The sequence below is a fragment of the Lepisosteus platostomus genome, chromosome 13 (genome assembly GCF_059453375.1).
Source record: "Lepisosteus platostomus isolate fLepPlt1 chromosome 13, fLepPlt1.hap1, whole genome shotgun sequence".
NCBI classification, from domain to species: Eukaryota; Metazoa; Chordata; class Actinopteri; order Semionotiformes; family Lepisosteidae; genus Lepisosteus; species Lepisosteus platostomus.
The window spans coordinates 26,107,239-26,251,417 of record NC_142623.1 but is presented as its reverse complement, the minus strand read 5'-3'; the positions used below and the strand labels follow the sequence as shown (position 1 = coordinate 26,251,417).

At 37.6% G+C, this 144,179-nt stretch overlaps 3 protein-coding genes and 1 long non-coding RNA gene across 7 annotated transcripts; 2 read left to right on the top strand and 2 right to left on the bottom strand.

The window, feature by feature from the left end:
• The first annotated feature begins 6,976 nt into the window (after positions 1-6,976).
• gfpt2 (glutamine-fructose-6-phosphate transaminase 2) lies at positions 6,977-33,454 on the top strand. Its single transcript, XM_088603855.1, has 19 exons — positions 6,977-7,137; positions 10,568-10,675; positions 11,791-11,889; positions 12,598-12,723; positions 13,044-13,102; positions 13,755-13,889; positions 17,252-17,313; positions 20,936-21,015; positions 25,225-25,360; positions 25,660-25,823; positions 27,441-27,536; positions 27,896-27,993; positions 28,539-28,659; positions 29,165-29,322; positions 29,572-29,686; positions 30,157-30,284; positions 30,589-30,756; positions 30,994-31,155; positions 31,924-33,454. The coding sequence occupies exons 1-19, from the start codon at positions 7,131-7,133 to the stop codon at positions 31,966-31,968; spliced, it is 2,067 nt and encodes a 688-aa protein (XP_088459981.1). The 5' UTR covers positions 6,977-7,130; the 3' UTR covers positions 31,969-33,454.
• A 2,612-nt stretch (positions 33,455-36,066) lies between these two features.
• mapk9 (mitogen-activated protein kinase 9) lies at positions 36,067-89,422 on the top strand. Of its 3 annotated transcripts, none has more exons than XM_088603853.1 (12): positions 36,067-36,297; positions 54,865-55,021; positions 55,698-55,827; positions 56,690-56,748; positions 67,512-67,650; positions 67,799-67,964; positions 68,093-68,164; positions 72,157-72,339; positions 72,719-72,843; positions 81,985-82,048; positions 82,220-82,291; positions 82,873-89,422. In XM_088603853.1, the coding sequence occupies exons 2-12, from the start codon at positions 54,906-54,908 to the stop codon at positions 83,016-83,018; spliced, it is 1,272 nt and encodes a 423-aa protein (XP_088459979.1). In that variant the 5' UTR covers positions 36,067-36,297; positions 54,865-54,905; the 3' UTR covers positions 83,019-89,422. The 3 variants fall into 3 exon arrangements, with proteins under 3 accessions (XP_088459979.1, XP_088459980.1, XP_088459978.1); XM_088603854.1 differs by lacking the exon at positions 68,093-68,164 and adding an exon at positions 70,149-70,220 and having other exon boundaries at positions 36,068-36,297; positions 81,997-82,048; XM_088603852.1 differs by lacking the exon at positions 68,093-68,164 and adding an exon at positions 70,149-70,220 and having other exon boundaries at positions 36,069-36,297.
• Positions 89,423-90,637: 1,215 nt separating this feature from the next.
• LOC148650249 (rho GTPase-activating protein 24) lies at positions 90,638-100,856 on the bottom strand. 2 transcript variants are annotated; one of them, XM_088603849.1, is made up of 7 exons: positions 99,234-100,856; positions 98,112-98,319; positions 97,295-97,427; positions 96,654-96,727; positions 96,061-96,182; positions 94,596-95,616; positions 90,638-92,404 (listed from the first exon to the last, which is right to left on the bottom strand). In XM_088603849.1, exons 1-7 carry the CDS (start codon positions 99,325-99,327, stop codon positions 92,167-92,169), a joined length of 1,890 nt encoding a protein of 629 aa, XP_088459975.1. In that variant the 5' UTR covers positions 99,328-100,856; the 3' UTR covers positions 90,638-92,166. The 2 variants fall into 2 exon arrangements, with proteins under 2 accessions (XP_088459975.1, XP_088459977.1); XM_088603851.1 differs by having other exon boundaries at positions 97,295-97,424.
• An 8,129-nt stretch (positions 100,857-108,985) lies between these two features.
• On the bottom strand, positions 108,986-109,364 carry LOC148650248 (uncharacterized). The gene is made up of 2 exons (XR_015925830.1): positions 109,244-109,364; positions 108,986-109,150 (listed from the first exon to the last, which is right to left on the bottom strand). It is a non-coding gene; the product is annotated as an uncharacterized LOC148650248 (long non-coding RNA).
• Positions 109,365-144,179: the final 34,815 nt, after the last annotated feature.

Below are 144,179 nucleotides of genomic sequence, written 5' to 3'. Positions count from 1 at the left end.
AACATGATTTTTCACGTCCACATGAAAATGTGTCTTCTAAGCCTTCAATAATTATGCAATTAATTAACTGATATTCACCCAGTCTGTCTATTTTTGTGTGTCTAAAGGGAAGAGTGTCAACAGTCAATGTGTCGCAACCCAGAGCAGGCTGGAGGAAACAGTCCCTATAATCAGCACCCCCCCCAAACCTTATGATTAATAGACCTCCACCATGTACCCTCCATCAAGTACATTTTCTTGATGGCTACAAGTCAGTTTCTCTTCAGGGACAATCTGTTGTCTCCTTAAAGCTTTGGGAAGGTAGTGCTGGTCACAGCAACAGTTTCCTCCAGGATGGATATTGCAGATTTTTTGTTGCTCAGTTTCTCCTTTCAATTGGAGATTCTCCATCTGTTTAGCCCCTCCCTCCTTCTGGCTAGTCTTCAGCAGTGGAGAGAATCCTCTCCTGCAACAGTCCCTTCTCAGCAATTGTCTACTGAGCTGGGACTGCAGATTCCTCATGTGCACCCCCTGGTCCTTTACTTTCACCTCTGCACTGATCATGCTAGACATGTGCTATGGAAGAGTTGCCAACTTGTGCCTGGCCTTTCCCCCCTCTGTCTGGATTATGCAGACACTTCTCTGAGAATGTTCAGGCTCATTACACACCTCTTTGAATTGACTCCGAAGTGCTACGTCTGACTGGACTGCAGCTAACTGATTGACATCTCACGTGTGTGCTTGTGAACCTCTGAGCCTCTGGTCATTTAAACAGCATCTTTTTTCAGCTGGCATTTTGGAACCAGTTCTGAAACTGGTCATAAAGAAAATGATTATTTATAAATACAGGAAACATAAGAGAAAACCACCGATAATATTTTACTGCAGTAAATATAATAATCAATAATTGCTTACACTTATATAGCGCTTTTCTGGACACTCCATTCAAAGCGCTTTACAGGTTATGGGGACTCCCCTCCACCACCACCAATGTGCAGCATCCACCTGGATGGTGCAACGGCAGCCATAGTGCACCAGAACACTCACCACACATCAGCTATCAGTGGGGAGAAGAGCAGAGTAATGAAGCCAATTCATAGATGGGGATTATTAGGAGGCCATGATTGGTAAGGGCCAATGGGAAATTTGGCCAGGACGCTGGGGTTACACCCCTACTCTTTTCGAGAAATGCCCTGGGATTTTTAATGACCACAGAGAGTCAGGACCTCAGTTTTATGTCTCATCCGAAGGATGTCGCTACAGTATAGTGTCCCCGTCACTATACTGGGGCATTAAGGCTGACATGAACCGCAGGGTGAGTGCCCCCTGCTGGCCCCACTAACACCTCTTCCAGCAGCAACCTTAGTTTTTTCCAGGAGGTCTCCCATCTAGGTACTGACCAGGCTCACACCTGTTTAGCTTCAGTGGGTTGCCAATACTCTGGAATAGTATTTGTGACTCTTTAGGGTTTCAAATAAGAATAAATCCACTCACGTTTCTTATAAAAGGCAAAGAATAGTGGTTTTTGCTGCTGTCAAAAATTGTAACAGTGGTTCCACTGAGCTTTGTCAATAATCTTGAGTCAGTTTTTGTTGGACATTACTCAGACTCTGTCGAGTGTTTTCCTTTAACACATTAATTAGCTGTTGTTTATTACTTAATTTTGGACTATTAGAGGAAATGCATACAAACAAGGAGAGGACATTCATACTCATTCATACGCAAACAGCAACCTAGTTCCAGAAATGAATCCATGGTCCCAGTGCAGCAATGCTGACTACTGCACCACCACTCCACCCTTATTTTCCATTTTAATTTGTGTATTTTTTTAATATACCAAATGCAGTTACACCCAGAGTCTTGTCGTCTATATTGCCTAAGTCTAAGTTAAAACATGAATTGCCTGAGTGGGTGTGCATGTTACCACTCTTTCAAATACACCAAAGAAGATAAATGTATTTTCATCCAAATCCCAGATCCATGAGGGTTCAACAATAAACACAAAATTATTTTTTTCAGTGCAGTTATTATACAATACTGGAGGGAAAAGAACCTGTATTGCCCACACTGCTGGGAGTCTCTTTATTCCATCTCCAAAAGGCCTGGACCACCTGACAAGGTAGTATTCGGTGGCTTCAGTACAGTAGGTAAATCATTGGAACTACAGTATACCAGAGTTCATCAATGAAAACACAGTGCAGAGTTTGTGTAGTTACTCCTTGTTAATCTCCTGTTTGTTGTGTGACCCCAATGCAGGATAATCTACTATCCATTGCTTAGTATGCTTAGAACGGAGAAGAAATCTACTGAAAGTTTTGGCTCAGTCCAGTTTTACACACATGCATACTGTATATAGGATTTTCTTTTAATGCACCTTTTAAGCAATGTTGATGTAAAAATTCTATGCAGGTGAAGAAATTAAGATCTGGTTAATTCTCTCAGAAAAATGTTACTTTACTTATATTTGACAACATGAACATACTCAAGTAGCAAGGAGACATTTAGGATTGCATACTAATCATTTATTTATCTCATTGACTTTACCAGCATTATTATAAGAATATGTCTTTATGAAACATTCAAAGCCTGACTGTTCAGTAGCAAATTTACAGAATATGAAATGGAATTTAATTTTATTGGAAAGCGTTTTCTGTACAGTTTTGCTGGTCACTGTTATTTCCTGATTCCTGGTTATTTATTTTTGTAGCATTAAGTATTTGTATTAATATACAATTAAGTATTGATGAGGGAAAACTGGTAAGCTTTTTTTTTTTACAGTACAAATCATGACATTGAAAGCAGCTGTATTTGAACTCACATTCACATTTGAAAAAACGAAAAATGCAGATTAATTCAGACCAGCATTTTTAAACTACTGCCAGGGTGTTTTGTAATATCTATAATATGGCTATATACAGAAGTGATTGTCAAATTCATTTAACATCAACAAAGGGATGTCTCTTAAAATTTTGATTGTCTTCTGAATTTCATGAAGGTAGAATAATCTATATTATCAAACAAACTTGCTTCATTATATCTGTAATATGGTAAGGTTTTCCAATGATATTAATTTCTATATAATTATTCAGTATTATTGGCTATGTGTTCCAGAAATATTGCCCACTGGGCAACAATGCCCTAAACACATGTGTTTTACATACTGTAAAATTGACTGATTTGTTCTTAGCCTAGATTTAGATCCAAGTTGATAAGGGTTTACTATGGCAATTTACCAAGGAGCAGCTATGTCAGGGAGTGCTGAATAGTTTCAGTAATATAATATGTTTTTAGGACAATCTATGTGTGTCATTTGTCATGGCCACTACTGGAAGATTATTAAACATTATTGAGCTATTGTTTGAACTTTGGGTAGTGATGGACATTAATGATGCACACTTCAGTTTTTCAAATTAGTTGCACAGTGGATCTGCCAATCACCCAATAAAATGATTTCTCTGACTATCTGACATCATAACTCAATGCTAGATTGTAAATTTATACATCTCAGAATGTATGCGCCATTTCCAAAAAGGCACATTTCTGAGATTAATGTCTTTTGGTATTGAATATAGTTGTTCATCCTAATACAGGTGAACAATACAGATAGAGCTCAAATGCTATAGTGTTGACATATTTATTATTATCTTAACTAACAATGCCATTTTTCCTTGCTCTTTGTTAGGCTTGAGTTGTCCAGAATTTATTTTGGATGCAAAAAAATCAGTAATGTTTTCTAGTTAAAGATTTCAGCAGAACACACAAATTCTTTGTGACAACAATTTCTGCACTGGCTTTTGAAGAGATTAAATTTCATTGACTTGATGGGCTGTTGTGTCTGTTACTGAAAGAAGATGGACTTGAGCACTAAAGGAATTTAATGAGAGAAAGGATTAAGTCACTGCCAGCTCCCCACCTGCAATTCAGCATGATTGAAGAAAAACTATTCCCAATTGTATCACGTATTGCTAATGCAAACTTGTGACTTGGCTAGACTTTCACTGGCCATAGAGAATTCACAAGCTCATATGATGATGTGCTTCAGTGCGACAAGAGAGCTTTTCAGATTATCTGTTATCCAGAGTTTAGGAATGACTGTGAACCTGTGTTGAAAATGTATCAGAATTTTATGCTGTGTCTGAAACCATATGAGTACAAACTAGCAACTACAGTAGATCAGAGTGCCTATAAGGGCATGGATTCAACTTGTGTAGTTCAATCACATGTTCAGACGAGATGCAGAAAATGAAGGAATGTATTATATTGGCTGCACCAGAAAGGGCAGCACGATAACATGGCAGTGAGGGCCTCTGCCTCTCAGTTCTAGGGTACTGGGATGGCCCTCCTTCTGTATGGAGTTTGCATGTTCTAACCACGTTCGCATGGGATTCCATGCTAAATAAAAAAAGGAACTATAGACTATGAGGCAATACTATAAAAAGAATTATAATTACTTACTGTAAATCATTATTACTTCCTTAATCATTGGTCTTGCATTGTTTAAGGTTGACATTTCTATTTCCTTTTGACAACCTTTTTCTGCATCACTGTAGTTCATAGGCATTTGTCATTGAACATGGTATTTATTTCCTTGAATGACATGAAAATACACAAGGTTCATCCTGTTCTTGTTTTGGCATAATGTCTGGCCTTGTGACACCTACTGTTTACTGTAATAAAATGTTTAACAACTGATACACTGTTAGAATAAATATTCCTATTCCAAAATTAATAAATTCTGCTTTAAAATGTAAATGTTACAGTTAAACACATAAAGAAGTTTTAGTTAGAGTTACGTGATCGAATGTTGGTGAATGCTGGACAGGAACTATAGTTTCAAACCTGAGTCTTTCTAACTCCCGGTCTGTCCATATTTGCACTCCCAGTGGACTGGTTTTAAACTGCCCAGATGTTTAAAGACCCTTCATCCCCTCCCCCTTTCCTGGTTATTACCTCAAGGCTGGACTCTTTTAGAATTGTCCAGTTCAGATGCTGTGACTGGTTGTGCTTGTTTTTAGAGGCCCAGTGTAAATAGAGGTAAAATTTCAAGCAGCTGAGATGAAGACGCCCAAGTCAGCACATATGCATTTGGAAAGATTCACAGAGGCAAAGCAAAGCTAAAGTCTTAGGAAAATGTGCTACAGAACTACAGAAAAAAGGCAGCTCAAATTCTGTTTTTATGACAGCTGTCTTAAAAGGCTTTCAGAACAGGTAATTGTTACTAGAATCCTAAATTTATTAATCACATGAGTATAATAAACAATAAATTAGATATACATACTTTATGTGTGCTTAACCATGAACTAGAAAGGAAAGACTAGCAAGCTACTAAATGGCATTTTATAGCAGTAGAACTCTGAATACTAAGTATCACAAGTAATTCTGCATGTGTTTAACGTCGGGGTAAGCATTTACAGCTGACAGTCTGCAGAGTGCGTACAGGAATGGGTAATTATAAATGTTACTCTCTGGAGAGCAAGTCCTTCAGGCAGTAATAATTTCTGTTTTGCATCTCTGATTTTATTTCAGGAATCTTTCCAAAGTTTTGGCTGCAGCAGTTTCATTAAACGTTCTGAAGAAACACTATGCATTTAGTATTAAACAATCACAATTACGTTACGTAAACATAATACATACTAAATACTTATTTACATATTGTTTGCGCGGCGCAGGTTAAAATCCCTAACGCGCCCTATGGTTATTGTGTAATATCAGGAAACATACCGAAACTACTTTAACATGATAAATATTGATGAATTTGCACAAGGAAGAGAATAAAGTCCTTTTCTTGAAGCAATTCTATTAAAGTAAAACAGTTCAAGTGAATGTTTTTCAAAGGTGATCTTTTGATTCCTTCTTTGGTTATACCATTGTTTATGTTGTGGACTTATTTTTCCTTAAAATACGTTTTATTTCACATCTAACGTCACCACTCACACCCTGCTGATCTGCTATGTAATATTCAGTACATACAGTAAAACTGTTCACCTTCAAGTGTACCTGTTCATATATACATCATTGCATTATTTTCACTAACATAATATTTATTATTTAAAGCGGTGTTAAGAGATCATTATCTTGAAAAATCTCCCCTGGAAAAAACATTTTTCTATACTGTTACACAAAAACCCAAACACCATTCATATTTCTGTGAAATAACGACTGTATCTATTGACTTGGCAGTCGGTTCGTTTTTCTTTAAAATAATATACGATTGAGTCTTGTGACGCAAAAAACCCTGTATGATTCATGTTTAGCTATACTCAGTAGGTATTAGTGAAATAACTTTAAAACATTTTTAACACCCTGCCTTGGGGTAGGCATTGTGTAATTATCACATTGAGAACATTGTGTCGAACAGCCCTGTTTGGACATTAGCATATGCATGACAGATACTCGTTGAGTTGGGATAAATATTATTTTTCTATTTTATTAAAGCAATCTTAGAAAACTACCTTGCTCAACAGAACTAGCTCATATGGGACTTAACATATAACTACAGTACTAAGTTTTAAAAGTAGCGCGATAATTACGTACCCCCCCCCATTAGATATCGTCTAATATCGTCACAATATATTTTCTTAGTGACAAAAAAACAACTGCGGCAATATCTATGAAATCCCACTCCCTTGATTTTCAGGTAGTTACATTTTTTTCTTCTCACACAAACAAATGCTCAAAAACAAATACAAAAAAAGTTCTGATATACTGTATATGTTTATACTTCAACACGTCCGTAAAATTTAAAAAAGTGAAATGTTCACAATCGACGATTGCAAAATCTACAAAATTATGTAAATGGCATTAAAGCAAAAAAAAAGTGTGTTTTTAAAGAAAAAAAAGGAACGCCAAGCGAACGGGACTGCAGATGTTCCCAGCACCGCGAGTGCCAGACGGGGTCAGTCCTCTCCATAGGCTCGCGGTTGCAGTCCTGGCTCTGCCGCGCTGATGATGTGAGGGGGCTGGCCCGGCGGTTACCTTAGAAACACGTGAGGACCCGCCTTCTGGAAGGCGCTTGAAAATAAAAGTCGAGGCAGCGGCGACTTTCGCAGCTCTTTCGGATTCTGTCTGTGAGCGGTTACTGGATTGTAGAAGGAAGTCTTTTTTTATTCCCAGGACCAGATTAATTTACCTTCCAAGAAGAAATCGGAACAATGTGCGGTAAGTGGGCCGAAAAGGAGGTTGACACAGCACTCCTTACAATTCCACGTTTCGGTGACTGACGCTGTTCACTATGTCGTACCTTTCTCCTACCCAGATAATCACTGTTCGGATTTTTAAATTGTCAAAAGATTGGCGGAATCACGACCTTTATGTCACAATTTGATTTGATGTTCTGTTTCTTAAATACTATTTCTTTGAGGTGAATCAAAGTCGCGTTTCATGTAGGGTACAAGTTCTTAAATACATTTGGACTATTCTGATTAATCCAAAAACGTTTAACTGTGGCAGAAACTGCCCTCTTTGTACATTGCAAGTGAAGTTGGTAACATACAGTTATACGACTGAAGAATGGTCATATGTTAAAATATCAATTTTTGAGCTCCGGGAAAATATTGAAACTCCTCTGTGTCGAAGGTTTCCTTTCGCTATAGCACATACTGATATTGTGGCATGTCCTTTTGATCCCGGTATAGGTGTAATTAGCTGATACCAGGACTTGTATCTTGTGGCAGTTGTGGCGAACTGAAGGCTAAAGATCTGCGTAGGTTACGTGTCAAAAGTTTTTCAGGCAACTCGAAAGCGACTCGTATTGACACTACGATCGGTTGGGTATATAAATAAAAGACGACTTTCACGTCTATTTTTTGTTAAAGATAAAGCGTAAATCTCTAGAACTCACTCGATACTGACGATTGCAGCCGAGGCAATAACTGCGGGCTGAGCTGGACAAGACATGGTTGTCAATCTGCCAGCAAACTGATAATTTCAATATGCAGTTTATGCTGTTAGAACAGTAAATTTACAGTACACAGACAGGAGGGTAATAGGATGTATGTCCGGCTCCACGTCCGCATTTCAATACAGGTCCGCGTTCACGTCTTGTTCGGGTGCGGCATTGCGTGCTTTTCACCTACATTTTTTGGCATTCAAGTGACATTTTTCAAAACAAGCCGCTGTTGATGTAATTTTTAATGTAGAAAACGACGTTCTCTTCTAACACGTATTTAAACAGGCAGGCTAGATTCATTTCTCATGCAGCAAGCGAAGTTAATGGGAAATTGACAAAAGTGTTCCTTTTATGTTAAATCATTACTTTTTCTCAGTAGACTCGGACAGTGATGAGCTTGTCGCCCTGATGCTCCGAGTTCAGGTACTTGAAACACTGCTTGGATTATGCCAGCAGTAGCTTGCAACAGCAGCCCAGAGGTACACAGTCCAGCCTGGTTGTTCTCCTGGGCAAAACATAAACACGGTTCTTCAGCACTTGCCCGGCTACACTAGCTACAGAGTGCATGGGGCTGGCATATAACAAACCGATTCATAATCTGTGGTCCGGTTTTAAGATCACTACGAGACCTTGGTCGTAATTATGTTCACGGTCCACTCTCAAGTAGTAATGTACATAAAACCAACATTCCGATGTCAATTGTGCATGAAGAGCGACATAAGAGTGGTGACTACAGAGCCTTTTTTGTGGGATAAATTTTGAGATTACTAGGACCGGAAAAAAATACTGTGCATACTTAAGATCATTGTCATGTTTCCCTGTTTTTGCTGTATGTGCATATTAGGTCTTTAAACTTAATTTTGTGAACGATACCACTAAAGTTGCATTAATAATTCAGAAATTACAGAACTACATGCCCAGTAGGTGCTTGTCCCGTCTGTGTTGCTAAATCTTTTTTTTTTTTGCTGGTGTCTTGAATGGTGTTCGGGAACTTGTTGGAATGGAACAGCCTAACGGGAGTAGCACAGTTCTGTAATGTGTACGAGGACCAGGATGGGGCTGGACTAGGTCACTTGTTGTCAAAAAGAGGGTACAAAATAATGCAGGAGGCTTGCTAACTTTCCATTTTTTGTTTCCTCATCTTTTACAGCGACAGGAAACAAATAATACAAGAGGAGCCAATATATATATATATAAAGCTTTAATGCTAATTCTTTGGCCTCACTTTCTTGCAGCTTAAAAGGGCGTGATGGTGAATTTTTATGGTGCTTTTCCATAAAATTCCAAACGGTTGAGTATGTATGCAAGTCCGGATATGTATGAATACTCCGTGTACTTGAAGATCTATAAAGTTTGAAAATCTAGGACTGGAGTACCCAGAGAGGCCACAAAGCTTTAACTATTCAATGTGCTAGCCACGTGTGTACGACTGGAGCTCTGTAATGGTGTGCATCATTCTCTGCTATGTATACTATGGAGTGACTATATAAATATGCTGAGGAATTATGTCATGTAATCACTTGGTGATGTAGTAGTACAGTATATACATGATTTGTGCCATTTTCTTGTACTTATCAGGCCTTATCATCACATCACTAGAAAAATACATGAAATAGGAAAGTGTTTCAAGAAATGGAATAAAATAGCTTTGTTGAGCTCTGGGAAACACATATTTTTTTTGGTAGTCTGTTCATATAAAAGTTATTGTTTGGCACACTTCTCTAGTGAATCTATTTGTCCTATCAGTCTTAGCTGTAGTTGTAGTATAAAACATTTGTTTATTTAAGAGAGGTTTAAAGTGAGATTAGGTCTTTTGGTCAATCTAGACCAGTATTAATTTTAGGAATATGCCTTCAACCTTGGATTTTAAATTCCTTAAAAACTAAAAGCTATTTTTGTAGCACTAAATACTTTTTTTGCAGCAAATTCCTATTTTCATCTTTCAGTGCTGAATTTTAAACAGGCCTGGTTAAAGGTCCTCGTTGCGAAATAGAATCCCCTGATGTTTTTTATTCACCAAGGCCAGTTGTCTGTGCTACATCTACAGTGCAATCATCTTTGAGATCACAAAATCTCAGAAATATTTTTGAGAAATTGGACAGTAAATCACTTCTGCTGTAATGTAAGTGTAGTGCATGTTTTTGAGGACATACAAAGTGGGCTTCAGTGCAGTTACTGTTTTACAATGTAAATGCAGTGCTTAATGGGATATTATAAAAAAAAACAGGATGTCAGATCACTTAGTTCCAAGTGCAGCAAGAATTAAGAACATTTGTATAAATGGAGTGTCAAGGCAGCCTTTTCTTTTGCTGTGCTGCACAATTCGCACATTTTGTAGCATTTAAAATTCTCTTTTCTACCAGCTTAGTGCCAGCAGTTTAAAAGAACACCTAGGCTTTAACTAGAGGATTTAACTCCTTTAAATCAATCTTTTCTGCAAATCATTGCTCAATTTTATTTATAAAATGGAAAAAGGGTACAGAACAAAAATTGCGAACATCTACTGTTTCATGTTTTTCAAAATGTGTATTATGAGATTTTGATGTTGCCAATAAAACAGAAAACTAAAATATTAAAGAGGATAATTCAGGTGAGAAGTGTATTATAAAAAATGTAGACTGTATAGAAATACTGCTGTTGTTGTTTCTGTGCAATAATGGATATGCAGGAAAAGTGATCTTTCCTCAATGTTCTCTGCAGGGATATTTGCCTACCTGAATCATAGGGTGACGCGGACAAGGAAGGAGATCTTTGAGACACTAGTGAAAGGATTGCAGAGGCTGGAATACAGGGGGTATGATTCTGCAGGTACAACTCTTCTATGTCCTCTTTCCCTTCCATGACTTTGTTTCAAGTGTTTCATGCTTTGGCGTTAAATCCTTGTTTCTGAAGGCTCGTAGATGGGAGTATAAATCCTTTCACCTGAAAAGCATTTACACAGTACCTGTACACAGTGCCAGGGGTGCGGAGACCTGTGATACTAGCTGTAGATTGCTTAGCCTGAGTACTTTCCATCCCCCCAGTGTGAGAAGCTACAATTTTAATTCATCATTCATAACCACTTCATCCAGTTCAGAGTCATGGGGATTCTTGACAGGCAACAGGTGTAAGGTAAGATACACCATGGATGGGATGCCAGCCCATTGCAGGGCAGATACACAGACATGCACTCACTCACAGCAGAGTCACTTTCCTAGAAGCCTGTTGGAGGAAACCGGAGCACTGGAGGAAACCCACTCAAACATGGAAAGAACCCACAAACTCCACACAGACAGCACCCCAGGTCCAGAATTAAACCCAGGGCCCCAACACTGTGAGGCAGCAAAGTTAACCACTGTTCCACCATGCCTTCCCATAATGTTTTTTATGTTATATATATATACACATTATCCTCCTGTACAATTGTGTGCATGTGTAATTTTTATATGCAAATATAAGTACAAAATTAGATTATGTGGGTGTTTATAAGATGGGCTCAAGAAAAATTTTGGTATGTTAACTGAATTTTGAACACTAGTTCATTTTCTGTCCGTAATGTGCACACCTGCAGGAAGGCCTCACTTGGCCTTTTGACTGCTCTTCAATGTCATCAATCTCTTTAAAACAAACAGGTTTTTGTGTGTTTGCCTAGTGTGTTAATACACATAAATACAAGGCTATTGACTTTATGAAATCCCCCAAAAATGTACTGCCCTAAAATAAGCAATAAAATATTTTGATAAAATATACTACCCTGTCATTAGCAGGTATCTAAATACAGTAGAACAATAAAATGAAAATAATCTCCACTTTAGGAGCTATTCACAAAGAGTAGCTAGTAATTTTTACAATTTATTGATATTAACTTTATGCATTACTAATATGATCCCTACAATATTGCTTCTGACTCACTAAAGACTTGCTATACTTCTTGTGATCGTCAGGGATTGCTGTGGATGGTCCATACAAAGACATGAAGGATGGCCACATCTGTCTCATCAAACAAAGAGGGAAAGTAAAAGCCCTGGATGAAGAACTATACAGTAAGTTTATTTGTGTATTTTTGTCTTTTACATACAGTTAAAGCTATTTACCTGTTTATAATTGAAATGATACCCAGTGCAATATTTAGCTAAGGAAATTTATATTCACTCTCTGCCAAGCTACCTGACAAAAGCTGCATTATGGGAAAAGTTTAAATGTGGCATGTCTGTATACGGTGGCAGCTTTGAGCCGTTCATATGCAAAAATATGTAATATCTATAAAAACTAATATTTTTAAAATTTCTAAAATCCTTAATTTTATAGTCAAAACTGCCACTGAAAAATCTATTTTAGATGATATCGGAACATTTTCTTTGCATACCAGTTTTCAAACACCCTCAGTAGGTCATTTTGTTTTTTGGTTGCTTTATTTGTTGATGGGGAAAATACGTTTCTAAATAACCCAGCAAATATTTTTTTATTGTGAAATGGGGAAAAAAGAACAGCTCTAACTGTGGAAAGTTTGTCTCTAGAAAATCCTCTTAGAAAAAAGATTTTGCCTTGAAACAGACAACTTCTATCTAGCATTTGACATATTCTGCAGCCTGTCAGTCTGCAGTTTTATGTTATGAGGCTGTGAAATGAGGAAAGAAAATTTGAAATCTAGTCTACATCAGGCCTTGTTTGGAACAGTTCCATTAACAATTAGAAACAAACCTGAAACTGCATATCCCTATGGAACATGAAATATGGGTCTTTTTTTCCAGAAAAAGACACTATTGACTTGGAAGCTGAACTGGACAACCATTTTGGCATTGCCCACACCCGCTGGGCTACACACGGCGAACCCAGCGCACTCAATAGCCACCCGCACCGATCGGACAAAAACAATGGTAAGTGCCCTTTTACCTGATGCGCACACCAGTCTGGAGAATCATGTTCCATGCCTATTTACTGAAAGCACAGTGCATTAGGAAAGAGGTCTTGAAAGGATTGAAACAGACACTGGCAATATGTGAAGGGGATCAGGAGCAGTTTCTTAAGAATGAGAATTCCAGCTTGCTCAATAGGCAGGGTGGATGCGTGATGAGGTTTAGAATGAAATGAAACCTGTGGAACAGGATTACAGTCTGGCTTCAAAACATTGTATGACTTCAGAGAAAAGAAGCTGACATATCACACCTCCCAATGGTTCGTTTTTTTATTCTTCCAGAATTTGTGGTGATTCACAATGGCATTATTACCAACTACAAAGAACTGAAGAAATACCTGGTAAGATACTGTATGTGTAATATTGTGTAAATGTGTCATACATACAATAAAACGTGGTGTCTATTTGCCAAATAAAATGTTGAATACTGCTAACTTTATAATTTAGCTTTAAAAACATAGACCCCCACATCATCAGATCATTCTGTTAAGCTTTCCCTCAGATGTTTATACAGAAGTATATTTTAGAGAAACATGAACTGAGATCATGAATATGTCTTCATTATTAGGAGTTGTTGTAGTACACTGTTATCCATAAGAAAGAAAAAGTCACTATTTTAAATGCCTACATACAAGATGATAAAAAAAAATAGAAAATACATTGTGAAAAACATGTAAAGGGTCCCTACTGAAAACAAAACAACTGTAGCATAGCTTGACGGTGTTTTTAATAAGGCATGATAGCCATTCAGACTTTCCTGCATCGAGTTTTGTCACAGCTGCATGATTATGTACATCAGGTTCTGAGCAAGGTGGATCTGTAGTTTCATTGTGTCACTTTCTGTTCTGTATCATATGTCAGGGGATCAGCCCTGCCTTCTGCTTTTCTTGAGGAGAAGGAGTGGCTTCAGAGCCTGCTTAGGTTTTACAGGAGCATATGATAATGTGGAGGTGGTGTCTTATTGTAATGTGGAGCCAAAATCCTGCTTTTCAGGAGTCAAAGGGATACGAGTTTGAGTCAGAAACGGACACAGAGGTCATTCCCAAGCTCATCAAGTACTTGTACGACAACCGTGAGAGAGATGACATATCCTTCTCAACACTGGTGGAGAGAGTCATTCAGCAGCTGGTGAGTGGGTGAATTGTTAGAGTCTGGATATTGTGTTAGGTGTTGTGACTTTGAATTAAGAATGGACTAGACAAGATTGTTTTGACGTTTCCATTAGTTATGATGAAAATCGCCAATATAGTTTGAGGAAGAACATCATACTACAACACCATTCTTTGAGAGTCCTGTTAAGAAGTCTACAAAAAGTCACCTGTGGTGAAAGTGTTCTTGGTCTATATATTTTAGTTTTAATCACCAAACCCCATAGACAATTTACAGTGTAGTAATTTTGACCTGATCAGGTCTTATTTCCATCATTTTTGCTTTTTTAACTGTTGTAGTCCCTTTTCTGTTCCAAATAAATTAGCAGAAATAAGTCAACGTGTTAAACTACCATGTGTATCACCGAACAAAATAAGATTTTGATGAGCTATACAGCAACTATCTTCAAAACTGAACATTCAAGCAGAAAAATATATTTTTTCTAAAATGAAATAATTCCTGTTTACAACAAAAGAGTCTTTTGTACGTACTGTCTGAAGGAGCAAAATTGTACAACCAGTACAGTATGGTTGCAAACTGTGTGCAATATTGGGTTTACTGAAGGTCTGGTTTAAAACTGGTGTTTTTAGTTTTTCAGATCTCACGGAGATTTTGTAGTTCTTGACTTTCACCAGTCTGTCTTTAATAAATTGTGGACAAATAGAATGGTTCTAGGGATTGATAATTGAGTTTTCTCAGCTCATTCTGAAGCCAAGTGGACATTTTTTTCATCCATACAGTGTGCAGTACTTTAACCAAGCACTAGTTTTGTCCTATGAGAGACCCTCACATTACACATCTAATCCAAGCGGTGCTTTCTTCATCCAGACAGTGAGATTTAATAACCAGAGCCTTGTAGTGTGAACATTTAAACTAATTATGTTTCTGTGCACTATGGCAGCTGTCATCTCTAGGAAATCATCCTTTTCTCATTTTCCTGACGGCAATGGAGAATAACCATGTCTTTGTCATCTCTGTTGAAGTAAAAGAAAGTATCAACTTGGAAAGGAGTGGAAAATGAAGTGAAAAATCTGGATGATAAGCCTACTGTTTTGAATAAAATATAACCTTTTTTGGTAACCTGGTGATAGCAGGTGTTTCATGTACAGATGTGCACCCTTGAAAAATGTATGAAGAGCTATAGTAATGAGAATACACATCTAATAGTGTTATTCCTTCATTATTATCTTGTTGTACAGTATTTTTTCCTCAGGACCCCTTATCCTTATAGTTAGTAATAGTTACTAACTTAATAGTTAGTATTATTTTATTCATAAAGAGCTATTCTTACCAAATTAGAATTCACAAGGAATGACAGCAGCTGAAGAAACGGTAGAATGGTTTATTGTATTTAGTGAAAACTTTGGATTAACCCGCTTGGCTGAGGGCCAACCTCCTGGCCATAGGACGGGGAGACTAGGATTCCCCATCCCAGTGACAAGGTGACCAAGGTGTAGCTGCAAAGGTGGAGGTGGAGGAGCAGTGAGGAAGGGATGTGAAAACGAGCAAGCAAAAGGAGAGGGGAGACGTGGTTAATATGGGAACTGAGGCAGTTGCGTTAGGATTAGTTGCAATTTGTGTTAACTGAGCTTAATTAGTTCAGCTGCCTTCACCCTTCTCGAACTTTCATTAAAACTCCATTAAACAAAATAACTTCCAAACGCCAGCACATCAAAAAAGCAAACATATGTTATATAATATTATATATTTTTAATTTACTGTATTTTTCTAGATTATTGCCTTGCTAATTCTTGACAGAAACTGTATTTTTTTTACTTAGGCAAGTTGATTTTCAAAATGGCTTAATAAGTGTATTATACATGTACAAGTAATGGTGCACTTAACTTATCTGAATCTCACTGATTTGAAGGCAATAAATGATTTTTTTTCTGATTGTGTGGCACAACATGGTAAATAATGCCTTAATTTTCAAGGGGGGCTCGCTTTCATTGTAGGCCTTTCGCACACGTGAATATCGGCAAGGCAAACAAAACAGGATCAGTTGTAGAACCCAACTCTGCAAGTTGAAGCAGGATGTGGAGACAAAGTGTTCCCCAGACAGCATGAAAATTAACACTAATAGTAACTTTTTTTATATGAATGCACTATAGTCTTATAGTGGGATATTCAGCACTTTATCATACAACTGCTAAACATTGCCCACCTTATTTCCTAATTAGTATTAATATTATGTGGCAAGGTTTACTACATTATGTTTTGGAGCTCAGTTTTATAATGATTAAGAACTGTACAATGTTCTAAGCCTAGGAGGGTTGTTGTCTGCCTTAGTCTTGGGACACTTTTTAGAAGAATGAATTACTGAATTGCACCCCTTTTCTCCCACAAAAGTTCTATTTTAATTTCATTAACATTCAAAATTGTTTAATAATCATGAAAGCAGCATCACCTGGAGTGCATATTTTTCATTTTTGTTGGGCCTGCTGAATGTGTGGGAATTTAGTGTTTACAAAATTAATCTAACAAGTGGAAAATTATAGTATATGTTTCCAACATATGATTTTCCAAATTCACTCCAGCTCACAGTGGTATATGCCTGCTAGCAGTTGTGGCACACAAGTGTCTGTTACTTGTAAATTGTCGTTAAGTTACCCTGGCAACAGAAACCATCAGAAGATTATTGCTGCAGGCATAAGTTGTTGGTGCAGCAGACCCTCTAATTTACAACAATAATTAAAAATTCAGTGGGAAAAATGACACAGAGATGACACAAACATGTAATTTTATTAAAATGCTGTCTTGACCATCTTATATATTGTCATTAAATTATTTGCTGTGAAACTTCGAGCTCCAAGATACTATATCTAATGTGTATTGTTTTATCATAACCTCATTACATTAGTTTTTTTTCATTTTAAAATAATTCTGACATTTTCATTATACCTAAATCAATTTTTCTTAATGTGCAGATTTGTTTAAATCATGTTGTAAATTCAGAAAGGATTAAAGGGTAGATTCTACAGTGTTCATTTAGCTAATTAAAGCCAGATAAAGTGGTGGTTAATTTTTATTTCCCCCTGTTTCTCCAAAATGCTCAGTATATTATCAGAATATGCAGAGAGCTGTGTAGATGCCTTACAATAGGGGGTTTATTTCTTCAACTTTTCAGTCTCTTTGCTTCCTTTCACAACTTTACTACCTCCACTGTTACTGATCTCTCCTTGGCTCTAGTCCCAGAGAAAGTGGTCTGATAGCAGCCCAGAGGAGCCTTGCTCACAGAGGTGGGGGGAGCAGTGCAAGGTTCAGAAAAAGCCCTTTTAATTGTTTTGGATATTGAGCAACTTTAGTTTTTAAATTAAAATGCTGTTCTGTTCCATTTCCAGGAAGGTGCATTTGCGCTGGTGTTCAAGAGCAGTCGCTTCCCAGATGAAGCTGTTGCCACCAGGTTAGTGCAGCATTTTTTCTTCCTTTTTAAGTTTGATACATGTTGGTATCGCACAGGAATCGGACAGACACAATGACACTATTTCCTGGTGCTGTCAGCCTGACCTGTAACTTTGAGATTGTTTTCATATACTTGCAGTCATTCCCTATTTTTTCTGCACCTGTGCACTCTCTTTTTCTTTTATAGTAAGGAGCAGGAATGCCGTTCCCAACCATTCCTGTTGGTGCCCTTTTGTCAACTAACACAGTTTTGTTTGTGACTTTATGCACTGTTTTACCTTAAAAGATATTCTAGAAACACTTTCAGCTTTAAAGATGCATAACTAGGGATGAAATTAGACTTTTTCAAAGGACAGTTAACAAGAAAATCTGTTTTGTTTATTACACAACAACTCTCCCCGAGATTGTCTCAGATGTTACATTGCAATACTGGAATACTGTTTCAATTTTTTTTAAAGCTTGTTTTTTGTGCTTGATATACAAATTCAAAATTATTGTTATTCATTCTGCAGCAAGGTTTTGTTAGGTAAAAGAAAACGGCACAAGTTGACAGAAAATAACAAATTTGTTAGTAAAAGTTTGTGGTCTATTCAAGTTATTAAATTTTAATGTGCTTTTTTTTGCATAGTGCATTGCATGTGTCACCATTTTATTACATTGACTATGGACAGCCTCAGTCAGTTCTATGATGAAATGTATATACTGTATTTGTATGTTATATGAAATTAATTTTAAATGTTTTGTGTGGAACAGTAAGAAATTGAAAAAATTCCAAAGAAGTCCCACTAACCTCTTTGAACTTTGTCATTTCCTTATTCTAAATTGATCTTCTAATTTTAGATTTGGAAGATAATTATTAGCAATAATGTTTTAGGGAAATAAGGTAATTAGATGATTAAAGCAATGTTGTGTTTTTCCCTTAGAAATTGTTCAAGATCATGCTGAATCTTGCTGAATTGTGGCATTCTTGTAAAAAATGTTGGACTTAAAAATAACATTAATCAACCTAAGTTTGAACGTAAGGTCAAAGGTGACAAGGCATTTGGCCAAAGTATTTTCTACTGGCTTGTGCATTTTTTCATTGATTGCAAATTTTCATACTAGTGACCGGTAAATTAAGTTTGACATCAGCAGCCTATTCTCTAGCTACCATAAGGAGAATTTTCCAAAGGAAGTTTTGTAAGCCTTTTTGGTTGAAGGTTTTATTTTTTGTGAATGATATAACATCTGTGAATGAAATCACTTTAGCAGTTTTAGTTTGGTACTGTAAATATCCATCCATCCATTTTCTACTCACTTAAGCCAATCGCAGATAGGGTTGCGGGTGAGTTGGAGCCTATCCCAACCAGCAGTGGGTTCAAAGCAAGATACACCCTGGATGGGTTGCCAGTCCATCACAGGTCCGTCAGAGATATGCAGTATGCACAGACTCACACCAGAACCTGTTTTCCCAGAAGCCAAATAACAGTCTACAGTCTTTGGACTGTAGGAGGAAACTGGAGCAACTGGAGGAAAAGCACTTGAACATGTGAAGAACATACAAAATCCACACAGCTAGCAGCTCAGGTCAGGAATTGAACCCAGGGCCCCACTGCTGCAAGGCAACAATGCTAATTACTGCACCACCATGGCGCCCTGAATACCCTTAATTCCCAGAAAACAATTGAACAATTGTAGAATTATACTATTCTGAATCTTCTTGATTGGTGATACAATTCTGGATGTCGCACCTTGGAGTTTTAAGACAACAAAGATAATCCCTATCTGTCTTCTAGTAGAGCCAAGTCTGATATAACATCCTCCACTTCCCCTGAGAACTTTTCCTACCTCTGTTGCTCCTTGGAATGATATACTCAGCATACTAGTTTGTATTTGCTATCATTTCCCAACACAGGATTATCAATATTATTATCATTATTATCAATATTATTATCATTATTACTATATTCAAAAAATCAGTTTTATTCTACAGTATTTGTTAAGTTGTGTGTAGGCTGTAATATTGCCTGTTCTTTATAAATTCCCTGAGAAGTCTTAAAGTCAAGTTATAAATAAAGTTACTGTATAAATGTAAACAGTGAAGAAGATAGTAATCAAAAACTTTACTCGAGTTATTCTTTTTTATTTATTTCATTATAATTATTTTTGGCCTGTTTCAATAACATTTGATTGGAGTAGAAGTAATCCTTAAACATCTTATTCTTGGGCGAAAATCTCTTCTGAACAAGTTGAGATGTCAGTCCCTGTGCTGGTGAAGATAAAATGCGTGGGCTGGAGTCGTGTCTTTTTGGGACAGAAGTTAATTTCCTCCTTTCTGTGCCAGTGCGGGGAGCAGTGAATGGGCTCCATTCATGTGCGCTGGCCAGGATCTTGTACAAACATGAGCTGCTGCAGCTGAGGCTCCAAGTGCGCTTGTCGTAAAACGAGGGAGATAATTGTCGTCTTGTCCAAAGATGTTTAAACTGAGTGGGGATAATCATTGAGTGCACAATAGAAATGGGCTGTATAGCACTGAAGAGGCTCATAGTTAACAAAAATCAGTTTCTTCACCTACCAACTGTTTTCATTATCTCCTTCAAGTGGTCCAAACCACAAAAAAACATAAATGAACAATAAAGAAGTGGTTAAGCAGAAAGACCTTTTCATCTGGTGGACACAAACCTATCCTCAACCACATCATGATGTTTCTTTATAAATCTGAATGTAACCTCTCCCACAGAAGGGCTTAACAGTTTGTTTCAGACACAAGCCCCCCTTTCTTTGTGCTACATGCTAGGCCTAATCCCTATATATATTTTTTAAATACAGAAATGACTGTGTTTTCTTAAGAAAGCTGGAAGGGCTTATATCCTTGACCAGTGGCTCATTAGTTGCTGTGTTTTTGCTGGCATTCAGTGATTTTCCTGAGTCATTCTTGATGAGACTGGCCAACAATCGTTTTCCAGCTCCGACTACCTGAATTCTTGCTTGCTACTGTCTATCGCATAGCTTCTTTTTCTTCGGTAGATTTATTTGAAATGACAGAAAAGGTCTACTACTGCTCTGTTCTTACTCTTAATAACTTTAAAAGCAGTGGGAAAGTAATATATATAGGAACAAGTAATAGGTTTATTCCATGCTGAAAAGATAAGAAAGAAAACACAACATTCGGCTTCACACATGAATAAGGCTTCACAGATTAAATGTTGTGTTTTCTCTCTTCTCTTTTCAGCATGGAATGTACTTATTACTTGTAACTTTGCAGACTACTCAAGCTGATGCAGCTACTCACCTGAAGTAATATATATATATATTAATGTCTTACAGAAAGAAGTAAGGTAATTTGATCATTTCACAGCAAACTCTTCTACTGTAGTTTTAAATTAAATTCTAGCTGTAATATGTGCTTTTTCTGACTTTTGCTTTTGAAGATGAAAAAACGGACACAAAGACTTATGTTTTATTTCTTTACTGGAATTTGCAGAGCAAGCATGAATGGCAGTTTCATGAAAGGATGTGGTTTTGCTGGTACCTAAAATGTATGCGGGTGCGTTTTCATGGAGGTTTGGAAGCTGTGCTGTAAATAGTTGCTCTGTTTTGTTTGTACAAGTAAAATCGTAACCCTCTTGTCTTCTTTCTTGCAGGAGAGGGAGCCCCCTGTTGATAGGTGTGCGCAGCAAGAATGAGCTGTCCAGTGAACATATCCCCATTCAGTACAATAACGGTACGTTCAGCAATTTCCTACCTGTCCTTTGTTTTCCAACTTGCAATGTTCCAGGTTCTGACAAACATCTTTTTGTTTTGAAAGAAATGAAAGAAAAAATCACTGATGGCCAAATCAGTTATCGCAACATTACAGGAAAAATGTAAATATTGATTCATAAGCTTTGACAGTAGGTGGCAGAAACCCAACTGAAGGTTTAGCGACATTCAGATCATAAGTCACGTTTCCTGTTGGCTACTAGATGCTGAAGAACATTCTGGAATTTCCCTTATTTGAGAGGCCAATATTCAACCTGGGGCTATCTGAGAGTTTAGTCATAACATAGATTCATCCATTACTGAAAATGACTCTGCATACATTTCTTATATATATATACATGTTTATAAGTATTATATAAAATATATATTTAAGATGCAATAGATTGAGAAACATGTTTAAGGAGAAATTGTCACTTTGTGTAGTTATTTTTGATTTTATGCAGCTAGTGATAGATAGCAAGTTTTCATAAGGCCAAATGCATAAAATGTGTCCAGTAAGTTTTTATAAATTACTAACCCCTGCTTCTATTTTGTTTTTCTGCCCGAACTAGCTACTCTAAACTAATTTCTTCCCTGTAGCTCCCTCGAACTCAGTCCTTAGTGATTGTATTGCAAAAGCACCATTAACATCTGAAAGCCAAGCGGCTGCAATCCCTCTAGGTGTGGAATTTTATTTTTATCCAGGCATTGACCTGCTTTCTGCAGTGATGTGTTTTGGGGGAAAGGGTTGCGCTGCATCACCACATGATCCTAAAAGCGAAGGACTAACCTTTTAACCTCTTTACGACTGTGCTTTTTCTATGCCCCTGAAGTCTCGTGGGAGAAGTGATCATCCTTGCAAATGTACTGACTTCTTTGCCACTGTATATCCTCCTGAGTTCCCTCCTGGGTTCTGTTTCATGTTGAAATTAATAACAAAGCATGGCTAAAAACGCAAGACTCCCTCTTTTTACTTGGTTACTTTAGAATTTTTTGTTTCCAGAAATAAAGCCATTTAAGTAATTTTAAATTAAACTGTAAATTTAAACTGTTTCTTCTTAAGCTCTTAAAGCACTTTCAAGAAATATAGTTAGTAAAGTTGTCAAATTCATGTTGAATTCAAATTCATGATATCAAAATAGAATGATACTGTAAGTTAAGGGAATTCATGAAGATTTATACTGGCGGACAAACACCTGGCAGAGGACATTTAAAGACAAAAGTGGATTATATTGTTATAAGAGAAAAAGAAAGTTTTTAGAACCTACCTAGAGCAATTTTAATATTTTATATATCCTTTTGCATCTAGACAATGTGGGAAGCCAGTAAACATTAAAAGAAAAAAAAACTGAATATAAGGATATGCTGTTAAAACTAAATTTAAATGAAGAGATTTTATATTCAATTTGTATGTGCTTTATTTACATTGTGTTGGAAACTGTCGGTTTCCATGGTGCAAAAAGATATTGCAGCTGTGTAAGCACCCCAGAGAGTAGTGACCAGACATATCCCTGGGATCAAAGGAAAGAACCACTCTAACTGTCTGAAAGAACTGAGCCTTTTTAGTCCTGAACAAGTAACCTACGAGGAGACCTGAGTTAGATATTCAGAACTCTCAAAGGCATTGACAAAGTCAACCCAATAGGCTTCTTTAGCATGAACATTGAAACATGAGCCAGAGGTCACAAGTGGAAGCTATAGGAAGTACGTTTATAATTGAGAACAGGCGGCAGTCATTTACACACATAGTTGTGGGACTCTGGAACAAGCTATCCAGCCAAGTTGTTGAAGAAAGTTTTTTTTAGGAAAAGGAGAAATGAGATCTTCAAACAGATTAACTACTAGAAAACTAATAAGGGCCAAATGGCCTGCTTTCATTTGTATATTTTTAAGAGAGAGAGATAAGATCAATTTCTTTTATTAGAAATCTGTCTTTTTTCACATACCCCAACTTGCTCTCCATGAGACACACGGACAGGAAGAGAAGCTTGGGGTCAGAGCACAGGGTCAGCCATTCATGCAGCGCCCCTGGAGCAGTTGGGGTTAAGGGCCTTTCTCAGGGGCCCAACGGAGTAGGATTCCTCCACTGGCCGCAGGATACGAACCAGCAACCTTCCAGCCACAGGCGCAGATCCTTAGCCACAGAGCCATTGCACTGCCCATGTTTTATAACATCTTCTTTAAAGTAGTATACTGTTAATAATATGTATTTTTCGATAATCTGCAAGAGCATTAACCCTGACCATCTGGCTGTAATTAAATATATCTTTAAAAACAAACAAGGGTTCAATTTGAACTTATTACATTTGAAATTAATTATGTTCTACCTAGTGGTATGTTTAGTAGATTGTCTAACCTTTTTCCTAGAAATTCTGAAGAGACATAATTTGAGATAAATTAGATAAAAGAGATACAGTACACATTTTTAATTTCATGTAAAATTACATGAGATACTTAATACCTTTTTCCATTTGTGTTCTTACTGTATCTTTGACCCTCAAGTTGAAATGGGACCATTTCTTTCACAAGGTAGAATTTTACAAAATCAACATTCAAAAGAAAGCTGATAACAGCAAATGTAAAGCAAGATTAATTTCTTTCATGCAATGTTTTCTTCATGTTCCTCAAGAGGTTATTTGATTATTTTTTCATTTTAGTAGCTCTCATAAAATCGTTTAAATTTGACTGTTTGAAAAATAACGTTTTATTTTGTAGTGGATCCTGGCAAATGCTCTTACTGCTTATATAATAATAATAATTGCTTACACTTATATAGCGCTTTTCTGGACACTCTGCTCAAAGCGCTTTACAGGTAATGGGGACTCCCTCCACCACCACCAATGTGCAGCATCCACCTGGATGATGTGACGGCAGCCATAGTGCACCAGAACGCTCACCACACATCAGCTATCAGTGGGGAGGAGAGCAGAGTAATGAAGCCAATTCATAGATGGGGATTATTAGGAGGCCATGATTGGTAAGGGCCAATGGGAAATTTGTCCAGGACGCCAGGGTTACACCCCTACTCTTTATAAGAAACACCCTGGGATTTTTAATGACCACAGAGAGTCAGAACCTTAGTTTTACATCTCATCCAAAGGACAGCGCCTGTTTCCAGTACAGTGTCCCCATCACCAGACTGGGGCATTAGGACCCACATGGACCGCAGGGTGAGCGGCCCTTGCTGGCCCCACTAACACCACTTCCAGCAGCAACCCTAGTTTTCCCAGGAGGTCTCCCATCCAGGTACTGACCAGGCTCACACCTGCTTAGCTTCAGTGGGTTGCCAGTTGTGAGTTGCAGGGTGATATGGCTGCTGGCAATATATAATATATAATATACAATATATAAAACAATTCATAAAAGTTTGATCTACTTTTCATCTAAAAAATTGTTTAGATGAAACAATTGCTACAATTAAAATGGCTGACAAATCTCTCTTCTGATTTCTATCTTTAGACTTCTGTGTATCAGTGTTTTTTCTTCCGAGCCTTGAAGAGATATTTGATCAGGCTGCAGTATATGAAAGATGTATATGAAAATGTGTGAATAACAGCTCAGATTAAGTGCACAAAAATGGAATATAAAATAACTCTTAAGTCATGTAGGCTGTAAAGAACTACTACGGTCTTTTATGTCTGCCAAGGGACCTAAAAGCCTAGGCATTATTTTTTATCGCTAGCAGTTGTGGGTCAAATGAGTCATACTGTATATAAACTTATTTTAATCCTTCAACATTAAGGATCTTGAAAGCATGAAAACCTAATTTAGTTGGTTTTGAATGTTGTGAGTAAAAATGTCACACAATCATTAATGAATTATAGCTGAGATGCAAACTTGCCTGATGTCCTCAAGAAAAAGGCCTTTGAACTATTTATTTAAGCTTCACAGTATGAATATTCTCCACCTGGGTGCTAAGGTGCTTACGCAGTAATTTGGTTGAATCTACAGTATACGAAAAGCTGTGAATTTCTAGCATACAAGAAGTGTAAGCCTCATTATAAAATAACCATTCTAGCCACATGCCGATAAGACATGAGAAGGAATTTAATAATACTGTGCTTTGACCAGAATAATTGATTTTATTTTTCAGTTTCACTTCTTTTTCTGAACACCAAAGACTAGATTCCCTCCCTCAGTCAACAGGTAGCCTGTAGGTACACATTGTCACTGATATCTGTTGCCCTTTCAGGTCATTTCAAAGAGGACTTAAATGAGAAGAACTACAGGAATAGTGGGCAAGCAGAGAACTGTGACAACTCAGACAACTGTCTGCAATCCACAGGGCACGTGGAACCTGTGGAATACTATTTTGCTTCAGATGCCAGGTGAGTTCAACATAGGCTCAGAAATGTTTGGGACTACAACATTGAGTCAGAGCTGATTAGCCTGAGTTTAAAAGAGGAAGAATCATTTGCAGTTTCTAAATTTATTTTAAATTAAGAATAAAAATGAAAAGACAATATACAACCCCGTAGTTTTCCGAATATCTGTTGAATCAGTGCATGCAAAACAGCATTATGACTAATGCTGGTGGATTCTGGTCTACTTTATGTCCACCATGAAACCTGATCTAAAGAGCTTTGCTGATGTTTGCCTGTTGCTGATTTTTCTCCCTTTCTTACAGCGCTATCATTGAACACACCAACAAGGTTCTTTACCTGGAGGATGATGACATTGCAGCTGTGGTTGAGGGGAAGCTGTCTATCCACCGCATGAAGCGCTCAGCTGGGGAGGATCCAGTCAGGGTCATCCAGACACTGCAGATGGAGCTTCAGCAGATCATGAAAGGTCAGCAGGTCATTCCTATATTTCCTACTTATGTAGCAGAGTGAAGGCTTCTGGTTTCCTGGGCTTAACTGATTTCTTCCAGTGGTGTGGTGAAAACTTCCCCTCTTAACTGTGGTAAGGGTTTTTGGTCAGCACTTTACAATGCCCTCTGTGAATGGATTGATCTTAAAGCGCCATTTAACTATATACTGAATGACACAGTAATTAAAATATTTTTGTAAAATTTCTCAAACCGTATATACTATGATAGAAAAATTCTTGCTTTTAATATAATTTAATGGGAAATGGACTTGTACAAAAACCAAAGCATTAGCTTGTTTTTAACGATTTGTATTGAGTTAGTTTTAAAAATCTAAATAATGAGCTTAGTAGGGCAGTATGGTGTTGCAGTGGTTAGCATTGCTGCCTTGCAGCACCAGGGCACTGGGTTCAATTCCCGATCAGGGGTATTGTCTGTGTGGTGTTTGTATGTTCCCTTATGATGCATGGGATTCCCGTGGGTGCTCTAGTTCCCTCCAGCAGTCCAAAGACATACTGGACTGTTCATTTGAAAACTGTCCCTGGTGTGAGTATGTTTGTGTCTGTACTGTATGTGTCCTGTGATGGGCTGGCATACCATACGTGGTGTATCTTGCCTTGCTCACATTGCTTGACGGGATTGACCCTGGATTCCCTAATGACTCTGAATTGTGTGAAGTGTGTAAAAGTGGATGGGTGAATAATGGGCTTAGTTGCCTGTGTAATATTGACTTAATACAGACAACAGTTGTCTGTTTTTCCCTTGTTTAATTGCATTTTGTTCATTTGTTGCCAGTGTCTTATTATATTCGATATATTGCATATGACCCTAAATGTTCAAGAGTATGAAGTCGAGATTTAAAAACAGCAGGCTGGGTACAACGGGGTCATGAAAAGTGAAGTTGTAGGGACGTTTGCCTACATTATAGGTTGACTTGGGTCATTCCATTCTGCCATTCTAAGGCAGCCAGCAGCCATATCACTCTGCAACTCACAACTGGCAACCCACTGAAGCTAAGCAGGTGTGAGCCTGGTCAGTACCTGGATGGGAGACCTCCTGTAAAAAACTCAGGTTACTGCTGGAAGAGGTATTATAGCGGCCAGCGGCTGCTCACCCTGCAGTCTGTGTGGGTCCTAATGCCCCAGTATAGTGATGGGGACACTATACTGTAAACAGGTGCTGTCCTTTGGATGAGATGTAAAAGTGAGGTCCTGACTCTCTGTGGTCATTAAAATCCCAGGGTGTTTCTTGAAAAGAGTAGGGGTGTAACAGATTTTCCATTGGCCCTTACCAATCATGTCCTCCTAATAATCCCCATTTAAGAATTGGCTTCATTACTCTGCTCTCCTCCCCACTGATAGCTGATGTGTGGTTAGTGTTCTGGTGCCTTCACATCATCCAGGTGGATGCTGCACATTGGTGGTGGAGGGGAGTCCCCATTACCTGTAAAGCGCTTTGAGTGGAGTGTCCAGAAAAGTGCTATATAAGTGTAAGAAGTTATTATTATTATTCCAAAAGCTGCTTTCCTGCTATAACCTGCACAGCTGCACATGTGATAAGAAAAGGCTGATCATGTTACATTCCTTCCCCTGATCTAGGTAATTTCAAAGCCTTCATGCAAAAAGAAATCTTTGAACAACCCGAGTCAGTTGTCAACACCATGAGAGGGAGAATCTGCTTTGAAACGAACACAGGTAAAAATAGTTTTCTTTCCTGTTCCATTTCTTCATACCATGTGTAAATGGTTTTAATTTTTTAAATCAAATGTTATTGGTAGAGCAAATCTTAAAAATCAGTAAATAGGAATGACTGAAAAAATGTTCTTAAAGTCCTTCCCTCAACACTGTACTAAAGTATGAGGCACTGTTTTGTCAGAAAAATGAATAGTCTTAAATAGCCATTGATAAGTGTGGGTTTTGTATTTCCTGTATTGTAAGGGGGTTGTCTCCAGTGACTTATTTTTTGTACAACACAGAAATATAATTTCATAATCATTCTATAAATGTTGGAGGAGGAGCCCTGTCTGCACTGTTCACTGTCTGTTTTTCCTTAGTTGTTCTGGGAGGCTTGAAGGATCACCTGAAGGAAATCAAAAGGTGTCGACGTCTCATCATGATTGGCTGTGGCACCAGCTTCCATGCTGCAGTGGCAGTAAGTGAAACTGTTTGTAAAGTGTGTAAAGTACTTGAAATCTTCATGTGATCGTTAGAGGGATTAAAATTGTGCCCATGAGATTATTGATGCTCTCGGCTTGTCATAATGATATTGCTGAAGTTAGCACATTTGATCTGAAACTCCTTCTCAAAGCTACTTGGGTTTCATGCGTTCCATACTCAGAGTAGCTTGAGTAGGTTGAACATGAATTTCTGAATTGGGGCTCTGTAGCATTCAAAGAGAAGCTTGGGCAGACAAGTAACACATACTATGTTTTCATAAGCCTGTATTTCAGGTGCTACTGGAAAGAGTTGTTTTTAATGCTATCCACCCTGGGTGGATATCATTAAACAGTGCAGCCATCAATAGATATCAGTAACAGACCATCTTCATATAATTTCAGGGGATGTTTTTTTACTGTCAAAATAGGATTTGTGTTTGTTACTACTATTTATGTGGAGATTTTCCTAAGAATTCATTTAAGGCTCATTTTATTAACAACCGAGTTCTACTGTAAACCTGCACTCTTCTCCTTGACACAGACTCGACAGATCCTGGAGGAGCTGACTGAGCTGCCGGTCATGGTGGAGCTGGCTAGTGACTTCCTGGACAGGAACACTCCAGTCTTTAGAGACGATGTCTGCTTCTTCATCAGCCAGTCAGGTACCTTGCATTTCTCACAGAGATGCCTACCTCCACACCAGGACGCCATTGCCTATTAGCAGAAATCAATCAATAGCTATGTATATATTTATTATTCTCGTCCCAAATTAGTAGAATTCGGAACAAGTCAACAATTATTACACCGGGAATATTTTCTGTTTAGTTTTTCAAAAGTATAAATATGGTTGAAAAGAAAATTTTAGAGTTGACAGAAAATGCAATGTATGTGGCAAGCAAAATATAACAAAATTTAGAAGTTGATTTGTCCAAAACTGGCAAAACCACAGCAAAAATAATTACAAATGTAAATTAAACTGTACTTTTTTTATCTTTCACCCTTGTTCAGCTTTGTTTCTGAGGTGAGCTTAGACTAGAATGGGTCAAGGCTTCTATCAAGCAAATCCATCAATAATTCAGTACTCAATTCACTAAATATTTGTTAGGAGTTTTCAAAGTTTTATATTCTGTTTTTTGTCCATGACCATATAATACATCGCCTTCACAGGAGAGACTGCAGATACCCTGATGGCTCTGAGGTACTGTAAGGAGCGGGGAGCACTCACAGTTGGGGTCACCAACACTGTTGGCAGCTCCATCTCTCGGGACACTGACTGTGGGGTTCACATCAATGCAGGGCCAGAGATTGGCGTAGCCAGCACAAAGGTATTTCATACTATTCCATATGCTGTTTTTTTTATAACTCACCTGTATATACTCTTACATTATATTGTCTACCCTACTAATTAAAATATTTTAACTTTAAGCCACTTTAAGACTTTTCATAGGTTTAAGATTATTTCATATAAAAATGCAGGACCATTTAAAACAACACCTTACATGCAAGAGTTCACTGTATTTTCTTGACTTGGATGGGTGGGCAATCCTGATGGTTTTGTGGGGGTGTTTTTACAGGCATACACTAGTCAGTTTGTGTCACTCATCATGTTCGGGCTGATGATGTGTGAGGACAGGATCTCCTTGCAGACAAGAAGAATGGAGATTATCAAAGGACTGAAGGTCCTGCCGGGTGAGTTTTCTTGCTTGGGATTGAGTGTTGGGACACTCTCCTCCTCAGATATTCAGTTCAAAATAGAAGACTGATAAAAGAGACTTTATGCTGTATATAATATGCTTTAGCATTATGCTATAGCTGTAATGATATAATGAAGTGTGCCGCAGTACTTGAGTACATAGTCGCTATATAAATCTAAGGAATTATTATGATTAAATCAGAGACTTGCATAAGCAAACAAAATACACATTAAATTCTCAATTTGATTTATTTGAGTGTTTAGAAGCTGGATAAAAAGTAAGTTGATTCAAAAGTCATAGTTATTAGCAATCATGATTGATTTATTTGGAAAAGTTTTTGCTTAAAATTCAATAAAGTATTTTCAGATCTTTGATAATATAGAACTATCACACTTAAAAAAAGTGTGGGAGAAGTTATTTTTTTATTAGTGTGATTCACGATCCGAGTCTTCTTTTTACATGCAGAGCACATCAAGGAGGTCCTCAGCCTGGATCAGAAGATCAGGGACATTGCTGACGAGCTCTATCAGCAGAAATCACTTCTGGTCATGGGCCGTGGCTTCAACTATGCTACCTGTTTGGAAGGAGCCTTGGCAAGTTATTCATTCTTGTTTTTTAACTTTCTGTCTGTCTGTTTTCTGTCCATGTTTGCCAAATTTCCATAATCAGATTTCTTCTGAACACAGATGTGATATTGCATTCAGAAAGCGGCACTTTAATAATTGCAAAGCAGCATAATATATAAATGGGCTAAATGTTTTACTTAAATCTAAAATAAGCAAAAGTTCTATTTTCAGATATTTTTAATAAATTTCAATGTTTCCATTTCTATTTATGCTTTTTGGAGTGATGTTTGTGCAGTTGTAAAAGAATTGTGGGTGTGCTTTGTTTTTGCAGAAAATCAAAGAGATTACCTACATGCACTCAGAAGGTATCCTGGCAGGGGAGCTGAAGCACGGGCCCCTGGCTCTCATTGACAAGCACATGCCTGTCATCATGGTTGTCATGAGGGACGCCTGCTACACCAAGTGCCAGAATGCCCTGCAGCAAGTGACTGCCCGGCAGGTATAGCAAAATAACATGCCTTCAATGCTGCGCAGCTCTGAATTTTGGTCTCAAAATCTATAGAAAATTAAATGCACTACACATTGAGTCTTATGTACTGAATAAAGATTAAACAGTCTGTGTTAACTATTTAATTAGTTTGATTGTAGTAAAACCACTGTCTTTACATCAGCATGTTGGTGTAATGCCCTGAACTATATATGTGTCGAAACAGAATTTTATTTTCTATTCAAACAGGGACGCCCCATCATTCTCTGCTGTCAGGACGACCTGGAGAGCATGAAGAATGCCTACAAGACCATTGAGCTGCCACATACCGTGGATTGTCTTCAGGCCATTTTGAGTGTGATCCCGCTGCAGCTTCTGTCATTCCACCTGGCTGTGCTGCGTGGATATGATGTATGCTCATTCTGCTTTTTATTCTTCCTCTTTTAAACAAAATACAACTGTAAGACTGCTTGCTCTTCACCAACAAGTTTAGCTCTTTGTTCCTAACACTCATGTGTACCCATGTGTAAGCCAGTATGTTGGCATGCTAGAAAGTGTGTAACAAGCTACCCCTGTTAAAGTCTTCCTTTAAAGGTCTGGACACGCACATTGATTTAGTCCAGAAAATGTACTGAAATTCACACTTTATAGTGATGCTGTGTGAATTGCATAGTGCCTTGTCATGTTGTGGCTCACATTCTTGTGAGCGGAGCCAGAACTACTTCATCTCTATGAATCAAATCTTACAACAAGGGATCCAATTCTGGTCCTAAAAGGCCAGGGTATCAACAGGTTTTCATTCCTATGTTCTTAAAGACTTCAAACTTAGTGACTTTATTACACTATCAGCGAGGTCTTTGGGATGTTTGAAGAGACCTAACAAACCTGCAGACACACCAGCCCTCCTGGCTCAGGACTGGAGACCCCAGCCTTATGGAATTTACTCTTGTGACCATTATTGAATCTTTACTTTATGCTTCTATTGAATAAGGGTTTATACCAGTTCATATTGGGTATTTAGCATTTTATCACATAAATCTAGCCACTAATGCACCCATTTACCTAATATCTACTTGCTGTAATGTACACATCATAAATTGTAAACAAAACTATCTTTTAAACTATTTCTTTCAAATGTTATTGAAACAATTTGTAACATTATTTCTCTTTAAATTTTAGGTTGACTGTCCACGGAATCTTGCCAAATCAGTCACAGTGGAGTAATATTCTTCAACAAACTGGAAATTATTGGAGGGAAGATAATGAAGAAGAACGTTTGCGGTCTTGGGTGTTTATATGTATGTTCATATGTTTATAGATATTTACATGTATTTATATATTACATAAAACTGAAACACAACAGTCTATCATTGAAGTTTTCTAGGATCGGGCTTTTTCTCTATCTTCCAGCACTATAATTGACACAGGACTTACAAGGTTTGATCCAGCCAATGCAATAACTAGTACATTGACACTTCAATGTAGCAACACTATGCAGTTTTTAATTTACTTTTTGTGCCTTAACCTTATGTACTTCTGTTGCCATAGGAGTGATAAGGAAAAGAAAATGTGATGTTTACTTGTAGTTCCTAGATTGACATTTTATTAATACTGTGCAATATTTAATGTAAGAGGGCCAAATGTTTCTGGTTTTATGCAGATGATGTACATTGTAGGGGAATGAATTTGGGGAAGGATTTAATGTATTTCAGAATAGAAATTACTATCCTAAATTAAAAGCAAAGCTATCTCATAACATACAGTATAACGTCTATATCCTCTGCTCTCAGTGGCATAAACTTTCACAGGTTCCAATCAATATGTAGCCGTACATCAGTCTGCTTTTTGGTACAATAATGGGAGCAAGTGTGGGCATGTTTTCTTGAGGATTTAAACATCAAAAGCAGTGGTCCACCCTTAAGCACATGGTGCTCTATAAAGCGGAGCTGCTCTACGATAGAGGCTTAGCCATGCTGTGACTCCCAAGGCTGTAACATTCTTTAACACTCTCCTCCACTACAACTAAAAGAGTCAGGTTGAACACCCCCAGCCTTAATTTCAAACCACTGTAGCAAGAGAAGGCCTGACTTGGTCTAGAATAAAAGCAAGTGCTTACTGTTTTCAGTCGATACAGAGAGAGATGTGTATCGTCAGAAGATTCATATATGCAATAATTATACCAAATGAAGTGAAGAAACATGAGATTGCATGATCTATTGATCTTTTTCTGTATGTATTTTTAATGTAGCTTTATTTATATCCAGAATAAATGTGCAGCAGAGACCGTGGTGAGGAGGTATGAAACGTCTTCTCATTTGACAACAGCCTTTGGCTCAGGCAGTATTGTCACTGCAAAACACAAGTCTGCATTGAGCCCCAGATATGTATTCCAGTCTGCTTAATCTTTTAACAAAGATGTCTTAGTATCATGTGTTTTAGATTATTTATGAATTTATAAAAAGGTAAATTATTTTTCCAGGCTTGCTAAAATCAGAGTGGTTTGTTATTGTTTACCAAAAGTACTTGACATGTATATTATTGTTATTGTGTTGTCATGCTACGTAAAACTGTGAGTGATGCTTTTGGGTATTTTTTTAAAGATGCAGATCAATGGCCTTTTAAAAGATATTTTATATGTTTTTATTATGGAGGACTTTCAAAATCTATGAATGTTTAGAAAAAGGCAAAATAAAATGTATGTTTAAATTGCCCTGGTTTGATATCTTTATGCTTGTCATAGAATTGGTTTAATTGGTTTGAACTTCCTTAAACAGACTGAGATTATTAACCAAAGTGGTATAGTTACATGTCGCCAGCACCAGCTACATATATATTTCCCTAAAATCAAGTAGAGGTATAAAGATGCAGCTCCTCACTAGACCATATTTACTTGTAATTAGTAACTGTAATTGGATCAGAAATAATCCCTATTAATTTAAGTCTTGTATGAATAATCGAAAGCCAAAAATACCTAATAGAGCGGGGGATCTTAAAATTAGATTTCAGAACCTCAGAAAAGTACAGGGTCCCCTAAAGAAACCAAACTCTGATTATGCAGATAAATCAGATGTGTTGGTTTTGAGCTGGAGTGTTAATCTTGTGCAACTGAGACCTAGTTTCCTGTTTCCTGCTAATGGGTCTGCTGATAGTTGAAGTAGACCATCCCATTTTCTAAGCAGGTTGGCCCTTAATCATGGAGAGATCAACCCACAATCTTCATCACTTGGACAGGGCATGCTTGTATCTGTTTTTGCTCTTTCCTAAATTTACAATTGTATTTTTTGAATTCATATGTATCTGGGTTCTTAACCAACCCATTCTGGCAATTATGAATAATTCAACTAAAATGACAAACACTGAGCAGCTGGTATTTATAAAATCAAATTGACATGAACGTTTTCTCAAGGGGTAATATGAGAGAGCCAACAAACCAATCCTCTCACTGTTTCAAATGAAAGTGACAGTATTTACCTAATGAGCTATTGACGTTAGGTGCAGACTATTGTTTTTTTGTTGTCCATTGGTATATACACAAATGAGTATGGGCGCACACTTGAACTTAACACATTTATCACAATGTACATATTTAAGGCACCTATAAAATGACATTTTGTGTGTTCCCTGTCATGGACTGGTGTCTGTGTGTCTGCACTATGATAGACTGGCTTCCCATCCATGGTATACCCTGCCATGTACCCATTTCTTGCTAGGATAGGATACGGCTCCCCCATGACCCTGGATTTGAAGAAGTTGTGAGAAGATGAATGGATAGATTTATTGACACAGAATCCAGAGAATTTATTTTTTAATCTAAATTCATCAAAACGGACATGGTACCAATTATAGCTATTTATCCAAATTACTGTTATATGCCCATTTATTTTAAATCTAGTATCATATGTAACATAAGGTTGGGAGGTATACTACTTAAAACTTTGAATAAATAAACAATGCCTGTGTTCTGCCATGGGACTGTTGTCATGATATCCAAACACTTTCTAACTGCTTCTTCAAATTCAGGGTTGCAGGGGTGTTGGAGCATCGGTAACAACTCAAAATCTTGGAAAGCAACGACACAAGGCAGGATACACCCTAGACAGGATGCCTGTCCATTGCAGGGCATGTGTCATCAGTTTTTGTACTTAAGTACAGTATTCCCAATTAAACAATTTAACCTTTTCAGTTGCATAACAAAGCAGTGGTAAGACCAATTCCTCCAACCAGCCAGACCAATTAGAAACCACTTATGTGGGAAGCCTACCAATTTGATACATAAACATTTAAATAAATCTAGTAGGTAATTCATACAAATGTGCCTTATACTGAATCAATTTTATAATAACTTCACCCCACATTAATTCAAATTGTGTATGTGAGGCTTTATACTGAACACTTTCTACACTAAACACAAAATCTCAAAAGCATAAAACAAACATGTTAAATCATGTACAGTTATTGTAAAGTTTTCGTTTACACAGATATTTATGTAGGCAACACAGTGGTGCAGTGATTAACATTGCTGCCTCACAGGACTGGGGCCCTAGGTTCAGTTCTGGACCTAGGGTGCTATCTGTGTAGTTTGTATGCCCCCTCCCTGTGTTTGCGTGGGCTTCTTCCAGATGCTCCTGTTCCTCCCACAGTCCAAAGACATACTGGTAGACTAACTGGCTTTGGGATATAATTAAGCCCAGGTTTGAGTTAGTGTGTGTTTGTGTCTCCTCTGGGATGCACAGGTATCCGTGTAAACTGCCTTGCATCCTTTGCTCACTAGTTTAGACTTCGGCTCCTCCGTGATCCTGAATTGGAAGAAACAGTTAGAAAATGGACGGGTGGACGATGTACTTATAATAATAACAATAATGATGATATTATTATTATAGCAGTAGGAAAAAAATGCTGCCTGAATACTTTTTGGAATTGTACAACTCACGGAATTCAAACTTGATGGAGATACTTTATTCATATTAATACCGATGTATCGCTTATATTTCATGTTTTCGAGTGATTTTCCATTTCCAGTGATGAGTGTATACAGCATATTGCATTTCCAGCAGCATTTTATAGAAACAGTGTATTCATTTTCAATTCAGAAAGCCACAGTCTACAGAGGTAGTACAATGTGGATCCCTAGGATTCGAAAGATTTTTTTATTCTTAAAACTTTAAAAGTTGTACTTTAGAAAGAAGGGTAATCAGGTCGCATTGCAACAAACCCCCCAGCAGGCAGCCGCCAGACAGAATTAAACGATCGCAGCTCCCACTGGCTTTGCTTACGCGCCACACTCTAGCTTGGGCGTGATGACGTCACGCATATTTCCTGCCCGCAGTCGGGTTGTTGTGCCGACAAGTCCCCGCCCCAGTCATGCCATTGACAGGACCTAGAAATCCTGCATCTAGGAAGAAAGACCGTGTATTTTCGCGGCTGACAGCTGAGTTCTCCATTTGACGCATCCGCCTTGGATACCTTGGATTTTCGTGAATGTTGAGCCCCGGAGCCCCTCTTCTTGGGTTTGTCGTGCATGGGAGTGCTGTGGGGAGAAAGCGAAGTGAGAAGGTAGGTGTAATTAAATTTAGCTCGCCTGCTTGCATGCGCTGCTCCTGCTGCAGTTCTTACCAGAAGTGAAAGGGGAGGCGGGTGCAGACCGGGCCCTTGAGTCAGACCGGGGGCTTGTAAGTTGCAAAATTGGCCGAATATTAACCGAGAAGCGGAATTGACACGACAGGTCCTCCCTGCTGTAGGATATTTCGCATATCTAGCCTAGGCTGTAATTTGTGGTCTTACTCTAAAACACAGGCTGTTGGAGGGAGTATGTAATGATGCGATGAAACTACTCCAGAATGACTCATTGGCTGCCAGCTGCAAAAAGAGAGCCTAAAAACTGTCGGTATTTGATTAAATGATGGAGTACGGGAACTCTATGTGCCTTCTAGGGCGGAATTGACAGTTTCATCGTTCGCAGGAGGCTTTAAAATAAAAAAATACAGAGACAGATGATTTTTGTTTAAAGCCGATGGTGTTGCATGGCTGCTGGAAGCTGCAATATTTGAAGTTAGTACCTAATGAAAAGGCTACGGGGAAGCTGTGCTCTGTTGCCAAATACTGGAGGGATTTCTTTTATTTAAAGACCATAGCAAATTACTTAGACATTAGACATCCATTGCTTTTGAACCTGCAGGCAGTTAACACCCCAGGTTATTCGCCCACATACAGAGCAAGAATACCTGGCTATCTTAGGGGCACGCCCATTTGTTTAAGACTGTTTCAGAGACTATTATTCTCCATTTATCCTGTTTCAAGTGCTGCTTAATTGGCAATGTCCTTCTAACCACTTCCTCCTCGGATATACGGGTAATACTCGGTGTGGAACCTTACAATGGAAACCGGCTTATCGTGGCCAGGCCTGCATTCATGTTGCGATTTTTCATGATTCTACACTGCTTTTTTTTAGCTTCCTTCTCTTATTACTGTTCTGTCACGTAAGTGCGCTGTTCTTCTTTTTACTGGTTGGAATGTTTAAGCACCTACTGTGCTAAAAAACTATAAGTATCACCATTATATTTTTAACATAAAGACTTGTTTTCAGAAATCTTGACTTCAGCTGATGCTTTGAGGTGATGCGACGCTTGGTCCTTGAATTTGTGAAACTATGAATTATCCATTACTTTCCATCACTTCAGACCGGTTTAACTAAATGTGTCACTACTAAACACTCCTCTTCTATAAAATTCCTGTTCTCCTCGGGTAGTTTAGAAGCTCTGCTAGCTGTGACCGGGAAGGTGGCTGTTTTTTTTGTAGGAACAAACGTTATCATTTTTTGTATAGAAGCAGCGGTTGAAATCACAGTTTGTGAACATTATGTAAAGTACAATATATTATAAGGATGACATTGCAACATTTTGTTTCATGCTGACTAACATTTGCTGTCTGCATTTCATTTTAAAGGGTCCATACCAAAGAGGTAAACATACCAAAGATAAACATTGTTACAGTATATTGGTACTTTTGGGTTTTATAGGATGTGACATACCTGAAGTGGTGTTTTAGATGTACTGTAAGTATACAATACAGTATACCAATGTACCATTAAGATTGCTTTACAATCTTGTCAGTTTCATGTGCAGTAGAAAATCAGCTGAACATTTCATGAAAGATCTTTTGGCATGTAATAGTGAATTAGAGGAGTTTTACATGTAGGATTATACCATGGCGCAGTGGTGAACATTGCTGCATCGCAGGGCTGGGGCCAAGGATTCCTTTCCAGATCTGAGGTGCTATTGTGTGGATTTTATAATGTTCTCCCCATGTTTGCATGGGATTCCTTTTACTCTAACAACGTAAATTGGCTTTTGGGAATATGTTTAATTTCCAGTGTGTACCCCACATTACGCCTGCTGCTTGCCAGGATTGTCTCAGGGTTCCCTGTGACCCTGAATTGGAAGAAGTGGTTAGAAAATGTACCTGATTTACCTGTATTTGCTTAACTTTCATAAATGTGTTCTACAGTACCACATAGTACTATTAAATAAAGTCTCATGCTCTATCCTTCCCAAGTTTTTTTTTTTATAATCTATCTAGTGTTGCCAGCAGCCATATCACTCTGCAACTCACAACTGGAAACCCACTGAAGCTAAGCAGGTGTGAGCCTGGTCAGTACCTGGATGGAAGACCTCATGGGAAGAACTAAGGTTGCTGCTGGAAGAGGTGTTAGTGGGGCCAACAGGGGGGCGCTCACCCTGTGGTCTGTGTGGGTCCTAATGCCCCAGTATAGTGACGGGGACACTATACTATAAACAGGCGCCATCCTTCGAATGAGACGTAAAACTGAGGTCCTGACTCTCTGTGGTCATTAAAAATCCCAGGGTGTTTCTTGAAAAGAGTAGGGGTGTAACCCCGGCGTCTTGGCCAAATTTCCCTTTGGCCGTTACCAATCATGGCCTCCTAATAATCCCCATCTATGAATTGGCTTCATTACTCTACTCTCCTCCCCACTGATAGCTGGTGTGTGGTGAGTGTTCTGGTGCACTATGGCTGCCGTCTCCTCATCCAGGTGGATGCTGCGCATTGGTGGTGGTGGAGGGGAGTCCCCATTACCTGTAAAGAGCTTTGAGTGGATTGTCCAGAAAAGCGCTATATACGTGTAAGCAATTATTATAGAGTTCTTTCCACAAGTGTCCTTTTTTCCTGTCATATTGAAACACTTCTGCTCAGCAAGAGCCTATGTCTGTTATGCTACTGTCTCATTGCTTTGCATTTCACTTATTAAAAGCTTCATCATAACAACTTTGCAATACTTCAGCTTGAGATAATGCATTTTCCATTTTAATAAAACGGAAGAAGGATGCTGATGTGTTTGATTTTTACTGGATTGGTAAACTACACTGCAAATTACATGGGGCCCATTCAAGACTAGATTAATTGCTACATTATATGATACAGTCTAAATAAAATGCACAGTTCGGAAAGATTTATTCTTATTCTGGAATGATGTCTTGGCCGCAAGTTTGTGAAGAACTGGAATGAATATTTGATGTCTGTATGGTTAACATAATAGCTGTTTGAACTGTTTTCTCTCATGTAGGTTTATTAGGCATCTTATAATAGACTATGAGAACAATTTTTAAAGTGGAACAATCAATTACACCATTCAAATAGTCCTGCACCCAAGTGTATGCTGTGGTTTTTAAAAGAATGACAGATGAGTTTTGCCAGTCATTTGGTTTGGAAAGTTGAAGGGCTTATCTGCTCTATTAAAGCTGTTTAGTGTTTCCTAATTTGAAATGGAGATTAAATAATTTCTTGCACAAGTACTGTATAGCATTTCTCTCTGGAAGAGCTGTCAGTGGGGTCAGCACGGGGCACTCACCCTGCGGCTTATGTGGGTCTTAATGACCCAGTATAGTGACAGGGACACTATTCTGAAAAAAGGCGCTGTCCTTTGGATGAGATGTAAAACCGAGGTCCTGACTTTCTGTGGTCATTAAAAATCCCAGGGCATTTATAGAAAAGAGTAGGGGTGTAACCCCAGCGTCCTGGCCAAATTTCCCATTGGCCCTTGCCAATTATGGCCTCCTAATAATCCCCATTATGAACTGTCTTCATCACTCTGTTCACCACCCCACTAATAGCTGATGTGTGGTGAGCGTTCTGGCGCACTATGGCTGCTGTTGCATCATCCAGGTGGTGCTGCACATTGGTGGTGGTGGAGGGGATCCCCATTACCTGTAAAGCGCTTTGAGTGGAGTGTCCAGAAAAGCGCTGTATAAGTGTAAGCAACTATTATTCTCATACCTTAGGATTCTAAAGCACTTTACCTATCGGAGGTGATGCACTTTGCTCACTAGTTAACAAATAAAACGTTTATGTTTTTTTTTAAAGGGCCTTTATATTGTGTAATATTGACTGCCTGTAATTTACAATTACCAGTCATAAAGCCTATACTCAGGCAGATTCAAGCAAGTCTGATAAACAAGGGTTTTGGTGCCAAGTCTTGTTCTGTGGACTCTGTCTTTCAGCAGTGAAATTTGTTTCATTTCAGCAGTCTTGCAGCTGAGCTTGTTTTACATCTACTTTTGGCCATTAAAAGCAGAATTAAAATTATAACCATCAAAGAAATGACAGCAACATATCCAGTGAACATTGATTAGAAAGCAATTTAGGGTTAATGTATCATACTGTATTACAGTTGCTAGTTTGTAAAAGTGGGAAGCTGAGGTGAAATGTGGAATATATGTACATTTAAAGTCAGGAAAGATCAATTCTTAGAAAAAGGCATTTATAATTGTGTAAGGCCTGCATGTCTGAAACTGTCTGTTTACATTTTCTATAAATGTGACTTTATTTTCCAGCTGTTATCATAAACATACGCTCCTGGCAGATTAAAAGCATTTAGATCTTTTAGGGCAGAATATAAAGTAACTTGTTGTATTGGTATTTATGTTATGTATGAGTTTTAAGCGTAAAAGATGGTAGCCAGGCTAATTTAATTTTTTTCTGGTTCAGTCCTGCTTTGCAATGTTTAATTGCAAAATTATAGTCCAATCATTTGCGATTAGTCTGCGCTCATTCAAAAAATCACTGTATAGTCCATAGAAAAATAAAGCCAACACCAGTTCAGCTCTATCAGATCTAGTTGTTTTTCAGCCCAACTTCTAATGCTTGTTTCCTGATACATTTCCATCTGCTAGTTTTTTTTTAAGATTTCATGTTTTAGTGTTGATATTGTCATAAACAGAATATTGAGATCAGGCTGCATTTGGAACACACATATTCCTGTTTGTGGAAAACAGCATCTGTCATAGTTTGACACCTGGGCCTCCTCCTTCTCAGCTGATTGTATTTTAGTTTATAAATTAAATAATTGTAATTTACATGGGCATTTAAATAAGAAAGTAATAGGACTTTCCTCTTCGATTGTTAGCTTTAAAATATGTAGTTGAAAAATTTGATTTCTCTTCTAAGTTTTAAAAGTTAATTTTTCTTACTTGGATTTTTATGTTTTATTGAATGCCTAATGGATATTATTCTAACAGGTTTAAAATTGGGACAAAAATTATCATAGCCAAAAGCTGAATTGTTTGAGTTGATCAACTATCTGTTTTTGTCAAATAAAGTGTAAGGCCATTGTAATGTGCACTACTTGTAAGATGGTTATTTGCCCCGAATCAAGATGTTTTACATTTGCCCAAATGTTCCTTAAAGTATTAGCAGGTATTTAAAATATCTGATTTGCTTAGGGAATCTATAAATATTTTTTTTTATTTTGTTATTTGTGCCAGATTATCACTTTGTACTTAAATGTTTGTTTTAGGCATTTCAACAACGTTCGTATGAAGAAATCCTAATGCATATATTGGTATACTTTGACCTGCTAAAGACTTACTATGATCTATTATATATATATACTGTATATCCCTTAAGTATGTTTTTTAAGCAGAATGGTGTTTTGTACAGTGTATTTATGCTATGCTACAAAATTTCCATAGAAAGTTTTGTTTTGCTGCTAGACATTTTTGTCTCATCCTCTTTGCCTGGGATGGTATTTTCATTTTATTCTCAACTGTTGTTCATTATAATGCAGAAGCTCTTTGCCTCTTAATGCTCAGAAAAAAAATGGTTGTGTTGCTCTACCAAGTGATTCAACTAAAAAAAAAAAAAAAAAAACACTACCTTTTCTTACCTAGACAAGTAAGCAAATCTCCCTTGGCTTAAAAGATTGTGCAGAGGTAAACAGAATTTGACAGCATTCAATAAAAATGACTGCTTACCTGTGAAAGTTTGGGATTTTCTTTTTGGGAAGTCTTAATAAAGGTTCTTAATGAAATCTAGTGATAAGGAATTGTAATTAATATGAATCAGGTCTGTGGTAATCCAGCAGAAACATGAGCTGGCTTGGAACTGCTGAGTGATGTTTCTTATAGAGTAAATCAACCTTATATAGTTTTGTTCTTTGTATAGTATATATTTGCATTTTGATGGAATATTCAGTTGTGAACTTCAGGTTGCTGTAGCATTAAGCCTCACAAACTTTAACTATCGACATTGTGGCATAACGTAGTGTTGCTGTAAGCAAAAGACCAGGATTGCGAGAGGCTCTGTGCTGTGCTGGCAACTGAAACTGCATTGTACTGAATGTTTCCATTTATTTTTTCTGTCTCCAGTAATACATATAACATATCAATGCAAAACATTTAGTTTCACACCTTTTAATGCAAAGGAAAGAGCACATAAGCTAATAAGTAGCTATGACATCTATGCTGAAAAGCAGAAAGAAGAAAAAAGAATGTTTAAGCTTCTTCAGGTGTGTGGTGGAATAAGGGAAAAAGCGGGATAGGGAACAAAAGAAAGGTGTTAAACCTGAGTAAGTTTAGAGACCAAAAATACCAGATACCAAAAATGTGAAACAGAAAATGGATCCTCTGATTTCACACGTGCAAAAGAGCCTCTGGTGCATACTGGGTAAATTTTAATTAGGTACAGATTTACAACTATTAGAAAGGCACAGAAAGAAATCAGTTTTGATGAGGATATTGTGGTTGATCTTGATTTTTCACTTTATGACTAGTAAAAAGAAAGAAAATGTGAAATGTGACTTACCACTGGAGAAAAAAAATAATCATTTTCATTATCACAAATATCAAAATGTAAAACATTTTGTTTTACAGCATGGAGCCATGATGTATTTAACTGAGAATTTTTGCCACTCATCAACACAAAGTACTCTACACAAATTAAAAATAATCCAGACATTTTACTAAATTCGTTAAAAATAAAGAACAGAAAATTGAATGCATAAGTATTTACCCCACCCCCACCAAGGGTTATTGGTAAGACCACATTTGGCAGCAATGACTTCTTGACAATGGAATTTTTGCCCATTCTTCTTTCTGGCAAAAGTGCTCAAGCTCCATCAGATTGGATGAGGACTGTTTGAGAAAAGCAATTTTTAAGTCATCCCACAGATGCTGAGCTTCGGGTTTGGCTGTATGTTACAGGTCATTGTCCATCTTCCAAGTCCCAGTGCTCTTGCAGATTGCAGCATGTTTTCCTCCAGGATTTTTCTGTATTTAGCTCCATCCATTTTCCCTTCTATCTTTGAGTTTTCTAGTCCCTGCCACAGAGATGGAACCCCAAGGCATGATGCTGACACCACCATGCTTCACTGTAGAGATGGTGTTCTCAGTGTGATGTGCTACGTTAGGTTTGCGCCAAACAAAGTTCAGTTTTGGTCTCATCAGACCGTAGAATCTTCTTTCAAATTGTTGAGTCTCTCGCATGCCTTTGGGCAAACTCCAGCCGAGATGTGATAGGAGTCCCCCCCCCCCCCCCAACAAAGACTTTCTTCTTGCCACCCTTCCATGCAAGCCAGATTTATGAAGTGTGCATGTTGTTGTCTCATGCACTCATGTTTTCCCATCTCTGTCATGGAGGACTGTAACTCCTTTAGAGTTGCTATAGGTCTCTTGGTGGCCTCCCTTATTATGGCTCTTCTTGCCCAGACACTCAGTTTTGGAGGATGGACAGCTCTGGGCAACTAAGTGGGGAATCTCCCAGACACAGGTGTATTTATTCTGAAATCATGTGAAACACCTCAACTGCTCACAGGTGGAGTCCAGTCAGGTAATTATGTGACATGGAGAAGAGAGTTGGTTACTTAAGAGGTAATTTAGGTGGGTCAAAGCAGGGGCGTGCGAGGGAATACTTAAATTATTTTCCGTTTTTTATTTTCAATTAATTTAGTAAAATGTCTGGATTTTTTTTTCACTTTGACATTAAAGAGTACTTTGATGTTGATGAGTGGCAAATATTTTTAGTTAAATACATCATGGTTCCATGCTGTAACACAATAAAATGTGGAAAAAGTCCAAGGGTGGTGTAGACATTCTATAGGCACTGTATGGCTTGTGAACAAGCATCTACAGAACTGAGGGAAACAAACCGCTGAGTGTGCTCCTATGTAGCCTGTATAACACCTTCCTAAATGCTACATACAGCATTATAACAACACTCAATATCCTTTCTAATCATTCTTCCACAAGACATAACAAGTACACTATTTAATGTTAATCAACATCATATATTTAAATTAGAAATGCTTAACATGTACAACCAAGTCACCAAAATCTTGAGGGTTTTATTATCAAAGGTTTTGAGCTACACAATTGGCTTTTTGCCCACCCACAGTAAAACTAGTTACGTAGGATTTAATTTACTTTGGCTATTTTGGTGAGAATGATATCAGGAGAACATAAAATAAGAAGTTATAATTAACAGTTTTTTTTTCACTTGTGTAATGGAGTTCCTCCCATGTTCTGTGACCTATAAAGAAACCTAGTCAAATCTGGTTTGATTTTAAAAACTTTTGTTTTTATCAATCTGCCAGATATGTGAAGAGATCTTAACACCTAAATAATTATGACCTAGAGTGAGTGACTGATGGTGATATTTAGGTAGAAAGGAAAGAAAAGAAGTGTGAGATTTATGAGATTTAAAGACACGTATAATCGCCTGCACTTCTAATGAGAGCTCAAACAACAGAGGCAACCGTGGAAATGCCTGTCTAGTTTATGTTCTACAGTAAGTGTTAACAATATTATCTGATCAATGCATACTGTGTGAGTATTGTACAGTGGATATGAATAAATGAATAGACTGAAACAAAAATCTTCATGAACCGTCCAAAGGAAGGAAAATTATATTTTGTCAAATGCCTTTTCTTCATTTAAAGAAAGTTCTGACCTGCTTGTTGTGTGGCTTGGTCTGTAATTTGGGAAAGACACTTTATCAGAAGCAAACCGACCTTTCAGAGAGCCAGTCTAACAGTAATGTAATAGGTGGCATATGTTTCTACTCTCTCATAAAAAAAAAATAAATAAATACATGTTTGTCACCTTTATTTAAGACAAAGGGAAATTGATGGCAACTTAATCTTTATGAAAAGAGCCAGTTTTCAGTGGGGAATGTATGGAGCTTAACATTAAAGAGCCAGCCTGACCACACCCTGTTAGCAGTAGCTCATCAAGGCTGGGAGATAGAGCAACCGCCTTCAACATCTGCTGAGTTAGAAGAGCATCTAAAGGCCTCACCTGTTCAGCAGTCAAGGGGGGGGGGGGGGTAATTGTAGGGTTTTCAGGAATTCTTTAATCATATTTTAGCAGATCTTATTTGAAGTCAGTGCAAGCTTCAGATTTATAGAAATGTGAAAGGCTGTTTTTAAAGATTTTGTTGGCATTGCAGAATGGGAGAGTCTGACATTATTGTTGTCTGTAGTTTCTTCAGTAGAATATAGACACTTAATCATGGAGTTCTTGGACATTCAGTATGCTGATGTGAAAGCTGCCTTGCCTTGTATATTAAAAGATCATTTCTAATACTCTCAAGGTCTTTAAATTAATTTTATTTTCAAAAAGCTTTTGGAGGGAAGAGCAAGTGTCTAGCACTAAATTAAAAGTGTGATTAAAGTCATCAACTAATATGTTAAGGACATTCAAAAAGTTTATGCACTACTTAGGCTACACAGTGCAAATAAAAAATAGATAATTAATGACAAGCAGAACTTTATACTGGTGTTATTATCACTATATAATTGTCTTACAATCTAAAAATTCTAAACTTTTGGCACTTTTAAACAAGTAAATTATGCTATGTTACAGCTATAAGTATTATGCATACTTACAGCTATGTTGATAAGACTGTAAACTGTCACAGAACAGATATACAGTAATCAGCAATGAAAGGCAATTCCCACTTTGGATCTGGGCATACCTAACATTAAACAGATCAGCCATTGGTTAAAAGACATAAGCAGCTAGGTACAGTGCCTTCAGAAAGTATTCACCCCGTTGAATATTTTTGCATTTTGTTCCTGTTACATCTCCAAAGTTTAACACATTGAAACAGTTTTTTCTCCCTTCAATAACACAGTAAATTCAACACATTTATGAATCAAAAATATTTTTTATTCAAGAACATTAGTTTCTCCAGAATGAAATACTTACATTTCTTATTTACAAAAGTATCCCCCCCCCCGAGTCAATACTTTGCACATAGTCCTTTAGCATCAATTATAGCCGTGAGTCTTCTTGGGTATGTCTATATGAGCTTTGCACATTTAGATTGTGGAATTTTTGCCCATTCTTCAATACAAATTTGCTCCAATTCTGCCAAATTAGACAGAGAGCGTCAGTGGACAGCAATTTTCTGCTCATACCACAGATTTTCAGTTGGATTCAAGTCTGGGCTCTGGCTGGGCCATTCCAGAATACCAACCTTCTTTTTTTCAAGCCATACCTTGATAGTTTTTGCTATTTGCTTTGGGTCATTGTCCTGCTGGCAAATGAACCTTCACTCTAAACGCAGATCTCTGGCTGACTGAAACAGCTTCTCCTCAAGGATTTGCCTATACTTGGCTCCATCTATGTTGCCCTTGATGGTAACAAGCTTTCCAGTTCCTCCTGCTGAAAAGCAACCCCAGAGCATGATGCTGCTACCACCATGCTGGACGGTAGGGATGGTGTTACCTGGGTGTTGGGCTGTAATTAGTTTGTCCCAAACATAGCACTTTGCTTTCAGGCCAAAGAGCTCAACTTTAGTCTCATCAGACCACAAAAGGTTTCAGGTTTTGTCACATGACCAGGCATGAGTTAGTGTTGGCCTTTCTCAGAAGTGGCTTCCTTCTAGCCACTCTCCCAAAGAGGCCGAATCTGTGAAGTGCTGAAGAGATTGATGATGTCTGGACAGTTTCTCCCATTTCAGCCAAAGAGCTCTGCAACTGTGCCAGTGTTGTAGTTGGCCAATTGGTCTCTTCTCTGACAATTGCCTTTCTTGTCCGGTTGCTCAATTTGGTAAGACGGCCTGATTTTAGTAGTGTCTGGGTTGTGCCATGGTTTTTCCATTTTGTTACAGTGGACTTCACGGTGCTCCTACAAGTGTTCAAAGCTTTGCCAATCTTTTTATAACCTTCTCCAGCTTTTTTCCTTAAAAAAAACTTCATCTCAAAGTTCCACGGGCAGCTCCTTGGTCTTCATGACAGCAGGATTGATCTGGTGTTTTAGTTGTGAGGCCTCACAAAGTCAGTGTTATTTATTGTGCAATCAAGCAGTTGAACACAGGTGTACCTTGTTAATGTATCACCCAATTTAGGTTGTTAAAACAAAGCAGGTGAATACTTATCAATTAAGTAATTTTCAGATTTTTATTTTTAATATAATTCATATGACATCTAAATACTTTTTTTCATTTTAACATTATAGAGAATTACTTCTACAGGAGGGGAAAAATCCCATTTAAACATGCTTTAATTTGACTTTGCAACACGCAGACCGAGAAATAATCATTGGGGGGTGAATACTTTCTGAAGGCACTGTACATGTTACAGCCTGCCTTGAACAAATACTTAAACAGATGAAGAAAAATGAATGTATTTGAGTGCTATACAAAAAGGCTGCACTGACCTCCAGTATAGTCAAACAGAAAAAAACTAGTTTGGCATCAGAAACAAAAGTGCTAATGTGCATTATTGTGGACATGAAAAATAGAGTTAACCTCCACAAACAATACTAATTTGGTGTCCTACATATGATTCCCTGTAGAAAATACTAGTGAACAAATTGAAAAGAAAAATTGGCTGGAGAATGTGAATTGGAAGAGACCATAAGTACAAGAATAGCTTTTGAGTCAGATTCTGAGAGCCAGGTTTCATTGCATTTCTGGCACAAACCTTGGAGAATCAAAAAGATGAGATTGTCTTTTGCGCATGGTTTGCAGCATAGCAGGGTAGAACAGAACACTGCACTGTCAGATTTGATCTAAATGTTTCTGTGCAGAAGCCAAAGAATCTCAGTTTTCTGCTATGAATGCAGAATAATCACGAATAAAAGACAAAGGCATCTGTCATGTCTAGATGGAGATTCCAGTTTATGGTATATTTTCAGAGTTTATTTTTCCAGTTTTTTTTCGCATTGAAGGAGCTTAAAAATTAAATTTGTTGTTCTGCATCATAAACATCATAAATCCTATTGGCTTTTTGATTTTAATATGTGGAGTGGAGCCATTTTGGCAGAGATTTTGGAGACAATGTTGCTGGCATTTTTTTTCAACCCCTTTGTGCTGTTTGGTGACCCCGGATTGGATCTCTGAGTTTGTGCCATGTGGGTTTTGAGCCTCTTTATTTATATTCCTCTCTCTTCCATGGGATCCCGAATATGTCTTCATACAGTTTGAAAGGCACAAATCCTTCTTCTGTCAGTTGTTACTGAACAGATAACAGACACAGTCATATCCTTCATCTATGGAAGATGAGTTATATGTCTATTAAGGAAGTACAAATGCTTTAACCTCAATTTGTGGGGTCTACTCTTAAAGATTTTTTCTATGGTTGCACCATAAAATATTTCTGTGAGTAGAGTTGTGCATTTAAAAGGCCAAAGCAGGTCACTCAGTATTTTGTTTGAAGAACAATACAGTAGTATTGAGGATATCTGGTTTTCAGAGTATTCAGAGGCATATTTTGTGGGGTCAGAAGCTCTTGTTTAGCTTTCTGAGCTTGTTGTTTTTTTGTTGTTGCTTGTTTTACCACTGGGTTTGGGAGAATGAGAGGTGATCTACAGTTCATTGGCAGTAGCATCATATTTCATCCTAGGGAGTGACGTACTACAACTGGAACTCAGATGGAAATGGTTACTCTGATTGTAAGAAACATAAGGCACACATTTCCTCTTTTCTCTTTCACTTTTTTTTGTTTTAAATTATTCTTCTGGATGGTCTTTCAGTGAAAGGGTATAAAAACTACACCACCATTTAGATCACAAGTTCTCAGAACTTACCATAACTCTGGGTCATTACTGGAATTTAAAAAGGTTTTATTCAATAGTTCACTTGTTTCCATGAAGATTTTTTACCCCATGTGCTTCTTGTAGGTTTTATTGCAAAGTAATTTCAAAGTAGGATTTGAAAATATTTGAGGTGGGTAGCTGCGTCAGCATGCGTAGGCTGCAAAGGAACAGGTAATGGGTTTATTCCATGCTGAAAAGAGAAGAAAGAAAACACAGTGTTTTGGCCATGGAGCCTTCTTCAGATTTGCCCAGCCGAAACATTGTTTTCTTTCTTCTCGATTTTGCCATGGAACAAACCTATTAGTTGTTCCTTTGAAAATATTTGATCAGTATTCAGTTGCCATATTTAATGTTTTTTTAGTGTTTGCACCTCTATCCTTTCACCGTTAGGGTTGTGAAAATCAAATCGTCAAAACTTTTTTAAAAGTCTTAGCAAAATAAGATCAATCAGTGATCATAAGGTTAACTTCCTCTTTATTTTTCACTTTTATGATATCCTGTGGTCTGGTGGTTTTTCTTTGGTTGTCTCCTTCGGATCATTATATTTTTGTATTCAATATCTGTTCTAGAAAAAACCTTCAAACTTAAATACGGTCAGTGAATTTACATGGGTTATAATCCTGTGTAGCACAGTTCTCTGAAAGTGATTAGTTAGATCATATGCTGTATACTGTGCCTTAAGCTACATAACACTAATTATGGCTAATCCCAACAGTGGGTATAGAAAGTCGACACCCCCTTTCAAAATGTTCACCTTTTGTTGCCCTAAATCCCAAAAAGCAAACCGATAAAATCAGACTTTTTCCAGCTTTGTTTACAAATGGTACCTTGCAAAATCCAAGTGAAAAAAGAAAGAAAAATTTCTGAAAAAAAAGTAGAATAATGGTTGGATAAGAGAACACCCCTCTGAGTTAATACTTGGTGGAAGATTTTTGCTTGAATTACAGCCTTGACTCTGTTTGGATACATCTCTACCAACTTTGCACACCTAGAGGGAGGAATATTTGCCCATTCCTCCTTACAGGATTGTTCGAGCTCGGTCAAACTGCATGCTGACCGTTGATGGACTGCCTTCTTCAAGTCATTCCAAAGATTTTCGATGGGATTTAGGTTGGGGCTCTGACTAGGCCATTCAAGGACATTCACCTTCCTGTCCTTCAGCCACTGTACGGTTGCATTGGCAGTATGCTTTGGCTCATTGTCATGTTGAAAGGTGAGCCATCTTCCCATTTTCAATTTCCTGGCTGACGGCTGCAGGTTTTCTTGAAGAATTTGCCTTCTATCCTGACAAGTGCCCCAGTCCCAGCTGAAGAGAAACACACCCACAGCAGGATGCTGCCATCACAGTGCTTTACTCTAGGAATGGTGTTCTTTCGATGGTAAGATGTATTGGGTTTTCGGCAGACAAACCGTTTGGCATTCCGGTCAAAATGTTTGATTTTGACCACAGCACCTTTTGCCACGTGGCCACAGAATCTTTGAGGTGCTTTTAAGCAAAACATAAATGAGACTTGATGTGGCTTTTTTTATGGAGTGGCTTTTTTCCTTCCACCCTCCCATACAAGGTCAGATTTGTGGAGCGCTTGTGATGTTGTTGTCACATGCACACGATGACCAGTCTTTGCCATAAAGACCTGTAGCTCGTTTAAAGTTGCTTCTTGGTAGCCTTTCTGATCAGTCTCGTTCTTGCTTGGTCATCCAGTTTGGAGGGACAGCCTGATCTAGGCAAGGTCTGGGTGGTGCCATACGCCTTCCACTTCTTAATAATGGTCTTGACTGTATTCCATGGAATACTTAAAGCCTTTGAAATCTTTTTATACCCATCTCCTGACTTGTGCCTTTCCACAACTTTGTCTTGAAGTACTTTTGAAAGCAAGTTTCCGCCCATAGTGTATTGTTTCCTTTGAAATGCACTTCCAAGCAGTGGAATCCACTAGAAACAGCTGCTGTTATTCTGAACTAATCAAAATCACCACAGTTGATCACAGATGGGAGTCAATCAGTTTGTTGTGAGATCTATAAGGTGATTGGTTATACAGTACCTAAGCAAGTTTATAAATGCAATTGTAAGGGAGGTATTCACTTATCCAAATAAGGTGTTTTACTGTTGTAATATTAATTTTCATAATGTTATATAGTTTTATTTTCACTTGGCTAATGTGACTTACTGTGTGTAAATAAAAATGGAACAAGCCTAATTTAATTTGTTTTTATTTTCTGTGTAATACAACAAAGGGTACACATTTTGAAAGGGGGTGGTGACTTTCTATACCCACTGTTTTTGTACATAATTTGTACATTAATTTCCCTGAACCGTTCACATATACTTCTTCAATCAAGTTATGTGATATAAAGTGCAAACAAAATATCTTTTAGTATCTTCAGTCACGAAACTGCACATACATCTTGTTTTTTTTCCAACAAAAGTAGTACTTCTATATGTAGTGTGGCAAATATTTTTATTCCTTGAATATTTGTGAACATAACTGTCCATCATGTAGGTCAGCTGTAGAATGATGTGCACAGATATGATTTCATTAGAGGGGGAAGGATTATATTAATGACACCTGAATTGTACTCATTGTGTTAGTGCTGATGAGAAAATGCATCTGGTAGCAATGCTTTCTAAACAAGAACAGAAGAAAAGTGTAATTGGACAGCAGATCACATGAAGGCATTATTGTACTGTGGGTGAATTCTTTACCACTAGTCACTGGGAATTGATGCTTGACATTAGCAACATTTGAGATCAGTAAGCAAGAGACCAGACAGAGAAGGCTACAGCTCACACCAGCCCATCTGAGAGAAATTAGTCTTGTGGGTGGAGAAACAAGAACTTCCTGTATGTATAAGATGACTCCCTACAGTTCTACCCTGTTTTATTGCCTATTGGATTCTGGGATGTCTAAATGTTTCTAGCAAACAACATACAGATGTGTTGACTTCAGTACTAGACTATACTATATTAAAGAGTAATATACTTTTTGCACTAAAATAGTTAATTACTGTGACTATGTGCATTTTTAGTCTCTTATTTAATGATCTTGTTGAGCTTTTCATCAAAACGTGGTACTGCTGGACAGTACAAATATTTTTACTATATACTTTCAATAATTATAATTTATAAACCTTCAAGTACTGCACATAAGAAATACAACACAAAAGCAAAAAGTTGCATGAGATTAACAGATTCAAAAACAGGTTTGTTGTTGGCTGCAGAATATGGGCCTGGTACAATGTACATTCGGAAGAAAGCTTTTAGGTGTTGCTAACGTGGCTTTTGGAGAGGCTTGCTTGTTTCATAAACAGCAGGACTGCTTTTAGATTTTGACTCCATATTGTTCTTTATAAAGCTCTTTTCACACCTTTGAAGTACTCATTGATTTGATCTCACTTTACACACAATTCACAGATTGTTTTAATTGATGTGGGCTTTGCTTTTCGGAATGAATGTGCAACCTTTTGATTGAACTGTTTCATTTGCACATTTTGACTAAGGAACTAAAACTCATAAAAACAAAAAACATGCCTGGATATTTCAATTGTAGCTGAAACTGTCTGTAGTGGTAATATATATCTTTTTCTGCTGCTAGAAAAGCAGAATCCTAATAGAGGGACTATCAAGAAAACGTGTCAAATTTGTAATTGTCAATCTCTTACAATTACACTAGGACTAATTTATATTAACATTTGCATTTTCAAAAATGTGCATTTTCAATGAATATGTAAATGGCTATATAAATTATACAGTATAGATAGGTTTAAATATGTTATGTGCAAGAAAACATAGAATAAAATTAGCAATACTCTTCAAATAGAAACATACTGTAACTTAAGACTTGTGAGGTTTCTGGCTGCAGACACAGTGCCATCTGGTGTCAATGAAGAGCTGTTTAAAGTACTGTAGTTGTTACTTGTATTTCAAAATTCACAGATCTCTTTATATCATTTGACTATTTAGACTACCACAAGTCACTGATTTGTGCAGATGAGAAAGCTATTCTCTGACTGTTATGCTACAAATTTATTAAAGAATGAATTCACTTTCCGGTCAAATTCTGCGTAGACTTTAAAATCCTCATGCTCACCTACAAGGCTTTACATGGCTTGGCACCTCAATACCTGTCTGAACTTTTATCGCCCTACTCCCCACCTCGCAACCTCCGCTCTTCAAATTCTGCCCTCCTTACTGTCCCCCAAGCCCGTCTACATTGTATGGGCGACAGGGCCTTCTCCTGCTATGCCCCCAAGCTCTGGAACTCCTTGCCCAAGGATATTAGAGAGTCACCTTCTCTAAACTCCTTCAAATCCAGACTCAAAACCCTCCTTTTCAGAAAAGCCTTTACTTAACTGGTTCCATTCTTCACCCCTCTGCTCTTCTTAATACCATCTTCCACGGTCTCCTCTATTGTTATTGTTGTATTGTTGTAATTATAATTGTGTCCTGTCTTGTGAAATTTTCTTATTTATTGTTGTAGTCTTCTTATTTATTGTTATTGTCATCCTGTAAAGCGCTTTGAGAAGCCACCTTTAAAGGCGCTATATAAAATAAAGTTTATAATTATTATTATTATTATTATTATTATTTATTTTAAACATTTCTTTTTGTTTCTCCTGGAAAATTATGTAGATGTGGAATCTTTGACAGTGAGATTCCCCCTTCTCTTTAATAGATAGTGGGACCTACTGCAAAGACTATTATGTTCTAAAAATATGATGGTATCTAGACCTCCCACTTTATAAGGAAGCACATAGGATTGCTAATGATAATTGTACACCAGAAGGAGTCTGGTAATTTTGAGAAATCATGAAAATGAGAATGGGAAATGGTTGGGAAGTTACACTCAGAAAAATCTTGACAGCTGAAAATTATTTGTTTGAAAGAGGATTGTGTACTTTATTATACATTTTTATTCTACTGTTTGACAACTTTCAGTCAAACAGTAATGCAGTAGAGAGCACACTTGGCATAAAATATATACTTTTGTGATGTTTAGTGCACTGTATGATTTCTAAGAATATTAGAAAGGTTACAAATGACAGGCAGTCATTTGGCCCATCTAGCCCTTTTGGTAGTAGTTAATTGATCCAATTTAATTTCAGAATTTTGGGTTTCACATTCCATAGTCCATTCCATAGTGCCACAATCCTGTGTGTAAAGATGTGTCTCCTGATTTCAGTTTACTTCCACATTAGTTCCAGTTGTGAATATGAATACTTTTTCCATGCAACCAGTTATTAATTTAAAAGGAATGTCAAATTATTCTCCTCACAGCGTGACATGTAAGAAAGTAAAGAAGTAGTATGTAAATGTCAAATCATTCTAAAAATAAAATTAATTGCACTCCAGCCTGCTTATCCTGTGCATGAGCTCTGTTGGTATCTTTTTAGAAGAGGTGGTGTTTTACTGAGACATTGATTTAGCTTAAGAAATATTTGTGAAATATCATAATACTGTATTTACTGATTATTATAATATTGAGGCAGGGAATTAGGCAGAAACAATGACTGCAGTTTGTACTGCAAATAAAAAATGAATGAACAGACACATGATAATGTAGAAAATGTTTCTTTAAAGTTTAAGTGCCAAGCAGTGTTTCAGAATTCCTTGTCATGACACCCTGAAATGTTTTTTTTTTCTAAATGAAAACCCAGGCGTCATGATGAAATGGAACACTGCTATGAAATATTATCTTAGTTTATACATTTAGTTCAGAGTCCTTTTAGTCAAAGAGGCATGTTTGCTGAAACGTGCCGTGATTTGCATTTACTTTTTCTTTTTTAAATACAGGTTTTATTGAAGCTGAGGGCCTTCAGATCAAACACTACATCATGAGTGACGGGGACAGTCAGTTCTACAGTGTGCAGGTTGGAGATTCGACATTCACAGTGCTGAAGCGCTATCAACAGTTGAGGGCGATTGGCTCCGGGGCTCAGGGCATAGTCTGGTAAGTGCTTCTGTGAATCATGTAGCCAAAAAGTGAATTAATTTTCAAAGGGAAAGGAAACTGTGGAACACGGGGGCCATGGGTTCAATTCCAGACCTGGGGTGCTATCTGCATCAAGTTCGTATGTTTTCCCTGTGTTTGCGTGGGTTTCCTCCAGGTGGTCTGGTTTCCTCCCACAGTCCAAAGACATACTAGTAGTTTACATGGCTTTTGTAAAATTTGGCCCTGGTGTAAGTGTGAGATTGACTGGCGTCCGGTCCAGGGTGTACCTTGCCCTGCGCCCATTGCATGCTGGGAAAGGCTTCGGCTCCCACACGACATTGAATTGGAAGAACCGGTTAGAAAATAGATGGATGATTGGTTGTCAAGTATCCCAACATGTGTTTTGCTCCACTCTGATTAAACCATGTACATAGCATTTCTCTTTTTCACTGTTATGAAAGAACATGGTCTCATAGAACATATCGAGGTTAACCAGGACGGAGTTGATCTGGGAATCCCATTGCACAATTCAAACATAAAAGGGCCACAAATTCCTTTTCCACATTGTAATGGGTAGGGGGAATGAAACTTTTCAGAAGATGCTGGCGGTAGGTGTGGCCCTGCCTCTTTGCCCCTGTGCATTTTCCATGAATTTTGATTTGAAACTGCCATTTTACTCACTTACCTCATGCAGTTCTGCGCATGACACGGTGCTGGGTATACATGTTGCTGTGAAGAAGCTGAGCCGCCCTTTTCAGAACCAGACACATGCCAAGAGGGCCTACAGAGAGCTAGTCTTATTGAAATGTGTCAATCACAAAAATGTAAGTACTGTAGATTGCATGGTTCTCTTGGCTTTCTTCAAATCGGTATGCTTCTATTCTTGTCCTGTTTTTAGAACTTATTTCATTGCATTCCTTATTAAAGTATGCTTGAAGTGCAGCTATCTGTAGACTAAATCTCTGCTTAAGCGTAAGGAGGGGTGGAGAATGATGCATTATTTAGGGCTTAATAAAAAAGAAGAGTAATGAATTTATCTACAAACAAAAGGAACTGTCCTGCTTGCAAAAGTTATTCTTTTAGAATTTTATGCTGCTGAGGAGGTGTGAGCCTGCTCAGTACCTGGATGGGAGACCTCCTGGGAAAAACTAAGGTTGCTGCTGGAAGAGGTGTTAGTGAGTCCTAATGCCCCAGTATAGTTACAGGGACACTATACTGTAAAACGTGCCGTCCTTCGGATGAGACGTAAAACCGAGGTCCTGACTCTCTGTGGTTATTAAAAATCCCAGGGCGCTTCTCGAAAAGAGTAGGGGTGTAACCCTGGCGTCCTGGCCAAATTTCCCATTGGCCCTTACCAATCATGGCTTCCTAATAATCCCCATCTATGAATTAGCTTCATTACTCTGTTCTCCTCCCCACTGATAGCTGATGTGTGATGAGCGTTCTGGCGCACTTTGGCTGCCGTCGCATCATCCAGGTGGTGCTGCACATTGGTGGTGGAGGGGAGACCCCATTACCTGTAAAGCGCTTTGAGTGGAGTGTCAAGAAAAGTGCTACTGTATATAAGTGTAAGCAATTATTAATTCAGAATGTGCTATTGCACTGAATTTTTAAATATTTTTCTAGGGAATTTGTCTTATTAATTTTCTGTAGTTTGTTTAATTCTGGTTTTCTTTTCTCTCCCAGATTATTAGTTTGCTAAATGTTTTCACGCCCCAGAAATCACTTGAAGAATTTCAGGATTTGTGAGTATGCTCTTGATTTATAGCCATCACTTTTGTTTTGAACTCATTGTTCATTGTGATCCCTTGCATTGGAAGTCTTTGATGTTGAAACTGATGCATAGCCGAAACCAGGATGCTACAGATGCAGCCATTCAAAGTGAGCGGTACAGACACGTACCGCAGGTAATTGGCTGCGGTGTCGTGTATCATGACGTAAGATGACGCGGGGTGTGATTGGTTGACCGACAGGGGCACTCGTGGTCCGTTGGTCTGTCGTAGAAAGTCGTAGAAAGACTTACAGTAAACGTCTTTACTGTGCCCGTTGTAGATATTGAATTTTACCACTGAAGGGAAATCTTAGTAGCTGAGCATAAAAAGAATAGGAGCATACTGTAACGAGTGTGAAGGCCATAAACGATATTAATTTTGGAACATAAACATACAGTATATAGTGTAGCTGGTCTTGGTACTTTAAAGAAAAAAATACACACCAGTATTCCATTTCTCCCTAAACATTGTAAGCTTCGAAGTCTTTAACTAACGTGATACCGGAGTCAACAAGCATACTTTTAGAATTTGATTTAAAGGGAATATAATATGGAATCGCGTATCTAAAGAATTTAATAACGGTATTCGTGTGCTGCGACAGGGCTTTGTAGGGCTGTTTCGCCTGCCTGTTCATGCGAGCTGTCTTGTAGCCGACTGGTCTAGGTGGGTGACTACCAACTGGCAGGTTGTGTGTTCGAATCCAGCTGGTGCTGGACTTTTCTTTTAACAAACATTTCTTCGAAAAAATAGAATAGCGATATTATGGACAATCATTTGACTTTTATATTTCAAAATATCGCAACATGATCGATATTTGCGATATTTTGAACATATCTTCCCTTCTGACAGCGGTTCCTGCTTCTATTGTGTGTGTGTGTGCAACAGAGTAAATTTTTATAGAGAAATGGAGGCTGGACAGTATGCGTTACAATATAAACATTTATATTGATTTAAATCGTGTTCTGATTTAAATCGCAAACGCGTGTTTAATTATGTGTTTTTTAATCATAATCAGGCTAATGCATTTCTACATTTTCTGTATGAACCAGCTTAGAGGTTCATACAGAAAGACAGCTTGTGTTTAAATTGAGAGTGAGGTAATTTATGCTTCTAAAGTCATTGTCAGCATTTATTATTGTACTGTGCTGTAAACTTTTTCTGTGCCTAGTCACATTATTTTATAGCGTTTTTATTGCGTTATTAAATCCAGTGGCGCTGTGTGTTAGTTTCCTGACTCCCATTATTTAAACTGCGACACTGATCATTCATCTCTAAATAAACTTTAATTTATATAGCGTTTTAAGCGAATAGGTAATTAGATTGCTTTTTCTACATAAACACAGCGTGATTGCTCTCTGAAAATGCTTTTCCTTTATTTTTAAAGTAGGCTCAGATTTCAACTATAGATCGTATTATTATAAACTTTCTTGGAAAAATGTATTTTATGTAAACCATGTTTGCTATTAATTCATTTAGGGCTAAAATACGTTCATTGTCTTCCAATCGAGTCGAGTTGACATTGGAAGCCTGCCACACCCGGACTGTTAAACCAACGCATTAGCACGTCAAAGCCCATTGAGGGTATTGAGCCAGTATTGGCTTTAGTATTCCCCCCCTCTCCCCTCAATTCAATTCAATTCAAGGTGTTTTATTTGCATGACAGATGGGTACAAGCAGTGTTGGGTATGTATATTGTAACGCTTACGGCAGACAGGCACTGTGTAAGCAGCCATTCAAAGTGAGCGGTACAGACACGTACCGCAGGTAATTGGCTGCGGTGTCGTGTATCATGACGTAAGATGACGCGGGGTGTGATTGGTTGACCGACAGGGGCACTCGTGGTCCGTTGGTCTGTCGTAGAAAGTCGTAGAAAGACTTACAGTAAACGTCTTTACTGTGCCCGTTGTAGATATTGAATTTTACCACTGAAGGGAAATCTTAGTAGCTGAGCATAAAAAGAATAGGAGCATACTGTAACGAGTGTGAAGGCCATAAACGATATTAATTTTGGAACATAAACATACAGTATATAGTGTAGCTGGTCTTGGTACTTTAAAGAAAAAAATACACACCAGTATTCCATTTCTCCCTAAACATTGTAAGCTTCGAAGTCTTTAACTAACGTGATACCGGAGTCAACAAGCATACTTTTAGAATTTGATTTAAAGGGAATATAATATGGAATCGCGTATCTAAAGAATTTAATAACGGTATTCGTGTGCTGCGACAGGGCTTTGTAGGGCTGTTTCGCCTGCCTGTTCATGCGAGCTGTCTTGTAGCCGACTGGTCTAGGTGGGTGACTACCAACTGGCAGGTTGTGTGTTCGAATCCAGCTGGTGCTGGACTTTTCTTTTAACAAACATTTCTTCGAAAAAATAGAATAGCGATATTATGGACAATCATTTGACTTTTATATTTCAAAATATCGCAACATGATCGATATTTGCGATATTTTGAACATATCTTCCCTTCTGACAGCGGTTCCTGCTTCTATTGTGTGTGTGTGTGCAACAGAGTAAATTTTTATAGAGAAATGGAGGCTGGACAGTATGCGTTACAATATAAACATTTATATTGATTTAAATCGTGTTCTGATTTAAATCGCAAACGTGTGTTTAATTATGTGTTTTTTAATCATAATCAGGCTAATGCATTTCTACATTTTCTGTATGAACCAGCTTAGAGGTTCATACAGAAAGACAGCTTGTGTTTAAATTGAGAGTGAGGTAATTTATGCTTCTAAAGTCATTGTCAGCATTTATTATTGTACTGTGCTGTAAACTTTTTCTGTGCCTAGTCACATTATTTTATAGCGTTTTTATTGCGTTATTAAATCCAGTGGCGCTGTGTGTTAGTTTCCTGACTCCCATTATTTAAACTGCGACACTGATCATTCATCTCTAAATAAACTTTATTTTATATAGCGTTTTAAGCGAATAGGTAATTAGATTGCTTTTTCTACATAAACACAGCGTGATTGCTCTCTGAAAATGCTTTTCCTTTATTTTTAAAGTAGGCTCAGATTTCAACTATAGATCGTATTATTATAAACTTTCTTGGAAAAATGTATTTTATGTAAACCATGTTTGCTATTAATTCATTTAGGGCTAAAATACGTTCATTGTCTTCCAATCGAGTCGAGTTGACATTGGAAGCCTGCCACACCCGGACTGTTAAACCAACGCATTAGCACGTCAAAGCCCATTGAGGGTATTGAGCCAGTATTGGCTTTAGTATTCCCCCCCTCTCCCCTCAATTCAATTCAATTCAAGGTGTTTTATTTGCATGACAGATGGGTACAAGCAGTGTTGGGTATGTATATTGTAACGCTTACGGCAGACAGGCACTGTGTAAGAGCCGGCGCACCAGAGCAGCGCACCGAGGGAGCGTCTGCATTTATAACTTAGTTTTTAAAATTAGTCAAGCAATATGAAGCATCTCCTTTTACTTTTAAGTCCCTTAAATACATTGAGCACAGCTTTCTCACCACTTAAGATTGCTTTTGATACCATCCTTACACAAAGCAGAAGGGAGATCTTAGTGCCTGAGCATAAAAAGAATAGGAGCATACTGCAACGCGTGTGAAGTCCATAAACGATATTAATTTTGGAACTTAAACATATAGTATATGGCTGGTCTCGGTACTTTAAAGAAAACATACACACCAGTATTCCATTTCTCCCTAAACATTTTAAGCATCGAAGTCTTTAACTAACGCGATACCGGAGTCAACAAGCATACTTTTAGAATTTGATTAAAAGGGAATATAATATGGAATCGCGTATCTCAAGAAATTAATAACGATATAATTATATTCATGTTGCAAAAGAACTGCAACGGACATAAAAACTCCCTTGCTTTTAACAGAGCGTTCCATAATTTCTAACTACGAAAATGCCAGGTGAAAGGATTTGTAAACATATTTTGTTAAAGCAAGTCAGTTTTTTCCGCAACACATAAAAGACATTTTTCCAAGAAAGTTTAGCCTTTGTCACTAATGAAACCACTAACTAAAGACATAAATATAGAAATCTTAAGATTTGTTTTATTTAATGTTGGTAGCAGGATGAACTGTCAGAGTGTATATTTTGTTGCAGAGTTGCTGCAAGATGTTAACAGTGAAAAAGGTATTTAGAAATGAGTTATTTCAAGATGAAAATTTTCAGAATAATTGCAAATCTAGCAGGATAGAGAAAGCACAGAAAACTGGCAGTTAGATTGATCAGATTAGTATGAAAAGTCATTTAGCAAAGGGAATGAGAAGAGTGACAAACTAGTATACTTTAGATCCTTTTTTCTGAACCAGGGAAAATCTGATCATGTTTCCTTATAACAATAATAAAAAACTTTATTTGATATATCACCATTAAAGGTGGCATCTCAAAGCAATACAGTAGATGTAAAAACAGATAAAAGGACCACAGATTACAAAGTAAATGAATATAAGAAAGACAAGCAGTTAGAGGTGCTACCAAAATTAGAAAATGAAGCAGATACAGACACTAAGTCTTCTGAAAAGAAAGGTTCTGAGGTTAGATTTAAACTGGCCCTGGTGTGTGTGTGTTTGTGTCTGTCTGTCCTGTGATGGACTGGCGCTATGTCCAGGGTGTATTCTGCCTTGTGTCCGTCGCTTACTGGGATAGGCTCCAAATCCTCTGTACTGGATAAAGAGATTAGAAATGGATGGAAGTAAAGGCACTGTGTGGATGGAACTATACACAGTGTTAGAAACCCACTATGAAATGGCAGCATCTCACTGAGAATAAAACATTATATAGTGCTGGCTTAAGGAAACAGCCTTTCCACCTCTCTTGCACATCAGTATCCATACCTAGTTATTTAAACAAATTGCCTCTAATTATAAACATCTTAATATGCTGGCTCTGTGGATCCGCATCAGCTATGTTTGCCCATTCCTTCAATTCATGTGCATCCAACACACAGTTCAACGCTAGCAACTACACAAAATCTAAAATATGAGCTCTACTTGCCACTTACAATACCAACAGTACCAGCTAACTTTAGTAGTGACATTTTCATGGATCTTTTTGACAATAAAATTTACAACATCAGACTTCAGACACAATTAAACAGGCCTCAAAAAAGTCTGGTACAAACATTTTCAGCATGGAATAAACCTTTACTTTAATGGTATAAACCTTAAATGGATTCATATTCTCAATAAGATTTGGTGCTCAGTAACATGACTTAGAAAATGACAGAAGACATACGTATCATGCTTATCCTTCTATTTTTCATAATCGTAAACTCCTTAAGGCAGTTACATTTTCTCTGTTCTGACCTGGAGTTACAGAGAAATTTAAATTCTAATAAGAGATTTGTAATGAGGAAAGTCATACCAATCACTCATACCAGGATTTGCAATTACAATACAAATACTTTCTTTCTGTATGTGTTTATTTTGCAGTTTGAGTCTATGGCATTCCTTTGGGGGTCTATACTCCAAGGCATGACTTTTTTATGGGAACATGACATTTTTTTAAAGTCTTTTAATGCAAGCTTCATATAAACCCTTAGCAGTGGTTACTGTCTGGAGCAGGTACTTGAATGGCACAGATTCATTGAAATGATTCAATTTCTTTTGAAAATATTTGGGATAATACATATTCCAGAAATCACAGCCGTTGAATTATCCAGAAATTAATTTCTCTCAGGGTGTATTTAACCCCTCATGGATGGCATTGTATGAAATGAGTTTGTAGTTCCCCATTTGCCTCTATTATGAGATGCTGTGGACACTATTTTATACATTTTAGGAGTGTCCATAGGAAGGTATGTTCTAGAAAGAGTGAACTTCTGTTTTGCCATTATTTTTAATAGGGACGTTACATGTTTACACTTGGTGCTCCTCCTAGAGGAGAGGATACGATTAATCTAGGCTTATCACAGAAACTGAAACACATCTGGTTGGTGAGTCTACTGTGGGTAAAATGTTACTGGTACCGCATGTTGTAAAGCTCAGTATTTTCTCTCTTGGCCTGACTTTTTTAATGTCTGAGTGTTAGAATCCATGTTGTTGCTGGTAAGGGAACGGTAGGTGCTGTGATTGACACAGTCAAAGCCTTGTACAGAGATACCATTGTAGCTGTTTGACAGTATTTTAGATGTCCTTAGTTAAAAGCATGGGAGGAAGTACTGCCAAGGGGAGGGGGGGGGGGAGCAAGGATTTTTTCTTTGAGTTTGTGAGGTTATTTTTTGTTATATTGTGTTTCAGAAAGCAAGAAAATAAAATTTACTGTATGATAAAAAGAGAAAGAGCTGGAGTAGATCCTCAGATCAGTTTGCTAACAGCAATCAAACAAAAAAAATGGAAAGAATTGTCTCCTCCTGATTGGAACCTTTCTTACTGTCTTATAATTTATCAGGCTACCTTTTAATTTCCACTGAGAGAAGGAAGTCACTTGTCATGCAGCTATTTTATTCTTCATTGCACAATATGCTCTAAGTTAGCAAATGAAACATGAACACTTATTGAAATAAATCAAGAATACGATTAACATGAATGTATAAACATCCAAACTATCCTTTATCACATTTAATTATTGGGTTAGCTTTTTATTGAGCCAAAATGTTATAAATGTGTGAACGTCTGTAAAATGGAAATATTTATATTTTTCTCTTTTCTGTTACCTGCCTGACAGCATTTTGTATCCCATTCTGTATATTACTGGAAAATATTAGACCCAACCTAAAGAATTCATGGGGGTAGTGGGACACAGTACTGCAAAGAGTCTCCTAAAGGGACAGAGCTATTAGTACTTATGTGTTTGAGTCTGGAGAATATAGTAAACTCTAAACATTAAGGGAATGCATGGAATCGGAAAATATAAATTGCATAGTACACAAGACTTAACTGGTTTTATTCTAAGAAAGCAGACAAGACTGAGTCATGGGACTCAGAGGATCCAAGGCTAGACTGAGTATAATAGGCTTCGGGCTTCTATTGTGACATCTACTGTAAATTACAGAAATGTTAAAAGTAAACAAAATAAAGTAACTAAAATGTGGTCTGAAATCACCCCTTTAGACACCCCTTTTACTTCACTGGTGACAGATATGAAAGGCAATAGTCTCCCGTTCTGTCTGCTGTGTGTTGCAGCAGAGGGACTCCCTGCAGCTGAAAGGGGCAGAGTAACTTGCATGCCCTCTAGTACAGTTTATACATGCACAACTTTAAAAGCTAGCAAGACAGGTTTCGATTCACATTAGCTGGCGAGCCTTGTTAAAAAAACGAATGATAATGTAACATGCCACTGTTCATGAACAAAGTTATACTGAGATTTCCTAAGATACGCGATTAAAAAATAACTAAATAAAAATTTGAATCTCCTGCGGAACACATTCCATAAGAATCAGCGGTTTTACAGTATATATCGCCTTTAAAGGTGGCTTCTCAAAACGCTTTACGGGATAAAAACAACCAGAACAGCAGCAACAACAATATTGTATTTCGTTGCACTTTGAAAACCAAGTAATAACTTAACTATACAGTACGTGCAAACGTTTCGTATGTTGCTGTCGTGAATGCCTGCGTACCCATAAGTATCTTATTTGCCTTGAGTCTGTCTACAGTATCTCTGTCCCACTACCCCCCTCTCTCCCTCAATTCAATTCAATTCAAGGTGTTTTATTTGCATGACAGATGGGTACAATTCTTGTTGAGAATGTATACTTTGATATTTACACCTGGCGCGGCACCGAGGGAGCGTCTGCATTTATAACTTGGTTTTTAAAATTAGTCAAGCAATATGAAGCATCTCCTTTTACTTTTAAGTCCCTTAAATACATTGAGCACAGCTTTCTCACCATCCTTACACAAAGCAGAAACTGTCCGATGACTCACAGTACTAGTGGAAAGATTACAGATTTTAATCGTCTTTAATTTTGTCTTTAATTTTGCCTGTGGAGTGTATCTTATTAAGCTCTAAATTGCATTTTGAGCGCGGTTTTTGACTTTTTTTTAATTGCATTTTGGGCGCGGACAGCACATACAAGGGTTAATGAACTGCGCCAAGAAATTTAAAATAGTATTCTTTAGGTGTGAGGGTAGGAGTGGACCGCAGCAGGCATAATCAGCAAACCAGGAAAACAAAGAACAGGACAGGTGAGATGTGTATCCAGAAAGCGAGTGATCAGAAAAAGGAAATGGAAAACGCAGAAAAAGGAAACGCTTTACAGGATAAAAACAATAACAACAGTAGTGGCTGGGCAAACGATTTTTTTTATCGAAATACAAATTGAGATACTGTACTGTATAATGATGTGCATGAACAAAGGTATACTGCAATTTTCCTTAGATACGCGATTAATGCTTCGTAGGAGGAGGCGGTCTTTTCCTCTTGTCTAACAGTCTGTCCACAAACAAAACATTCCTGTTAGACAAGAGGAATTGAAAAAAAACAATTTTGTCAATGAAAACCGGTGTGTGTGTGTCTCTCCCTGCTGGATGTCCCTCTCACAAACTGCTGAATGAATAAAATAATTTTATTGAAAACGCGTTTGCGATTGTCTGGTATTTAATTTGGTCCCTTTTAACTGTTTTTCGATCTACTGTATTGCTTTGAGATGCCACTTTTAAAGGCGATATGTAAAATAAAGTTTTTTATTATTGTTATAGAGAAACATGATCAGATTTTCCCTGGTTCAGAAAAAAGATCTAAAGTGCTACACATAACTTTCTTAATTCGATGTATTTAAAGCAGTGAACTACTGTAGGTGTCACATAACATTCAGAAATACAATCACGTATTTGACAAATAAAAACGATTATAATCTAATCCTTCCACGTTTGATCCCAAATTCCCAAGAAATATAAATCTTGACGGGTAGAAAGCTATGCTGAAAGTTTATTAAGATACTTAGAAGACAAAGATACTGTATCAATTTATGTTGCATTAGCCTGATTATGATTAAAAAACATATATAATTAAACACGCGTTTGCGATTTAAATCAGAACACGATTTAAATCAATATAAATGTTTATATTGTAACGCATACTGTCCAGCCTCCATTTCTCTATAAAAATTTACTCTGTTGCACACACACACACACAATAGAAGCAGGAACCACTGTCAGAAGGGAAGATATGTTCAAAATATCGCAAATATCGATCATGTTGCGATATTTTGAAATATAAAAGTCAATTGATTGTCCATAATATCGCTATTCTATTTTTTCGAAATAATGTTTGTTAAAAGAAAAGTCCAGCACCAGCTGGATTCGAACACACAACCTGCCAGTTGGTAGTCACGCACCTAGACCAGTCGGCTACAAGACAGCGCGCATGAACAGGCAGGCGAAACAGCCCTACACAGCCCTGTCGCAGCACACAAATACCGTTATTACATTCTTTAGATACGCGATTCCATATTATATTAGCAGAAAAGCTTAAAACTACCACTTTTTTCACACGCTATTTCACATGCTAGTTAAATACTTCGTTAGGGAGAAATGGAATACCGGTGTGTATTTTTCCTTTAAAGTGCCGATTCCTGGAATCTGACTGGCTGACACCCCTCTGAAGTGGTTCCATAAAATCTGGTATACGGAAAAGAAAGCGTTGATAAATACAAGTGTCTTTTAATACACTCTTTGCTGTGCTCTTGAGGATCCTTGTGATATTTTAAGCTCTAGTTGAATGATAGGTGTCGCATTTTAAATCATTTTCGTAGTTAGAAATTATGAAACGCCCTGTTAAAAGCAAGGAAGTTTTTATGCCCGTTGAAGTAAAACAAAATGCCTGACAAAGTATGGCTTGGACAGATTCCAAGTGCTTGTACAAATGTGCTAAAGAAATTATACTTTGAGTATACAGCTTGTCCAAAGTCATCCATTATTAATACTATTAGTAATATCTTCAGTAAAGGCTTTGATGCATAAATATTTCTGATAAAGGTAGGTTGTGTACTTTTGTCCAACTGAGCAATCTTGCTTTCATAAAATATACCAACATTTTAATGACTGATGATTAACATGCTGTAATACACAGTTCAAAATTAAAGGCTCAAATGCTGTACATGAGAGGTTAAGCTCCCCCTGGCGGTTTTACAAGGCGACGGCGGATAGTTAACCACGTGACACCACGTTAACTGCGTGATACCGCGTGATACTGCGACACGCCCACCGGGGTATGCCGCGAAATACCTCACCCATTTTGAATGGCTGTATCTGTAATTGCCAAAAAGATTCTGTAGAGAAGAGCTCAGAGAGTTGAAACAGCATTTTTAGACCCTAAAGTCCTGCTTTGTTGGTGCCACAGATTAATTCAATTAGAGTTACTATAAAGAGCCCTGACCTGAATTTTAGGTTAATTTTTATGACTGACAGTATTATTTAAGACAAAGTTGCATCTTCTCTAATTTTTATTGTGTTGCATTAATTAAGTAATACATTGGCTGTTGTTGAATTTCTCATCCTTTAATATGTAGTAACAGATTTAATGCTGAGCCTCTTTTCCTTTTAGTTTTATTGTCTCACATTTTGCTACGAAGTAACATGTATAGATTAACCTTTGAATAATTGTAATATTGTAAGTTGAACTGTGATGTCTTAACTAATGAAAGCTTCTGAAGTACATGCATTTTAATATTGTAGCACAAGAGGATTTCCATTTATTTTCTCATATTGTTCTGTTCAGAAGGTGTTTTTTTTAACAAAGGTTACCAGCTCTGAAGACAGACAGGATGAAGTACTGTATGTATCTTTCATTCTCCAGGTACTTAGTAATGGAACTGATGGATGCCAGTTTGTGCCAGGTTATTCATATGGATTTGGACCACGAGAGGATGTCCTATCTTCTTTATCAGATCCTGTGTGGCATCCGACACCTTCATTCTGCTGGTATCATACATAGAGTAGGTCATAGTACCTTTTTAAATTTAATTTAATTCTTTAGACATGTTTTTCATCCTCCCCACAAAAACACAAAACTGTTAAAAAGTCTTAAGACATAGACTTTAACATAGCGTGCTTACATAAATCCTGCTACTGTTTCATTTCTAGGACCTGAAGCCTAGTAACATAGTAGTGAAGTCGGACTGCACTTTGAAAATTCTTGACTTTGGTCTTGCAAGAACAGCCTGCACTAACTTTATGATGACTCCATATGTAGTTACTAGATACTACCGAGCTCCAGAGGTCATCCTTGGAATGAAATACAAGGAAAACGGTAAGAGGTCACTTAGCTACAGTATGTACTTAATTAATGGTTTTCTTATTATTATTATTATTGCTTTGGCCTGCAGTTTGATAAGTAGGTTTTTTTTCTTGCCAAAATGCTAACATTACATCCGGTAGTGGATTTGTGGTCTGTGGGGTGCATAATGGCTGAAATGATTCTCCACAAAATCCTGTTTCCAGGAAGGGACTGTATCCTTACAATTACAGGGTTACTCTAAAGAAATTGTTCAGAATTGTGGGCAGAGATATCTTTGTGTGCTGACATTAGACACTGTCTTCATCAAAGATGGTAGAGGGATGCCATGATACATCCAGGTTTCATTACTTTGGTGAAGTTGTACATTTTTGTATTTTTGCATTGTATTGCATTGTATTCTTGGTTGTCCCATATTTCTGCATTGAGTATAATACTGTGTTATTTGTGTTAAAATTATTTCTTCTTTATTTTAATATTAGCTTACTTTATATTATTCCATTATAACTAATGATAGTCAGTCTTTGGATTCCTAACTGAAAGATTTTAGATACAAATCCTGGGTAGGTCACTGCTATTATACCCTCATTAAGGACCTTGCTTTAATAAGATCACTTTAGGAAAAAGCCCAGCTGTGTAATTGGTACAAATGTAAGTCACTTTGTATATACCAACAACCAAATAAATTAAATAAATGAAAGTGCTCTTCCTCCTTGTGGATTTGCTCAGCTCCTGGTTAACCAAAGCAGGGAATAATTTTAATCAATACTATGCTAATTTGCACTTCCTGTCAGTCATCTTTGAGAAATCTTGTCCAGAGGGAAGACTTGTTTTGTTTTTTAAGATCGCAAAAACTAGACCAGGAAAAATAGAAAATACACCCACAGGATATAAACAGTAATACAACTAGTACAGGAAGTTAAAAAAATGTCAGATAATAATTGTTGAAAAGTTTCTCAGTACATGATAAAGGACATATTTAGTTAAGGATTAATTGTAAATATTCTTGACAAGAATGTAAATGTTGAGCAGTCTGTTGGGGGTAGATAAAGACTGAATATCAGGCCAGGAAACACCCTCCTAGTTCTGTGGATACATTTTTATTTGTAATGTTTTTTAAGTAGTTCCTCAGACACTCAGATGGCACATTCATATTCTGCATTTGGAATGCACTGTAAGGATTCTAGAGCTATTATTTATGCAAGCCAAAATAGCTAAAATAGCTATTCTGTTTTTTAGCTTTAATTTTTAAGTTTCTTTTTTAGACTTCTGTATAAACAATTCCTTTGGATTTCATAACCATGATCAATTAAGTGCTATGGAGTTAAAATATTATGTTATGTTATATGTTATGTTATGTTATGTTATGTATGTTTGAAAAGTGTTCTTGGTCTGTCTGATTTCCTTTAGAGTAACCCTTGATTTCCACACATTGTGTCCTTTCTGGACACTAGCATTTTCATACTTCTAGAATCCAAACAGCTGGAATTGGGCATTTTCTATCTGGGCAAGAGAAGTGAATGTGCACATTTTTGAAGAAGAGTGTGATGTTCTTGTAGAGTTGCGCATTGGGAGCTCATAGAAACATCTGCAGAAAAAGAAATGCAGAATTTAATCAAATAAGTTTAGGTGTCCATGATGAACACAAAAAAAAGAAAAAATATTTGATCTTTTCCTTACTCATTTTAATTAATATGCTTTTTATACTTACAGTTCTTGACATTAATTAATGTCACAGAGCTGTAGTGCTCGTATGTTGGTGGGAACATTTATATATATTTTTTAGAATAAATGAATATTACACTGCTGAGCAAACGTGTTCAACACTTAGACACAATCAGAAATGCTGAGAGGCATGAAAAATGCATCAAATACAATTGGCTCCAGCACTCCTTTGTTGTGTTCTTAATGATTCTTAGTATATGTTATGAGCAATGACAATTTACTTAAAGCAATTAAGTTCTCTATCATAACATGTAAGGAATAAGTACAGTAATTTATAAAATGTTAATAGAATGGGATAGTGAATTTCTATAATAAGCTTGTACAAGTGGTACTTAGATTTTACTGGACTTTTTATTAGCATATTCAGCTGTCCTAGAACCACTGAGCATTTTTTTGTTTTGGTGTATAACTGTATCTGTTTGCTTTGCATTTTTAAAATGCATGTTTGTTTCAAAGATTTTACTTTGTTTTCAGTTGACATCTGGTCAGTGGGTTGCATCATGGGCGAAATGGTTAAGGGCAGTGTGATATTTCAAGGCACTGATCGTATCCTTCCCCAGTCATTCTTCAGCCCATCTCGGCCATGCTCTCTCCATGTTCATCCTGAAGCACGATAAGTCTGTCCTGTTTGTCTTAAATGTGATACACTTGGAGTCTCATCCATCTGAAATGTGAATATTACCTAAGCTGTTAAATAAGCCCCTCTTGATATGACTTAAACAAGTTCCCACTCCAGTTTAATTAACTGATTGGCATACTGAATTTGTAGTTGCTTAATTCAGCATTCTGTAAAACCATCTCTGTTGGACTACCATTTATTCTGAACAGATCTGATGCCTGAAGGATACTGGTAAAGGACCACTAAATGGGTAGAAATAGTGCACTTTGTAACAAAGTCCCTGAGGTTTCAGGAAATTGTTTCTTTATGCATTCAGTTAATTTTAGGTTTCATTGACTTGGATTGAAAGTTTAAGGTATATGCTTTAACCAGATCTTCTCAATCTGTTTAATATGTTTAATAAATATATTATAATGTGGTGGACTAACTGGTTAGGGGTTTCAGACCAACTCTGCAGTAAAAATGAATTTTGGCATCCTCGGTTGTGCAGAACTTTCCATAGCTATACTGTGAGAGATTCAGCAATCTGTCAAAAGTCTTAAAATTGACAGAACTCTTCATAGGTACGGGATATATACTGAGTATTATAAGAAAAATATCACTGTATTCCTGCATGTCTTTCAAAAGTTAAAGTATATCGATTTTTGTTATTGAATAAATACTGAGGCAGAATTTTGATTCTTTGACTTGAGCAACTTGCACTGTCTGAATGAATGACTCACCTCATTAGTGTTCATTAATGGGTGATGGGGTGATGTATCCTGGTGAAAAGAAAGAAAGGAAAATTCAGAATAGAAGCAGTGTTCTGTGTCCTGCATTTCAAGAGAACAGCACCTTCCTTCATGCCCTTAGTATGTTGGACACTGCTGACTAAGTCAGCTGACTGTCATCTGGGGTGTTCACTGCCTGCAGTTTCTGTCTTGTCATAAAGACAGTTAAACTCACTCTGTCAAAGATAGGCCATGATCAGGGAGATTGTGGGTCATGGCACTTTTTCGTGCTCCAGTTAGGGGTGGATTTTACACTGGCAGGTCCACTACTTTAGAACTGCCAGGTTGGAACAACCCATACATCAGTGGTTCAACTCTGAAGAGGCAACTAAGCAGTCAATTCCAGATCAGATGACCAAATGGACCCAGTGCTCATTGACACAACAGATCAAGGCGGTATGAGTCAGCTCACTCACCAGCAGTGGACCCAAGTCCTCTTTATCGATGAAACGATGAAGTAACGTGTAGACCACAGTGATGGACATCAGGAGCAGTGGTGCAGATGTGCAAAGTGATATAATAATGAGAGCAATCTTTTCGCCCTTAAACTCCCTTTGTGATTGCTGTCATCTGTCTTGCACAGCACTGCATTGGTCAGGTCCCCGGGACCTCCCTTGCCACCCTTCATTCAGGCTCATCCGGCCACAAGAACATTGGGGTACAACTACTTGTGTGCTCATGCTACATGTGTAACAACAGCTTGCTTTTAACATGGGAATGTTACTCATGTTTTGAATTCACTACTTTTACTTATGAGTCTGCTGATCATTTGTAGGTTGACCATGGAGTGTAGCATATAAGGCTCACAGACTAATGAACAAGTACATGTTTGTTTATGGTCTGTGACAGAAGTGGAACAGAATCCCAGTGCTTCCAATGGTGGCCACACATGCTACTACGGTCTGTTCAATAAAATGTCAGTGCAACCGTTGCAGTCATTAGAGTCATTTTCCTCATAACACTGTGTAATTGTTGCAGTTATAAGTGCTAAGTTTCTTTTGAAGCTCAGTATATTTTAAACGTGAACAGGTACATGTTGTGACTGTATGTTTGTGTTTGCAAGTGGTGATTTTCCTGACCTAGATCCTGTCAGATATTGATCAATGGAATAAAGTTATTGAGGTACTTGGCACACCTTCCTTGGAGTTCATGAATAGACTTATGGAGACAGTCCGCAACTATGTGATGAACAAACCTCAATACCCTGGTGTCAGCTTCCAGGAACTCTTTCCAGATTGGGCCTTCCCTTCTGACTCTGAACATGACAAGCTGAAAAGTAAGCTTCTTTGTTTCCAATTTACTGTGTATGGACATTGTTTAAAGATTTAATGCAATATTTTTAGGATAAATTTTAAGTGAATAATTTAGAAAAATAAGCATACAGTTATAATAATATGTAGTTTTAAAGATACTCGTTCTTAAACATTTTTGTTAATCAGGATAGCTTTTATTTAAATTGAGATTGAGATTTGTGGGCGTTGGTACAAAAGCTATATTCCTTTCTCAGTAGATAATATTCTGTTAAAGGATTAAGTGTTGAAAAGGGGGTTTAATAACTTTGAAAAGTTCTTTTTGCATAATCTGATGTGTTGAATGCTTATGATCATATAACAGCACTGTCTTTTAATAATAATATCTTTTGTTGATTATTGTAGCAAGCCAGGCCAGGGATCTGTTATCCAAAATGCTGGTAATAGACCCAGAAAGGAGGATCTCTGTACAGGAAGCTTTAAATCACCCATACATCCACGTCTGGTATGACCCTGCAGAAGCTGATGCTGTAAGTAGACTTTTCTCTTGGCACACAAGGCATTGTCAAAAACAGGTTCCTGAGGAATGTTTCTCAAGGTAAGTCTGGACAGAGCTCAGATGGTGAACAGTTTTCTGATATCTTGTGGAATGCCAGTTAAATTATTTTCTGTTGTGCCATTTTAACAGTGTTGTTATCCAGACCTTTTAACTATTAAAGCAACATTATGGATTCATTGCAGGAACAGAACTCCTGATATGCCACAGCTCATGTAATTATTTGGGATAATGCAGTTCTTTAGAATTTAATTATGAGGAATAAGAGATGAAGAGTTTGGTCGTCTTGATTCAGAAAGGGAAATGTGAGTGTCACAGATGCTGTGAGACTTCTAAAAATATGCTGATCCAATGGCCTGGTATCTGTGCATATATCTATTACCTGTTTAGGTATCCCTGGTGTAATTATGTTTCAACAAATCTCTTAAGTGAACAGAAGGTGATGCAACCTCTAAATTTTTCTGCAGATTATAGTGCAAAAATACAATTCATTTGCTGATGTTAACAGACTGAAAAAATAAAAAGTGAATGTGGCATTTGAAAAGGTTTGGACACCCTTCCAGATAATTTATTACTACTTTTTTAACTTGTGTTTTTCAAAGGCCCCAAAACTTTGACTCGCTATACCTTAAATTAAGTGAACCCTTAAAAAGTTCCAGGGTTGAACAAATACTCTTCTAACCTCTCAGGTTGTGATTGTTGTCTGTACCAACTGCCTACTTGGTACAACCATGGGCTGTCTGCAGACTTGAAAATAAAGATAATTCACTCTTACAAAGCAAGGGTAGGCAATAAAAAGGTCTCTAAATACTTCTAGTTTGCATTTTCAGTTGTCAGAAACACCTTTAAGAAATGACAGTTAAAGGGAACGGTTGAAGTCAAGGCAAGATCTGGAAGACTGATAGAACTGCTCGCAAACTGGTTCCATCTGCAAAGGACCTGCAGAAATGTTTAGCTGACACTGGAGCAGTTGTTCACAGGTCCACAGTACAGCATTGCTTACACAAAAATGATCTCCATGGGAGAGTATCAGAAGGAAACCTTTCCTACAACTTCATCACAAAAGTCAGCGTTTAAAGTAGTCTCCATTTACAGTGGTCAGCGCTTAAAGTAAGCAAAATAAAACCTCGATAAACCAGACTTTTTGGAACTGATGAAATGAAAATTGAACTTTTTGGCCACAGCCACAGAAGATGCATTTGGAGAAAAATGGGTCATGCATTCGATTAAATTAACACCTTACTAACCATTAACCCTAGGGGTGGATCTACAGTATTATACTTAGGGTTGTGCCCCAGCCAGTGGCACTGGAAATAATGTGAGAGGTGAAGGAAGAATTGATTCAACTAAATATCAAGAAATTCTAAAAGCTAATGTCTCAGAGTCATTGAAAAAATAAAGCTGAAAAGAGGTTGGATATTTCAGCAAGACAAAGATCCAGAACATACCTCAAGATCAATGATGAAGTACTTGCAGGAACGAAAGTCTTGGAATGGCCTTCACAGTCCCCAGACTTCAATATTATTGAAAATCTCTGGGGAGATTTCAAACATACAATGCAAGCAAGACCAAGTATATATCTGAGCTAGAAGAGTGGGGGGAAAAATTCCAAAATCAAGCACGGAAAGACTCTTATTTGGCTAAAGGAAACATTTGTAAGCTGTGATTTGTGCCAATGGAGGTGTTACTAAGTCCTGACTGACAGAATGCCCAGACATTTATGCATGACATATTTGCTGTTTTATTATTTTGAGTGCCTGTAAAACTATAAATAAATATTAATTGTGCATTGAAATTTGCAGAAAGATATCATATTTAAGTTTGCAAAGCAACAAGTAAAAGGTTTATTCCATGCTGAAAGAGAAGAAAGGAAACGCAACACAAAGCTGTGGAACCTTCTTCGGGTGTAAGTTTGTACAATGCAGAGGTTTTGTCAACTTCTTTTCACTTCGAGATTCTCTGAAACATTTGATCAAGGGTGCCTTAAATTTCTCACCCAAATTTGCACTGTACATTGCCACACTCTGTGTTGGCTCTAGAAATTTTGGGATTTAATATATTGTGGTCTGGAGCACAGCCTCCTGCAACGGAATGACATTGCTATAGTTACAGGCATCCTGATCATGTCTGGCAATCTGCATCAGTTGATTGAATTTATTCCAACCTAACTTTGAGGGTTCAAGAATATTCTTATTAAGAATGTAGTCAGTGTATGTGTGCAGCCACAACTGGATAAGTGCTAAATCAGACAAATTGTAAATGTGCTATGCTTACTGTCTGTGACTCAGTGACTGTGTAGAATGAAGAAAATGTTTAGCATGCATTAATGAGTTTTATGTTTTGCTGTATGTTAAGGAGTACCTTAACATAAAGGAGGAACAGTATTGATCTCAACAATGGGATGTATGCTTGAAGAGTGGATATCACATGTCTACACACCCTCATTGTAATTTCAGCTTTTGTTGATGTAAAGGCTGAAATCAAGACAAATTGTGTCAGACCTTTTTTCACCTTGAACATCCTTTAACTAATACTTTGTGGAAGCACCTTTTGCTTTGATTACAGCAGTAAGTCTAAGTTTGGATAGGTCACTTTCAACTTAGCACACCTGGATTTTGCAATTTTATCCCACTCTTCTTTGCAGAAGAGTTCAAGCTCAGTTAGATTGCAAGAGGATCTCCTGTGCCCAGCCCTCTTTATGTCAGTCCACAGATATAGGATAGAACTCTGACTTGGCTGTTCCAGGACATTGATCTTCCTTTTTTTAAGCCATTCCTTGGTTGAGTTGGCTGTGTGCTTCAGATGGTTCTCATGTTGAAAGGTGGAATTCTTCTTTAACTTCAGCTTTCTGGCAGAAGGCAGCAGGTTTTGTGCCAAAATATCTTGATATTTGGAGCTATTCATTTTCCCCTCTATCCTGACTTGGAATTAAGGCCAAAAAGTTCTGCCTTTGCCTCATCAGACCATAAGACATTTTCCCACATGGTTTTGGGAAACTGAATGTGTCTTCTTGGAAAATTTTTACAAGCTTGGATGTTCTTTTTTGTGAGAAATGGCTTTTGTCTTGCCACCCTCCCCCACAGCTCAGACTTGTGGGGAATGCGCAAAATGGTTATAATATGCAGGGAGTGGCCAATTACTGCCATAAATTCCTACAGCTCCTTTAAAGTTGCTGTTGGCCTCTTAAAAACCTCCCCATTGAGCTTTCTCCTTGCCTGGTCATCAGTTTTGGAGGGATGTCCCAGTTTTTTCTGTGTCCTCGTGGTGTCATATTTCTTCCACTTCTTAATGATGGTCTTCATGGTGTTCCATGATATATGTAATGCCTTCAGATTTCTTTTATATCCCATTCATGGTCTGTACCTTTCAACAATAAGATCCCATAGATCTGTTAGCTCCTTGTGGACCATGGTTGTCTCTGCACTATGCAATCAAGAAACCTTCAGGGAAATCCTACAGGAACAGCTAATTGTATTTAGGGCTAAACAGATTTACTTCAGTTGATGTCAGGTGAAGGCAAATTACCTTTGTACAGATCCAGATCCAGCCATTCAAAAAGCTGCGTCAAAACTTGGTAGGTGTGGCGCATCATACCGCATTATAACGCATCATACCGCATGTTATGATAATAGTATCCGGAAGCCCCTTGTAAAACTGCCAGGTGGAGCTAATAAAGCTTGACGTCTCCTGTACAGCATTTGAGCTGTCGCCAGAAAACGCCTGGTTTCGAATCCCGATCACTGCTGAGGGACAATCTTTTTCCAATTAAGAATTTAAGTTGTATACTCTTTAGACTTTTAATAATTTTGAACTGTATTACAGCATGTTAATCATTAAAATGTTGGTTTATTTTATAAAAGCAAGATTGCTCAGTTGGACGAAAGTAAACGCCTTCCACCTTCACCTTCATAAATATTTTAATTATCCATAAATATTTTATGCATCAAAGTCTTTAACTTGGTAACTTACAGTACATGGGTTCTGGTTTTAATGTGCTTGTTCTAACATTATTAAGCTTATATTCTGTACTTCATAAAAAGTTAGAACGTTTTATCCTTTTCTAAGAATGCGTAGTAAGAACACCACTTGCTGTTGTTGTAAAAAGATAAATGTTGTAGTGATTTAATATCACTTGATAGTTATATGAATATGGAATCATGTAACTAAGCAGCTAAAATATTACAGGTGGACATTTTTTAAACATTTTGACATCCATTTCTTTTTTAAAAAGTTTTATTGTCCTTGTAGTGGTAGCACAAAGCACTGCACCCAATGTTTCAAAGCGCGATCAGAGTATTACTTTCGGTTTGTTTCTTATACAGTGAATACATAAAAATAGTCCACTATTATAGCTTGTTGTTGGCTCTGGCGTATATTTATGTATCTGAATAAATTAAGTGATGGTATCCTGATTAAGGATTTCTTTGCGAAATTCTTTAAGTTAAACAAAGGAGGGAAGAAGGGTTATTTTTACAATTGGCACTTTGAGATTCTGACTGATTTAGCTGAAATGGATAACAAAATCATGCAGTAGTTATATGTATTGGAAGGCGCTCTGTTTTATTAACAGACACTCTGACTCAAACCTATGTTGTACAGTGATATAGACGTGGGTAATGTCATCCCCATTAAACAATGTGCTTATCGTGAAAATCCTGCTAAACTAGAAATTAGACACAAGAAGAGTATTATTGGACAATGTTGTGTGGCTCTGGTGGAATTTCTCTGTAAACTGAAGAGTTATAGAGGAGACATGTTATGGTTCGCCTCTTTTTACACTTGTGAGAACATTCCAATGTTAATGCGACATGGAAGATATTATCAATACCTTTTAAATCTGAAGCTGTTAACTATACTTTACACCTGCATGTCAAGATAACGGTTTAAAATAAAAAAAACCTCAAACCTTTGATTGGATTAGAACGTTATGATTGTTTTGCAAGGATGTGAAACGTGACAATTTGTTACAGTTACCATAAGGAGTAAAAAAAGGGTACTTTTTATTTTTTTGTGACTGCTGGAGTGGCTTGCAATGCCTGGATAGTTAACACTTCAAAATTGCTTTATCAGTCTGTCTGTGGGGGGAAGGGGAGAGCTCTCCTTGACAGCTGACACTCCTCCATATGCTTAAGTGAAAAATGTATAAAAACGCCAATGTAAACGTCATATTTACAATTTGTTGAAAATAAAAATGTCAAGTTCTCTAAAGCTTTCTCAGTCAAGAACGAGAATTCATATAGGGAGCTGTGTAAGCATCCGTAGGCATCGAAAGATCAGCTAAAAAGGGAAGAAAACAGTTTCAGAGGAAACAGTGTTTCAGGTGTGAAGAATACAAAGCCCCAATTGAATTGCAGCCTAAACCTTTCCCCACACACCCTGCCCCCGTTGCGATTGGAATATACATAAAAAAGCACTGAAACCTTTACGGTAGATGATCAGGTGTTTTGCAGATGTAGGAATAGTTCGTAATTCTGGCTTTATGAACTCACACCTGGGATTCGATTAATTCAAAATGTAACAAAAAACTGCACCAGGTACTAGATCTGGTTTATATTAAAGTTATATCACTGGGAAGTGGTGTTTGGTTAGATGACAGTGTGCTATTTTGTCAGCAACCTGCTAATCTGCTTAACACCTGTAGAAAACATGATTTTATTTCTGTACAGAATGCGTGTTGCGTTTACAAAATTAAAGTGTTTCAAATGTTTAATTAAGAAGTAAAAAGAACTTACAGCTTACACAAAGACTCAAAGACTCTACGTGCATAAAAAGTGTTTTTAACTGATTTCTATACAGTCTTTTCATGTTGATTGAAGTGTTCTTCTTGAAGTTGGATTGCATGATTATTGTTATGATTTCTCTATTATTATCAAATCCATCCACTCGTTCACTTATGATTATTTTGGGAATATTTTGATATGGGAAGGTAATGTTCCTTTTAACTTGGAGTTTGTAATGTCGGGCACTCTGAACGAGTTAAGCTGTGATGCAGTTCAAATAAATGTATTTCCCACAAGCTGTACTATAGTGGCTTTAAAATACAACATAGCACTGTATGCATGCAAAAAAACAGGACATTTGATTGCTGTTTGCCTTATATTTATTTGTTAAAATGAAATAAAAAATAAGATTCAGTGACGTGTTCCTGCCGAACTCAGACGTTGCGTGACTTTAAAAACTGTACAAAATAGTTTAGATAGCAGAAAGTCACCTTGCTCTTTCAAGCGGCTCTGTTAAGTAGAGTTTGTGTTAACACAAGACCCCCTTTAAATGAGTTTTAATTGACTTTGTCAGTGAATAAAATGACCGCGGGCACTTTTCCTTCCCCCTGGTGCAAGGTGACAATGCGGGAAACAGTTTTTTTTATTTTAATGGGAGTTTGAACATTGAGTGAGCCCTGGGGTGTACAGTGAGACTAACACAGTGAGATTACCGAGATGGATAGTTTTAGTAAATATGTTGACAAATATCTGAATTTTTGCAAGATAAAGTTGTATCCAGCTGTGAATCAGCTATTTGATCTTGCCCCCATGAAATTGTGGGAAAGACGTTTAGTGGGCAGTGTAGTGACCATAGAGTGTTTTAATACACTGTACAGTATAACGGTATGAAGCAAGTATGTTTTTTTAAATCTTTGTAATCGCTTTTCTTGCAAGTACATTTGTATTCAGTTTGCTTCTGTGTGTTAGCTGGTGTGTTAGTTAGTGGGCAAACATTCGAGGTGAAAATTCATCCACAAGGAGTGTACCTTTAAAGCAGAGAAGACCGAACCAAACTTTTTCAGCTCTGTATGTCGCTCAACCCATTTCTCTTTGACACTTTCTTTAGTCATAGATGTGGGAAGACGCCTCCCTCCCCCCTTCCTTCTGCCTGCCTCACCTGTTCCGCTTTTTGAACCATTCTGTGTCTGAATTGCAGCAGGTTGCAGGCTCTGTTTCATTTGTTCACAAAGTTATTGACATCTGAAACATCGTGTCTCATAAATATTAGCAAAGCTTATGAAAACTGAAGAAAAAAATGACTATGAAAAAGATATAAAAAGCTTGAAATTATTATTATTAAATTAATACTGTTGATAATGACCAGACACATTATTATAGTTTTAGTGGTATTTTTAATACCGCTTTGTTATTCTCGATTATATCGATATATACGATTTCGTTTTAAGGCTCGGGCGTCTGTTAAATTGCCCCACTGAATAAAGTGTTTTGAATTAAACCGGTTGAACGGTATTAACATGGGCTAATTCATGTTTTTTTTATTTCAATATTAATATAACTTAACATGGAATATGTTATCATATATATATATACAACAAAACATGTTAATATAGTGTACATAATACTTCATCATGCATGAATGAGTCAAATTAAAAATAAAATTTGTTTACAAAGAAAGTGGATTACAGTAATACTACCAGCTAAATATATATATTAAGATCCTTAAATTAATATCATTGTTAATTTCTTTAGAAACGCGATTCCATATTTTATTCCCTATCAATCAAATTTTAAAAAGCATGTGTTTCTTTTACTGCGATAACGAGAGCAAGTATTCATAGGAAAGGTTAATCACTTAACTCATTTAACTTTGAACGTGTTGTGATATTTAGAAATACCAACAAATTCAATATATTGTTGATAATATTTACGATTTTAGTTTTTCAAAGAAATGTTTATTTGTTAAAAGGAAACTCATGGTGACAGCTAGGTTCAAACCCCTGACCTCAGACATGCAAGGCACACGCCTAATCCATTACACCAATGCGCTGGTTAACAATTTAGGCTTGTGCTGAAAAAGGCAGGCAAAATGTTTTCACGTAATTACAATGAGTAAATCTGATGCAGACGTTTACAAAGAAAGAGTACTACTGTGATAATGTGAGCTATATGAATATAATTATATCATTATTAATTTCTTTAGATATGCGAATCTGTTATATTGCATATTAATCAAATTCTAAAACATATCAGTTTTTTTGCCGTGATAACAATTGCAAATATTTAAAGAAAAGGTTAAAACATTCTAACTTTTAATGAAGTTTATAAACTTAATATAGTCAGAAGGAGCACTTAAAAACTTTTCCAAAATAACCACAGTATGTATCTGAATAAAAGACTTAGATGCTTAAAATATTTAGGAAGAAAGTGGAATACTGATGTGTATTTTTTTATTTAAACTACCAATACCAGCCATATACAGTTTATTTAATATGTTTATGTTCCTAAATTAATATCATTTATGACCTTTAGACTCGTTATGCTCCTCTTCTTGTTATGTTCAGCTACTTAAATGTCCCTTTAGTTGTGAAATTCCATATTAATATTCAATATTAAGCAGATTAAAACATGCACAGTAAAGAGATAAAATTATTAAATCCTTTCACTAACAACCAATGCACCACGAGTGCCCCTGTCGGTCATTTTGGTCAGCCAATCACATACTGCGATATAACGCTGTGAACTGTAGATAATTTCGCGTGGTAAGGAGTTGTACTGTGCATTTTGAATGGCTGCATCTGTAAGCTCTGATCTTAGTTAAATCTGAACACAGTTACAACCCCCTTTATAAAGGGTGTGCACACTTATGCAACCAAGACAGTTTTTTTAGTTTTAATTATTTGTCCTAAAAATGATCCATTTATTTTTTACTTCAATATTGTTGGTGTTACAAGATCTTATTAAAGGTTAAAAAAGGTCTGACATGATTTGCCTTAATTTCAGCCTTTACATCAACAAAAGCTGAAATTTCAATAAGGGTGTATGGACTTTTGTTATCCCACATACCTGTATGTTCCTTTTATTTAAGAGAAACCATTTTGAATGTAATCTCTTTACAGTGAGAGACGATTGTCTTTGACAGTGAATTGATACATTAGAAGCTACAGTACAACGGTGGTAGCAAGAGTAATGTTACAATTGACAATTAAATAAAGTTTTAGAAATAAATGAGTTGTTGCAAGATCTTCTGCTTACTGTATCGCTAATAGAAGTTTCTTACAAGAAAGTCCCTTATAATGCTCATAAAAATGTATAGCCTTGCTACAGAAACAGCTTAAACAAAGTAGTTTGAGAAATTAAAAAGGATGGTAATGGCAGATGTTTGTTATTTTTAGCCTCCCCCACAGATTTCTGACAAGCAGTTGGAAGAGAGAGAGCACAGCATAGAACAATGGAAAGGTAAGATCATAACAAATTAAAGGATTCTTGAATTATACTTAAAAGGGAACAGGTCTTACATTAATATAGAATTCACTGGCTGTTGACAAATATCTTTTGTTCATAAAATGTATACTTGTTTATTTATTGATTATTCAACTAATTTTAAAGACTTAACTTTCTGTATTTCAGAACTAATCTACAAAGAAGTGATGGATTGGGAAGAGAGGAATAAGAATGGTGTGATGAAAGAGGAACCGTCAGGTAAGATTTGACTTTGGCTAGGTTAAGACCAGCAGGCACATTGCTCTTCATATCTGGGCAACATTTGAAACCCAAACATGTGGGGGAAAAAGGATCTTAGCCACAAAACTGCTCTGACCTTTAAAGTTTTTGTGTAGAGATAAATGTAAAGCACAATTTATGTTTTTGCCGGCACCTAGCTGTTAGTGATGAGCCCTTGGTGGTCTTGAGAGAGTTAGGAACATTAGAAAGGTTACAAAAGAGTGGAGGTTTGCAGCCTTTCTAGCTTTTTTGATTGCATGTTGGAAACATAAGTATCTTATCCAGCCATAGGCTTCCTTATCCAGCCAGGATATCCAGAACAGTGTGGCTGAGTAGTTTGTTTCAGTCTCCCACAACCCTTTAGTTTAAAGAAATTACTGTTCTTACTCAGCACTCAGTACCCAATGTATTTGCTCTTAATTTCCCATCCTCTGGTTTGTTTCACTGCTGATCCTGAAGAAGTCCTGGCAGGTTATGGTTGAATTAGGGGATGTTTGTGAGTACAGCCCTGTTTTCCTGCACTTCTGCTGATCAACTAGTGCTCCCCTGTGTGTCCACAGATGCAGCAGTGAACAGCAGCACCACTGCCTCGCAGTCCTCCTCCATCAATGACATCTCTTCGATGTCTACAGAGCAGACCCTGGCTTCAGACACGGACAGCAGCAGCATCGACGCCCTGACCAGTAACCTGGAAGAGTGCCATTGAGCGCTCCCTCCCTCACGGACTAAACCGTCTCTCCGGATCCACTGCAAGCAGCTTGTGCTACTCGGGCCGCGATTTCTAGCTCGCTTTGTGGAAAAGTGAGCTGAACCATATTGTGTACGTATCTTTTTTCAGCTTGTATGAGAAGTCATGTGATAGAACAGCTGTGTCGATCAGTTGGGGGATTCAGTGAAGTACTGTATGCCCGCACAATGCAAAAAAAGCTCTTTTATTTTCTGACTTCTTTTTAACTTTTAAGTTTGTTCATGCCTTGGTGTCTTATCTGCCTTTGAGGGATGAAAGATGTTCATATTTTGGAACTTTTTTTAAAGCAAAATGATGGATTTTAATCATGGCACATATGAGCAAAAACCTCATTCATATCTTTACCATCATAAATTGTCTTATTTGTTGGAAATCAACAAACCTTTCTGCCAAAAACACTATGAATTCATTTTTAATTGTATTAGAATTGGAAGACTTTCCATACTAAATCTGTAAATGTGTTTAGGCTTTTAAAGAATGTCTGCTAAAGTGTAATCTATGGGGAAGCATAACTTTTTTGCACTTTTTACTTTTTAAAGGTAATCTTTTTAAATGTAAAATAATATATTATTTCCATCATCATGGAGCTTTCCTACATTGTTGCTCATTTGGTTTCAGACAGGTGTTCCTGACTTCAGAACATAAAATTCAAGATAGACAAGCACAGTTCAGTTTTATTTAAAATATCTACAAAAAATCCAGGGCCCATTCTGGGCATGTGAAAGAAGGGAGATAAATTTATTTAGATTTTCAAACTCGGGCCTTAACGAGAAGTATTTTGCCTACCCTCCAATTGAGCAATATCTGCTGTTCTAGACCTTTATTAAAATGTCTCTGCATGTTGTAAAAAAATATGCCTGTGCTTTACTTAATTGTATTGAAAATGCCTGCCTTTTCTATTACATAGCATCAATATTACAGTGGATTAGAGTCCGAAAGGCAACGCATCCTCCTAACCAACACAGAAATACAGTGAAGCTGGGTTGTTGTTTTTTTGCATATATCTTGTGGGGAAAAAAGTGTTTTAGCTGCTCCAAGAGTCTAAAGAGGCATATACTGTACACAAAGGAACACATATCCATTTATTTGAACTTATTTGTGTAACAAACCAGATCACCATGATGTTTTGGTTATTGGCATAAAAAAAGGCTGACGGGTGACATCAATTTGCACAATCGTGCAGTTTGAACTGAACTTTAGTCTGCTATTGTCAGATGACTAGCGCCTTTGCACATAATCTTGTGTGTTCACAAGGTTGATCATTCCATGGTTAATTATTGTGTGGGAAATGTAAGGAAATTACAGTGAATTGTGTAATATTTCTGCACTTTAATCTGCAAAAGAAACCCCAGATGTATTTAAATCCCTAACTCCAAAACCCAGCGCTGAAGATCTAATTCCAATCTCAAAACAAACCTAGTTTATTCATTTGAAAAGGTGAATTTAATCATGATGCACTCATTAGCAAAATGTGATAAATTGGGGGAGTTTTAATGAGATCAAATGTTCTGTATACTTCTGCATTGTTAAAGAGACCTTAAACGGTATGCATTAGAGCAGAGTTCTCAAATTCAGTTCCTTGAGGACCTGACTTTTCTTCCACCTGAGCTCTCTGTTACATACTGTAGTTGGTCTATTTATTTAATGACCGTAATACTTCTAATCAGGCTGTTAGTGTTTTGGGCAAGTGTAACTTTATTGAAGTGCATGACATTATACAAAAGGCATACAGTATGTTTGAGTCATTCACTTTAATTTTAATAGAATGACATTGCACTCAGTATTTTAGAGTGGATCTCTGTCTCTAATCATAAAGATTATTGTGTGTTTTAAGGGCCTCTTCATTGCTCCTTATGTGCCATCTGTTGTATCTTACAATCCAGTAAAGTTGTCCTGTTATCCAGTACTTAAAGGATATAGATTGTTTTGACAGGAGCAGACATTTCCTTGAGATATTCACCCAGCTAAACTTATTTCCTTAACTCATGAGAAAAAAACAATTATTTGAGAACAAATCTTTACTGACGACAGTTAAACAATGGTCTGTTTAACTGATGGCAGCATTTTTTGGATGGACTGCATTTTTGCTTCTGCAGTCTTGAAAAGGTTTCTGAAATGCCAACCGACACTCCTGTAAATACAGCACAGCAGATGGGAATAATGTCTTCCCACTTGAGTTTGTTACCTTAGGTAAGGTACTATCATTGTTCAGTCACTTCAGAAACAATCTTTACCTAAATTGCATTGTTATGAAATTAAAATATGATTCCTGAATAGACTTGTCTGAAAGTCTTTCTGTCTTCATACAGTATAATGTATAGTTTATGTATTTGTAAAGGAAAAGAAGGTTTGTACATTAATGGAGAGGCAAGATACACAGTAATATCAGTTGATCTGAAATAGGTTGTTTAAGTTCGGTGTTTCTTCCCAACTGTAAAGTTTAAATTTATCTGCCTTCTACAGTGAGGTCAACAGAGCTACATGCTTGGGTGAAACTGAAAAGCAGCTGCAGTTTGAAACTGACCATTACAGGCCTTACAGATGAATTGTTCACACAGTCTCTTATACTAAGAATTACATTTTTCGTGTGGGGGTGTTTGGGGAAAAAATGGTAAGTGACTAAACTTCATCAACAATACCAAAGTATTTATTTGGGCTACAGAATTGTTTGCTGTAACCTGGCAGATTGCAGTAAAACTAACGTACTAACCACTCTTGATTGGAAATGGAAATTGATTCAAAAACAATTTTGGGAAAACATATTAACCTTTGAAGGGAGCTAACATTATTGCAGCCAGACTACAATCTTTAAGGTGCAAAAAGGTGGCATTTATCCATTTCAAAGCATTGTGATTTTTTTGCTAAAACCTATCAAACTGTGGCTGCCAAGAAGATGAAATATATTGAGAACACACTCCTGTGATTAAAAAAGCCCCTGCCTGGCTTTCACAATAAATGTAAATGTGCTTACAAAAGACTCCTTTAAGCATACCACTGTAATACTTTATTGCTATTCTGTTTTCATTGTAGTTGTTATCGAGGATTAGTTCTCTCACTCTTCGACCCTGAAATTGTGAAATGCACTGTGTGATCTGGTTGATCAAATACTTTCTCACTTCTTAGAGACTCACAGAGTGTAACTATTTGTATTATGCCTCTAAAGTCTGCTCATTGTAGCTTGTTATATATCAGAAATAAACTGAATTCAGTTGTGGGACATGGGTAACTGTGTAACCGCTAGGCTATTGCCATAGCTTTGGGGTCTTGAATTTTCACTACAGTCATGGTTTCCCTGCCACGTTCTATGAATGTTGACTTCAGCGACTACTTATGGGCTCAATAAAATCTGCAATTCTTATGAGATTCATTTGCAGAATGGTTTTAATCTCAGAGAGTACAAGGATAATCATCATAAGACATTAAGAGTCAATATATAAAATAACATTTGCTTTTTTAGTTGCATTAACAATTTACATCATTTTCTTTTTGATTGGTTTACAGATGTGTTTTCATTTGCATGACACAAAATTTGGTGTCATAAAATCAAGTTACGGATGTAGTGGTATCATGCTTTGATTTGACTTAGGTGCTTTGTCCTGGATTTTCTTGAGTGTGGTTTGGGAAATCTTGTCTGTATGTTTTCTGTGAAGCCTTTGCCTAGCTGTCAGATGAAGACTGATGAAGCTCCATGCCTTTCTACTTTTATAGCCTTTTAATTTTTCTGCCTTATCTTTAAATTTAATATTTGTCCTTATCTGTATTGTCTGCAGAGGTAAAGGACTAATGTGCAATCTTCTTCTCATTGTCTTTTCCTCTTTCTCAATATGGTCTTTCAGAATTGATAAGGGAGCTAATATTTTATTGCTGTCACCAAGAAAACATTTGCTACTGAATTGTTTACAGTGAAATAAAACCAAAACATTTACCTTCAGCTGTAAAAAAGAAATGTGTAAGTTAAATGTGATAATCTTTCTTAAATACTCACAACTGGTTTAGAACATTAGCTTGTACCATTGAATGTAAATACTGTTTACAGGGGACAGTTTAAATTGATGTTTTTAAACATTTCATTAGAATGCCATTTGACCTTTATCAGTCTTGCCTTAATTTGCTGTACAAGTCATACGAGATCTCTATGTGCAACACATACTTCTTTCCTTCTGAAATGGAGATAAAGTGGAGATAAAACCATGTACAATTAGCCAAATGTTTGCCATGTGTAATATATTTTGATTTTTACATTTCTCTGGTTACATCTTAAATATTGTCTCAAAACAAGATTATCATGAAAATTTTCTTTGGTTTTATTTTTAGTCTTGATATGATTTTGATTTTACTGACAAAAACATAGGTGTTTTACATTTCTCCTATTTGGTCTTGAAAACACTATTAAGAAAGTAATCAAATCTACTGCTTAATCTTCATTTACACTCCAATTACACAAGACTTTTAAGGAACTTATTTGATGCTTCACCATGGGCTGTAATGCTGCAGAATGTGCAAACGATCATGGTGGCGCAAAGATCCTGTGCTACACCATTTTGATAGTGGGAATTTAGATGAACAATAATCCTGGAAGTAGTTGTCAGGCCTTATTTTACTTGATCACACTAAAGTGGTTCTGCTAGCCCACTGATGTCACATGAAGGTGTGCTGAGACTCACAAAGCCACCACCATCCACAGATGAAATGGAGAAGATGCAGTACAGTATGTGTCAAGTAACTGCAAGAACCTGCACCATTATGGAACCGAATCATTGCATCTTATACTGCCTGGCCATTCACTTAAAAGTGATGTTTATATACTGTATATCGAACCTTCCTGAAATAACACGGGAGAAAAAGACAAATCTAATATGAGAATTGGGAAGCCATACTTTCATTTTTCTAGAAAAACGTTTTGGATTTTTTTCAATCAAGATTTAATTTTATATTCAGAAAAACATGAATAAATGAGCACACACACCTGATTAACATGCACATGAGAAAATAACACTTGGAAAAAAATAGCATATACTTTTTGTATCCTATTAATTTTGGTCTGTTCAGATTAATTTCCAAACACACAATTTCTTTTTTTATTTGTACTACATATCCTTGTTTTAGGAGAAGGCAAAAACTAATCCTACCATGTATACCTCATAGGAATTCTACTCATTGCTCAATTAGTTTTTGACCTTTTTTTCCTACCAGCATTTAACTGGTGTATATTGTACGTGCCATGTGTAATTTGAACAACCAGCTGCCTTCCAAAGAGATGAACCACATCTTATCACTGATAAGCACTGAAGACATCCGTTTTAAAATCTCTCAGGAGAGTCTTGCTTTAGTTACGGTTTACACATGATAAGGATACAGAATTCCGTAAAACCTTGCAAAAATTCTCCTCCTCCCCTTAATTGGCTATATAAATTAAATTTTTCAAAGTAAAGAAATACTGTACAACATGTCAAGTCATAAATGCACCTGGTTTTGTCACATTTTGGAATGTTTGATTCTAAAGATTCACTGAAAATTTTAACATAACCATGGCCATCATGGAATGGTTTAAAAGTTACAACCTTTACCAATATACCGAAGTTAATAAATCAAAACAAATGGAATAGACTTGCAGACATTTTAAAGAGATCTGAATCAGCTGGAGTATCCCATAACATCAGCTAGTTTGCATGATCGGGACAAAGCTTCACTGCTGAAAGTATTTGTGCTCCATGGTTGGAGTACAGATGAATTGTAAACCACTTAGCCTTTAATCTCAGTGAGAAAGCAACTCTATCTGCATGTTTCCTGATTGGTTTCGCTCCATTGAAAACATCAAATAACATTTATTGATACTTATGAGAATGAAGCAAGGCTTTCACCTTGTTTCATTCGATGAATGTTTTTTTGTTTCTCAAGAACTATGATTTTGTAATGAGGCTTTTGCACATGTGTGTTTTGTATTGTTTCCGTCAAACATTAATTACACCAACATATCATTTTCTTTGACCTATGTAAGGTTTTGAATTTGTCACCTGATGTTACAGTGTGAGTGTTTACTCTCTGCCATTTGTAAATTCAATTAAGGCAGTTCTTTGTAAGGTGACAAATACCTGAAAACTGCTACAAACTGTATATAATTGAAGTCATGTGCCATTTGTGCTTGGAAACTGCTTGTACTTTGCAATTGTTTGTCTCAATGCTCCCCCTGGTGGAAGCTCAGGGATTTTATGGTCTGGTGTGTTTCTCTTTCTGTAATGTTGCTTCCAGAAGGCCGGCTTTCCCAGACTGATTATGCAATTCCCTTCAACAAGATTGCATTTTACATCAAAATGTTATAAGAAAAAAAAATAAAAATAAAGAGTGACATAGTAAGGAATGTATTCAGATGTTATCCTGGTTATTTTATTTGAAATATTCAGTACATACTGTTGTTAAATCCTGCACAAAAATATGCTTTAGATGACTAACATATTTCTAAAGTAGTGTCCCTATTTTGTCCCAGGTTTTTATAGATAATTCAGAATTGCCTATTGAAATCTTTAGGCTATTTGGTAAGGGTTATTAGCTCTTTAGTTTCAAAGTGCTTATTTGCATCTTGAGTGAATAGCATTTCTCTTTCCAGCCAAAACACAATGCATTTAAAGTGTGCCACTTGAGGTAGGCACAAGGCTGAAGCACTTAGATCCTGGGTTCAGGTGTGCTTGCAGTGCTTTTGGATAACATTCTTAGCACAGCTTCCGGAATTGCTGTAAGCTGCATTGTCCCTTACATTCACTTGTAACTGAAAAAAAAATAACAAAAGTGGTAAGTGTATGATGGAAATGAAATCCAGTAAGGGTCAATAGATCAGATAAAAGTTTATTCTGCTGATTCTCATGTCAGTTACTAGCTGCTTGGCTGGTCCCAAGTTAAGCAGACTAGTGGCGCAGAAACTCAGCTTCCCTTTCAAGAGATTGTCCCAGCATTTCAAAGCAAGTGTAGTTCACCAGTTCCTCAGGGTAAGGAAGCCGTGGGTGCAGATCTCTTCAAAGCCTCTCAAGAATTTATGGGGGAGCAGTGCCATTCTTCACACAGCAACCTTACTCTTTTACTGTATTGTTTCTGGCTTCATCAGGCATGTTATGCAGTGAAAGATAGATTTGTAACAAACAAATCACTTTGACTCATTAATATTACACCTCTCAAGATTTAAGTTTTCTGGTGACACAAAAAGCTAAATTGTTTTCTGTGCTGAAGTTATTTTCTGCTTAAAGTATTGAACAAGTAAAATAAACGTTATTGGATAATTCCTTTGGATATCTGGTAGGTATGTAATATTTGTACTTTATGTTCTTTCATATTATATCTTACAACTGTTAGGGTCCACACTAAAGGTGGCTGCATGAACAGAGCTCAGATTTGATGTTACTGAGCTGCTGTAGGGGCAATGAAAACCTGGCTTTGCATGAAAACAAGATTCTTGGCAGGTCTTAGTGGGCCATGCTTGCAATATTTGTACATCTTCTGCCTGCAATGTGTAAAAGCATAAATAAAGAGTGAACTTACAATACCAGAATGTTTTGAAACTTCTCGAGTTAAGTTCACCTACAAGGGCATTCCAGTTTTTGTTACTCATGTTTTATTAAATATACCTTTATATTATTAAGATATGCCACACTCAGGTTTATTCCAAGAAGTGTCACCTTAAAAAAACCTCTTAAAAGTGAATTAGAACTGAATAGGGTATTAGGAGTTCAGTGCCTTACACCTGTAATAGAGGATGGTTGAGTGGTTAGCAGTCCTCTTTTCACAGCTCTTGAGTCCTAGGTTCTGTTCTGTGTTGGGGTCACCCTCTCTGTGAAATCTGATGTTCCCACTAAAGCCATGTAGGTAATTTTGTTGTGTCCCCCCAGCGTTTAGTCCCTGGTGCCCAGTTAGCTGACCATAACCCCATCATGCATGGTACATGAAAGAAGGGTGTACATTTTTTCCTGATTGTCTCTCAGTTAATATGGGGCAGTAATTTGCTGCTCCTGTACACTTCTTCCCAATTACCTCTGAGAAGTCTACTCCTGAGTGTTTATTTTCTGTATCAATTAATTAGCATAACAAGTGACAGAATCCCTCAGCACATTTATAGGAGGATAGGTAATATGACACAAACCTGCAGAATAACATTCAGTAGGATCTATTACGGTAATAAAATGGACAGTGCTGAGAGAGATTCTGTTCTTTCATAAAAACTTGTTCCTGTGAGTTTCAAATTTCCTGGATTTACCTATTTAATTTATGAATGTGAGTGGTTATAGTCTGCATTAATAAAAATTCCTACAATTAACAGCCAATTTCTAAATTACTAAACAACCTGTTTCTTACTAAATCAGAAGAGCATAAAAACAAAAAATGCACTCAAAAATGTCTGCACTTGTCAGTATAGATGTTAACACATTTGTGTGGTGAAAATTCATAAAGGATGTTTTTTGTGGTTGTTTGTGATTAGAGGCTGTTACAAGAATTGAGCTGGGAAGGCCAGAGACCCTTGTTAGGTCCTCCAGACATTTAGACGCTCCATTATTGTCAACACTATTTTGCCTATCAGTTTATATTTCTAGGCTTATGATATTGCATTGAAAGAAGAAGGTATTGTCCGTGCACTGCAGATTATTGCCAAAATGTCCAGATTTGACATTGTGTAACAGTTTAAATGAAAATTCTTCACAGCTCTCATGTACAAAATTTTGAAAAAAAAAAAGAAAATCTGCAGCGGTTTTCCTTGTACATTACAGTAGAAAAAGAGTATTTCCAAATCTAGAGATTGAAAAGTTACATTATTCATTTAAAAACGGTTGGTACCTTGTTGACCGTTAAAGTCATTTGAAATTCATGTGGGAAGAAAAACAAGAAGGCTGGAAATAAAAGTGCCTAATTTGAGGTTATATTCTAAAGACCTGCAAACCCACCTTGGACAACCAAATAAAGAAAGCTGAAAAAAAGAAAAACTTTCCCACAGTAGGTTGTAAGGTACGAATGTTCTTTGTGATCGTTAAGGTGCTCTAACACAATACCCTCTTGTCTCTTGTTAAGATGCAATTGCCTTTCACATCAAAGGATACCAGTAGGTTGTATCTTGCCTGCTTGCACTGCATCAAAAGCTCTGCACGATCCTCTCTGTTTTCTTGGCCTCCTTGGTGAGCTCTCCGAAGGTGTCGAAAAACACCTCCATCTCGCGCTGCAGCATGCTGTTGCGCCGCTCGGCGTCGGCTCTGGCGCGTTCCGCGTTCCTCATCTTGATCTCCACTACGCTGTACCACCTCCTTTGCTGCTCCAGGTTGCTATGCAGGTCCCTCACCTCCTTCTCCAGCTCTTCATTCCGCTGCTCCAGACTGGCCAAATCAAGGGCAAGAAAAGAGTTGTGTCTGCTGCCAAAACTTGGAAGCCACCGCAATATGGCATGGATGTTTCTCTTTCACGTGCTGTTGTAAACATATTTGATGTATGAAAGGAATGCTTTGAAGACCTGTCAAATCTGCTGATTCTAGACCATCATGGATGCTAAAACTGTAATGCAATTCTCTCTGGACAAGAGTGTGATGTCACAAACATTTATTACAAATCCCTGGCCTAACTGTTTTTTAGAGCATTTTATACAGTGTCTATTTTCTGCAGATATTTCCTATTTTCATGTTTCACAGAGATTTGGTAATTTATTAAAGGTTTCCAGAATTTCTTATCTGTAATAGTAATCAAAAATGAAAACCCATAAAATATTTGTAGATATATTTAAACAATTCTGATTATTGTTTAATATAGATATTTATATAGTATCAATATATCCTGCATTAATTAATTTCCAAAGGACAGAGCTCTGACTCCAAAGAATTTCATGAATGTGAAATGAATTTGTGAATTGAGAAATTATTTGTAATTAGATTATGAAATGATAACATGACATGATCTGACCAATTTACAAACTATTTCTGAAGCTTTCATTGCTCCATATTATTTTTGACTGTATGTTTAAACATAAAAATATCTTGATAATGAAAAGTTAATTCCCTTTTAACATCTAGTGTTATGCAGATAATTACAAATCAAAACTGGATTTTAATTTTTAATTTGTCAGTGACAAACTAATTAGCTTTACATTTTCTATTTATCAACCTTATTGGGGCTTAAAGCAAAAATGGGGTCAAAGTTTTTTCTTTGCAGACCAGGATCATGCAGAGGGGAGTCTCTCTATCCCAGGGGTTCTCTATCCCCACCTTATTTACCTCATCCCTGGACATGAAGCTTCTTGCAACCTAAGTACTTCTCTCTCCAGACTGAATACCTTACAAGGGCTCTATGTTTTTATGAGCATTCTCAATACAATCAATCAATGTGCTAGTTAACACCAGTGGAATTCCTCAACCCAACCCTAACGTAACCTTAGACCTGGTCTCAGGTATGAGCAATGTAACACCCTAAAAGACTGGTGCTCCAATTCTCTGTAGCCAACATAGCTGGTTATCTTCCTTGCTTTGGGTTTATTGACACCATGCCTAAAATCCGTATGTTAGATTCAGAACACTGTGTTTTAAATAGGTCCTGATGTCAGAATAAGGAATATTCTGTTGTCCACAGACAAGAGTCTGTGGAAGCAGAGATGTGCATGATAAATGAGGTGTTTGCCTCCATGCTGCAGAGACTTCCTGTTGGGGTCTTAATCCACCCATATGGTTCCGCTTGCCATGATTCTCACTGCAATATGTCATATAAACTTGGATTTCATGGATACTTGGGACATAAACATTGATATATCAAAACATACAGGACAGTACCTCTGCTGACTTGTAGACCATCTTCCACAGTTCTAATGCTAGCAAGTAAAGATGAATAAATTAGCTAGTAAAAACTGTGCTATATTTGAGTTGTATGTTAATTACTATTATCATAATGGAAATCGTCCTCCTTGTGTCACACTCTCTGCAGCCAGAGGGCGCTCCTTCTCTGTCCTGTCTCTTGTTTCCGGTGCTTTGCTGTCCTTCCGGTGTTTCTCTCTCTCTGGGGCTATATATTTCTGGGTCTTTCATGTGCCTTGGCTCAGCATTGACGTTCGGATGTCCTGAAACCCTCCTAGCACCAGGTCGCCCCACGTCCACTACCTGAGGGCATAGGTTTCTATACGGCATTTCCTGAACAGCTGAGCCCAGGCTAACCCCCGTCTCGCCCTCAAAATTAAAATTAAAAATAAATAACATTGACAGGTTATTTATTCAGATTTATTTGACTGCATCATATGAATCTTTTACTTCCTTTCCATTGCATAACTACATATTAATAGACTGCACAACTGAGCAGCTCTGTCTTAGAATCTGTAAAACACAGCTTTAATACATGATCGTGTTCACACTCAGGAGGGAAGGAGCTGCAAATGGGTTTTTTAGGAGCTTTAGAAAACTGGTTTCCCCTACCTATCACCCCAAAAGAAGAAACTCAGAAAATTAAAGTGGTAGACATGGTCATGTCAGATGGGAATGACACAGAAAGCTGGCTAAGCATCTGGAATGGTGTTGTGGGATAGAATCTGCTTACCTTCTGATCTGGGCTTCGTATTCCTCCTTCTGCCTGGCCATTTGCTGCTTTAGTCTTGAGAGGAGGTTGTGCATGGTCATTGGGCTGGATGGACTGCAGGCTTCCTGAGGTGCCAAGAACACCTCACTGCTGCTACTGCTCCTAGGGTTCCCACTTAGAGCAGAGCTAGCCCTGAAGGAGGAGGATGCTGGGAGCTCTTCTGGATCAGTCCTGTAGTAAGACACCCTGTTCCTTTCTGGTGTGTGCACCAGTACAATCTCACAGGAGGACCAAGAAGTGCTGTCTATGCTAGTCATTTCCTGTGGTTTGGGCGGTAGGGCTCCGCTCTCTATGTTGTCGTACACAGAAAGCATGCTCTCGTAGGTTTTACTCTTTTCTCCCTCCACCAGGCTGCTTCTGTGTTTCTCCCCTGCACAGCTCTGTGTTTTGCGGCTGTCCTCTTCCCAGCTGTTGTGTGGGTTCACAGGGGTTGAAAAAGAGCCACCCTGAGTGGTTCTTGTACAATGACAAGGAGATGGAGAGGAAGTAGCTTGTGTTTCATTTGTTGTTTCTTCTTCCCTGGAGTGGCACTCAAACCTCACCTGGCAGGCCAGCCCTGAGCAGTAATTGTCATAAAGAGGGTCACTGGAACTCCCAGGGGAAGATTCCTCAGAGGCCTGATTTTCCATCTCCGACTGACATCTGGGCCTTGAAATTATGTGGGATTGGGAGCTGGCTGAACGATCCGCCTGTGTTGGATTCTTTGATAATCCTCTCCTGGCAGCAATGAGAGGTAAGGAGAGCTGACGGACACAAGCTCTGGGAACAAGCTGTGTTTCGCTGGGTAGATTGTCTGACTCACTGGCAGGGCTCAGGCTGTAGGAGTGAAGTCCTGTGTTTTCCACCTCTCTGGGCTTCTCTCCACAGTCTCCACAGTGAGCCTCTAGAAGACAATCTTTTCCATCGGCCTCTGCTTCACTGAGGAACAGTTTGCTGTGTTCGCTGATCAGCACTGACATCAACTGCTGCACAAGAGCTGTTCCTGTGGGAAGCATACAGACAGGGCACTTAGAAAAGAAATGTGCAAGCTCAGTGGTTCATCTGAGTCGGTTCTTGACAGGACACAGCTGTGGTTAGCCTAAGACCTGCCTCCTTACTGTGTGGAGTGCGTGGGAGATGAAATTACAGCAGAGCTTTGCTACCCCCCCGCAAGACTCCATGTGGATCAGGGCAAGTCACTTGGGACACTGGTACTGGACTTGACTTACAGGTTATATAACAGTGTCACACAACACTCTTTGAGGTGTACCAATACTATAGAAAGAATTGCATTGCATTACTGGTACTACTACTTTTAGTTAAATCTGAAGTATTTGGACTATATGAGGTAAACTTCAGGTAAAATATGTATAAAACAAAACAGCTTCCTCAACTGATCTATCCAGAGAGAATGGAGATTTAGTGTAAAGTACAGGTTCCCACTTACCTCCAATGATGGTCTCAGGATCTTCAGCCTTTGGGCGCAAGAGATTTGGGCCAAACACTGTTGCCAGATTTTGGGTGCTCATTTTGTTTATGTGACAATAGGACTGAACTTCATTTAAAAACCTAAAATATGAAGAAAATCCATGATCCGTCTCAGTATAATTAAAGAAAAGGCATCTCACCATGGTGTTTAACACATTCAACACGGAGCAAATTAAAACATCAATCACCCATTTCTCATGCATCTAGCTGTAGAAAAGGAATATATATATATACATGCAATGAAATTTAGGACTGGTTGTTACACTTCTTAATATTTTTAGACGCATTCACTGATTCACTGATTTTTAGGAAGCTTGTAGAGATTTAACACCAGTTTAAAAAACATCCACGTGGCCACCCTTTGGAAGACAAAAAAAACCTCTGAGTGGGACAATCCACCCCCTGGGAGCAGTCCTATATTTCCTTCAAACCCACCCCAGCTTCCACACTGGCAGGAGACTGGCATCACCTGTGCTATTTTTCACCAGAAAAAATTAAATCAGAATGTTAGATGTAATCACATTACCCTTGAAAAAATGAGTTTGTACTCACCCGCATATGTAATGCAGAAGATTTAAGTTTGCATTGGGGAGCTCCTGCAAGAGCTTCTTTAGTTGTACCAAACCCTACAGCAATATAATAATAAAGCCAGATTTAATTTTCTTGCTTACAATCCTCTTTTGTGATATAACTTAAGTAACAAGTGTTTGAAGTAAGAGATAGGAGAGGAAACATTTAAAATTAAGTGTTTGTATGATACCAGGAAAGTGGAAACAGTGATCTTAAGATGTGGATAATTCTGAATGATGTACGTCAATGCAACCGCTCTTTTACTGCTTTTTATTTCTTCATGTTTAGATTATAAAGTGTATTGTTACAGCAAAAAAATATCAAATTTATTCTTACATTTTACAAGACATTAGTGCCACCTAGTGATTACAAGAGAATGATTCCTAATGGTTTACGAATTACTTATGGTATGCGGTTGTACACATGTAGTCATGTTGGCTGTACTATGACTGTACTCCAATGGTATAATTAAAAGGCTTTTAACTGGTTGTTTGGTTATGATGTGTCTCAACACTGAGTGTCATTTCACATGAAAAAAGTAATCTAACAAATTGGAAACAGATCAGAATGTGTCTTCCATGAACACACAGCATGCCCTTTCGTGATCACAGAAGACGCTGTACCTGTTGTCTGTCTCCAGACAGAAGTTTGGCACACAGGAGGAAGTCATCGTACTTGGAGAATGGCACAACAGGCTCTGGCAACTCCCGCAGATACAGCTTGAGGAGAGAGGCCACTGTATGTACATCTGTACTGCTGGAATGTGTTAAACACCATGATTAACACAAGTGTAACAATTTGTTTCTTATTCTTTCCACATGAGGAATTCTTTAACTCAAAGAATTAGAAACCATGAAGACATTTGTGTATTACTCCAGCAGCTCCTCAAACATCCAAGCCAAATATTAGGCATCCTACTTGCTGTGACATGTATTTTGTGTCTATTCTAGCTGTCTTTCCAAAGGTACCTAGTTATGTGTGACCGTGTGTAGATTATTTTGTGTTGTACTGGAGCGTGCTGGTGACTTAACTGAGAGTCTTTAACTTTTTTTTAACTAAAGTGGGCATCCAGTGATAGATGAAAACTGAATTTACTCAACATCTTGGCTAACCCACATCAATGCTACTGAGATGTACTCCTTCTTTCTTTTAATGTCATTTAAGGGTTTGGTATTCATTCACGTCTTCCAGAGGTAATTGAATTCCTTGCCCTGTTAAGAAGTTTTTTCCACTCACAACATAGTGAATCTTTCAAGCATCTTAAACATTGGATCAGACAGTTTTGTTTAGACTTTAATATTGTGTGTAGGTTATTTTTAGACACTCATTTTTAATATTGACTGGCATATTGGCGTTCTCAGTTAAAAAGTAACTGTGGCTTCTTTTAGAGTGGGTCTCTTGATTATGGTACCTTGATTAATCTCTCTCAGATTACGGTACCTGTCAAAAGAGGGCTTCTCTCCAGCATCAAAGGCATCCTGTAGCTCTTTGACAAGAGTGGCCTGACCTGGCTGACGGAATAGCCCCATCTCTAGCAGCCCATGGCTCTGAATAAAGCTGACACACTGTTCCACTATGAGAGGGGCTGTCCTGTCTCCATAGCGGCGTTCATACTGCACAGTGTCCTCCAGCCGCTGCCCAAACACACCTGCCCAATAAACAGAGAGGCACTCTCTGACTGTCTTATGTTTTGGCTCTGTGAATATGCGCTTCTTTGCTTTTCAGGTAAAAAAATCATGCAACCAAGAAATTAATGTTTTAAACAATACAAGCTAAACCAAACCATTATTTGCATTGATCTACTTTATTAACACACTGGGATATGAGCTAATACTCTCAGAACTAAGAAATGCCCACAATTTTAGTCTTTCTTCCTGGACTCTTTTAAATACAAAAAACATCTTAGTTACTCCATTTTACCTAACAACTAAATATTTGCATTAATTTTTAGAGTGTTTTATAATGCAAAGGGCTATTTTAGCAAACATTATATAGAAAGCTTTAGCATGACCTTATGAATGCGGCACACATACTGTATACGTGAGCCACACTTAAATTTGATACCTCCATGTATTTTGTGCATTTCAAAGAGATAACAACCCTTCTTCCACAGGATGTAAAAGTATTTTTTTTAATCTGAGTTTAGCAAAGAAAGAATAGTTTTATTTCCATTAAATTTGTGTGGAGAATTGGACAGAATCAGCTTCACAAAGATTTAAGTAGAAATGATTCGATGTCACAGCTAATTTGACTTTGGATTTGGATTTGAATTTGACTGGAAGTAAAGATCAGAAAAAAACACAATTTGCCAATATTACAAGCATTTCCTGACAGGCGGTATTAATATTATTCTTGAAGAAAATTATTTTTTCACATTTTTATTAAATCTAAAGGCACTTTTATAATGTTAGGAATGAAAATTAAGAAGGGAAAGGTAGAGGAATGTGACAAGTTGAATACAGTAAGCATTTGCATAACAAGGCACTGGACTCAAGGAGTATTAACAAATATGAATTCTGATGTACATATTGATGTACATATTGTGTAAAAGATTGTACTTACGTTTTTTAAAGCTCAGACACCTCTTAATCTTCCTATAGGCAGAATGGGAAAGAGAACTGCTGGTTCTAGTAAGAATCTGTTTATTTTCAGGCATTTCTGTGACTTCTCAAAGAGCTGGGTCCATCCAGTGTGTTAGGTTTCCATTTCAGTTCCAGAAAGTTAAGTGGTTTGTTAATGTTTTGCCAAATATCATAAAGTGAGTGTGGTCTATTCTTCTCTCACAAGTGATGAGATTTTGTTGTTGCCTCTTTTTTACTGATAATGGAAGTATTTTTCTGGATACAGTTCATTCAATATTTGTCATTGAGAAATAAATATAAAGAATTTATGGACAGAAAGTGAAGAAAATTAAAAACTATTTTTGAAATCTAAAATCTGACAGCTTTCTTTGCCAGAATGAAATTAGGCAAGTTCACTAAGTAAAAACCAGCAAAGACCTGTATCTAAGTTTGCAAATAAAAAGGACTATTGCTATCATGCAATTATACATAAGAAAATTTTGCTTTTATTTGTTTCCTAATAAAGGGTGTCATCTTGCTACTTGATTGCCTTTTTTCTTTGAACTTTTAAAACCTACCCTGTTAGTCTGCAGCAAACTAGTCAAAAGGACTATCCCTGATGAGAAAGAGAAAGTAGTCAATTTTCAGTAAATTATGATGATGCTTCCTGTGTGAGGTTGCCAAAGATATCAGGCAAATTTAATCTGAATTTGGCTATTGAGTTTGCATGGTCCCGTGTGCCCTTTGCGAGTGAAAACAAGACCTCTCTCTGGTCATAACACATAACACAAGACTTAAAAAGTAGCAGCTGCCAAAGCTAACAAAAAAGAGAGGATGTCTGCAGGCAGAGTGTAACTCTCACAAAGAAAGTTAATGAAGACAGGAGCAAGGTCAGATGAGACAGTGTTGTGGGTGTGCACTCAAGCAGGACATAGGGTTGAATCAGAATACTTTAAAATGAAATTTTAATCTGATTTCCTTCTTTGATTTTGCTTCTCTCTAATTTTATGATAAACCATCCAACATCCCTGAACCAGGGTGTAACAACAATGCTGAATAAAAATTAATAAGGCAACACCTTTCAAATTGCGATCACTTATTTAGGTCTGAGAAAGAGACTGCAATAATAGTTTTAATCCACATTCTGTGAAATGTAATAAATGCAGAGTTTAAAAATGAAGACTTCGCGCTTCTGCTGTTTTAATCCACATCTGCTGTAATGCCTCATCTAGTATCTGTACTGGTCAGTTCTCTGGTGAAGGTAATCAGATATATGTCCGGGATTGTCCTCTTTCATGCCAACTTCCTTCCATTTCTGAGAAGCAGGTAAATGGTCTTAGGTTGTCAGTCGGGGAAATATACACTGGAAAATTTTCACTGGAGTAAAAGATTAAGTTTGGTTTCATCTGATCATCACAGCTTGTTAGTTTTCAGTGCACACACACAAAATCCTTGTAGCAATTACTGAAAATCCAAATCCTTGTTGCCCTTTCGATTTCAACAAACTCACGTCTCTCTGATTGTCTCTTACTTCACAAATGCACTTCGTGTTGCTCTGTGTTCACTTTGGTTGGACAATGCATATTTTTTTCTCATCTACAACTAAGCAGCACAAGCAGTCACATTGAAAGTATGCTGTGAGATTCCTGAAGACTTTCCTCTTATCTGCTTTTCACTGCTCCTCCCCCCAAACCCCACCCAACCTCTCAAACCCTTCAAAACAACTGGTGGACTATGGCCAAGTTGGAACCAGCTCAGTCTGTTAGCAGCATGCTCTCTCTTTGACTAATCATTAATTAGAAGGTGCAGTGTTACTGTTTTATGAAACATTTAACTTTCCAAGAACCAGCATTAATGTGCCACGCTCCTTTGCTTTCTTGTCCTGCAGGGTTATTCCAGTGGATGAGATAAGGCTTGCAGCAATATGTGACCACCTGAATATTAATGTGGTCAGTTTAAAATACCTAATTTTGTGTTATCTATCCGGTTTTCTGTTTTCATTGAAAGTGTTTTTTTTGTTGTTGCTTTTTAAGTTAAAAGTTAGAAAAATGCTTGGAAAAAACACCAAACAGAAAAAAATGGTTTTAGGCTTTAGAATTGCACTTCTAAAAGAAGGTCAGATGCAAATGTCTTGAAGTTAAAAAAATTCCTTCCTATTTCCAAGCCTGAATTTATTTTTGTGCTAAGTATTTGTGCAGGACAACAGAAACATAACAGTTCATAATACCATTCCCAGGCATTCCACACATGCTTCACAACCAGAAGGCTGATGACAGGCATATAGCCAAGTGGTGACATGCAGCTGTTTTCCAGACACAGTGGATTGCAGGTGGGATCTGCAAAGCGGATAATCTTTTCTTTAAGAAAGAATCATCAAGTTTCAAAGGATATTGTGAGTTTCCTGGTTGTAGTTACTGTCTCTAAAGCAGACATGCAAGAGTGGTATGCCTATTATGTGTGTTGCACTGAACAATGTTAACTATTTAGCTGTACCAAGCTGTTTCCTTATAAAATATTTTGTGAATGAGAAACCTGAGTGGGATTTCAACATGGAGTCATAGAACATTTCCTTATGTCAGTGACCAGCTGAAACTCCTGATTCCTGCAACTTCATATGGCACTAGGCACTATTTGATCGGGTATAAGATTGGGTATATTTGACCTTTCAATCATTTTGAATTTCACTCACTATTATAGTTGCATTATAGGTTAGCTGTATCTTGTAATTGGATGCGGTCTTGGAATTTTATACTCCTATCTAAGGAGTTCAGACATAAATATTTTTAATTTTCTTTCGCATCTGAAAAATTTCTTTAGATCAGATCCATTCAAGATCTTGATGATTGTCTGCAGATTCTGCTGCTGTAAACTACATTAACATTTCATCAACAGAACAGATTATGACAGTGACACGCTAATTCTAAACGAGCATTTAATTCCTGTTGAGTTACAGGTAGCTTTGTTTGTTGCATAAGTATTTGGGGGATTTGCAGTCCTGTATATATTTAACTGTGAGTAATTAAAAGTTTGTGCAAATCAGGATGCATTTAAAAAGTTTATTGTTAATAATCTGGCATTATATTAATGTATTGACAAGGAATGGAAAATACAGTAAAAAAATACAAGTAGAACTTTTAAATGTTATCCAGATAAAGGACGTCACATGTTCCTTAAACTTTTCACTGATTGCCACAGCTAGTGCTTGTATCAATAGCCAGAGGAGAAATAGATAACAATCCATGACTGTTTCACTTGTTTGCAGTTAAACTGTTTCAAGGTTACCTTCACGTAAAGTATGTTTTTTCCCTGGAAATGTACATACTGTCAGATATCCCTAGGGTTTTATGCCACAGTGCAAAACTGTGCTAGTTCAGTACTAATACACCGTTCTTCATTTCTATACTTTCTTGCCTCCATCATAGATTGCCTATTTTTTATGATGTTTTGTCCCGATCACCTTAAAGCTACAACTATCAGTAATTAATCTGTCATAGTTCATTAAAAACACATTCTGTGTATGTTTCTTGTGTGAAAAAGAAAACAACATCCCTTTGGGAGAAACAAAAAATTCTTTAACATTTTCAGATATTAATACTTTATGATGAGAAAAGCATAAAATATTCAAACTCATGAGGGGGATTACACAACATGCCAAACAATGCGTTTTATTAGATATGACTCCTAATTGGTGAAAAAACAAAGCTGGTTAGTATAAAAAATAAAGAATAGTTTTTGAAGTAAAGTAGATTTGATGGTTTTAGGTGCTTTCTGTGAGTTGAATAGCATTTTGGTGAGGTTTGTGTTTTGCTTTGTTAAAGTGTAGACTTGTCATCAAAGTATTTCAGACTGTCTGTTTGTGATAAGAAAGAGTTTCCAGTATGAGCGTCTCAGACACTTGGTAAGTTGCAGTCAGTTACACATCACAAGCTGACAAACACCTGGGTTGTAGCATTCACACTCATACAGCCCTCAGCCCACTTGCCACAGTGTACTGCACACAGTACACAGTCTGGCCCCACTAACGCCTCTTCCAGCAGCAACCTTAGTTTTTCCCAGGAGGTCTCCCATACAGGTACTGACCAGGCTCACACCTGCTTAGCTTCAGTGGGTTGCCAGTTGTGAGTTGCAGGGTGATATGGCTGCTGTATGTGAATATCTCAGTAGCTGAGGTTCTGCTGTAAATCTGATCATGCTTAGGGAATCTGAGACTGCGAGAATGAAGAATGGGTTGAGGGGTGGTGTGAACATGAGGTGTTACTGCTGGTTTTGTTCTTTGACAACAGATGACTGTAGTTTCACGTTATTTATTGAATGCATTGAGCAGTAAAGCTTACCTGTAAATGGAAGCCACACCACATTATTGAGTGTCTTCAGCCACTCTTCTCCCTGGCCATTGCTATTGGACATGAAGAAATACGAGCTTGGGCTAACTGGAACATCCCGATTACCATCTGTGAGGGAAACAATGTAATTAGCCAATCACGAAAAGACTTAGAAAGGAAAATCCCTTAAAGCACTGGTTTGAGATTCTCAACCAAATGAAGTTGACTAAAAAGAAAGAAAGCCATCACATTAGGGTTTTATTAGACAGAAGCCAAAATGTTAGATCCATGTCCAGACAAAAGGCATTCTGGTTTCAAGTGTGAGCAACAGCGGTCTACTTTCATTTGTCCTTTTCACACTTTCAATCCTTTTGATGTCTGTTTTAAGGTATTATTTGGCAGTGATATTTTTTTTCACAATTATCTAGTAAGAAATGAAGAATTATTCAAGAAGCATGTAAAGAAATGTTTCCATAAAGAAACTTAGGAGGATAGGTACTGTAACGCATACGGCCACCATTGGTTGCTCAAGCCGGCTTAGCAGCTTGGTGACGTCACCGCCCTTCCCTGTGAATAGCAGGGACCACTGACGGGAGATTTCCCTTTGGCTCAAGTGGCTGGGTCCCTGTTGAGTGACGCTGGAGGCCTGGGTTTGAGTCTCCGATGGTGGGGGGCCGACCTGAGGTGGCAGTGGCGAGGGCGCATACCCACGTGAACCCCGTAGCATTACAGTACAATACTTGGAGAATGTTAATAAGAACTGCTTTGAGTCAGGTCTTGAGCATGAGCTCATTCAGGTGATCAAAGAAATTTGGAGATTCATCCGTAAAGACCATATGATATCCAAGTGCAGGGTATGTGAGAAAGGAGGTGATTGTTGTCATGCTCTCTGCAGCCAGAGGGCGCTCCTTCTCTGTCCTTCCTCTCATTTCCGGTTCTTTGCTGTCCTTCCGGTGGTTCTCTCTCTGGAGCTATATATTTCCGGGTCTTTCATTCTGCCAATGCTCAGCATTGACGTTCGGATGTCCTGAGACCCACCTAGCACCAGGTCGCCCCACGTCCGCTACCTGAGGGCATAGGTTTCTGTACGGCATTTTATACGGCATTTGAGCCCGGGCTATCCCCCGTCTTGCCGCTACGCATAGGGTCTTTTTGCTCTCCTGTGTCTCCACGGTTCGTCGTTTCGGACATACGTGACAATGGTGTGTGGCAGCGCGAGTGAGACAAAATCTGAGACAAAATCTGATGGCTGCATGATGACTGACAGTAAATATCTGTTTGTGGTCAGAAACCAGAAACGCATTAGTAATGCTGTGAACACCTGGATAAAGACAGAACAGAGGATTGGGTGTGATAAAAAAATGATTGTTGCACATCCAGTTGTCTGTAAATTGGCAAATGTCTGATGATGCAATGTACAGATCTAACCAGAACTTAATCATTACTCAGACATTTCATTATAGAAAGTGCATTATTTTTATTGTCCTTAAAACATGCAGAACAGAAGAGGTGACAGAGCAGAACAGGTTTTGCCAAACTAAAAACTGTCTAACCCTTAGACAGTTATTATGATTATGACAGTAATATTATAGGGATATTTTCAAAGTGTGTTTTGTTATATGTCAATGCTTAGCAATGTTACTTTCTATATGAATAAAGTCAATGTAGAATACAATCATGTTACTTAGTATGCTTGGCCAAAGCTGTTTTGTTCTGGAGAATTTGATTAAACCTGGATATTACCATTTCAAGACTGCTGAATTTTCCATAGGATTTGATTTCACATTCCATAAATCATATAAAATGCACTTTCACACCTAGTCAGACCTGAATGATTTGTTCTTGAAGATAATATGATACATTATTTACAAGTACAATCTGGGTGACTGGTCAGCATTTTGTTTTCATTAGATATGGTAAATGTCAGATATGCTTGACTCAGAAACCTCTTTAGCATTGTCAATTGCAAGAGGTGTGAGCTTTGAAGTAGGCACTTGATAATCAATCATTGCCAGTCTCTTTAATGTTACCAGTGTGTCTTCCCACATATCAAGAACCCTGTCTAAACATGTTAACTTGAATCATATTATCTAGTCTGAACAAGCTCCAGTATTAACCTTGGAATTCAGCATAAACTCCAGGACAAACATGAAACATAAAGATGCTTTCTTAACAAAAACAGAAATTAAACCAAATGAAAAAGTAAGCTAAAATCTTGCCATCTACTAAACAATTACATTATTATTTTTTAGCTGTGACTTTGTTTGCATTTTGTTATTCCTCAGATATTTAACATCCTGTGCAATTGCCACTTCATTGGCACCAAAACTTTAGAAGGCACTTAAACTTGCCAGGTTAATACATTGTTCTCCACAGATGCCTTCACAGATGTGTCTATCTGAAGTTCACGACGGACAGGGGTATCATGAAAGTGGCACTGTTTTATTCTGTTTTTTGGGCTTTTGGAATTTCCTGTTGTGTGAAATTAGGCAATTTAGAAATTTGAGCGCATTGTCTTTGGCCTCAGAATTTCTTTAGCTACCTTGAATCTTAAAATGAGCTTTTCAAACAACCTAGCTTTTCGGTGGGCTTTTCAAACCACAGTAGCATAAATGAGCTTGAAAAATGATTGCTTCCAGGTGAGTTAATTAAATTAAATTAGCATTTAGGTAATACAGATGCAGCCATTCAAAATGGGTGAGGTATTTCGCAGCATACCCCGGTGGGCGTGTCGCGGTATCACGCGGTATCAAGCAGTGTCACGTGGTTAATCGCGCGTCATTTGACGCTCTGCCGGAAACTATCCGGCGTCACCTTGTAAAACCGCCAGGGGGAGCTTAACCTCTCATGTACAGCATTTGAGCCTTTAATTTTGAACTGTGTATTACAGCATGTTAATCATCAGTCATTAAAATGTTGGTTTATTTTATGAAAGCAAGATTGCTCAGTTGGACAAAAGTACACAACCTACCTTTATCAGAAATATTTATGATAAATGCGACACTTATCATTCAACTAGAGCTTAAAATATCACAAGGATCCTCAAGAGCACAGCAAAGAGTGTATTAAAAGACACTTGTATTTATCAACGCTTTCTTTTCCGTATACCAGATTTATGGAACCACTTCAGAGGGGTGTCAGCCAGTCAGATTCCAGGAATCGGCACTTTAAAGGAAAAATACACACCGGTATTCCATTTCTCCCTAACGATTTTAGGCATCGAAGTATTTAGCATGTGAAATAGTGTGTGAAAAAGTGGTAGTTTTAAACTTTTCTGCTAATATAATATGGAATCGCGTATCTAAAGAATTTAATAACGGTATGATTATATTCGTGTACTGCGACAGGGCTGTGTAGGGCTGTTTCGCCTCCCTGTTCATGCGAGCTGTCTTGTAGCCTACTGGTCTACGTGCGTGACTAACAACTGGCAGGTTGTGTGTTCGAATCCAGCTGGTGCTGGACTTTTCTTTTAACAAACATTTCTTTGAAAAAATAGAATAGCGATATTATGGACAATCAATTGACTTTTATGTTTCAAAATATCGCAACATGATCGATTCTAAGTCATTTTTGATAACAATGAATAGTCACCTTCTTCCCTTCTGACAATGGTCCCTGCTTCTGCTTCCTGCTTCTATTGTGTGTGTGTGTGTGCAACAGAGTAAATTTTTATAGAGAAATGGAGGCTGGACAGTATGCGTTACAATATAAACATTTATATTGATTTAAATTGTGTTCTGATTTAAATCGCAAACGCGTGTTTAATTATATGTGTTTTTTAATCATAATCAGGCTAATGCAACATAAATTGATACAGTATCTTTGTCTTCTAAGTATCTTAATAAACTTTCAGCATAGCTTTCTACCGGTCAAGATTTATATTTCTTGGGATTTTGGGATCAAACGTGGAAGGATTAGATTGTAATCGTTTTTATTTGTCAAATACGTGATTGTATTTCTGAATGTTATGTGACACCTACAGTAGTTCACTGCTTTAAATACATCGAATTAAGAAAGTTATGTGTAGCACTTTAGATCTTTTTTCTGAACCAGGGAAAATCTGATCATGTTTCTCTATAACAATAATAAAAAACTTTATTTTGCATATCGCCTTTAATAGTGGCATCTCAAAGCAATACAGTAGATCGAAAAACAGTTAAAAGGGACCAAATTAAATACCAGACAATCGCAAACGCGTTTTCAATAAAATTATTTTATTCATGCAGCAGTTTGTGAGAGGGACATCCAGCAGAGAGAGACACACACACCGGTTTTCATTGACAAAATTGTTTTTTTTCAATTCCTCTTGTCTAACAGGAATGTTTTGATTGTGGACAGACTGTTAGACTAGAGGAAAAGAGCGCCTCCTCCTACGAAGAATTAATCGCGTATCTAAGGAAAATTGCAGTATACCTTTGTTTATGCACATCATTATACAGTATCTCATTTTGTATTTCGATAAAAAAAATCGTTGTTATTGTTGTTATTGTTTTTATCCTGTAAAGCGCTTTGAGGAGCGCCACACCATCCTTACACAAAGCAGAAACTGTATTCTGATTGCGTCTCAAAGCAATACTGTAGACCGTAAAAACAGTTAAAAGGGACCAAGGTATATACCAGACAATCGCAAACGCGTTTTCAATAAAATTATTTTATTCATTCAGCAGTTTGTGAGAGGGACATCCAGCAGAGAGAGACACACACACCGGTTTTCATTGACAAAAAGTAATTGTTTTTTTTTTACATGTTTTGTTTGTGGACAGACTGTCCACAAACGTGAGACTGTCTTTCTCAGACTTCCCGAATGTCCCCGCCCCGGTCAACAATCCTAGGAAGAACACGAAACAGCCTGTTAATAAAATTGTTACAATTTTGTTCGGTCAGTTCTTCCTCCCAGAATTTATAGATCGCATTGATCAGTTCCTGCTTTGTGATGGGCTTAGCGGTTTTCCGAACGTAGTCTTTCAACGAATGCCAAACCATCTCTATCGGATTTAGATCTGGGGATTCGGCTGGAGTTTTCACCCAGTTCACTCCTTCTGCTATAAGCCTCGCCCTTGCTGCTGTGTGTTTCGGATCGTTGTCCTGAAAGAGACGGTGCCTTGATCCAAACTGGTCCCTGATATATGGGGCAGCATGCTGTGTGACCACGACTTCCTCGAAGAATATACGGTCCATAATTCCTTCGAAAATAAGAAGTGGTCCCGGGCCTCTTCTAGATATACCCCCCCAGACGTGAACCTTCAGTGGATGTTTGGGCTTTGGCTTGTCCACATGTCTCCCCTTTTTGCAAAATGCCATTGTTGAAAACTGTTCCAGAGCCACTGTTGTTTAGTCGGTAAAAAGTACATCCTGAAATGCCTCCCCCTGTTCAATCCATTGGAGCGCTTGCTTGAGTCTTTCCTCTTTGTTTTTTAGCCTTATCATGGGGCATGTGTTGGTTTTTCTGTATCTCCATCCAAGCCTCCTGCGTACTCTTCTTATCGATGTCGGGCTAATATTCGCACCGAGGTCAGCCCATAGCCGTCTTTGGACTTGCATCGCCGGTAGCTCATCATTTTCATCGGTCAGTTTGTCGATAGCTCGCACAATAGGACTTGAAAAAAAAAAGAGATCAGCAGTTAGTTTTAAAAATAATGTCCGTAGTTGTATTTACATGCAAGAAAGGTATTTTTAGAAATTTATTTACCTTTGAATCGTCCTCGGTTTAGATTCTCTTTGCCTCCTCTCCCCTTTATAATGCCGTCTCACTGTGCTTTCAGAAACGAAGATGTCCATCGAAGTCAACTGCTGTACAATGTCCCGTGTTGACTTCCCGTTTCTTTTCATCTTCATTATTTGGTGTGAGAGAGTCTTCGTGATTTATACATTGTCCGTCCCCTTACCAAAGCGATACAGTGGTGCAGCTTGAATTCTGTACCTATATACTGTATGGTATGGTACAGATAAAACTTACACCATACCGATGAGCTAATGCCAGGGAAAGACACTCCTATTTTATTTAAAACACAATACGCCAGGAAATGTGTCTGATGCATTAGCAAGTTAAAACTATTGTGTCGAAAACCTGGGCGTAACACCATTTCCTTTTTCTGATCACTCGCTTTCTGGATACACATCTCACCTGTCCTGTTCTTTGTTTTCCTGGTTTGCTGATTATGCCTGCTGAGGTCCACTCCTACCCTCACACCTAAAGAATACTATTTTAAATTTCTTGGTGCAGTTCATTAACCCTTGTATGTGCTGTCCGCACCCAAAATGCAATTTAAAAAAAGTCAAAAACCGCGCTCAAAATGCAATTTAGAGCTTAATAAGATACACTCCACAGGCAAAATTAAAGACAAAATTAAAGACGATTAAAATCTGTAATCTTTCCACTTGTACTGTCAGTCATCGGAAAGTTTCTGCTTTGTGTAAGGATGGTGAGAAAGCTGTGCTCAATGTATTTAAGGGACTTAAAAGTAAAAGGAGATGCTTCATATTGCTTGACTAATTTTAAAAACTAAGTTATAAATGCAGACGCTCCCTCGGTGCCGCGCCGGGTGTAAATATCAAAGTATACATTCCCAACAAGAATTGTACCCCTCTGTCATGCAAATAAAAAACCTTGAATTGAATTGAATTGAGGGAGAGAGGGGGGGAGGGGGACAGAGATACTGTATACAGGACTCAAGGCAAATAAGATACTTATGGGTACACAGGCATTCACGACAGCAACATACGAAACGTTTGCACGTACTGTATAGTTAAGTTATTACTTGGTTTTCAAAGTGCAACGAAATACAATATTGTTGTTGCTGCTGTTCTGGTTGTTTTTATCCTGTAAAGCGTTTTGAGAAGCCACCTTTAAAGGCGATATATACTGTAAAACCGCTGATTCTTATGGAATGTGTTCCACAGGAGATTCAAATTTTTATTTATTTATTTATTTATTTTTATTTAATCGTGTATCTAAGGAAATCTCAGTATAACTTTGTTCATGAACAAACAGTGGCATGTTACATTATTATTAGTTTTTTTAACAAGGCTCGCCAGCTAATGTGAATCGAAACCTGTCTTGCTGGCTTTTAAAGTCGTGCATGTGTAAACGACAATTGAAATAGAGAAAAAAAGACCTGACTGACAAGATTTAATTAATGCAGATCAGTAAATCAAGGGACAAAACAACTATTGCGCCCGGGTCCTCAATGGGCTTTGACGTGCTAATGCGTTGGTTTAACAGTCCGGGTGTGGCAAGCCTCTAATGTCTCCCGACTTCGGCAAAAGGCACCCGCCTTTCATTGGAAGACAATGAACACACTCTAGCCGTACATGTGAATATAGCATAAATACACCAAGGGATTGGGTGAGCTCCCATCACAAAAAAAACTGCGAACCTGCACTACAGCGACCATAGTACAGTATGGAGACCAAGACCTTTTACGGGAAGAGACGGGGTGCTTCTGCCGACCCAGCTTCCAAAGAGCGAAGGGTAAGCAAATACAGCAGACTTCATCTGAAATACGCGATTACAGCGCATATTACAAGGTATTATTGCCGTTTTGAATTTTAAATTCAATTATAATTATTTCTTCGTAGCCTGTTCTTCAAGAAAACACCGCACGGGCGATTTGATCTACCACCAGGACAGTAAAAAAGAAAGCGGTAAGACGGAAAAAAAGAAAAGTTTATTTTGACTTCTGTTCCACGACTGTGTGACTTTATTTCTTACATGAATTATGTTATTTTGCCACAGGCCGTGGGTCTCTGCTCTCGGCCAATGGCCAGGGTGCCAACCTGTAGAAGCAGCACCTGTATGGAGACATTTCGGCAGCAGCGGGAGCAGTACGATGCATTACTGGGGAGGATTGGGAGGCTAGAGACACTCCTGAAAATGCAGAGGAAGGAGACAGTATGTTCCAGCAGTCAAACAGTTGAGCAGCTGTCTCCCGAAAAGTGCCTCTCCCCGCCGAGCAGGTTGCAATGCCTGGCGGAAGCTCTGCCCCCCGCAGAGCACACACCGCCTCAGGACACTCCATCCCGGCCTCTCCGTTCACCACCGCGCAGGAATCTGTTGATGCCGTCCCCGCCGTCTATCTCCCCCCAGGAAGCACAGCGGAATTCACAGACGCCAGTGGGACGAATAATTCTCCCAGATGTCCAACTGCTACCCATCACCCAGGAGATGGAGGGGGGGTTGTACTTGAAGTGCATCGGCATAGACGGGAAAGCAAGAGCCGACCGCTACGCTGCCCTCCTGTTTCGAAATCTTGTGACTTTTGAAATTTACTGGGGGTGGACCACGTCGATGGGTCCAGAGGCAAAAGTGCCTTGCCTTGCAATCTCCGGGAAACCATTAGTAAGATGGTGAATCGGAGATTCTCAACCCTTGCTGCGTGCGACTGGAAAAGAATTCGTGATCGGATCAACGAAATGCTTCGTAGAAGGAGGCGCTCTTTTCCTCTAGTCTAACAGTCTGTCCACAAACAAAACATTCCTGTTAGACAAGAGGAATTGAAAAAAAACAATTTTGTCAATGAAAACCGGTGTGTGTGTCTCTCTCTGCTGGATGTCCCTCTCACAAACTGCTGAATGAATAAAATATTTTTTTTGAAAACGCGTTTGCGATTGTCTGGTATTTAATTTGGTCCCTTTTAACTGTTTTTCGATCTACTGTATTGCTTTGAGATGCCACTTTTAAAGGCGATATGTAAAATAAAGTTTTTTATTATTGTTATAGAGAAACATGATCAGATTTTCCCTGGTTCAGAAAAAAGATCTAAAGTGCTACACATAACTTTCTTAATTCGATGTATTTAAAGCAGTGAACTACTGTAGGTGTCACATAACATTCAGAAATACAATCACGTATTTGACAAATAAAAATGATTACAATCTAATCCTTCCACGTTTGATCCCAAAATCCCAAGAAATATAAATCTTGACGGGTAGAAAGCTATGCTGAAAGTTTATTAAGATACTTAGAAGACAAAGATACTGTATCAATTTATGTTGCATTAGCCTGATTATGATTAAAAAACACATATAATTAAACACGCGTTTGCGATTTAAATCAGAACACAATTTAAATCAATATAAATGTTTATATTGTAACGCATACTGTCCAGCCTCCATTTCTCTATAAAAATTTACTCTGTTGCACACACACACAATAGAAGCAGGAAGCAGAAGCAGGGACCATTGTCAGAAGGGAAGAAGGTGACTATTCATTGTTATCAAAAATGACTTAGAATCGATCATGTTGCGATATTTTGAAACATAAAAGTCAATTGATTGTCCATAATATCGCTATTCTATTTTTTCGAAGAAATGTTTGTTAAAAGAAAAGTCCAGCACCAGCTGGATTCGAACACACAACCTGCCAGTTGTTAGTCACGCACGTAGACCAGTAGGCTACAAGACAGCTCGCATGAGCAGGGAGGCGAAACAGCCCTACACAGCCCTGTCACAGTACACAAATATAATCATACCGTTATTAAATTCTTTAGATACGCGATTCCATATTATATTCCCTATTAATCAAATTCTAAAAGTATGCTTGTTGACTCAGGTATCACGTTAGTTAAAGACTTCGATGCTTAGAATGTTTAGGGAGAAATGGAATACTGGTGTGTATTTTTTTCTTTAAAGTACCAAGACCAGCTACACTATATACTGTATGTTTATGTTCCAAAATTAATATCGTTTATGGCCTTCACACGCGTTACAGTATGCTCCTATTCTTTTTATGCTCGGCTACTAAGATTTCCCTTCAGTGGTACAATTCAATATCTACAGTACAATGGGCACAGTAAAGACGTTTACAGTAAGTCTTTCTACGACAGACCAACGGACCACGAGTGCCCCTGTCGGTCAACCAATCACGTACCGCGGTACCCATCGTCATCTTGCGTCATGATACGCGACACTGCAGGCAATTACCTGCAGTACGTGTCTGTACCGTGCACTTTGAATGGCTGCATCTGTAGGAAATAGGTCATTCAAAAGAAACCTAGAACCCTCTTTGATCTTAGATCAACAGAGACAGGCACGCACTGCTTCTGTGGGTCTCATCCCCACTTCATGAGACATTTTACACATTGCAATGAATGAAATCATGTAATTGTATTTACCTTTCCCTCCATTCGCAGCATGTTGTGTTTTAACTGATTGGTCATAAAATCAAGAGGTGGTTGAGCTGCATCCTAGTAAGGACTTTGCTTTAGACAGGTGATCCTTTACTTCTTCTGTGGCAGATCAATGGAATGTATGAGTGCTAATCAGTTATTTAGTCATCTTCCACATGTGTTTGTTTGGAAAAATGTTTTATTATATAGACAAGTATCAAAGGTTTCATGCCTTTTTGGTGCTTCCACACAATCTTTTACTTTCACTACAGATAATTTGATATACTGCAATACATGCAGTCTTGGAAGGTGAACCACCCAAAGTGAGAAAGTCATTTTCATTAATTATCCTAAAGAGTCCAAAGGGAAAAAAGGGTGATTAAATGTCTAAGTAATTAAAATTAAACTGCCTTTTAACTTTTCCTCTCAAGTTATTAATCAGCTAATAGGATTCTTTTCTGGGTCCGTGAGTTTCCAGCAATTAATTTTACCATCAAAACTGTATTTAACAGGGCTTGGGCAATAAAGAGCTGATTTAAAATGACTAATCAATATTTATGACTAATCAATAAGTGTTTACAGCCAGCCAGTCAATAACTTACTTGGACACCAGTCAATAACTTCCCAGGAAATTCCTTCGAGAATCCTTCTGGCTATTGTGAATGCAAGGCAATAAAAATAAGATGAAGGTTTGTAGGCATACTGTATACATTTAAATAATTAAAAAAATAAAATGTTAATTTCAGTAATATGATTAAGGATTATCCAGTCAATCAATTACTTGGCTGTTTCAGACAGACACACAGCAAAATAATAACAACTTAGCTCAAATGTAAACTAAGTGTGTACACACATCTTTTCATGTTGAGTGATAAATCGTAAAGCTGTTAAATGGGGAAGCCGCTACATTCCAAAGGTTTCTGGAATTGCTCCTTTCTCAATGGGACAGTATTTTTTTTAATAAATAATACCTGAATTTGTCATTTTCATACAGTCTCGCATAATATACACTGCTGCTAATCTAAAACTAAATTATATAAATGATTTAAACTTTTTGTATGATGTAAACAGAACTATAAAACCAATGACTCTCACATTTGGGAGTCAAGGAATTTAGTTTTAGCATGTTTACGGGTTTGCAACTTACATTGCCAGAAATGCTTTTTTGTACTGCCATGCATTGTTCTCAAGCCACTACTGAAAGAAGATAAGAGGTGTGTGAGAGTCTCTGATGCTATCTTCCCTGTGTCTCCTGTTCTCCATGGTGCACAAATTAACTTCCTGCAGACCAGTCCAGAACATCTTTTCACAGCTGCACAAGGCCAAAAACAAGGGCTTTCTCTGGATTGCTGCCAGGCAAATTAAAAACAAAAACTGTAGATAGCCACTGACTAATATCTTAAGAGCTGTCTACATGCTTAGAAATCTTGTGAATGAACGAAAAGCCCTAAAAACCTGCCTAAATAGATAAAAAAAATAAAATTTCAAATTATTAGAGAACACTTTGTCAATTTTCTCTGGGTTTGTTTCCTCAGCTTTGATTAAATTAATGATATCCCAATGTCTGAGTTTATTTACATGTTTCAGAGTTTATTATGCCTTTCTTCAAAAGACAAGCATAGAAAATAAACTGTAATGTAAACCAAGGCAAAATGCACAATACAAAATTAAAACACTTAATGACTAACTTACTAGCTAACTAGTATATTACAAAACTATGCAGATCTATACAAGATCTGTTGTGTTTGGAACCTGAATTCAAGAGGAAATAGTATAATTTGAGGCTCTTCCAGCTACTTTTCACAGAATGCATGCTTTGCAGAATAGATCTTCAGTAATAATGAGATTTTTTGCAAGCTTAGGAAAAAATTGCAAAGTCTACACCATCTATCATAGCTGGAGACAAATTAGGACTTGGTTCAAATGGTTTTAGAAATATCATTCCTTTTAAATATCTTTCCTAATTTGTTCACAGTTAACAGAGATTTTTCATGAGCTGTGCAGGTAGTTTCTGCTGTGAAAGCATTCACTGGATAATAGCCATCTGTTATATTAGTGAAATTTCTTCCTGCCTGCAGAAGCAGCAACAGCTACTGTACATACAGTATGAAATATCCAATGGCTTTTGAATGTAAATGTGTCATTCAGCATGATGTATAAAAGTTATACAACATATCGCCTGAGATGTATTACTGTCGTATCTCCACATATTCAGTAATACATTTGACTGAATTATTCAACAACGGTCATTTTTTTTTATTCTTGTTTTTTTTTTTGTGGAATACAAAAATTTGAGGAACTGCAGACCACAAACTGATTTTCTTTTACAATTCATTTTCTTACATTGCTAGTCAAGGAAAGGCAAAATATAACTGATTTTCTCCACTGTCCTGTATTTCAAATTCAGTCAGATTAAAAAACATATGACCTCAGGTCATTTTTGAGGAGTTTTAATTGTCAGGGATCCAAAACAGATACTGTACATTGCCTAGTTTATTCTATGTTTTGCACATGGAAAATGATGGTATCACCAAAGATCAATGTTAGGAAGTAGGGCTAATAAATGTTCTATAAATCAGCAATATATGCCAATGATTTCTGTATCTAGAGAAGGTTAAAACTAAGGAAACCTAGTTTCACTTTCCATCTCGTCCTGTACTCTTGCTTTGATTTATTCACTTTCATTTATTGTCAGGACAGACTGTATGTATCCTTACTGTTTATAACTCATTTCTAAAGTCAAGTGTTATAAACATAGTCTTTTTAACATAAGTGCATCCTTCCACAGCCTGTCTGGTAATAAATCACAAGCCATTTAACTTTACGGTAATGAAGGGGGTATGGCTTCCTTGTGCCTCCATTAAAGAGTTTGATACAGGCTAAGACATTTTCCAGTTGGCGTCAGAATATAAGCCAGTTTTCCCAGGTCATATTGATAGAATTTGTTGTGAATTTTATGTCCAGTACTAGTAGACATATTTGAAACAATTACAAAAATATATACACCTCCTATATCATTTCTTGCCATATCTTGTTTTTATAGGACAAACCTAAGCAGCAGATGTTGCCAGTGTACTGCATATTGACTATATTTCCCTCCCAAATCACATTGTCTAAAAACATTTTAGTTTAGTTCAGCTAAAAACGCTTATCTGGTTTATGTTTTCTCTGTAATTGGAATTATCATACCGTTCACAGATAATTAAGAAAATTGATTTTTAAATAATGTAATAATGTTTAATAAAATATTAATAATTATCCCATTCTTTTATGTATTCGTAATGTTGTTTAATAATTCTGTAGTATTGAATAATACAAGAAAATATAATTTAAACACATACAGTATATGTAATATTCCATCACAAACGAAACATCAGGTTCTTCATTAAAGGCCTCATAACAATTTATACATTTCTACATACACACTTAAAGGCAAAAATAAATGTATGTGTTACAGTATGTAGGTACAACAGTAACGTTGGTGCTTAAAAAACTAGGCTTGTTAAGTGATGATAAAAAGTTATAATAAGATTAAAATAAAAATTAACAAACAGAAAATTTACAATAAAATGTTTTTGGACAGATTTCAAACATTATTCAGTAGAAAGTACAGTATAAATAATTACTGATTTACAGCATTTAAAGGAATTAAGAAATAATCTAATTTGACAGTGCAAAGTCTGGATGTTTTTAAATGAACATATTCACAATGTTGCTCAGCTTGACCCTAATGTCTTGGCATTTTTGGATCAGTGAATTTTTATGAAAGACTGTTTTAAATACTGTAAATAATATGTTAAAGGAGCTCCATTTCAAACACACTGTGTAACTTTAAAGTTTTGGGATCAAATCCCAGGTGAGAGAGTGCTATTGTATGCTTGAGCAAGGTCCTTAACCTGAATTGCTCCAGTAAAATACCCATCTGTAAAAATGAGTATCAGTGTAAGTTGCTTTAGATAAAAGCATCAGCCAAATAAATTAATATGTAAATGCACTCTCCATAGCTTCCACTGGTGTGCTGTAGTTTTTATTTCATCGGGGTGACTTTGTTAAAGCCTTTTGAAAATTTAAGGCCTGTAATATATTTGGCTGCTCCTGTATCCGAACAGATTCCAGGGCAGCAATTGTTTTTCTGTACCATGGTGACCATAATTGTACATAATATTCTCAGTGACATCTGTGACAGTGTAGGGGACAAGATAATAGAGTATATATTATAAGCCCACAATATTCTTAGTTCTCATCTACATCTTTCTGGTTGATAATACAAATACTAGGATGCTATGTGGTTGTCAGGGGGCCAATTGATAGTTTCACTGGATTAATTGAATGTCCTATGTTTCTGGGGGCCTGTATATACAGTGGTGTGAAAAAGTGTCCTGATTTCTTATTTTTTTTGCATGTTTGTCACACTGAAATGTTTCAGATCATCAAACAAATTGAAATATTAGACAAAGATAACACAAGTAAACACAAAATGCAGTTTTTAAATGAAGGTTTTTATTATTAAGGGGAAAAAAATCCAAACCTACATGGCCCTGTGTGAAAAAGTGATTGCCCCCCACCCTGTTAAAACATAAATCAACTTTGGTTTATCACAAGCTGAGTTCAATTTCTCTAGCGACACCCAGGCCTTATTACTGCCACACGATTGTTGATTGTTCTCAATCAAGAAATCACTTAAATAGGACCTGCCTGACAAAGTGAAGTAGACCAAAAGATCCTCAAAAGTTAGACATCGTGCTGTGATCCAAAGAAATTCAGGAACAAATGAGAAACAGAGTAATTGAGATTTATCAGTCTGGAAAAGGTTATAAAGCCATTTCTAAAGCTTTGGGACTCCAGCGAACCACAGTGAGAGCCATTATCCACAAATGGAACAGTGGTGAACCTTCCCAGGAGTGGCCGGCCGACCAAAATTACCCCAAGAGCGCAGCAACGACTCATCCAAGAGGTCACAAAAAACCCCACAACAACATCCAAAGAACTGCAGGCTTCACTTGCCTCAGTTAAGATCAGTTTTTATGACTCCACCATAAGAAAGAGACTGGGCAAAAATGGCCTGCATGACAGAGTTCCAAGATAGAAACCACTGCTGAGCAAAAAGAACATAAAGGCTCGTCTCAGTTTTGCCAGAAAACATCTTGATGATCCCCAAGACTTTTGGGAAAATACTCTGTGGACTGACGAGACAAAAGTTGAACTTTTTGGAAGGTGTGTGTCCCATTACATCTGGCGTAAAAGTAACACAGCATTTCAGAAAAGGAACATCATACCAACAGTAAAATATGGTGGTGGTAGTGTGATGGTCTGGGACTGTTTTGCTGCTTCAGGACCTGAAAGACTTGTTGTGGTAAATGGAACCATGAATTCTACTGTCTACCAAAAAATCCTGAAGGAGAATGTCCGGCCATCTGTTCGTGACCTCAAGCTGAAGCGCACTTGGGTTCTGCAGCAGGACAATGATCCAAAACACACCAGCAAGTCCACCTCTGAATGGCTTAAGAAAAACAAAATGAAGACTTTGGAGTGGCCGAGTCAAAGTTCTGACCTGAATCCGATTGAGATGTTGTGGCATGACCTTAAAAAAGCAGTTAAGGCTCGAAAACCCTCCAATGTGACTGAATCACAACAATTCTGCAAAGATGAGTGGGCCAAAATTCCTCCACAGCGCTGTAAAAGACTCACTGCCAGTTATCACAAACGCTTGATTGCAGTTGCTGCTGCTAAGGGTGGCCCAACCAGTTATTAGGTTTAGGGGGCAATCACTTTTTCACACAAGGCCATGTAGGTTTGGATTTTTTTTCCCCTTAATAATAAAAACCTTCATTTAAAGACTGCATTTTGTGTTTACTTGTGTTATCTTTGTCTAATATTTTAATTTGTTTGATGATCTGAAACATTTCAGTGTGACAAACATGCAAAAAAATAAGAAATCAGGAAGGGGGCAAACACTTTTTCACACCACTGTATAATTCAATTCAATTTATTTTTATATCGCGACTTTCACAACAAGGTTGCCCCAAGGCACTTAACAGAGCTGTGGGACAATACATGAAGTTACAATACAGAAAGAGAAAAAGCCAGAAGACAATGGAAGAGATATATAAGGGAGAGCTAATCTCATGTGGTGGGACCAAGATTTGGGAAAAGTAAAAATGAAAGAGGAAGAAAGTGGCAAATGTTGCTGCTTTGCAGGACTGAGGTCCTGGGGTCAATTCTAGACTTGGGGAGCTATCTACATGGAGCTTGTATGCTCTCCCCATGTTCACGTTGGTTTCTTCTGGGTGTTCTGATCTCCCCCACAGTCCAAAGACATACTGATAGGATAAGTGGCTTCTGGGAAAATTGGCCTTAGATGTGAGAGTGCACAGTGTACCCTGCCTTGCATCTTCTATTGGCTAGGATAGCCTCCAGCCTCCCCATCACCCTGAATTGGAAAAATCAGTTAGAAAATGGGTGACTGGAAAAATGGGAGGATGAAGACTTGTGAAGGCATGGTTCTCAGCCTAAATGTACAAAAATGGTCTATCAAAGTGAAACTTTACCTTGACCATCAACAAAGGGATTGGTCCACTGACTGCTTACATAGGGCTTGTGGAGCAAGGTAGATAAGAGCTCCACTGAGCATTAGGTATCTGCTTTAGTTTTTCTATTACTGCTTACTGCTTCTACTGTCTGGGAATCTTGATGAATGTACAGCTTAAGAGAATGTTGTGAGACTTGATTCCTACAGGTAGCTCATTCATGCTAGAGATCAAGCGATAGAAGAGCCTATGGTGACCAGACCAACTGTGCCCAAGGTAGTGCAAGTCTTAGTAGTGTGTAGTATAATTCTAACAATATCCTGTCATTCAAACTGTTTACTTTTAACTATGTAGCCTAACATTATTTTTGCATTTTTACCACTTGCCTACATTGTCTAAAAGATGTAAATGTCAACAACATCCTGAAGTATTTGCCATACATAGGTAGTTTCTTCAAAAATGCAGTTTCCCCATTTTTATCCTGTAGTTTCTAGTTTAGCCTAATACAGGTACTGTATGTACATTAAATGTTGTCTGTGAGATATTTATCCTGTTTTGAATATTGCTTAAATCTTTTGGATTTTATGCAGTATTTGCTAACACCACTATTGTGGAATCTGTTAGCCTGACAGGTTAACTAATTATAATAGAATACAGATCACTGATACAAAATAATAGCAGTGGTCCTAAAACAGTTCCCTGTGATTCTCCATTTATGAAATTATTCCAGTATATTCCAATATATCTTTGTCCTTTACTGTTGATTTTTCAAAGAATGCTAACATGTTAGCTAAGCAAGAACTACCTTGGATACTACTTCCATATAGTAGATGATCCTCAAGTTTAGCTTTCACTTTCATTTCTACAACCTTACATCTAAAGAAGTTATTACTTTGTGCAGTTCTGACTGTGAATAACCTGTTTATTCATGTACAATTTATAGACAATTGTCATGACTTGATGATATGTTTCTTAAGACCGTCTGGTAACATGTCTGTCCTTGTATGGAAATGCTATTAAAATAGGACTTTCTTTGTTTTCCCTGAGGGATACCTGTTTCTTCTTCAGTGAACACCTGAGTGAATTATTACATTTAATACATTAACTATTTTACTCTTCTTTTGTTGTAGTGTCGATTTTATGTTAATCTCCATGCAATATTCTTTATTTTCTCTCTATTGGCCTTTTTAATACAATGTGTCTGGCTTCTAAATCATATAATGCCTTTCCTATACCTGGATGATCTCTTTTTAATATAAATGTGTATAGAATAAGACCATGACTGAATCATTCACTGTGCAAAAAGGCAATACTTCACTTCCTCACGTCTATTGAATCCCATGGATTTCAGAAACTGTTTTGCAGCTGTGACAGTTCGAGGGACATACAAGCTTACCTTGATGGGTGGCACTCTCGTATTTCCAGGATTTGAAGCATGTGAGTCCCATAATACAGTCTTGTTGAAACTCGGCAGAAATCCTAAGGTTTTACTTCCATTCCCAAAGTTTATCTTCTGTATGACCCGATGATGAGGTTTTCCACATAAGCCCTTCATGAGAGGTGGCGAGAGACGGCAGGGATGTTGCAAAACCAATCTCCTAGAGTATTTTTCACCAACACTTTTCTACTGAACTCGGAGCAATGCCATTCCTTGGACTGCAGCCCACATCCTCAGTTCCTCAGTAGCCATCTCTCCTCTCCCTTGTTCATCAATAACTGGACAGTAAAATTTCACCGTGGGGGATGGACTGCGGCAGATACAAGGCAGATACAAGGCAACAGGAGACACGTGCAAGAACAAACCGTCTCTGTGTCCTTCACTATAATTAGCACAGTACAGTAGGATTTCAGGGAATGCAATTTCCCTAATGTACTCTTTTTTATTTTACAGTTATTGACAGTGTATCCTTCTTCCATAAAGGGCTTTGAGGTAATAAAGTGGGTACTCAATGTGTTAAACTTTTGAACTACTATACATTACGCTAAGAGGAGTCTTCTTCAGTTCTCTGTCTCAGTGCCAGTTCAATTTATGAGCCAGTTCTGGCTGATGTACAGAGATATATTGATCCCACAGAGGGTTTCATTTCATTTGCTGCAAGCAGTGAGACATTATTGCAGACATGAAATCAGCAGGCTTTTTTATGCATGTTGGTCACTATAGCCCTCTGCCAAATGCAAAATGCTTAAAACTGCAATAACAATTTACAAACACTGTGACTGAATTTCTGTTCCTGCATACTGTATAATAGTATGGAAACTTGAAAGAACCTGACAGGCAGAAAACATAGACTGCCTTGTCACTTTCACGAGACTTGTAGATCATGCTTGGTGTCCTCTTCATATGGTTGGGTAACGTCTGTTAACAGTACAGTATATTCTAGATTGATTCCTAATCCTTGATTTAAAAGTCAGACATGCTTTATGACAGATGGAATGTGTTGGATATCAAAACCTGCCCCAACACAAGAAAAGAAACCCCATTAATAGACTAATAAAAGATTACTCCTTTCAGTTTGTTTATTTTCAATTTCTGTGTAGATGTAAATGTTGGTTTCAGTTATGGATGGATGCTTACAAAATTGTGCTCTGGATCAAAAGCAATCAATGAAAAAGTACAGCACAATTTTATCGGCACCGCAGTTAAAAATTCAAAATAATCATGAAGATATTTTGTGATGCAAGATATACTGTATCACTCAAATACCATTGATTTCAAGACACCCTTTTGCAGTTTCAGCAAAAAGGAAAACCATTTGTTTTATTTTTGCAGGTTAAGAAGAAACTCAAAACTTTACAAACCCCACTATTAAACAGAATGTTAACTTAAAGCACCACTGTCTTTTTCTTGATTAAATCCTTCAGAATATTGTACGAAAAACAGGAAACAGCTTCATATAACACATAAGCAGAAGGGAATCCAAAATTGATTCTTGCCAGGCCACTTTTGTTGTGCAGACCAAAAGTGTTTGATGGTGATGCAGACTAACTCTGTATTAAGCTAAATTCTAATTATTTCTAAAAGCTTTTAATCTATTTGTCAATAGCCTTGACCCCATTCAATTGAATGAAAAGAGCTTTCTGGAAAATGAGAAGTCCCACATTAACTGTGTTACATCTTTGGGCTTTTAGGAAATGAAGCCAATCATGAAAGCAAACGTGACTTCATTGCTCAGAAAGCCTTGTTTATTATTATATCTTAAGCGCTACAACTAGGACCTATAAACATGTTCAGTCAAACTGTGACTCAGACGACACTGCCCATCAGTATGGAATCACATTTCACTCTTAAAATTAACATATTATATAACATATGATGCTAGTTTTGTTCAAACCTATGCAAAAGTACAATGATCAGTTTTGAACATAGTACAGATTCATCAAAGAGGAGCACTGAAATAGAAGTTAAAAGTCAAGCTATATGATGTAACTATCACATTTTTAGAAATTGAAAATTGAATGGACTTAATCGCCTCACAAGTAAACATCAAATTTTGGCTTCATATCCTGGCAATGCCTTTTGGGACTATGACTATGACACTGTATGACTAAGAACAGTTTTTTTAATATAAATAGTGGTGGGAATCTGAATCGAGCACACCACCAACATTGAAACTGATACCCTGACTACCTTGAATTAAATGGCAAAAATCCACAAATCAGATATATATATATTGTATATATATAACCAAAATGTTTAGATGAGCAGATGGGCTCCTTGTTTACAGTTTACTGTTTACAGTATTTCTTACATGCTTATAGCTTATAGTACAGTATGTCTACAGAGAACTGAACCTATTTAACCAGTGAGCTGTGAAATGGACTGGTGAAATTTACATCAAGTTTAACTTCCAGGACCACCCTTCCTGGTCTGGTCTGTGCTGATTTATAACTCAAATTAGTGAGCTTGTCAGTGTTCTATCTTACTGGCATGGAGCAATGATCATCCAGGTGGATGCTGCACATTGGTGGTAGTGGAGGGGAGTCCCCATTACCTGTAAAGCGCTTTGAGTGGAGTATCCAGAAAAGCACTATATAAGTGTAAGCAATGATTATTATTATTATTATTATTATCATCTGTGAATTGCAATAAGTTTCATTTGAGAAAAAAACTATTTTAACTAAAGACTGGCTCCTGCTGTGGCAGACACATTGACATTAAATGTTCTCATTTCATAAAGACACTTTATGGTAATGAAATAGGTGCCAGGGTTTGTTGACTTATTGATAGGTGACATTTTTTTGGAGATGAAATGGTAATTATTTGACTGCCTGCAGGTTCAGAGCCCTGGAGAGACTAGAGACTAGAATTCTTGTGAAGACCTTCCTCACTTTGTTTACATTCTAAATGTAAGATAATTAATGTCTAACACATAAGTGATTTATTTCTAATAATGAAAGACCAATTATATCTTAAATTATGTTGCTAGATTTAATAAATTTTAGATGCGATTTAGATTGTGTCATATTTTTTTTATTTTAGTTCAGCATAGAACTGGCTGATTTAGTAGTGTTCACTAGTACCCAACACTGTTTCCAGCAGATGTCGCTGTATTTTCACAACAGGTTTTTTTTGTCAGCGTTCTTCCTTGGTATGTCTTTTTAAATCAACATACATTAAACTCCTTCGGCAGCAAAGGATGATAAGCTATAAATTATTTATATATACAAATGCTCATAAATGTGTGTATAAATTATTGTCATTTAAACATTTAAAATATTATTAAATGTCATTTAATAATGGATTAATCAATTTCCCCCTGTCCCCAATGCTTTCTTGTTATTGTTATTACTTGTGTGTGCTCTTAATGAGTCCTTAAGGTTTCTTTAAGGCTGCAGCTTGTCAACATTTTCCATACCAAATAAATGCTTTAGCAGTTGCTGTGAACCAACAGTGAGGACATAGTTATACAAGTTTTCACAATGCTCTAAGTTTACCAGAATTTGCAGGGGACATCTCCAAATCTATTTCTGTTTTAGAATTTAGGCTGAGTAGGTTGCAATGTTGGGAAGTGTTTTGCATTACTGCCTTGTAGCACTGGGGCACTGGGCTCATTTCTGGAGCTGAGTGGTGTTTATATGCTCTTCCTATGTTCACGTACAGTAGTCTTTGTCCTAGAGCTTTGGTTTCCTCTCACAGTCCAAAGACTTGCTAGTAGGTTTATTAGCTTCTGGGAAAATTGGCCCTGCTATGAGTGTGTCTACACTGAAATGGACTGGTAACCAATCCAGGGTGTATCCAATGTTTTGCCCATTGCTTGCTGAGATCCCATGGCTCTGATTTGGATGAAGCAGTTAGAAAATGGTTTGATGGAACTTAGGCTAAGTAAATATATTAGCACCAATTACCTTGGCTTAGTACCTTAAATCCAGTATCTGTGGTTCATTAATTTTTTTCCTCCCTATTGGCCATCTTAATATGTAATGAGGTCCTGCACTGAACATTTTTCTTTCAGAAACAGATCTTTATCATCCAAGGTTTTTTTTTCTTCAGATTTTAGCTGCATAACTGAAATTTCTCTTTAGGATAGTTTTCTGCACTTTAATTTATAGCAAAATATTCAAAACTGTGAAATATAAAGTCATCTGTACTGTCTTCAGTACAGAGGTACAGCCTTTTATTTACTTATTATCTGAGACAATAAGATTATACAATAAGTGTTGCATTTGTTCTTAAGCTTTACGTTAAAAAACATTGGTTTATTTCATTGCTTCCTTATTATTTAGCATGAATTGTCAACTGTCAACTTGTGTGTATTTTAAGAAAGAAAACCATTCAACCCAGCCAGTTATTTCTTAATCAACCATAATAAACAGGGCATCATTTCTAATACCCCAAAACATAAAAATCCTGTAGTAGAATAAATGTACTATAAATGGGTTGAATGTGGTTTTTTGCAGAGTCTGCCAAAAGAGGAATCTCAATTCAATTTTTGACTTAATATAAGCTTACTGTGTAGCTTACTTGCAGAGACACCCACACATACAGTATTGTAGCAGAATATGGAAACTCTGGGAATTTGTTCTTTTGCCTACATATTTGTATTCTACAGTACTCTTCATTGAGCCAACATGAGGGTTATGATTTGGAATGCAATGTACTGTATGGGTTTAGTCTCTATTAAGCCTTTATACACGGGGGAGATAGGCTACTAAATAAGAATTTTTCTTACACTTTATAGAAACAGGATTATTTTGGTTTATATGGTAAAGAAGATGTTAAAAGAGAGCAAAACAGCACTACAGTCTTCACATGTCTGCGTGATTGTTTGTAACCAAGACAACAGTGCTCCATGGCAACCCTATCTTCACATTTTAAATAATAAAGCATTCAGGAATGAGCTTATTTTTAGATACTAGAATTACTGAACTAAAAAGAAATCAAAGACAGCACCTTGTCAATATGAACTTTATTGAGCTGTTTTCTTTAGTGTTTTTCACAGGTATTGTGAAAATCTAGGAAATGCTACCTGTTTAAAATTCATGTTTGCCTCTGATATTTAGTTAACTGTAGTATTGCTCCTAAGTACTAGTCCCCCCTAATATTATAAATTTCCTCAGAATATGAATTGGGGAGTATTTTAGGTTAATATCAAGGGATACATTTTCAATTAATGCGTTGGGTGTTTGTATAAAAGCTGTTGCAGGTCTTTCCATGAGAATGTAAATTTGTGGAATCCATACTGAAAAAACGTTTTTGCTGTTTATTATAGGAAGCTAAATGGGGAGGTCTTTGGCCACTGAACATTTATTATAATAGATTGCTGAACATTTCTGTGCTCCTTCTACATCTTATTCTTCAGGGATCATCACATCCTGTATTGTGAACTGATCCAGAAGAAACAAGAGAGTCATGAGATTAGAATTGTCTGTCTAGCTCTAGACAATTCTGCAGAGTTGTCTTAAAGTTTATTAGATATTGTACCTCCAAGATTTGTAGTTTGATAAGTATTTCAATAATATTTTGAAGGGCATTAAACTGTTCATAGGAGGTGAAAGGAATTGCTGGTAATGAACACTTTATTAAAGACTGTTTATAATACAATTGGGATGCTAAGTGCTGGGATAGATAGATGGATAGATAGATACTTTATTGATCCCGTGAGGGAAATTGCAGACCTTGCAATTGCATAAAGACCTTGGACTCAGCTCATTGCAGAGAATATTTAAAAGGTCAGCCAATAGGAAGCTTTCAATCCTTTCATTCACTCAAGTAATTTTCAGGTGGTAGTTCATGTCATTTGCATTTTTTATTGCACATTTTCTTATCCTGGTTCTATTTAATAATTTCTATACATAAACAGCTCTAACTGCATTAAGCTAGTAGACTGAGATAAGCATGGGTTTTAGTTCCTTCAAGGAACTAATTCGGTTAAAACTTTTCCAAGTGTTTCAACTGTATTGTACCCATCACTCTTCTGGCTTCTTCTTCAAACCCGATTGCATCCTTTATAATAACTGGCATATTTTCTGATTAGCCTTTCAAGAATTTGGTTTCAAAAGAACTTTCCAGCCCTGTAACCACTGCCTAATTACAGCCATAATCCAATATGCTATTTCTCAGGGAAGTAGGAGATAAGATGCACAGAGAAATCGAACGTTTGAACTACTTAAATATGGTCTCCTAAAAATATTGGCTTATTAGGAAGCGTTCTTTGAAATTAATACGTTTTTAAAGAATAAAGGTTCCAACAATGTCTTTGTAATTTCAAAGCTTGCATGATATCTTTCTATAGGGCTGTTAGGGGTTTCTCTTTATGGATGCCCTTGAAGAACACAAATTGCTCCATAAGCTCCCAACTGTGAGTAGAGCAAGATATTAATTAGTGCCTGTCCGGATTTGCCTGGTTTCTGAAAATTACTAATTATTGTAAAAATCAAAACATTAAATCAAAGTACAGTACGTAATATCGGTCAATATTGTTTCACTCTCAAAAAATATTTCTTGCATGTGTAACAGGGCTTTATTAACTCTATGAAACTCTCATAGTGCCACATACCTACTGGTTTGCCATAACACAATTCTGCTGTCTGGGAAGTGTTGCCGTGTGGCTTTGAAGAAGGAGGTGCCTGAGTGGTCATGACCAAGTCCTAGCAGGGTTAGAGCTATAGTCATCACACAGTCACCAAATAGTTTCTCAGTATCAATTTATGTTGAAAGGAGAGGCTAAAACACTTTCACATACTGTTTAAAAATATTCATTGAAGCAATATTATACAAAAGGTCTATAATGTTCTATATACAATGTTCTATATATAATATTCTATCTAATTGCATCTCTGACATAAAAATTTGGATGACTCGAAACTTCCTTCATCTTAACTGCGACAAGACTGAAGTCATGCTTATTGGCACCCCCCCATCAACTTCGTAAAGCCAGTCCTGTAACCCTATCTGTAGATGATTCTGTACTTGAGCTTCAATCAAAATTGAAAAACCTTGGGGTTATATTCGATTCTGGGTTAACATTCGACCCACATGTGCAGCATACTGTCAAAACATTTTTTTTTCACCTCAGAAATATCGCTAGACTACGACCTTTCCTATTACTAACTGTGGCTGAAAAGCTGATCAACACATTTGTTTTCTCTCAAATTGACTACTGTAATGCTCTACTCGCTGGGATATCTAAATCTACTTTGAACAAACTGCAGTATGTCCAAAATTCAACCGCCAGAATCCTGACCAGGTCCAGTGCAAGTGTTCACATTACTCCTATCCTGGAGCCCTTGCACTTGCTTCCGGTCTAATTCCATCTAGACTTTAAAATCCTCATGCTCACCTATAAGGCTCTGCATGGCTTGGCACCTCAGTACCTGTCTGAACTATTATCACCCTACTCCCCACCTCGCAACCTTCGCTCTTCTAATTCTGCTCTCCTTACTGTCCCCCAAGCCCGTTTACATTGTATAAGTGACAGGTCCTTCTCCTGTTATGCCCTCAAGCTCTGGAACTCTCTCCCCAAGGACATCAGAGAGTCACCTTCTCTAAACTCCTTCAAATCCAGACTCAAAACCCTCTTCAGAAAAGCCTTTACTTAACTGGTTCCATTCTTCACCCCTCTGCTTTTCTTAGTACCACCATCCACAGTCTCCTCTATATATTATAATTGTGTTTATCTTGTGTATTCTTCTTATTTATTATTGTTGTCATCCTGTAAAGGGCTTTGAGAAGCCACCTTTAAAGGCACTATATAAAATGAAGTTTATTATTATTATTAATGTGGAGAATACATTGTGGCAACAGTAGATGTAACAGGTAATTTGATCTTTTTCTGAATGTGTGAGAGATGTGAGTAGACCTAACAATTTCATTATTTTTGTCTTGTTACCAGCATTGAGGTATACAAATATATTGCTATACAACACAGTTTTACTATTCTCCTTAATTGTAGGTGGATACGATCAATCATATTAGGATCAGGTGTTTTGTTTTGCATTTTACCACAAAGTGAATGCAGTCCTCCACTACCCAGAATTAGAAGAGTCAAAATAGCTTTATTTCATCTTATGCATGCAGCGTTCACAGAAGTTTAATGATATGATTTTTTGCTGAAGAAATTGAGGAATTGGGTAATTTAAGGAATTTTCTTAAGCTTGTGAAAGAAGCTAAGTGTTAATAACCGCAAGATATTTACAGGTAAAAGTTTTCCATTTAAAATGTTTTAGGACATACAGTACATCTGATTGTGGAAACGTGGAACAAAGCTGGTTTCTTTTGCTGCATATGAAGAAATTGCAGGAGAATATCACACCTCTCAGTGGCTGATGTGTCTATTCCACTGTGGCTTTGTTTGAAGGTGTGAAGAAACAGAGCTAGTTCTAGATTTGCAAAGCCAGCACTTTCATGTGGTGGTGATTTGATCACACCAGGGAAACTTCATTACATTTTCCCAGAAGCCTAAACGCTTTATCTAGCATCATAACATTAGAGAATAGAGAAGTGATACTAAGTTACTTAAAGTCTTTCAGTAATATTAGTTCAAGTGGGTAGCTAGGTCAGCATGCATAGGCTGCAAAGGAACAGGTAATGGGTTTATTCCATGCTGAAAAGAAAAGAAAGGAAACACAACGTTTCGGCTGTGTAGCCTTCTTCAGGTGTGAGCCTTCTTCTGTTTGCTCACACCTGAAGAAGGCTCCACAGCTGAAACGTTGTGTTTTCTTTCTTTTTCAGCATGGAATAAACCAGTCTTTCAGTAATAGATCAAACACCAACAAGGCTGTTCTCAGTAAGCTGGCTCACCCCAATCTGCCATATACTTCTTCTTCCCAACCACAAAAACTGGAAGTTGTTAGATTTATTCATTTAATACCAACAAGAGTTGAAATAATTCATCTGGTTCATTCATTATCCAATAAAATATTTCATATACATGACTTTTTTATGCTGTAATTACATTAATTTTCTGCTCAAGAAAAGATTGACTTTTAACTTAAAGACCTGTCAGTCTTAAAACTGTTTACCCAGCAATAGGAAAAAGAAAGTAAAGTCATTTAGATAGATGGTTTCATCATCTATGCAGTCACTTGAAGGTTCCAAGAACTGTGAAAGGAAAGGAACACACTTTGGAGTAGATGCAGTATGAAAAAAGTTCTCAAAATGCACCATGAATTGAAGCATATTTTTATTTTGTATTTTTCTACATTCAATAAGCTAGATTTAATGAGGTGGAAAATATATCATAAAAATGTCCCTTGAATGCTCAAATCCTTGAGCAACATATGAGAAAACTATTATATACATATATTATATACATATATACATGGACTTTCAAAGCTAAATAATTTATACAATCCTTACAAGAGGAATGTGTCTGGATTTGAAGAACTTGAATATGGAAATGTAATTCACCACAGAGTCTGTTCAGAGTAGATAGGAGAGGGCAAGAGTCTTATTGGGCTCATAGTGAAGACATTCATATCAGCCCAGCCAGGTCTGGAGGGCAGCCTTTGATATCTGTCGAGTGCAAAGGCCTTGAGTGCCTGAAGCAGATGGTCTGTGTTGTCACATACGATTACTGAGAAGGCCTGCTGCCTGCAATTTAGAGTCCACCAGCAAACAGCAAGAGCTGTTGGCTAATTAAAAGAAGCCCTTAGAAAAACACAATATAACCTCTTTGTAATAAATCTTGGAGGTAGACATTTTAATGAAGTCACAGGTTGAGTTCTTATCAATGAGAAGTTCATGAATGCAAAATCATGTTCGAGACCTGAAACAAGACAATGCTTCCTTTTCCCCCAATTTTTTAAGACAAATACAATCCTACTGTGAAAAGAATGGCCTTTTTTCAGGGCAACAGTATGCAGCAATGGCTAAGGACAGACAAACACCTGAAACTGGAAAATTGTGGTATCAAATCCCAGCTGATATACTGCTGATGTACTCTGAAGCAAGTACATTGCTCCAATAAAATGACCAGCTCTCTAAATAGGTACAGATGTGCAGCTATTTTGGATAAATGTCAGCTAAATAACTGTTTTTTTATTTTAAAGGCAGCCGATATTTTGTTGTTTAATGAGGTGTCACTCGATGTGACACTCGAACAAACTCCTTATTATTTAACCTGTAACTCCGAACCCATTAGCTCCTACATTCACCAAGGCCTGTTACCCTGAGCAACCGTTATTCCCGCTCAGCCCTCCACCAATCAACACGCAGTTTCACTGCACAAATATTACATGAGCTATGTAGAATCTGTAGAATCTGTTCTCACAGATTTGTGTTTCAAAGTATGAGGTTAACTTCTACAGGGTTAGCCATGCAGATAGTGGCCGTGGTTCTTTTAATTCACTGTAGAATAGGAAGAGACAGTGTGACTTTATGGTACTAAATATCAGTTGGGCACTGGCCCGTAAGAGATAAGAGATACATTTTCTGTGAACCTTAATGTACATTAACAATATAATATATTATAATATTACATATTATATAATCAGCTAACCACGTCTTTGACATTTTGAGTTCAGAAAATTCTACCTTGAATGAAGTTATTCTAAACCTTGAAATTAATTATTGGACACATTTTTAAATAAATGCTTATTTAAATTGGTTTCTAAATGAAGAGTGTAAAGCTGAAATTTTTAAAGATCTTTAAACTTAACTCCACCATACCATATGTTAGAATAAACCTGTGCTGGGGATCTATAATCTTTAGGCCTGAGTTTCTAGAGGAGTCTTTATATTTAGAAGTAGCAATATATGTGAACTAGCCATGAGTTGCTAGGCATTCTCTGAGGTCTTATTAACCACAGGTAAAATTTACTAACAGGGAACATGAGACCTTGTCAGGGGTCTATAACTGTGCATTCAACCTCAGACTCCTGCCTTAAACAATAATACCTCAGATTCTTTATGAGGCTGCTCAACTGGAAATACTTTTATTTAACCATGACAATGTTCTGTCACACTCGTCACATTTTCAAATCCTCAGCTCCATCCATATATCTTAAATTGTTACCTTGGCATGTTGTATAGTTTCATTGTTGCAATCATTTTAGGGTGATCACACAAGCAGATAGTATAGCTGCAAACATAATTTGTTCTGTTTAACAAGGAATTTGATGCTTTGGATGTCTTATCAGTGGCATGATTAGATTTATACTCTGTATTTAATAATCATGAATGAATGGATAAAATCAGATTTGGGGACAAGAGACAGGAAAGACTGGTTAACTGCTGGATTCTGGAAAGACTAGGAGAAAATTATTTTCTTATGCTTTGTCATGAGATAAAACAAGATTCTTTGTTAAAGTCATGTTCTGCTGTTGTCCTGCTATTGTCCTATATGTGAATATAGATTTACTACATCAGCAATGTTTTGATTTATTAGTACACAATTCTATTTGTGAACACAAGATTAATATGTATAAATATTATATTATTAAGCGCCCTGCAACTACAGTAAGCAAAGGGTAATATAAAAAATAAAAATGTGTTATATAACCTTTTGCTTAGTTGCAGGGCGAGTTCATTGCTTGTCTATTCTTGGGGTGTTCTGACTTTTTTCAGCATGTTAAATGCATGCATAATTTGATTTTAAAGTGGAGGCTAACTTGACCAGTCTACAAGTTTCCATTTTTTCTCCTTATGAACTCCTTGGTCATATGTTTTGCTTTATTGCATGTTGAAACTCCACTCTGTAAGTATAGAAGCATTTTCTTCTAAATAAGTAAACACTTTCTGTGGACTTCAGAATTAATTCTGCTGCTGTGACCATACCTTAGGTCACTAATGATGCATGAACCAGGTCCAGAGGTGGCTTTACCTGCCCTTTCTTCACAGAGAAGGCGGTGTTTTCATCTTTTTTTTAATCTTTCCCACAATTTGGTTAAGGTTTATTTTGGTCTCATCTGTCAATAAAATCTTGTTCCTGGCTTATACTGCTTGACTATTTTTTGATATCTCTTAAAATTGTTTTTCTTGTGTGCTAGTAAGATGGAAAAATGTTCCAAAATCTGAACTGAACCATTTCTATGCCCGCTTTGATGCTCTGAACACGGGCACTGCTGAGAAGACCCCAAGTGTGCAGGGTGAGTTTGTTCTGAAACTCTCAGAGCAGGACGTGCAGAAGACTCTGAGCAGGGTGAAAATCCATAAGGCTGCAGGGCCTGATGGGATACCACCTCACGTCCTGAAGACACGTGCAGCCCAGCTGACCACAGTGTTTACGGACATCTTGAACTCCTCCCTGTCACAGTCCATTGTCCCCAAATGCTTCACAAAAACCACTATTGTTCCACTCCCCAAAAAGGCAAAAGTGACGTGCCTGAACGATTACCGCCCAGTAGCATTAACATCTGTGGTGATGAAATGCCTGGAGAAGCTGGTGTTGTCACACATCAACTCCTCCATCAAGGAGTCCCTGGACCCCTTGCAGTTCACCTACCAGAACAACAGATCAGTTGATGATGCTGCCTCCCTGGCTCTACATACTGTTCAGCCTTCGAACAACTGGAACTCGTATGTGATAATTCTGTTTGTGGACTACAGTTCAGCATTCAATTCTATCATACCCAGTCAACTGGTGACAAAGCTCAGGGGGTTAGGTCTGTGCAACTCTGTCTGCAACTGGCTGCTGGACGTTCTAATCGAGAGACCACAAGTGGTGCAGATAGACAATAAAACATCAACACCACTCACCCAGAGCACTGGAACCCCACAAGGCTGCTGTCTGAGTCCAAGGTTGTACTCCCTGTTCACTCATGACTGCACAGCAAGACGCAGCAACAACCGCATCATTAAGTTTGCGGATGACACCACTATAATAGGACTGATCAGTGATGATGACGAGTCCACTTACAGGGATGAAGTCGTACAGCTGCTTACGTGGTGTCATATCAATAATCTCGACTTGAATGTAGATAAAACGAAAGAGCTAATAGTGGACTTTCGGAGACACAGGCCACACACTCACAGCCCACTCATTATTGATGGAACGGAAGTGGAAACAGTCACCAGCTTTAGGTTTTTGGGAATTCACATTTCTAAAGTTCTAACCTGGACTGTGAACACTGACTCTATCATGAAGAAGGCTCAGCAGTGCCTTTATTTTTTGAGGTGCCTCAAGCAATGGGGGATGCCAGTACCTATGTTGGTGAACTTCTACTGCTGCACCATCGAGAGCATCCTCACCAACAGGATCACCGTGTGGTATGGCAACACCTCTTATCGAGAAAGAAAGGCACTGCAGAGAATGGTCAATATGGCCCAGAAGATCATCGGCTGTGGTCTCACCGAGATTAAACAGCTCTATGTGGACCACTGCTGTGGTAGAATTCTGGCCATCACAGAGGACAGTCACCACCCTGGGCATGAGCTTCTATCTACAAGCAGTGCGACTGACGAACACGTTTAGCCATGACCCTCGGACCACACCTACACCATCTACCTCATTATGATTTCTTATTTTTTGCACATCTCCAGTCATTGTTTACACGTCTGCATTGTTTACATTCAAACTGTTTACTTGTTTATTTGTACATTGTCTACTGTTTGTTTGTATATTGTCTTGATGCACTGTCTGCACTTTGTGTTTTTACACTTGTTTTATCAATCGAGAGGCTTTCTGTAAGTAAGAATTCCATTGTACCAGTACATGTACCGGTTACATATGGCAATAAAGTTCAAGTTCAAGTTCTCCTGTTAAAACCAAATGTGCTGCTTTTGGCAAATGCACGCTCACTGCTATGTTTGCAAATCTCCGGCGTTCAATTCAGCCCTGGGTTCCCGTTTCTGCTGCTACTGCGGACACTTCCTTGGCCCTGGGTCTGTCCAGCGTCCTACCTCCGGCTCAGTCAGCAATCGTCTTGTGTCCCCATATCCAGCGTTCAATTTAGCTCCGGGCTCATTCCTCCTGTCTCTGCTGCTGCGGCCTTCTTCTTGGCCCTGGGTCTGTCCGGCATCCTACCTCCAGTCCAGCCAGCAGTTGTCCCGTCTCGTGTTCCTGTACCCAGCATTCAATTTAGCCCCGGGTTTTCCCCCTCCGCTGCTACTGCAGCCACCTCCTTGGCACCGTGTCTGTCTGGCATCCTATCTCTGGCCCAGTCTGCAGTTGTCCCGTGTTTCCGTCCAACCCAACCCTTATGTCTTGTGTCTTGATCCCCCGGTGTTCCGTTTTATAAAAACAAAACACATTGCAGGCTGCTGCGTTACTGCATTTCTCCCAGGCTCAGACAGGACTGCTCACAGAGTCGGGTCTCCATCTTGGAAGCGTGCGTTTTCAAAATCCGTGTCCCATTTTCCCTATCCCCAGCCTTCAATTTGGCCCTGGAGCTATTCGTTTATTTTCTGCTGCTACTGCGGCCAACTCCTTGGCCCTGGGTCTGTCCGGCCGGCGTCCTACCTCTGGCCCAGTCCATAGCTGTCACGAGTCTAGTCTGTTCAGCCCTGCCACTACTGGAACCACCTCTTTAATGTCCATACAAGTAAGTCCCATGTCTCGCGTCTCAGTCTCGACTCCTTTGTTTGCTTCCCCATCCCATGTATCCAGTTCGGGCTCCAAGTTCATTTCTCTTGCCAATCGCCCTACGTTTCGCGTCCCTGTCTTGTCGCCTCTTTATTCCTCTTCCCCTATTCAGCCTCAGTCTCATTCCTTCCGTCCTCTGTTGCTACCAAAGCCACCCCCCTCGACGTCCGCACGGGTCAGTCCCTTACCTTATTCCACTGTCTCATGCGTATTTTATCCCAAGCATCCGATCTGACCCCAGGCCCATTTCCCTTCCTCTCATCCTCCCCGGCTGCCACCACCACCTCTTGGCCCTGGGTCCGCCTCCTACTTCTGCCTACTCAACAATCACCACTCGACTGAAGTCCCTATCCCAGACGTCAAATTCAGCACCAGGATCATTTCTCCCACTCCGTACTGCTACTTCTTGGATCCAGTACTGCTCTCATCTGTCCAGAAAACCCTCATCAAAGTTAATGGCTATAAAAGTCCTAGTTGCTACTGTCTACCTCCATCTCTCCTCCTGATCACAGCACGCATCAAGCTCAGGAGTCTTCAATCTCCATTGCTGCTTTCGGGGGACACAATCACAAACACAGGCCCGTATCTATCCAGATAACAGTGGCACCACTAACCCAATCCTATAATAGCTGCAATTTCCTTTCCTGTCTACGAAGAGGATACACGGTTTCTCATCATTTAGACCCCGTGTTCGTTTGAATTCCCTTCCGTCAACACCTCAATGCGTACTTATAATAAGCGACTTGCCTACACCAACAGAAACTGATTTCCCTACAGTAAACCTATACAGAACAAAGACAGGCACTCCAACTGCCCTACCGCCGCAACAACCCATGCATCACAGATCACACCTTCTCTCCTTAATAATGAATAATGAATAATGAATGTCTTCATTAATCAGTAAATAACCTTTAGTGAAATGCTATATATAATTGTTTTAATTGACATCTCAGTTTCAAACAAAGCCAGGCCTTGTGCCCTCCAGGAAACAACTTTGAGATTCCTGTTCATAGATGTTCTTGAGGACCAGAGTACATAATTGTTTTTAGGTCTCTTTAAATTGAGAGCTGAAGACATTTTGAAAAGTTAAATGGCTCAGTTTAGCTAATGGTTAGCTAAATTACACCATGAAAGGAAGAGAAGTAATGTAAACACAGCTAAGTTCCAGCAATTCATGTTCCAAATGACAACTAAGTCTGTTGTGTGATACAGCTGCCTGTAGTGCATTACATACACACATTATTGAACATTCCCAAAAGGAAAAGGGAATGTAAATTCAGGTCAGGGTCAGCGATTGCAAGATTAATTCATACAGTATGTGAAGACTCACCAGCTCCAGACTGCTTTTCATATCTTTCATATCTTATATTACTAGTAAGAATATGAAAGGTCCACCAAATTCCATACCTTACTCCAAAAAACTCAAACTATACGGTATGTTTAGATAGCTATCCCAGACCTGAGTCTAAACAAAGTAGCCAATGTAACCCACTAGAATCGACTAACCTTCTCCCACTGACTGCAAGTGTACTGGAAAAGTGGTGGAGCAGTTTGTTCCACACACACCACACCACATTGGAAAATGAAGTGGTCCTAATTTCCACAGGCACCCTGGGTGTTATCTTCATTGTTGACCTTGAGAAAAGTCTCTAGGTTAACTTTGTCAATACCTTTCCAGGTCATAACTATTTGTATCAAGTCCACTTCTTTGTTCAAGATAGGAGATTTTCCATTAACATTAGATAGAAACTTCTTTGAAGCGACAAATTAACTTTGTTACCTATCTTTGAATTGATTTTACATCAGCAATGTCCTGTTTATAACTGGCAAACTGTCAGAGTCACCACGCATCCACGCACTTGCCGCCGCATTCCAACGTGCACTGTTCACCGCAATTCATCAATTATCCAACCTCTTTTCCGCCTTCTCCCTACTTAAACCTTTCTGTTGCACCCTTCCATGCTCACTATTGAGTTTCACTCACCCGAGCTACTCCTTTCGCCTGTTGTCTAGCAACGTTTTTGATTACGGATTCAGCCTTACCACCGACCATGGACATGCTACACGATTTGGATTTGGAAATTTCTCCCGACTCTTGGTTTACTGATTTTGCCTTCGCATCAACTACGTACCTGCCTCATGGATCGGATTTGGTTTTCGGACTCTGCTCTCTGGATTATGGATCTCTGCCCTCCTTCTTGACCACAATATTGCCTTACGATTTGGACTTCGGTAACAGAACTCATACTCTCCCTCTCTACCTTTCACTCCAGCCCCGCACAGGTTCAAAATCTGCCAAATTTCACAGCTTCAGGAATAAGGAATAATTTCTAAGGAATACAGTGGAGTCAGGAACAATTAGTAATGATGTCACACCCAGGTCATTCAGGAAGCAATTAGGTACTGATGCATGGAGGTGCTAGAGAGGGTTGCTGAGCCAGTTTGAACAGACCAATTGAGGAAGAGGAAGAACAGGAAAGCGATCAAAGAAGTGATAAGGGCCTATTACACCTAGGGTTGGCATGCTCACACCTCTCAAACAACACAAGCTTCCTCTTGTAAACTACTGGGCACACCCATCCCTGACAGAGACAGTGGAAAACCCCCTGAGGGTGATTGGATATGGGGAGGAATAAAAACATCTGAGCCGGCACAGAGGGGGCTCCTGACTCCCACTGGACCCTGGAGATGACACAGGCAAGAACCTGGAGGCAAGGACCTATTGGTTCAGGAACTGATGACCACGGGAGACATTGGCATTGGAATGGAGGTACTGTACAGAGATTTTTAATACCTGAAGGCAAGGAACAAAGAAACTGGCCCAGCTAGCTGATACAAACTGAGGGAAATTTAATACAGCCCTCAGAGGATTTCTAGTGTAACCTGAAGGAAGACTGGGGAAATGGGACTGGGTGGTCTCCTTCTCCTTCAAGTGGGCCATCAGAGACTTTACAGGTACTAAGAAGAAACGTTCAAGTGGCCCCTCTTCAGTACTTTACAGGAAAGACAGGTGTCCCTCTGGATTCATTATGACCCTTGGAAGGACATTTTGTTGCTGTGAATGCTGTTTTCTTTGTGTCTTTGGGTGATATTGAATGTGAATGTATTTAGAAAATAAAAAGGGCACTTATACAATACAAATGCTTGTCATGGGACTGTGTGTGCATTGGTGATTCTAAGAGATAAACAGAACCTGTGGCAATGTAGAGGGGCCCTAGCATGTTTGCTAGGTGGCGCAGTCATATATGAGGCAGGAAATAATTCCCGTTTGAGGGGTCACCTCACTGTGATACTTACCTGTGTAAAAATTTCAGTTTTGATTTCGTGAACAGCAATCCATGTATCTAATTTCACACAGGTTTTTTCACAGTGCTGTGAATGTTGACAAACCCATGTATCACAGTATGTTGATAGCAAAAAGGGAGGATAAATTAACACCTTAATTCTACAGAACATAACATTAAAATATATAAAGCAATACATTATTTTTAAATGTTATTAAATTAATATAACAAAGTCAAAACTTGACAACAAGTAACAGTACTACTGCACATCAGTTTTCATCCTCCTGTCCTTCAAATGCCTATTGTCTTGGCAAAGTTGTCACTTAATTTTGCTTTTTAATTAATAAAGAATACCTTAGAATTCCTTTGTAAACTCTTAATTAATACTTTGTTCATTTTCAATAAACTATGAATCCCTGTCAGCTCATCATTAATAGAGCATTTATAAACCCTTAATATCGCAACCTTATTGTAAAGTGCTACCGTGTTGGTTTCTATATCAATAGATTTTGAAATGAGATACAAGACCTAAAGTATTTGTTGTAATATGGAAAAGGTATAACAAGCCTAATTTTTAGATGACCCCTGTGTTGCCTTTCCCTTTCTGTTGCTTCTTTAGTAATAGTAAATAAGGTGGTTAACCCGAATTCCAATATTCTGAACTGCACTCTAAAATAGAAATGTCCTTGTTCTGTAAGGCTCTGTCACATTTCTACTTTGTTTTATGAGAGCCTCCTACTTTTTGGAATGAGAAATCTACCATTGAGGAAGTGAAAGGTGTTGTCCCAGCTGTGAAATCAAGATAATAATAGTTCTTACAGTTACCAAAGCATTTTAGAATCCCCACTAAGGTGTTTGCATATATAAAATCATTTCAATTTTAATCTAACTGTGAATTTTTGTCTAAAGGTTTTTATTTTAACCACATTAATTTAAGGGATGTTGTGTTTAATCTTGAGAGTACTGGCCAAAGCATTAAGATTTTTATAAAACTGCTGATATCTTTTCATTTTACAAAGTAAAGCTTCTTCCTTCCACCTTTACATGTGCTTCATAATCTAAATATAAAAACAGAAATGAAAAAAATATTTATAATGTTTCATAAATCAAGAAGATTTCATAAATGGCTCTTTAAAAGTATTTTAAAGACAATTATTAATATGTATCCATTTATATGAACCATTTTATTATATTCCTATATAGGAAGATATATGCACTCAGTTGTGGTTCAGTAGGAGAGATCACCTGTGGTGAATGGTTGCCCAGGCGTGTGGGAAGACATGATAGTCATCATATGCTTACAGTTAAAATAAAAAAATGAGTTGGAAAAAACAAGATAACCTTTATGGAATACCGGGCAGCTGGTAAGTGTCAGATGATTGTTCCAATTGTCACAGATGTCAAAAAGGACGAACCGTAGAATTGCAGGAGAGCGAAAAGACCCTATGTGTAGCGGCGAGACGGGGATTAGCCCGGGCTCAGCTGTTCAGAAAAATGCCGTATAGAAACCTATGCCCTCAGGTAGCGGACGTGGGGCGACCTGGTGCTAGGCGAGTTTCAGGACATCCGAACGACAATGCTAAACGAAGGCAAATGACAGACCCAGAAATATATACCCCCACAGAGAGAGAAACACCAGAAGGACAGCAAAGCACCGGAAACAGGGGTGTAGGGGTGTAACCCCGGCATCCTGGCCAAATTTCCCATTGGCCCTTACCAATCATGGCCTCCTAATAATCCCCATCTATGAATTGGCTTCATTACTCTGCTCTCCTCCCCACTGATAGCTGATGTGTGGTGAGCGTTCTGGCGCACTATGGCTGCCGCCGCATCATCCTGGTGGATGCTGCACATTGGTGGTGGTGGAGGGGAGTCCCCATTGCCTGTAAAGCGCTTTGAGTGGAGTGTCCAGAAAACCGCTATATAAGTGTAAGCAATTATTATTATTATTATTATTATTATTATTATTATTAAACACACAGGACAGAGAAGGAGCGCCCTCTGGCTGCAGAGGGTTTGACACCACTGTTATGTGATTTTCATTCTGTCTAATTGAACATTCTCATAACATAGACATGGGGTGCGACTGACAACATAGCAGAGAAAGAACTTTCCAGAATCATAGATCTGATACAATAATAGGCTATCGCTCTGGCGACAGCAATTCCAAACACTATCATACTGTATGTGTATAATTTCTACTTCTAAGTCAAGATGTAAATTGAAAAAACTGTACCTTAGCCAAAATTTCATTTTCTGTTATATTGATTACACAATCCATAAAACATACTTAAATTATATTCTAACAAGCAATCAGGAAAGAATAGATGGCACCATGTTAAAATGATTGTGCTTGAGACACAGAACAGATTATTTCCAAGAGTAAATAAATCAAAGACACAGTTGCTAGAATTGATTCATAAATCAAGAAAAGAATGTACAGAAAAAAATATCTAAAGTATACTAGTTTGTCACTCTTCTCATTCCCTTTGCTAAATGACTTTTCATACTAATCTGATCAATCTAACTGCCAGTTTTCTGTGCTTTCTCTATCCTGCTAGATTTGCAATTATTGCAAACTGAAAATTTTCATCTTGAAATAACTCATTTCTAAATACCTTTTTCACTGTTAACATCTTGCAGCAACTCTGCAACAAAATATACACTCAGCTCAGCCTGACAGTTCATCCTGCTACCAACATTAAATAAAACAAATCTTAAGATTTCTATATTTATGTCTTTATTTAGTGGTTTCATTAGTGACAAAGGCTAGACTTTCTTGGAAAAATGTCTTTTATGTGTTGCGGAAAAAACTGACTTGCTTTAACAAAATATGTTTACAAATCCTTTCACCTGGCATTTTTGTAGTTAGAAATTATGGAACACTCTGTTAAAAGCAAGGGAGTTTTTATGTCCGTTGCAGTTCTTTTGCAACATGAATATAATTATATCGTTATTAATTTCTTGAGATACGCGATTCCATATTATATTCCCTTTTAATCAAATTCTAAAAGTATGCTTGTTGACTCCGGTATCGCGTTAGTTAAAGACTTCGATGCTTAAAATGTTTAGGGAGAAATGGAATACTGGTGTGTATGTTTTCTTTAAAGTACCGAGACCAGCCATATACTGTATGTTTAAGTTCCAAAATTAATATCGTTTATGGACTTCACACGCGTTGCAGTATGCTCCTATTCTTTTTATGCTCAGGCACTAAGATTTCCCTTCTGCTTTGTGTAAGGATGGTATCAAAAGCAATCTTAAGTGGTGAGAAAGCTGTGCTCAATGTATTTAAGGGGCTTAAAAGTAAAAGGAGATGCTTCATATTGCTTGACTAATTTTAAAAACTAAGTTATAAATGCAGACGCTCCCTCGGTGCGCTGCTCTGGTGCGCCGGCTCTTACACAGTGCCTGTCTGCCGTAAGCGTTACAATATACATACCCAACACTGCTTGTACCCATCTGTCATGCAAATAAAACACCTTGAATTGAATTGAATTGAGGGGAGAGGGGGGGAATACTAAAGCCAATACTGGCTCAATACCCTCAATGGGCTTTGACGTGCTAATGCGTTGGTTTAACAGTCCGGTTGTGGCAGGCTTCCAATGTCAACTCGACTCGATTGGAAGACAATGAACGTATTTTAGCCCTAAATGAATTAATAGCAAACATGGTTTACATAAAATACATTTTTCCAAGAAAGTTTATAATAATACGATCTATAGTTGAAATCTGAGCCTACTTTAAAAATAAAGGAAAAGCATTTTCAGAGAGCAATCACGCTGTGTTTATGTAGAAAAAGCGATTAGGTTTATGAGCAATCTAATTACCTATTCGCTTAAAACGCTATATAAAATAAAGTTTATTTAGAGATGAATGATCAGTGTCGCAGTTTAAATAATTTTTGTAGGAGGGCTTGGACAGATTCCAAGTGCATTTTTGCAATTTACGTTGCATTGTCCAATGTTCTGTTGTAATACAGGCTAGAATACAGTTACAGTAGTCTAAGCTTTATCAGCCTATTTAAAATAATTTTTTTGAATCCCCGGCGGAACACACTCCATAGGAATCAGCGCTTTTATACAGTATATCGCCTTTAAACACATATATTTAAACACGCGTTTACGATTTAAATCAAAAAGCGATTCAAATCAATATAAATGTATATTTTGTAACGCATAGGTGACTATTCATTGTTATTAAAAAGACTTAAATTCGATCATGCCGTGATATTTAGAAATATAAATTTGTTTGGTGCGAGTGAGGTTTTATTTAATCTCTGACCAAGGGAAACGTTTCATTTTTTAAAAGAAATGTTTGTTAAAAAATAAAGTCATAGTTCCATGGGATTCAATCACAGACCATGTGACATGGGAGTCAGGAAACTAACACACAGCGCCACCGGATTTAATAACGCAATAAAAACCCTATAAAATAATGTGACTAGGCACAGAAAAAGTTTACAGCACAGTACAATAATAAATGCTGACCATGACTTTAGAAGCATAAATTACCTTACACTCAATTTAAACACAAGCTGTCTTTCTGTATGAACCTCTAAGCTTGTTCATACAGAAAATGTAGAAGTGCATTAGCCTGATTATGATTAAAAAACACATAATTAAACACGTGTTTGCGATTTAAATCAGAACACGATTTAAATCAATATAAATGTTTATATTGTAACGCATACTGTCCAGCCTCCATTTCTCTATAAAAATTTACTCTGTTGCACACACACACACA

Coding starts and splice junctions, on each gene's coding strand:
- mapk9 (XM_088603853.1), top strand. CDS start 54,906: ATGAGTGACGGGGACAGTCAGTTCTACAGTGTGCAGGTTGGAGATTCG. Junction 55,022..55,697: donor GGGGCTCAGGGCATAGTCTG/GTAAGTGCTTCT, acceptor TACCTCATGCAG/TTCTGCGCATGACACGGTGC. Junction 82,292..82,872: donor GATGAAAGAGGAACCGTCAG/GTAAGATTTGAC, acceptor GTGTGTCCACAG/ATGCAGCAGTGAACAGCAGC.
- gfpt2 (XM_088603855.1), top strand. Junction 27,537..27,895: donor CTGCTTTGAAACGAACACAG/GTAAAAATAGTT, acceptor GTTTTTCCTTAG/TTGTTCTGGGAGGCTTGAAG. Junction 29,323..29,571: donor TTGGCGTAGCCAGCACAAAG/GTATTTCATACT, acceptor GTGTTTTTACAG/GCATACACTAGTCAGTTTGT.
- LOC148650249 (XM_088603849.1), bottom strand. CDS start 99,327: ATGCCTGAAAATAAACAGATTCTTACTAGAACCAGCAGTTCTCTTTCC. Junction 97,428..98,111: donor GAGAAGCCCTCTTTTGACAG/GTACCGTAATCT, acceptor AACACATTCCAG/CAGTACAGATGTACATACAG. Junction 96,728..97,294: donor TGTCTGGAGACAGACAACAG/GTACAGCGTCTT, acceptor ATATTGCTGTAG/GGTTTGGTACAACTAAAGAA.